Source organism: Bactrocera tryoni, unplaced genomic scaffold (genome assembly GCF_016617805.1).
Source record: "Bactrocera tryoni isolate S06 unplaced genomic scaffold, CSIRO_BtryS06_freeze2 scaffold_138, whole genome shotgun sequence".
NCBI classification, from domain to species: domain Eukaryota; kingdom Metazoa; phylum Arthropoda; class Insecta; order Diptera; family Tephritidae; genus Bactrocera; species Bactrocera tryoni.
Genome location: NW_024395854.1, coordinates 110563 through 254741, shown reverse-complemented (window position 1 = coordinate 254741; position 144179 = coordinate 110563). Strand labels below are relative to the sequence as shown.

The 144179-nt window shown below is 35.5% G+C and overlaps 6 protein-coding genes and 4 long non-coding RNA genes across 18 annotated transcripts; 5 read left to right on the top strand and 5 right to left on the bottom strand.

Annotated features, from left to right (window-relative positions):
- Positions 1-16423: 16423 nt before the first annotated feature.
- On the bottom strand, positions 16424-17033 carry LOC120780074. Its single transcript, XR_005705810.1, has 2 exons — positions 16942-17033; positions 16424-16878 (listed from the first exon to the last, which is right to left on the bottom strand). It is a non-coding gene; the product is annotated as an uncharacterized LOC120780074 (long non-coding RNA).
- Positions 17034-22143: 5110 nt separating this feature from the next.
- LOC120780083 lies at positions 22144-22812 on the top strand. Its single transcript, XM_040112352.1, has 2 exons — positions 22144-22636; positions 22697-22812. The coding sequence occupies exons 1-2, from the start codon at positions 22144-22146 to the stop codon at positions 22810-22812; spliced, it is 609 nt and encodes a 202-aa protein (XP_039968286.1).
- A 436-nt stretch (positions 22813-23248) lies between these two features.
- On the top strand, positions 23249-23951 carry LOC120780073. The gene is made up of 2 exons (XR_005705809.1): positions 23249-23603; positions 23665-23951. It is a non-coding gene; the product is annotated as an uncharacterized LOC120780073 (long non-coding RNA).
- A 777-nt stretch (positions 23952-24728) lies between these two features.
- Positions 24729-25405, bottom strand: LOC120780078. The gene is made up of 2 exons (XM_040112348.1): positions 25206-25405; positions 24729-25141 (listed from the first exon to the last, which is right to left on the bottom strand). Exons 1-2 carry the CDS (start codon positions 25370-25372, stop codon positions 24745-24747), a joined length of 564 nt encoding a protein of 187 aa, XP_039968282.1. The 5' UTR covers positions 25373-25405; the 3' UTR covers positions 24729-24744.
- Positions 25406-28535: 3130 nt separating this feature from the next.
- On the bottom strand, positions 28536-29087 carry LOC120780077. The gene is made up of 2 exons (XM_040112347.1): positions 29001-29087; positions 28536-28936 (listed from the first exon to the last, which is right to left on the bottom strand). The coding sequence occupies exons 1-2, from the start codon at positions 29045-29047 to the stop codon at positions 28552-28554; spliced, it is 432 nt and encodes a 143-aa protein (XP_039968281.1). The 5' UTR covers positions 29048-29087; the 3' UTR covers positions 28536-28551.
- Positions 29088-30815: 1728 nt separating this feature from the next.
- On the top strand, positions 30816-31355 carry LOC120780075. Its single transcript, XR_005705811.1, has 2 exons — positions 30816-31224; positions 31286-31355. It is a non-coding gene; the product is annotated as an uncharacterized LOC120780075 (long non-coding RNA).
- An 881-nt stretch (positions 31356-32236) lies between these two features.
- On the bottom strand, positions 32237-33054 carry LOC120780081 (transcription factor Adf-1-like). The gene is made up of 3 exons (XM_040112351.1): positions 32925-33054; positions 32704-32860; positions 32237-32639 (listed from the first exon to the last, which is right to left on the bottom strand). The coding sequence occupies exons 1-3, from the start codon at positions 33052-33054 to the stop codon at positions 32237-32239; spliced, it is 690 nt and encodes a 229-aa protein (XP_039968285.1).
- Positions 33055-37126: 4072 nt separating this feature from the next.
- Positions 37127-37418, bottom strand: LOC120780085. The gene is made up of 2 exons (XR_005705812.1): positions 37351-37418; positions 37127-37289 (listed from the first exon to the last, which is right to left on the bottom strand). It is a non-coding gene; the product is annotated as an uncharacterized LOC120780085 (long non-coding RNA).
- A 24323-nt stretch (positions 37419-61741) lies between these two features.
- Positions 61742-75250, top strand: LOC120780086. Of its 9 annotated transcripts, none has more exons than XM_040112357.1 (5): positions 61742-61918; positions 69741-69937; positions 69995-71327; positions 73255-73688; positions 74307-75250. In XM_040112357.1, exons 3-5 carry the CDS (start codon positions 70007-70009, stop codon positions 74673-74675), a joined length of 2124 nt encoding a protein of 707 aa, XP_039968291.1. In that variant the 5' UTR covers positions 61742-61918; positions 69741-69937; positions 69995-70006; the 3' UTR covers positions 74676-75250. The 9 variants fall into 9 exon arrangements, with proteins under 9 accessions (XP_039968291.1, XP_039968296.1, XP_039968293.1 ...); XM_040112362.1 differs by lacking the exon at positions 61742-61918 and adding an exon at positions 62407-62430; XM_040112359.1 differs by lacking the exon at positions 61742-61918 and adding an exon at positions 62457-62540.
- Positions 75251-75421: 171 nt separating this feature from the next.
- LOC120780080 (muscle M-line assembly protein unc-89-like) lies at positions 75422-122127 on the top strand. Its single transcript, XM_040112350.1, has 22 exons — positions 75422-77644; positions 80269-81947; positions 85260-85813; positions 87550-87580; positions 87678-87840; positions 88370-88511; positions 99610-99745; positions 100411-100611; positions 102318-102619; positions 104825-105045; positions 107556-107958; positions 108054-108706; positions 109082-109393; positions 109950-110009; positions 116111-116173; positions 116394-116492; positions 118225-118542; positions 119045-119170; positions 119593-119619; positions 121228-121392; positions 121739-121966; positions 122122-122127. Exons 3-22 carry the CDS (start codon positions 85501-85503, stop codon positions 122125-122127), a joined length of 3969 nt encoding a protein of 1322 aa, XP_039968284.1. The 5' UTR covers positions 75422-77644; positions 80269-81947; positions 85260-85500.
- The last annotated feature ends 22052 nt before the right edge of the window (positions 122128-144179 follow it).

Here is a 144179-nt window from a genome sequence, read left to right as displayed (position 1 = left end):
TATTAAAAAAAATTGAATGCTACCAAGAAATTAATTTTTTTTTTAATTCATAAATTTATAATTTTAAAGAAGTTGTAAATGCTAAGGGATTAATCTTAATCTTGGTTTTCAGCCGCTTCTAATTCCAATGAATAATTATTTATCGACTCTAAGCTTACATCGGAATTATAACTATAATTGCAGCTGGAGGCTTCTTGAGATGTTGAAGGTAATAACAATTCTGGTGGCAATTCAGGCATTTTAAAAAGATCAATGACTTCTCGAGGAAAAGGAAGTTTTTTTGAACTATTTGTACGTTCTTGCGAACATAAACTTGAAATATATGGGTCAGAGCTATCCATAGCTCTATGATACATGTCAAGTACATATGTTGTGCACTCTTGAATCCTTGTGACCAGTTTGATCTTTTTTATAAAATTTGTTTCGCGCCTCAGATGCATTTTCTGCCAGGACACCTACGGGTACTACTGAAGCCTCAATTATTTGTGACGAATGCGCTAATATTTTGTGTATTGTGGCAGACATAGAGTACCATTCGTAGTTTTGGAAAAATATTTCACTGGTTTTAATGCAATAATCACAAAACCTTTGAGCATCAATTTCAAATTCGGAGGAGAGAGCAATTAAGATTATGTGTAAATGTTTCAAAAACTCAATATTTATACCAGTAATAGATGCTAAAAGGTCCGTGCGAGAAAATGCTCTTCTAGCTGTGTTGCCATCGTTGGTGTTGCCGCTGCCATTTGCTTTCGGCTTATCGAATTTGAGGCAAAAACTCTTTTTGAATTTTTTGTTTCTTTTCTGCCAGGATTCTCTTCTCTTCTGCTCCACGAACTTGCCATTTTTTCAAATCTAATATTTCAAAGCGTCGGTCTTCGGTTCAAAATAAGGAGAATCAAAGTTTCTTATAGTTCGAAATTCCTTTGGACCGGCATGACAGATGGGACATTGCTGTGCCCCTTTAGTTTCTGTCAACACTTTTAAGACTTTCCCATCTATTAATGTCATATATAAATTATATTTTACTTTATTTTTTTCCCATTACTTAGTGTGTATTGTAGTGGTTTCAACTCCTCAATCTGTTTCTTTATGTTGTGGTTTTCAGTTAAAATGTGCTCTTTTGTTTCTTTAACAAACTCCACTTTTAAAGGTCTACAAAAGCGTACTGACTGAGGTGTACGGTTTACCCAAATGTTATACCCTGCTGATGAAATTATTTTTATTGGAATGACTGATGTCCCAAAAAGGGAATGATCGAAATTTTCCGAAGAATTTTCCACAAATTTTTGTTTAAACAAGCTGTGACCGGTAGAACCATCAAACCCGTAGCTCGAAATTAGGATCGATTCTTCAACATCCATTGTACACAATACTTCATCTTGATATTCAAGAATTCTTTTAGCTGAGTGGTCTAACAAATTTTGCAACGACACTTCGACAGAGCTTTCATTCGGTTTGATTTCATCCGGTCTACATTTCAATTTGCTTTCATAAACTTTATCATAAGTCGGATAAATACTACAATTGTGTTTTATGTTTAATTGCCGCATATTTGAGTACACCTTTTTAGTTAATCCGTTTTCTAACACAAACATTAGAGCTTCATCAGGTGATACTGGTGTAACTTCTTTAAGGCTAGTATTAAGAACTTCTCGAATTTTGGATGGGCGATTTGGAGATGTAGCAACTTGCTGTAGGACAAATATCAAATCCGTTGCGTGGGATTTTTTGGCAGATATAGAGGCAGCATGAACTAATAATTGCGCATTGTCTCCTTGCTGGGAAGCTAATTCGGAAGCTAATCTCCTTTTATTTGTTTCGCAGCTATCATCATACGTCAGTTTTGGTCGCCCAATAGTATTAATCTTTTTCGGTATTACAAAAATTGTTTCTCCACTCAACTATTTCTTATTATATTTTCTAAATGCATTCTCATTTCTGGATTGTTTATTCCATTTAAGTTTAATAAAATTAGATAAGTTCCGAGCTTTCGTACATATCAATTTACTTAATTCACTGTCAATTTCGTATGAAATCTTTCCTTTTATGTAATTCGAAACATTCCTGTTGTTTCTCAACAAAAACTCAAATAGTTCAGAATTTTTGAACCTGAGTGTTTCTACAAAAGTATTAAAAATTCGTTCATTAGCAGTCAAATGCATACACTTTTACCATGACATAAAACTTGAGTTTTCTACAAACAATCACATGTAAATAGTTCCAATGACACTTCAAAACATTTTTAGTTTTACTCCACGAAAAACGATAAAACTCTTCACAATTTCACAAAAAAATACATACAAAAAACCACCAAAATAAGTACGAAATAAAAACATTTAGCAAACTATATTTGTATATAGTAAAATTACTCACCTCGAGTAATAGAACTCATATTAACAAAGTTTTTTTACAAGAATATATTATTAAAAAACACTTTTTAATTTTATAAAAATTTTGCTGCTTCACTTGTATTAACACGTACTAAAAAATTTGTAAACATTACCAGCTGTTTGTACATAAACAGGGTTGCCAACAGTAATTTTTTTTTAAATTTTTTCTTATCAATATGTTGGGTATTGAACACCATCAAAATAATTGCAAAAATTTAAATTTGAAAAATTGACTTTTTGCCGCTAAAATCGCAATTTCGGAGTGATCATCAGCTTTGTTGTACTTACTCACGGTGTACTGACTAGTTTAGGGACTTCACTGCATTGAAATTTTGTTTAGAATTGTTCAGTTGACAACAACTTAAACGAAATCAATTAAAAAAAAGTAAAAAGCAAAACAGAGATAAAGATAAATGCAAACAAAACCAGGAAGGTTATTCTGTGTTTACGTACTTCTGTAAATACATAAATGATAAGAAATACAAAGAATTTTATAAAAAAATGCGCACTTTGTATTTCTTATCATTTATTTACAGAATTACGTAAATACAGAATTTCGTCAGTACAGAATATTTTTTACAGAATTTTGAAACCACATAAAAGAAACGGTCCGGTACAATGTACTAAGTACCAAGAATATGGGCATACCAAATCATATTGCACTCTACGCAGTGTTTGTGTGGTATGTGGTGATTTACATCCCACTTCTAAATGCACCCTTAAGAAAGAAGAATTAAATAAAAAATGCAGCAATTGCGGAGGAAATCACACTGCTAACTACAGAGGTTGCCCTGTATATAAAAGATTTGAAATCGAAGTTCTCACAGGGCATTCAAGCACGTCGTAACCAAATGTTGCAAACACACCGTAATGAAATTATAGCAACCTCAAAAAAAAGTTCAAATCTTATTACTTCTAAAAATAATAATATGCAAGGAAGCTATGCATATGTGGTGAAAGGCAACACTGTGCAAATGCATCTGCCGCAAAATCCACCAAATGAAGGTATTGAAACTATGATTATAAATCTTACACAGTGGATGACACAATTTATGTCTACCATGCAAAACATGATCCAAGATTTAATAAAATCACAAAATTAAATGCTGCAAAATTTATTAAGTAAAAAATGAGCTTACTAAATATCTGTATATGGAATGCTAACGGAGTTAACCTGCATAAATTAGAGATTATCAGATTTCTGTCTGAAAAGAATAGAGATGAAATGCTTATTTCAGAAACTCATCTAACAAATAAAAATAATTTCAATATACCGGGATTTAGACTATGTGTTACAAATCATTCGGATGGAAAAGCGCATGGTGGCACGGCAGTGTTGATTAGAAATCGTTTAAGCCACTACTCTCTAATCTCATGCTACACCACAGTTATAAGCTATAACAATATCACCAAAAAATCGGGGTTGTGACTTAAATCTCACGGCTATATACTGTCCACCTCGTTTTCAAATTACAGAAATCGAATTTAAAGACTTTTTTGGAACACTGGGTCAAAGATTTCTAGCAGGTGGGGTTTACAACGCAAAACACACGTACTGGGGCTCACGTGTTATTAATCCGAAAGGACGACAGCCGTATCAAACTGTTATAAATAGGAACAATAACATTGAAATAATATCTCCTGGTAAGCCGACATATTGGCCTAGTGATCGTAAGAAAATACCAGATTTAATTGATTTTGCTGTAATCAAAAATATAGAAAAATCGCTTATAACAGCTGATACATGTACTGATCTATCTTCTGATCACTCTCCTGTACTAATAAAGTTATGTGAACAACCCATATTCGTTAATCCAAAAGTGGGTCTAACTTCTTATAAAACGAATTGGCTAAAATATAAAAATACGTCAGTAGCCACATTAATATTGAGTACAAAATAAATACAGGAAGAGATATTGACGAAAGCATAAGAGCAGTCAATGATATAATAACCAGCGCAGCCGCTTGGTTTCAGAAAAATCTCCAAAGAGAAATAGAAATGCTTGTAAATGAAAAAAGGCGTGCAAGACGCGAATGGCAGATAAATCGTTCCCCTTCCACTCAGCTTCAATTAAAATCTGCTGTACGTAAATTAAAAAAAGCGCTTAAAGGTGAGGAAGAATTCAACAATGAAATGTATATAAAGAAGCTGTGTCCAAATTCAAGCAAGTAAAACTCCCTTTGGAAAGCCCAAAAGTCCATGAAGCCACCAGCTGACTCCAACATGCCTATACGAGACATGGGTGGAAATTGGGCTCGAAGTGAGGAGGAAAAGGCTAATTGTTTTGCAAATCACCTAGAAATGGTATTTCAACCTAACTGCCCAAAGAACAACTTTGAGCTGACCAGCTTACCCAACACAGTTAACGAGTCACTCGAGTCTTTTAAGACTTCACCTTGCAAAATAGTTAGAATAATAAAAGAACTTAACCCAAAAAAGTCACCAGGACATAATAATATTACCTCAAAAATGCTAATTGAGTTACCAATTATTGCTGTAGAGGTGCTCTCCTTTCTCTTCAATGCAATTCTTAATCTCGGATACTATCCTAATTCATGGAAAAAGTCGCAGATTATCTTGATAGATAAAACTGGGAAAGACTTAGCACAGCTGTCTTTATACAGACAAATCAGTCTTCTACCCTGTCTTTCTAAAATATTTGAAAAAGTATTACTATCAAAGATGACTCCTTTCCTTCACGAAAATAATATAATAAATAAATAAATGGAATTACTAACGAAATAAGAAAAGCATATGAGCACAGAGAGTATTGTTCTGCTATATTTCTGGACGTGGCTCCGGCGTTTGATAAGGTGTGGCACAAAGGTCTTTTATTTAAGATTAAAGACATTCTACCTTTAGAATTGTATAAAACATTGGAGTCTTATTTAAAAAATAGTCAATTTATGGTAAAAGTAGGAGATTTCATATCTGATGAACGACAGATAAGGGCTGGTGTACCACAGGGCAGTGTTTTAGGCCCAACTCTGTACATCATATATACAGCAGATCTTTCAACAGCTAATAATGTATTAACATCAACTTTTGCGGACGACAGAGCTATAGTGGGCCTTAAAAAATACCATATAATAGCATCAATAATATTAGCCAAGCACTTAAGGGTGGTCGAAGAATGGCTAGCCAACTGGCGTATAAATGTGAATGAACAAAAGTGTAAGCATGTTACGTCTTCGCTAAGACCAAAAATGTGTCCGGCAGTAAAAATGAACAATATTTTAGTACCCCAAACGAATGAAGTAACTTATCTTGGTATTCACCTAGATAGAAGACTTAAGAGCTGCAAATTTAAATTGGCTTTTAAATGAAAACTCCAAACTTAGCCTAGTGCTTTTATAGAATGCGGTCTCAAAGCCGATTTGGATGTTTGGCATTTAACTGTGGGGTTCGACCTGTGCAACTAATATTGATATAATACAAAGGTTCCAATCAAAAATGATTAGAACAATAACATGTTCACCATGGTACATGCGTATTGAAAATATCCATAAAGGCCTTGGTATTTCTATGGTAAAGAAAGAAGTAGAAGACATCAGAATTAAATATACATATATATATCTAAACTCCGAGATCACCCAAACCCTTTGGCTAATACATTCCTGCGATCAAACACGCCTTAAAAGAGGAGATATGCCTGCGTACTAAGGAGCAACGTATCACTAAAACAGCTCAATCATATGCTTACCTAGTTTTTAAATATATTTAAGATTTTATAACTTATTGTTAGGCTTTTAAATCAAAAACATGGCATTTCCAGATTTCCAGATTTACACTAGACACTTCGACCGACTATCCTTGTGGCCTGTTGTTTGTAATCGCAAATGCAACCGGAATTCTGTACTGTGATGTTCCAATGAAAACATATTTTCGTCTTAAAACCTGTGTTTCCGTGAAAAATCTGTCAACCAAAAAAACACATTGAAAACCAGTTTTCGATGAAAACTACTTGAAAACTTACATTCCACTCATTACAATCGGTACCTGCTCTAGTTTAGTTGATATTATTGGAAAACATATTTTGCTAGGCCTAAATTGTCACTTGAAAATTACCGTGCCATTCTGTGCTGTGTACAGTAACAAGTCTCTAAATTTGAGATTTTAAGTTAGAAACAATGTTTGTGACTGGAGACGATTTTTCTATTCTGTAAGTGACAGTCACAAAATCTATCACATTTCATTATTCAGAGATGTTCTATCCTTAAATTGAAATAAATATGTCGATTGGTAATCAATATTCTTGTTAGTTTTGTGACCTGCTAAATATCAGGTGACAATATTTTGAGACTAACGCTAGGGACTGTTATAGCAACTAGTCACAAATTGAGACTTTACCTCAAAATGTCTCAAATAGTGACTAGAGACTGCTTACAGAATTGCTCTTCGCGGACCAAGAAGAAAAAACCACATAATGGAAGAACTGGCAGTGGAGTTGCAGCAACAAGATGTGCATTTCACAGCGGGTGAAACAAAATCAAAAATGCACAATCTGTCGTAAAGATTTAGGTACTTAAGTAAAATTAAGAAAAAATAGGTTATTACATAAATATCATGTTTTACAGGAAAGAAAAGACAGCAGTCGGGTCAACTGGCGGTTCTCCTTCGCAGTGGCCCTTATATGAAAGAATGAGAGCCGTACTGTCGCCGTACGTTAGCTACAACACCGAGGGCTTAGTCGAGGAAAGCTTTTAAAGTAAGAGACATTTGTTTTGTAAATGAGTATATTATTTTTATTTACATACATATGTACATTTTTAGAAAGGTTCTACTAACTCGGAACCACTGCAAATTTCGGTGGAAACGGCTGCCTTTTCTTAATTTGTTGCTGCATCCCCATTGCCATCACCGATAATAAAAATAAATAATTTTCAAAGTGTAATATTAAAAAAATTTGAAAAAATTAAAAAAAACCCAACTGATGGAAGAATATGTGAAAGACTCAAAAGAACCAAATAAACTATTGCTTGAATTTCAAAAAAAAAAATTAAAAATTAAATGAATATGACTTCATTTTGCAACATGTTTATCGTCGCCTTAAATAATTATAGTTCAGCCTTTTATGTAATAATTAAAATAATTTTTATATGGAGAAAACAAATAAACTTTGTTTGGGGTGAACAACTTTATCCTTGGTTTACTGTGTATGCAATTCTGTCCAATGTACACATGTACACACATTGTGATACAATATACACATGTACTTATCAAAATATGTTAAAGTGTTGTCCGTTGTGTTGTTCTTTATTAATTGGGTAGTCAGATGTAAGTATATAAACATGACACGGATTTTGGCACTAGTCTCCAACTCTTCCAAAGCGCGTAACCATTTAGAGTTTAGTAGAAGACAATTATCCATTTCGTGCTTAAGTGATGACGTCTCATAAATTTAGAGTCATTACATCGACCGGGATTCTCCACGCTTATGTAAGTAAAACGGTATCTGAAAATACATTGTATACATTACTTACGTATTTATATGTACATTGAGTGTCTAAACATTATTTAGAATCAACTAATGCCATTAAAACGGTGGAATACCACCCTTTGTAATTGTAATAATCCACAGCTTCGTCAGATGATGGGTGAACCTCAATGTGGCATCCGTCTGTAAACAGTTATTAGACCATTGGCGCAAATTTAAGATTTTACCACCAATCACCAATTCTGATATGCTTTCCCTATTTAGTGGTAACATTTTGAAACAGAATGGTTGCAGTAGTCTTCAGATTTCGGTGTTAAATTCCAGCAAAATTTCGCAAACCGTAGATCTTCCTACTCCGAACATATTAGCGTTACTCCGATTCTCTGCACTTGAGCCTAAAACAAATATTGCTATAGCCATTCTTTTATCGATCGAAATAGCTTTTCCGGAGTTTGTATCCATTTTTAGTAGAGGCCGGAGGATGTTACATAATTTGTTAAATGAACTTCGGTTTATGCGAAAGTTTTCTTTAAAAACAGCAGATCCACTTCGTTGGCAATCGTGTTCCCAAAACTGATTCCTACTAGTGATGAGCGATATTTCACCACCGGTGATTTTATCACTGTGATTGAAAAATCGCTTATAGTCACTGCTATTGCTAGCCCAAAATATCAGTGATTGGTGATTTTTCTTCATGCCAATATTTCACTGTGAATGAAATTTACAATTGACACTAGCTTATGAACAATAATTGCATGTGGTGATTTTTTTGGTGTAGTAGGAATTGTGATTTTGAATACTTCTTTAATCACTGTGAATATATGTGGTGATTGTTTGTGGTTAGACGTTTTGATTTTGAATACTTTTTCACTGTGAATATATGTGTATTGCGTTTTATTTAATTCCGTTGAGCATTTTGCATAAATTAAAATATTTTGAATTGGAATTTTCTTAAATTTATTAAATATTGTGAAAATGTCTTTTAAAATAAATAAAAAACGAAGTGAAATGTGGCAATTTTTCGAAGCAATAAATGATACTCATGCAAAATGCAAAATTTGTAAAGAAGATATATCATATAAAACGACGAATACGAATTTAAAAAAAAGAGCAAAATCGGCATCCAACAGTGGAACTTCCAGGAGCAGCGACGGTGCAAAAAATAGGAAGTAAACAAACGGAAAATCCAGATGCACAGCATGAAGTTACGGAAACAAATGTACAATACGGTAAAACATAACATTTTTACTTCGGAATTCAGTTAAGAGATTTAAATATAGTTTCAGAGCCTGTTCTGCGCCAATCTAAAATAACTGCAGGGATATGTAACATGAAGATTTCTGCAAAGGCAAAAAAGGAAATAGATAATGCTTTGCCAATGCTCTTCAGTAAAGACTTACAACCTTTCAGCATTGTCGAGGACAACGGATTTGTCCAATTCGTTAAAGCGCTAAATCCTGCATATGAACTACCCCTCGGCATGTAGTATCAAGAACGATAATTCCGGCATTATATGAAGCATGCGTCGAAAAAGTGAAACTAAAAGTGGCGAATGGTGTTAAATTCTGCATTACAACCGATTGTTGGACATCTCGCAATACAGTGAGTTACATAGCAATTACACTACATTTTGTTAGTGAAAATTTCGAATTTAACATTATTTTATTGGATTGCTGTCCAATGAATGAGACACATACTGCCAAAAACTTAGCCGAGCAAATACAAAATGTCACAACTGAGTGTGTAATATTTGCAGTGTCTGATAACGCGAATAATATAAAGAGTGCCTTACAAAATGAGCTCAAACTACGCTACTTCGGCTGTTTTGCGCATACCATAAATTTAATTGTTAAAGCAAGTATAAGTGGCTACGACATTAATACAGTTTTACAAAAAGTAAAACAAATTGTCGCTCATTTTAGAAAAAGTACTTCTACAAATGAAAAATGTATGAGTTTTCAACGCAATGCTGGTACCGAACCTTTGAAACTAATTCAAAGCGTTGAAACTCGATGGAATTCTACATTTTACATGATTGACGTTTTATAAAAGTGGAAGATGCTATTAAAAGTACTGTTGCTCTCATAGATAAGGAATTACCTCGTATTAATCCTGACGAATGGTTGTTGCTAAAGGATTTACTTACAGTATTAAAACCTTTTGAGTACACCACAAAAGAAATAAGCGGCCAAAAATATTGCACCGGATCAATGGTTATTCCTATTGTAAATGGTCTCAAAAGCGTGTATAATAGGTGGACAAAAGCCAATTCTTATGTGGATCCTGTAAGAGCAGTGGCTTTTGAATTACTAAACGGAATAAATGAAAGATTAGGAAATACCGAAAGGACAACACTCTAGGCATGGCATCATTCTTGGATCCTCGTTTCAAAAATTTCGCCTTTTCTGACCCCACAATAGCCGACATGTTTAAAAATCGTATAATTGCAGATGTAGGTAGAATAATTCAAGAAGCCCAAGCAAATGAACCCCAAGAACCACAAGTAGAAACCTCAGAGTTTTCAATATGGAGCTATATAGACTCCAATATTGCGTCAAACAAGCCGCGAGGTACTTGTAATTCAAGAGCCATTATCGAGGTTCAGCGTTATTTGGAAGAGGTAGTAATTGCTCGAAATGCGGACCCCTTCAAATGGTGTCGGCAAAACAAATATAAATATCCATATCTGTCTCCCATAGCTCGGATAAAATTAGGATGTTTAACGTCATCAGTTCCCTGCGAACGGCTTTTTTCTCCAGCTGGACTTATTTTAAGTGAAAGGAGAATGCGCTTGGACGATGAAAAGACAAAAATGTTGATTTTTTTAAATGCGAATCACTAATAGTTAATAGTTTTTTTAAGTTGTGATTTTAAAATTTACATTTAATGTGTATGTGAGCTTTTTACTTTTTCTTACTTAATTACTTTGACTTAATATTATAATTTGAATTATATTAATATTATTTTCAATCTAAAACTGTTTATTTTTGAAAATCAATTAATTTTTATTTTATTTTAGATCTGAACATGTGCAATTTGAAATGAGAACAATTTTTTTTTTATTTGTCCTCCTGATTAAAAAATATACAGGGTTATAGGTACCGCAAACGCTAAGTTTACGAGATATTCGACCTTAAAGTTAAAAAATTCGCAAAATTCGAACTTTTCAAGAAGCTATTTCACCACGTTAAACCCACTTTATTCACATTTTGTTCTTCAAATTAATTAAATTACACTATAATCTTTTAAATAAATCCACATTTTACACTTTTACCAGGTTTTTTATTTAAAAAATCTTTATTTTAAAAATTACATTTTACACTCGTTTGAACCTCAATTGTTTACCAAAAATTACGAAGAAATGGAGCGCTGCCATGTGATGACAAGGCAATTCGCTGAAATTCCTCTTTTTCGCAAAAATTCCTCTATTCATGCATATGGATATTTTCTTTTTTAAATTTATTCAGCAAATAAGTAATATTATATACATGTATTAGTAATATTATATAATAATATTATATACATTTGTATAAGTAATCTATATATATAAAAATCAATGCCACTTTCTTTGTAATTTCATCACTCATAAACGGCTGAACCGATTGGCTGATTTTTTGTTGTTGTATTTGTTATTATTAGGAGAAGGTTCTTATGTAAGAAAAAATTACGAAAGTTGCCGGAAAACCCCAAAAAACAGCCCTTTTCTTTTTCCCATACAAACGTTTTATTTTGTATGTACTTATATACAAATATACATACATATATCTGATTGTTTGTTTGTTAGTAACGCTAACGCTCGAGAACGGTGGAACCAGTCTTCATGAAATCAGAAGTTGTTCGCTGTGGATCTGGAAAGGGTTAGACATAAAAAAACATATACTTTTCATAAGGAAAAGTCGAAAAATTGGATATTTCCAAAAAGTGACTTTTCATACAATTATTTTTTGTTTTGTTTTTCAATATTTTGATTTGTAAATTATTTGAATCGTTCAATTTCGGTCGCTTGCTTTTTTATTCCGGCTATTTAAAAGAATAATTATTGAAAATTATTCAGTGAAAACTTTATGTGTGTTTCAAACGAAGTAATCATATAAGAAATTATTTTAAAGAAAATGCCGGCACGTCCAAAATCAAACATAGGTCGATGTACTCGAAATGCTCGGGGCGTGTTGTCACAAAGAGTATCACAAAGTGCAGTGCGACGTCCACGAAATAGATTTGCAGAAGCTCATCATGCAATGTCGTGTTTTGGAAGATATGTTCCGTGCTGCATTTGATTACGACCCTTCAATCGACTATAATGTACATGGATATATTGGAATGATGGATGTTATATGCCCACATTGTGAAGCGGCTAAATTCTCGGGTGAAACGGCTGGAATGTGATGCGCTAACGGGAAAGTAAAATTGCCGGAATTTAAACCGCCTCCTGAACCATTACAATCATTAATTTTTGAGACATCACCAGAATCGAAACATTTTTTAAATCATATACAAGAGTACAATTCGTCTTTTCAAATGACTTCTTTCGAAGCTACAAAAATTATAAGAGATCAATTTATGCCGACATTTAAGGTGATTGCATGGAATATTTGATGGTTTTTTCAATCAATAGGGAAAAATTTATTCCTATAACACTGCATACATATTACAGATCCAAGGTAAAATTTATCACCTAGCGGGTTCATTGTTACCGCTCCCCGACCCTAACCATCAATTTTTACAAATATACATATTTCATCTTATATATAAAAATGAATCGCAAAATGCGTTGGTAAGCGCATAACTCAAAAACGCCTGGACCAATTCTGCCAATTCTTTTTTTAAAATGTTCGTTGAGGCTCAAGGATGGTTTTTACGGAAATTTCGAATAATTGCCGGAAAATCCCGAAAAAGAACCCTTTTATTTTTCCCATACAAGAATGCTGTTAGTAACGCTAATGCTCGAGAACGGCTGAACCAATCTTGATGAAATTTTCAGAGGTTGTTCGCGGTGGATCGAGGAAAGTTTAGAAATAAAAAACCGTATGCCTTTCGTGAGGAAAAATCGGAAAATTGGACAATTCAAAAAAAAAAAATAACTTTTTTCCATACACAATTTTTTTTCAACTTTTTTCCTTTTGTTTTTCTATTATTTTAATTGTTCAAATTTGTCATTTGCTTTCTTTATTTCGGCTATTCAAACAAAAAATTTTGGAAATTATTCAGTGAAAGCATTATGTGTGTTTCGCACAAAGTGACCAATTACAGATTGAACTTTGTTACGATGCCACGAAGAAGTCGCGCTAATAGTGGTCGGCGTTCTTTTTGGCATCAACTTCCATTGGCAGCCAAAGGCACATTACCGAGTACTCCCATGATGCGATGACATACGTGCGGTCACTCAGCAAGCAATCGTCACGATCGTCGTGCTGTGACGACTTTTCAAACAACAGCTGTGATGTCTGATGGACTATATCTTAAAGCAACGTATGGTATAAATGGTGCTGTTAGATGTACTCTGTTGAGGTGCAAAAAAAAAGGTTTGTCGCACGCACACATTCTTCTTTGGATGGTGGATTGGCCGCGGTGGTTACACCAGATCAAATTGATGAAATCATTTCTGCGGAAATTCCTGATCCAGAGAAAGACCCAGACCTTGCGGACACTAGAATCCTTTTTCGGTTTGTTTGTCAGCATTCAATTTAGAAGAGTGAATATCGAAGTTGACGACACATGGATCTTACTATATTCCCTATTTTTAATTCCACATTTATTTTATTTCACACTATTTTTTAATTCACATTCAAAACTCATATCAATGTTGAGCATTGTAGTTTGGTGAAGCAACATGGCGGTTATTGGTCTCGAACGATACGGTCGATACGTGAACTGCACTAAAACGCTTTGTAGGATATTTACTACTGAAATTAATGAACGTTTTCAACCCAGAGAATACGGTACAGCCAGAGGAAACACCGCCAGCAACAAAATTAACATTGACGAGTTTTTTCTCAACTTGCGTCTGTGATCCATTTGCGAGAACATTGCTCTATTCGGAAATATCTTGATATTTTACATGGAATGCATCGTCGAGGAAATAGCAGAAAGCAAGGCTAACCAGTAGATGGACATCCAGGTGTTTTCTCAACTAATGCATTAGGACGAATTTACACAATCCACCTGAAAAACGACGATTGCTTCTTTCTTCGGTTGATATTGCTTACTGTACGCTGTTCAACTTCATTTGAGTCATTGCGTAGTGGGAATGGTACGGTGTGTGCAACTTTTTGAGAATGTTTGCAATTACAATTGCTTGAACATGTTAATCACTGGAATCAAACGATGGACGATGAGATAGCTACTTCAAATACAAATGAAGATCGCACACTTTTCGCGATAATAATTTCGACATATCAGCCTTCACAGCCGCGTCAATTATGGGATACGTGCAATAATGATATTGCCGAAGACATTTTATAGTATATCGCTTTCGCTAAGAATTGGAAGTGGGTCAATTCCGGTTAATACTTCCGATGGTTTGATATAAATTCCATCTGCCGTTTATCAGTTCACGAAAGATGAACTCAGCGCGAATGTTCGGACATTGGACAAATTATCGTAACTATGATTCCTTAAGTGCACGCACAATGTTAGCTGACAAAAATACTGATGTTGTTGACTTAAACTGAAAGATTCAAAGTCAAATTCTGGGAGACTTCCGCTCATACAAATCGATCGATCGTCTTGACAATGAAGAATTATCCAGTGGAGTTTCTAAATTTATTGGAAAGGCTTGGTGTGCCACCGGATCATTTCCGTCTCAAAGTAGGATCTGTCGTTATTATATTTCGCAAATTCGTCCCGAAACTGTGTAATAGAACCCGACTGATTGTGGCGCAGCTATCGAATACAAGGAGGAAGAATGTTTGATTCCGTCTCCAGTGAAAATTGAATTTGAGATGACAATCAACAGGACACAAGGATAGTCGCATAGTGCGTGGCATAAATTTGGAAACGCTATGTTTTACACACGGCCAGATATACGAGGCGCGCTCACGAGTTGGAAAACCATCTTTTCTGTACACAGGAACCGAAACCAAAAAATGTTTTTATCAAGCTGCGTTACAATGAAAAAAAAAAAATTAAATGATAAATTCAACTCTAGTTTCATTTCAAAATATATAATTTCACTTAGAACAACGGTGGCCCCGCAGCCGCAGCTAGTATTATATAATAATGTTACGTAATAAAGTGTAAGGTTACAGTACAGTACGAAAACTCAAATTTTGTTTCAATATGAGTGCATGATAACCGTAAAATATAACCACTTTATATCCAAAACACATATTTTAAATATAATAATATATACTTATATCGTCACCTAATATACAAACCAATGTATCATAAAAAATAAATGGAAATCGCTGACAGAAATAATAATCAAAATTTATCAATTTTATAACGAAAACTTAAATTTTGTTTGAATATGAGTGCATAAGAACCAAAGAATATAACCACTTTCACCACTTTATAACAAAAACTATATATATTTTTTTATTTTTAACGCAGAAAGGAGTACTACGCGAAAGTACTTCAGTCACCCCGGGTATTCGCTCTGCCAGAGTTATTTTTTTAGAGCGCGGCCGAAAGCCGCCAACGCAGAAAGGAGTACTACGCGATAGTACTTCAGTCACCCCGGGTATTCGCTCGACCAGGGTTATTTTTTTAGAGCGCGGCCGAAGGCCGCCAACGCAGAAAGGAATATTACGCGAAAGTACTTTAGTCACCCCGATGTATTCGCTCGGCCAGAGTTATTTTTTTAGAGCGCGGCCGAAGGCCGCCAACGCAGAAAGGAGTACTACGCGAAAGTACTTCAGTCACCCCAGGTTTTCGCTCGGCCAGAGTTATTTTTTTAGAGCGCGGCCGAAGGCCGCCATCGCAGAAAGGAGTAATTCGCGAAAGTACTTCAGTCACATAAATTACGTATTACACATATACATATCTAGAAAGTATTTTTTTATAGTTAATATAGAAAAAAGAATCACGCGACAAAACAAACAAAGAAAATTTGTTAAAAATCCTACATATTTACTGTTTAAGATGTGGCAAGGCTCGTTTTCCTCATAATTGTAAACAATCTAACCTTTTCAACAATGAGTGTGCTAAGTGATTTTTAAATTAATAAATTTAGGTAAAATATAGCAAAATAAAAGTGAAATGTAAGCTTATTTCAAAGCTTAGAGTGTGTACTTAAATATACAAAGTAAAAAATGTGAAAAATTTTGTGAAACATAGAGAAACAACATGTTTTCTTATTGCAAATTTTTGAACTTTTAATCGTGAATATTTTAAAAAATATTAGTAATTTTTACATTATTTTTGGATATTCCTCCTCTGGAGAAGCTACCCTATCTGTACATACCCCATTTATATTTATATACCCCTCCGCCAAAGTAATCGGAATCGTGCCATTTGAGCACTTATTTTCATGACTATTATTAATATTAATCAGTATTAACAAATAAAAAAATCTTGTTTATTGAATTTTGTTGAATATACAAATTATTCTGTTTTAATTTATGGAAAATTTAAGGTATTGCATTAAAATTAATTCCTTTTATTTCAGATAGAATATTTTTGTTTTGGCCTAATTGCAGGTTAGAACTACTGAAAATATCTATGTTATTAAGAAAAGTAGCGATCGCAATAGCTATAAAAAATCACAGTGATTTAAAAATCGCAATCACTCTTTTCACTGAAACTAAAAAATCGCTATTTCGCCCATCACTAACTCCTACGTTGTTGAAATTAATAATATATAATTAACAACTTCTGTATCAGTAGAAACCTATACACATCTTTGTCCAACACGAATTAATTGGCGTCCCAAGGTCGTTTATTGTATCTAATAGAATTAAACGATGTTTTTTTAACTCCGCTGTCTTTTTTGCAAGGGCTGGGTAGTAAGAGTTTCTAACAGTTCTCTTGAAGAATTGTCGTTGAGCAAGGTATTTATTTGGCTTCTCAAAGCCAATACTTTCATAATTAATATTTTTTTTGTCGGAATTCTGAAAAACACGATCTTTAATTATAATTACATATAATCAAATATTAAGGGTTCCAAAACTTACCATTCTCGTTGCTCAACAAATAAATAAACTTGCGAATTGTCAGTAAAAACTACTCGAAAACACATTGTAGGTCCGACCGATTTAGATTCCACAATCCACAATTGTGTTTTCAGAGTCGGTCCAAATATAGTATGAGTTGCTTACAAAATGTATAAAAACGGCAATCGATTGATATCTATGATGATCTCTATAAATTACATGTCTTGTATATTCAAAATGGCAAACAACAATTCTTTTTAGTTTTGTGACCTGCTAACTATCAGGTGACAAATTTGAGACAATATTTAGTGACGAAAATCTAGATACCATTTTGAGAATAGGAACTTGTTACAAATTGATATTTTGCTTCAGAATATCTCAAATAGTGACTGTTCGGAGCAGCTCCTTTCACAATGGAACTACCAATAATGAGTAGCAATAATCTTAAGTTATTATTTATACTTACGTTTTACTAAATTTATACACACACATATATTTCACCCACTGTGGTGAGAAAACATTGTAAATATTTAATATTAATTGTTATCTGGTCACTCTAATTTTGCATATCCACCACGGCATTACTCGTTATTCTAATTCCTCATTTCCCTTTATCCTTTAACAGCGTGATCGCTGCGTGTGTTTATTGGTGATAAAGTAAATCTTAACATTAAATATCAAACTATTAGTTCGTGCGCCACCGTGCTAGTATAATTTAGAGGACATATTTTAAGGTGAACAATCGATAAATCAAACTCGTGGTTTAAAACCTATTTGATTTGTGGCAAAATAGTGGCGTGATTTCTAGAAAGCGCTTATACGGTAAATTTGGAAATTAAAGTAAAATTGACCGGTCATTTCTAACGTAACTTAAAACCATAGGCACTGTTTATCGGGTGCCGCTAGTTTCTTCAACGGTTCAGTACGGTTATACTTTGCCGCGCTGATCACCCAACTTCGTTAATTTTTAATTGGTTAATTTTATTGTATATGTCGTTAAACCAATCAATCGGTGGTACTCCAGCTGCAGACATTCCTGCAAATGAGAGTCCCATAAGTCAACATTCACCAATGGGCAGGGTGACATTTTTAAAATTGAGGACACAGGCCATGTTTAAGCGCTTTGAATGCATATGTGCTGATATGGACTCGGAGCGGTTCCAAAGCATGGACGAATATGCTTTAGCAGCAATAATTGATTCAGTTAACAAACTGGAATCTAACTTCTTGGCTGCACACACAAGTTTGGAAGAGCATGACTTTGAATCTATTGGAAGTGATTTACTTATCCAATTTGATACGAATTTGGTTCAGTTGAAGGACAACGTGAAATTGGAAAGCGTAGCTCTTCTCAACATTGTTCCACATTCAAGATGAACAGCAATGAATTCCAGCCTATTATAGTGAAAACTAATCGTTCACGTTTGCCTCAATTAACGTTGCCTAAATTCAGTGGATCCTATATATGTAGAGTGGACAAATTTCTTACAATAATTCACATCAGTCATCGATAAGGACAGCGACCTAATCGATGTGGACAAATTGCAACATTTGCGTTCCTTCTTGAGTGGTGCTGCTCTTCACAATACGATCGTTGGAAATAAATGAGGCTAATTATAAAATCGCATTAGATCTCCTCATTAAACGATTTGATAATAAACGTCTTATTTTTCAGGCACATATCAGGGAGATTTTCGGGATGGACAAAGCAGATGGTACCGTCGGCAAGCTACGAGCGTTGACTGACAAGGTCAATTCGCATATACATATGTGCGTTGCAGTCACTTGGTTTAAAAGAGCAAATAGCGGACTGCATAGTGGTACAATTTTTAACTCAAAAGTTGGACAAAGTAACTCAAGCAAAATGGGAAGAAAGTTGGTCAATAAACGAGTTACCATCGTGGGAATCATTAGCTGCATTTTTAGAACATCGATGTCGTACCCTCGAGAACGTAGAGCATGCATTACAAACACAAGCTGAAACATTTGGTAAAACCGGAAAAACTGTGAGTACACCTCAAAGAAAATCCTTTGTTGCTTCGAATAGCTTACTGGGTGTTTGTGTATTTTGTGGAAAGGCTGAACATTGAATTTATAATTGTCAACGGTTTTTAAATCTTTCGCCTAACATTCGCCAGAAAGAAGTTAAGAAACTTTTACTATGTCTAAACTGTTTAAAGAAATGCCATCAGATGCGAGATTGCAAATCTAGTTCTTGTCGAAAATGTCATTCAAAGCATCACATGCTTTTACATTTTAATCGTTTACCATCAGCTAATGGTCACGAATTATCATTAATACCAAACTCTGTCCAAGCTAATGCCATGACTGCAACGCTGCCTGACATCTCTGCTTCCCGATCTCCATCTGATGTTGTGCTCTTAGCTACTGCAACCGTTTTAGTAAAGAATCGTGCCGGAACTTTCGTACCTTGTCGCTCACTTTTGGACTCTGGATCACAGATTCACTTCGTCACAAGTCGCTTCGCAAACCAACTTCAACTGCATAAATCTAAATCTTTCGCTCCGGTTTCTGGAATTGGAGATGCAAATTTTCTTACAGATGGATACTCAGTCAATCTCGTACTAAAGTCGCAGACTTCAGATTACTCAACAAACATTACTGCTCTTATCGCTCAAACGATTACTGATAATCAACCTGGAACTTCAGTCATGACCGATGATTGGAATGTTCCTTCGAATATTCAACTAGCTGATCCTGATTTCAATATACCACAGCGCATCGATATGCTCATCGGAGCAGGACTTTTCGTCGAACTCATTTGTGTAGGGCAGATAAAGTTGGCACCTGGGTTACCCATTCTTCAAAAAACTCGACTGGGATGGGTTTTATCTGGTGGTTGGCAGCAGATCATCTATTGGAATTGATAAAGATATCCAGTTAGACAAATTAGTTCGCCGCTTTTGGGAAATTGAACATGTTCATGAACCAATCACCAAAACTTCTAAAGAAGACCTCGAGTGTGAGGAACATTTCAAAAATAATTACTCACGTCTATCATCGGGCGAGTATTCGGTTTGCTTACCCATTAAGCGCAGCTTAGATTCACTTGGTGATTCATATTTAGCTGCTAGACGCAGATTTGAGAATATCGAACGCAAACTTAGTAGAAATCCTAATTTAAAGGCGAAATATAGCTCATTCATGAAGGAATATGAGCACCTTGGTCATATGTCATTAGTTTCTGAAAGAATGATTTCCAAGTGCAGGTACTTTCTACCTCATCATTGCGTTATTAAGGATGATAGTACGTCAACGAAGTTGCGAGTTGTTTTTGATGGTTCTGCGGCCACAACTTCAGGGTTATCACTAAATGACATACTCATGACTGGCCCTACCATTCAACCTAAACTTTTCAACATTCTTATTCGTTTTCGTACCTTTCCAATTGCACTCACTGGGGACATTTGCAAAATGTATCGATGTGTTCGCGCAACACCTCCAGATAATATGCTTCAGTGCATACTTTGGCGAGATTCCCCAGAAGAAAAATTACGTATATACAAGTTAGACACTGTCACGTACGGCACCAAGCCTGCTGCGTTCTTGGCTATACGTACTATGCATCAGCTAGCATTAGATGAATCCTCATCTTACCCACTGAGCTCAGAAATCATTCTTCGTGATTTCTATGTTGATGATCTTATTTCCGCAGGAAGTTCAGTAGAGGAAGCACAACAAATCAGGCAACAAACTACAAACCTACTTTCTAACGGTCGTTTTCAGTTAAGAAAGGGGTGCTCTAACAACTCAGATGTTCTCAGCGAAACTCCTGTTGCTGATAGAGAAAGTTTTCTTCGTTTCGATGAATCCAGCGATATTGTCAAAACCCTCGGACTTGTTTGGAATCCATCGAAAGACGTCTTTTTGTTTAAATACAAGACTCAGCAAACATCGGAAAAATGTTCCAAGCGTTCCGTATTGTCTACCATAGCACGTTTCTACGACCCATTAGGTCTGATGGGCCCCACAATTACTAGAGCTAAAATTCTGTTGCAAAGGATGTGGAGAGACAAGCTCGATTGGGATGAAAGTTTACCACATTCCATATGCACAGCATGGTTAGCATTTTGCAACGATTTTGTTGATCTTCAACACACATCATTTCCGCGCTATGTTCTTCAGCCGGGCGCCACTGTTCAAATACATGCATTTTGTGATGCCAGTCTGGAAGCCTACGGCGCTTGTGTTTACGTTCGCTCAATTAAGGATGACGACATTAAAGTTCACTTGCTATGCTCCAAGGCTCGTGTCGCCCCTCTTAAAACGCTGACAGTGCCCAAATTAGAGCTTTGTGCGGCCGCCTTGCTGGCGCAATTATTATCTGAATTTAAAAAAAAAATGAATATATTTGATTGTTCCTATTATTGTTGGTCGGATTCGTCAGTGGCTCTCTCATGGCTGCGAGAGGAACCCTCCAAGTTCAACTAATTTGTTGCCAATCGGATTTGTGCCATATAACAACTAACTGAAGGCATGCGGTGGCGTTACGTTCCGACATCTATGAATCCAGCTGACATCCTATCAAAGGGCGCTACACCAAAGGAGCTCCTAAGGTCAAGACTTTGGACATATGGTCCACAATTTTTGGAAAACGTTGAATCTTCGTGGCCACAACCATGCGCACTTCATATATCTCTACCAGAAACTCGTCAAAAGGTTTTGCACGTCTCATCTGATAGACCCGACATAACTTTTTCGTTCAAATATATCAACTCGTTCGGAACAATGCAGCATATCTTTGGATACATATACAAATTTATAAAAATCGAAAAGATCACAGCTCTACAACTCACAGATATCCATCAAGGGACTCAATTGCTCATACGCCTAGTCCAAAGAGCGCAATTGAGGTCAGAAATCGTCGCCCTGAAGAAGAACAACTTTGTACACACATCAAGTAAAATCGCTTCGTTATCGCCATTTTTGGATGATTTTGGAAATATTCGAGTTGGAGGCTCGTTTAAAGAACTCAACATTAGACTTTGAGGCACGTCATCCAATGATTCTACCAAAGAATCATCCATTAACGTCGTCAATAATCATCATTTTCATCGAAAGTATCACCACGCAGGACCTCAGTCTCTACTTGCATCCATTCGTATGCAATTTTGGCCTATAGGTGGAAGAAAAACTATTGCGAGTGTTCTACAAAAATGTATTATTTGTTGGCGATCGAAACCACGCTTCGTTGAGCACATCATGGCTGACTTGCCTAAGGAACGCATCCACGCATCGCGCCCCTTTATCGTTACGGGCATAGGCTACTGTGGACCATTTTATTTCAAACCCGAAACGCGTAAGAAAGCACCTCAAAAATGCTATGTTAGCGTATTCATTTGTTTCGCCACAAAAGCCGTGTGGATGGAACTGGTGAAAGATCTTTCAACAGGCTCTTTTCTTGATGCACTTAAGCGCTTTATAGCTACTCGTGGCATACCAAGTTGCATTTGGTCAGACAATGCTACAAATTTTGTTGGCGCCAAGAACGAGCTGAAGGATTTACGAGAGCTCTTTCTTAGTGAAAATCATCGCAATCAAGTTCACGCTTACTGCCTCAATAATATGATAGATTGGCGTTTCATGCCTCCTCGATCACCACATTTCGGTGGCCTGTGGGAGGCAGCAGTAAAAATGGCAAAAAGGCACTTCTATCCCTCCGTTGGTTCATCACTTCTCGGTTTTGAAGAATTACGTACCTTAGTATGTCAAATCTCAGCAGAAATTAATTTAAGACCTCTTGTGCCACTTTAAGAAAATCCAGAAGATTGTCACTGGGACAGACGGGGTCGCAAGAGTAGCCGTTCTTCGTACTTCTACCGGCATGACGCGTCGAGCCATCAACAAACTGTGCGTTTTACCTGTCAATGATTCTTTTGAAAGTTAAACCTTTCAACGGGTGGAGGATGTTCAGAGCAGCTCCTTTCATAATGGAACTACCAATAATGAGTAGCATTAATCTTAAGTTATTAGTTATACTTAAGTTTTACTAAATTTATACACACACATATATTTCACCCACTGTGGTGAGAAAACATTGTAAATATTTAATATTAATTGTTATCTGGTCACTCTAATTTTGCATATCCACCACGGCATTACTCGTTATTCTAATTCCTCATTTCCCTTTATCCTTTAATATATTTATACATACATACATGTAAGAACAATTAAGCTTAGCTCTGCCTAATGCCGGAATTACATGTGCAGATATTCTGCGTGCAGATCTGCACTATTTTTTCCAGCCAAAACACATGTGCAATGTAAATTTTGACAATCAGCTGATTGCAATAAATAATATAAATTGAAATTTAAAAATTTTAAAATGGAAGTGGAAAGAAAAAAAGATTGCAACAATTGCTTTTACTTCTAGTTGCCCAAAAGAAATTAATTAATATTTTAAGCTTGTGCGCGATAAGTGATAAAAAAACACGGGTGTGGACGATTCCTATATATGCGGAAAATGAGAGAGAGCTGCATAGTTTTTTCAATAATTTATTCATCTATATAAAAAACAATGATTCCTCTCAGTTTCAAAAGGCTACTCGGATGCAAGTGGATCAATTTAAGCTTCTTCTAAGCTTAATTAAAAGGCGTATAGAAAAACAGTTTCATATACGTCGTCCAATACCAGCAGAATGTCGCCTGGCAATAACATTAGTGTAAGTACATTTCGTTTGTAAATTTTATAATAAATAAATACATATGTTCATCAACTCATAGATGGAGTTTGCCGCCAGATGTTGGCTTGGGCTTTTCGAGTAGGAGTATCAACAATTGGCAAAATTTTATTGGAAACATCCGCAGCCATTTGGGATGAACTTTCAGGAATATATTTGGCGTAACCAAATGAACATGAGTGGAGGGAAATAGCCGATTCATTTTACATCAAGACAGGAATGCCTCATGTTGTAGGAGCTGTTGACGGCAAACATGTCCAAATCAAGTGTCCGCGAAAATCCGGATCACTGTATTTTAATTATAAGCAATATTTTAGTATTGTGTTGTCAGCCGTTTGTGATAGCAAATATACATTCACCGCAGTAGACATTGGAGCTTACGGAAGCCAAAGTGATGGCGGAGTGTTAAAAATCAGTGGTTTTGGAAACAGAATATTAAACGGAACAATGAACCTACCAGAAGCAGAAAATCTTCCACGTAGTGCGATAAAATTCCCATTTTATTATGTGGGAGATGCTGCTTTTCCGTTGACAAAACATTTGATGAGGCCATATCCGGGAAAGTGTTTGGAAGCAAACAAAGACCACTTCAATAAATGTTTATCCAGAGCGCGGGTTACCATAGAAAATACATTTGGCATTTTAGTGGCTAGATGGCGAGTTCTCAATAATTCTTTGGATATGTTTCCCGAAAATGCCAATACCATAGTTAGAGCTACATTAATTTTACATAATTTTGTAAAGTTCCATAACGCCGAATTCTATTGTCCCAATAACTTCGTTGACCACGTAAAATGAAAGTGGCATTCTAAATTGAAGGGCAGTGGAGACAATTTGTAGCGCCATTACATCAGAGTACGATATTATCAAATCAAGCGCTAACGCAAGACGAAGTGCTTTTGATACCCGAGATTCTTCTTTAAAAATTATCTCTTCTTTAATAAATAAGTAAATAATTCAATGAATTTATTATAAAATAAATATGTTGGTTCTACGTAATCTGTATGGATTTGTATTCCTCAAAATTGTTTGTGCTGAAATAATAAAAACAACAACTACAAAATAAATAAATAACTTTGTACTTTTTTTATATACTTGGAAAGAATGAGCTTTTATTTAAAACTTATTTTTTGCGATTTACTAAAAATTGGTGGAATGTTTGAGACATTTGGAGTTGTAAATCGGACATTTCCAGGCTATTTAAGTTAGCTCCCTCCGCCTGCTTGGCAAGGCTTTCAAAAACTATTTGAATGGCGGATCTCTCCGTGCCACCGACCAACATTTCCTCTGCTAACGTCGTCACTCTTTGAAAGTCTCTATTCGAGCTTTCAAGCAATTCCTCTATTTTACGTTTCCGTCCAGTCTGTGTCTGTGTCTGTGTCTGTGTCTGTGTCTGCGTCTGCGTCTGCGGTGATTGAGGAAGCATATTTAAACTGATACTGCTACAGGCGGATTCGCCAAGGTCGCTGAGGAAGGAGTCGTCACCTTCTGTAGTCACGGTGCCATAATTGCCTTGTGTGCTGAAAATGCATATATAATAAATAATACAATTATATAAATAAAACAAGATTATACAAAACCTACTTCAAGTTTTCCATTTCAACGTCCTTTAAAAACTTCAGGCTCTCCATCCACTTCCACTTTTTGTGTAGCGAATACACGCCGCTTCCTGACGGTTTCTTTTTTAGGTCCTTATAAAATTTATCCCGTAGGGTCCGCCAACGGGCCTTTAGCTTCTCACCTAAAAACATTCAAAACATGAATAAATATAAATTTTGTGTTAGGTTATAAAATTAAAGATTATTATCTGAATTTAAAAAAAAATGAATATATTTGATTGTTCCTATTATTGTTGGTCGGATTCGTCAGTGGCTATCTCATGGCTGCGAGAGGAACCCTCCAAGTTCAACTAATTTGTTGCCAATCGGATTTGTGCCATATAACAACTAACTGAAGGCATGCGGTGGCGTTACGTTCCGACATCTATGAATCCAGCTGACATCCTATCAAAGGGCGCTACACCAAAGGAGCTCCTAAGGTCAAGACTTTGGAAATATGGTCCACAATTTTTGGAAAACGTTGAATCTTCGTGGCCACAACCATGCGCACTTCATATATCTCTACCAGAAACTCGTCAAAAGGTTTTGCACGTCTCATCTGATAGACCCGACATAACTTTTTCGTTCAAATATATCAACTCGTTCGGAACAATGCAGCATATCTTTGGATACATATACAAATTTATAAAATCGAAAAGATCACAGCTCACAACTACAGATATCCATCATGGGACTCAATTGCTCATACGCCTAGTTCAAAGAGCGCAATTGAGGTCAGAAATCGTCGCCTTGAAGAAGAACAACTTTATATACACATCAAGTAAAATCGCTTCGTTATCGCCATTTTTGGATGATTATGGAATTATACGAGTTGGAGGCCGTTTAAAGAACTCAACAATTAGACTTTGAGGCACGTCATCCAAAGATTCTACCAAAAAATCATCCATTAACGTCGTCAATAATCACTCATTTTCATCGAAAGTATCACCACGCAGGACCTCAGTCTCTACTTGCATCCATTCGTATGCAATTTTTGGCCTATAGGTGGAAGAAAAATCATTGCGAGTGTTCTACAAAATGTATTATTTGTTGGCGATCGAAACCACGCTTCGTTGAGCACATCATGGCTGACTTGCCTAAGGAACGCATCCACGCATCGCGCCGCCCTCGATCACCATATTTCGGTGGCCTGTGGAGGCAGCAGTAAAATGGCAAAAGGCACTTTCTATCCCTCCGTTGGTTCATCACTTCTCGGTTTTGAAGAATTACGTACCTTAGGTATGTCAAATCTCAGCAGAAATTAATTTAAGACCTCTTGTGCCACTTTTAAAAATCCAGAAGATTGTCACTGGGACAGACGGGGTCGCAAGAGTAGCCGTTCTTCGTACTTCTACCGGCATGACGCGTCGAGCCATCAACAAACTGTGCGTTTTACCTGTCAATGATTCTTTTGAAAGTTAAACCTTTCAACGGGTGAAGGATGTTCAGAGCAGCTCCTTTCATAATGGAACTACCAATAATGAGTAGCATTAATCTTAAGTTATTAGTTATACTTAAGTTTTACTAAATTTATACACACACATATATTTCACCCACTGTGGTGAGAAAACATTGTAAATATTTAATATTAATTGTTATCTGGTCACTCTAATTTTGCATATCCACCACGGCATTACTTCGTTATTCTAATTCCTCATTTCCCTTTTTATCCTTTAATATATTTATACATACATACATGTAAGAACAATTAAGCTTAGCTCTGCCTAATGCCGGAATTACATGTGCAGATATTCAGTGTGCAGATCTGCACTGTTTTTTCCAGCCAAAACACATGTGCAGTAAATTTTGACAATCAGCTGATTGCAATTAATAATTGAAATTGAAATTTAAAAATTTTAAAATTGAAGTGGAAAGAAAAAAAGATTGCAACAATTGCTTTTACTTCTAGTTGCCAAAAAGAAATTAATTAATATTTTAAGCTTGTGCGCGATAAGTGATAAAAAAACACGGGTGTGGACGATTCCTATATATGCGGAAAATGAGAGAGAGCTGCATAGTTTTTTCAATAATTTATTCATCTATATAAAAAACAATGATTCCTCTCCAGTTTCAAAAGGCTACTCGGATGCAAGTGGATCAATTTAAGCTTCTTCTAAGCTTAATTAAAAGGCGTATAGAAAAACAGTTTCATATACGTCGTCCAATACCAGCAGAATGTCGCCTGGCAATAACATTAGTGTAAGTACATTTCGTTTGTAAATTTTATAATAAATAAATACATATGTTCATCAACTCTTAGATATTTGGCCCATGGAGTTTGCCGCCAGATGTTGGCTTGGGCTTTTCGAGTAGGAGTATCAACAAACATCCGCAGCCATTTGGGATGAACTTTCAGGAATATATTTGGCGCAACCAAATGAACATGAGTGGAGGGAAATAGCCGATTCATTTTACATCAAGACAGGAATGCCTCATGTTGTAGGAGCTGTTGACGGCAAACATGTCCAAATCAAGTGTCCGCGAAAATCCGGATCACTGTATTTTAATTATAAGCAATATTTTAGTATTGTGTTGTCAGCCGTTTGTGATAGCAAATATACATTCACCGCAGTAGACATTGGATCTTACGGAAGCCAAAGTGATGGCGGAGTGTTAAAAATCAGTGGTTTTGGAAACTGAATATTAAACGGAACAATGAACCTACCAGAAGCAGAAAATCTTCCACGTAGTGCGATAAAATTCCCATTTTATTATGTGGGAGATGCTGCTTTTTCCGTTGACAAAACATTTGATGAGGCCATATCCGGGAAAGTGTTTGGAAGCAAACAAAGACCACTTCAATAAATGTTTATCCAGTGTAGCGCGGGTTACCATAGAAAATACATTTGGCATTTTAGTGGCTTAGATGGCGAGTTCTCGATAATTCTTTGGATATGTTTCCCGAAAATGCCAATACCCATAGTTAGAGCTACATTAATTTTACATAATTTTGTAAAGTTCCGCTAACGCCTGAATTCTATTGTCCCAATAACTTCGTTGACCACGTAAATGAAAGTGGCATTCTAATTGAAGGGCAGTGGAGACAATTTAGTAGCGCCATTACATCAGAGTACGATATTATCAAGCGCCAACGCAAGACGAAGTGCTTTTGATACCCGAGATCTTCTTAAAAATTATCTCTTCTTCTTAATAAATAAGTAAATAATTCAATGAATTTATTATAAATAAATATGTTGGTTCTACGTAATCTGTATGGATTTGTATTCCTCAAAATTGTTTGCGCTGAAATAACAAAAACAACAACTACAAAAATAAATAAATAACTTTGTACTTTTTTATATACTTGGAAAGAATGAGCTTTTATTTAAAACTTATTTTTTGCGATTTACTAAAAATTGGTGGAATGTTTGAGACATTTGGAGTTGTAAATCGGACATTTCCAGGCTATTTAAGTTAGCTCCCTCCGCCTGCTTGGCAAGGCTTTCAAAAAATATTTGAATGGCGGATCTCTCCGTGCCACCGACCAACATTTCCTCTGCTAACGTCGGCACTCTTTGAAAGTCTCTATTCGAGCTTTCAAGCAATTCCTCTATTTTACGTTTCCGTCCAGTCTGTGTCTGTGTCTGTGTCTGCGTCTGCGTCTGCGGTGATTGAGGAAGCATATTTAAACTGATACTGCTACAGGCGGATTCGCCAAGGTCGCTGAGGAAGGAGTCGTCACCTTCTGTAGTCACGGTGCCATAATTGCCTTGTGTGCTGAAAATGCATATATAATAAATAATACAATTATATAAATAAAACAAGATTATACAAAACCTACTTCAAGTTTTCCATTTCAACGTCCTTTAAAAACTTCAGGCTCTCCATCCACTTCCACTTTTTGTGTAGCGAATACACGCCGCTTCCTGACGGTTTCTTTTTAGGTCCTTATAAAATTTATCCCGTAGGGTCCGCCAACGGGCCTTTAGCTTCTCACCTAAAAACATTCAAAACATGAATAAATATAAATTTTGTGTTAGGTTATAAAATTAAAGATTATTATCTGAATTTAAAAAAAAATGAATATATTTGATTGTTCCTATTATTGTTGGTCGGATTCGTCAGTGGCTCTCTCATGGCTGCGAGAGGAACCCTCCAAGTTCAACTAATTTGTTGCCAATCGGATTTGTGCCATATAACAACTAACTGAAGGCATGCGGTGGCGTTACGTTCCGACATCTATGAATCCAGCTGACATCCTATCAAAGGGCGCTACACCAAAGGAGCTCCTAAGGTCAAGACTTTGGAAATATGGTCCACAATTTTTGGAAAACGTTGAATGTTCGTGGCCACAACCATGCGCACTTCATTTATCTCTACCAGAAACTCGTCAAAAGGTTTTGCACGTCTCATCTGATAGACCCGACATAACTTTTTCGTTCAAATATATCAACTCGTTCGGAACAATGCAGCATATCTTTGGATACATATACAAATTTATAAAATCGAAAAGATCACAGCTCACAACTACAGATATCCATCAAGGGACTCAATTGCTCATACGCCTAGTCCAAAGAGCGCAATTGAGGTCAGAAATCGTCGCCCTGAAGAAGAACAACTTTGTACACACATCAAATAAAATCGCTTCGTTATCGCCATTTTTGGATGATTTTGGAAATATTCGAGTTGGAGGTCGTTTAAAGAACTCAACATTAGACTTTGAGGCACGTCATCCAATGATTCTACCAAAGAATCATCCATTAACGTCGTCAATAATCACTCATTTTCATCGAAAGTATCACCACGCAGGACCTCAGTCTCTACTTGCATCCATTCGTATGCAATTTTGGCCTATAGGTGGAAGAAAAACTATTGCGAGTGTTCTACAAAAATGTATTATTTGTTGGCGATCGAAACCACGCTTCGTTGAGCACATCATGGCTGACTTGCCTAAGGAACGCATCCACGCATCGCGCCCCTCGATCACCACATTTCGGTGGCCTGTGGGAGGCAGCAGTAAAAATGGCAAAAAGGCACTTCTATCCCTCCGTTGGTTCATCACTTCTCGGTTTTGAAGAATTACGTACCTTAGTATGTCAAATCTCAGCAGAAATTAATTTAAGACCTCTTGTGCCACTTTAAAAAAATCCAGAAGATTGTCACTGGGACAGACGGGGTCGCAAGAGTAGCCGTTCTTCGTACTTCTACCGGCATGACGCGTCGAGCCATCAACAAACTGCGCGTTTTACCTGTCAATGATTATTTTGAAAGTTAGACCTTTCAACGGGTGGAGGATGTTCGGAGCAGCTCCTTTCACAATGGAACTACCAATAATGAGTAGCATTAATCTTAAGTTATTATTTATACTTAAGTTTTACTAAATTTATACACACACATATATTTCACACACTGTGGCGAGAAAACATTGTAAATATTTAATATTTAATATTAATTGTTATCTGGTCACTCTAATTTTGCATATCCACCACGGCATTACTCAGTTATTCTAATTCCTCATTTCCCTTTATCCTTTAATATATTTATACATACATACATGTAAGAACAATTATAAGCTTAGCTTCTGCCTAATGCCAGAATTACATGTGCAGATATTCTGCTTGCAGATCTGCACTATTTTTTCCAGCCAAAACACATGTGCAGTAAATTTTGACAATCAGCTGATTGCAATAAATAATTAAAACTGAAATTGAAATTTAAAAATTTTAAAATGGAAGTGGAAAGAAAAAAATATTGCAACAATTGCTTTTACTTCTAGTTGCCCAAAAGAAATTAATTAATATTTTAAGCTTGTGCGCGATAAGTGATAAGAAAACACGGGTGTGGACGATTCCTATATATGCGGAAAATGAGAGAGAGCTGCATAGTTTTTTCAATAATTTATTCATCTATATAAAAAACAATGATTCCTCTTAGTTTCAAAAGGCTACTCGGATGCAAGTGGATCAATTTAAGCTTCTTCTAAGCTTAATTAAAAGGCGTATAGAAAAACAGTTTCATATACGTCGTCCAATACCAGCAGAATGTCGCCTGGCAATAACATTAGTGTAAGTACATTTCGTTTGTAAATTTTATAATAAATAAATACATATGTTCATCAACTCTTAGATGGAGTTTGCCGCCAGATGTTGGCTTGGGCTTTTCGAGTAGGAGTATCAACAATTGGCAAAATTTTATTGGAAACATCCGCAGCCATTTGGGATGAACTTTCAGGAATATACTTGGCGCAACCAAATGAACATGAGTGAAGGGAAATAGCCTTATGTTGTAGGAGCTGTTGACGGCAAACATGTCCAAATCAAGTGTCCGCGAAAATCCGGATCACCGTATTTTAATTATAAGCAATATTTTAGCATTGTGTTGTTAGCCGTTTGTGATAGCAAATATACATTCACCGTGGAAATAGAATATTAAACGGAACAATGAACCTACCAGAAGCAGAAAATCTTCCACGTAGCGCGATAAAATTCCCATTTTGTTATGTGGGAGATGCTGCTTTTCCGTTGACAAAACATTTGGAAGCAAAAAAAGACCACTTCAATAAATGTTTATCCAGAGCGTGGGTTACAATTGAAAATACATTTGGCATTTTAGAGGCTAGATGGCGAGTTCTCAATAATTCTTTGGATATGTTTCCCGAAATGCCAATACCATAGTTAGAGCTACATTAATTTTACATAATTTTGTAAAGTTCCATAACGCCGAATTCTATTGGCCCAACAACTTCGTTGACCACGTAAATGAAAGTGGCATTCTAATTGAAGGGCAGTGGAGACAATTTGTAGCGCCATTACATCAGAGTACGACATTATCAAGCGCTAACGCAAGACGAAGTGCTTTTGATACCCGAGTCTTCTTAAAAAGTATCTCTTCTTTAATAAATAAGTAAATAATTCAATGAATTTATTATAAAATAAAAATGTTGGTTCTACGTAATCTGTATGGATTTGTAATCCTCAAAATTGTTTGCGCTGAAATAACAAAAACAACAACTACAAAATAAATAAATAACTTTGTACTTTTTTATATACTTGGAAAGAATGAGCTTTTATTTAAAACTTATTTTTTGCGATTTACTAAAAATTGGTGGAATGTTTGAGACATTTGGAGTTGTAACTCGGACATTTCCAGGCTATTTAAGTTAGCTCCCTCCGCCTGCTTGGCAAGGCTTTCAAAAAATAATTGAATGGCGGATCTCTCCGTGCCCACGACCAACATTTCCTCTGCTAACGTCGTCACTCTTTGAAAGTCTCTATTCGAGCTTTCAAGCAATTCCTCTATTTTACGTTTCCGTCCAGTCTGTGTCTGCGTCTGCGTCTGTGTCTGTGTCTGTGTCTGTGTCTGTGTCTGTGGTGATTGAGGAAGCATATTTAAACTGATACTGCTACAGGCGGATTCGCCAAGGTCGCTGAGGAAGGAGTCGTCACCTTCTGTAGTCACGGTGCCATAATTGCCTTGTGTGCTGAAAATGCATATATAATAAATAATACAATTATACAAATAAAACAAGATTATACAAAACCTACTTCAAGTTGTCCATTTCAACGTCCTTTAAAAACTTCAGGCTCTCCATCCACTTCCACTTTTTGTGTGGCGAATACACGCCGTTTCCTGACGGTTTCTTATTTAGGTCCTTATAAAATTTATCCCGTAGGGTCCGCCAACGGGCCTTTAGCTTCTCACCTAAAAACATTCAAAACATGAATAAATATAAATTTTGTGTTAGGTTATAAAATTAAAGATTTACCTGGAATATTCAATTTCTGAGATAGCTCTTGAAATTTGGCGTCCCTCAGGTAGCTATTTTTATAATTTCTATGACTTTTGTCATATAGGAACCGGTTTTCACTCACAAACTCAATTAATTTTTCTTCCATTTTTTTTAATCTTTTGTTTATTTTCACTGAACAGCTGAGCGCAATTTAAAATGTTGCCGGACTTTGCTCAAAAATTAATTATTTGAATGTTGTCAGCACTGCCTCTGCGCAGAGAAATTCAAATTTCACATGCCGTGCAGATCTGCATTGAGGTGCAGAATTTGAACTGTCAAATCAGTACAAATTTTTTTTCTGCACGCAGAATTCTGCATATGTAATTCCGGCATAAGCCTAGCATCATAGTTGTAGTTCGCTTTTTACATTCGATACCTGCACACGCATTATTTTCTAGTTCGTTTCTTATATTCGCTAACTGAAGGCGCAAGGGCATTTCATCTGGTAAACCACAAGCCACGTAACTTTCTATTCGTTGTATTATATATGTTTATATTAATAAATATTTTGTAAATATATATCGTCGTTGTTTTATATCGCGATTCGAAGCTATCAAAAAAGCTTGGTAGCTCAACACTCAATGCTCACTTAATTGCGCTATTAAATAGGTAGCTCTCTCATTGAAAATTGGAGATGACAGACGGCTAGACTGAAATCCTAGCAAAACAATATGTAATCGGAGGGATTTGTTGCCGCCATTCAAGACCACTTATAAAAAATGTGAAACAATGAAAATTAAAGAATATACGAAATTTAAATCTATTTTATGAAACATTTTGTAATGTGACGTATCAGCTAATATGCTTAAAATGTCTTCATTATTAAAAAATTGGTTAATTGAGAGCTAACAAGCTGAAATGACTTTAATAAGTATTGAAAGTTCAATCGTATTAAATATTGGGTGCTTTGATTTATATGTCCAAAATTTATTATTTTATATATATTAAATTGAACAATGTTTTACGAAACGCTAATTTTGAGACGCTCTCACACTGGAATAAGTTGGACATCCCTTTTTCCCTGGTCTTAAATAACCTCAAAATAGCATAGACCATTGGTAGAAACTGCACATCAGTTCAGACAATTATCAAAAAATTTGAAAAAAGAATAATAATTATTTCGGTACCAAGATCTGGACGTCCTCCTAAGTTGATACAAAGATAAATGTGGAGTTCTGTGTCCCTTGTGAAGTCAAAAGGGGATAATCGCGACCCAGGTGACCTTTGATTCTCATAGCATAGCATTATGGCGGCTAGTGTTAGCCCAATAGTCCATTCCAGGCGGTCTATCGAATAAATTTTGGTATATCAAATAAAAAGAAGTCTTGTATTTATAAAATACAGGCAAAATAAAACAAACCCTGTTATACATAAAGGCAATAAAAACCCTATTAAAAATACTTGCACAATTAATTCAAAAGACGGTAGTATATTCCAGCAGTTTAAATTGATCACTTAAGCCGTTTTTGAATGAAGCTAAGTGCAGTGTCATAACTGTTATCCAAAGAGATATTCAGTGACTGTGAATTGAGGCGTAGCAAGGTTAACCAGGCGATTTAAACAATTACCTTCAACGACTTTTTTGAAGAATGCACAATAGTTATAACTAACGTGTTGGAGATGAAGTCAACATTGGTTTTAATTGGAAAAAAAGTATTTGATATCCAGGCAGATTTTGCAACACTACATGTAGTAAATGTAGTAAAAGTTTAAGAAACAATCCAGTCTCTCGGTAAATTACAAAAAGAGTTCGATGTCAATCACAAGAAGCTAATGGCAGATATCATGGGAGAAGAAGACTATTTCCAAAATAACGAATATGGCAAAACAACGGCTAAAGTGGGATGGAATATACCAGTTCTTTAAAAAATAGCCTTTCAGAAGAAAATGCAACAAGTACAGTACAATCGTCAATATAGACTGAAGATATCTGATCGGAATCGATCGTAAAAATTGCAATTTTTAATAAGAGAATAGAAAATTTCAAATTAGAAATGGACAATCTCAGTTTCGAGACCAATAGCGACAAACTGAAATATTTGGAAACGCTATATTTGGTATGAAAAATCTGTATACTATATAACAGAAATATCAAAGTATTTTAACGAAGAAATTGATAATCTGTACAACGATATAACGAAAGAATATTACTTTTGGTACGAAGTTCCTTACGGCAGGCTTGGAGGAGATAGGGATTTTGCTGCTGGACCTAACTGAAAAAAAGTGATAGTAAAACCGTAAGAAAAAAAGTGCGCAGGCTCGACAGTCGTATACACAAGCGAGTCAGAGAACATGAAGACATAGAGAAGGTGCATATTGAATTCTGTATGATGTTCGATTGGACGGCTAACAGAGCTTATAGAATTGTAGTACGGAATTCACTATTCTCGCTGCTATTTAGCAGAAATGACCACGTGAAATGGCAGAAATACATATATGTAAAACGACTGAATTCATGCGAGAATGAATAAAGAGAAATACTTTGAAGAAAAATACACAAAGTCACACAGAGAATGTAAAAAAGCATTCTCTGAGTCACATATTTTTCTTTTTTTTTTTTGTTTATACATTGCAACTAGTTCAAATAAAAGAAAGGACTAACAAGCAACTCACGCATATTGATTATTTTGAATCATATGAACCATTTTTTCAGAAAAATGGTAAAAATTTTATTTTTTTTACAAAATCGGGAAAAATAAAATTAAAAATAATTTTAAATAAATTATTATTTCAAAAATTATATTAATTTCGACTATTATAAAATAAAAAAGAAATGTGGTGTCGTGGGACACCAGGTAGGAACGAAGTTCCTTCGGCTAATGTAGAATCGATACAATTTGCAAAAAAAAAGGAATTTTATGTAGGTTGTCTTGATATTTCTCTCAAATTTTGCTGATTAGTTTTTATTTAAGTACAGATAAGTTTTAAGAAAATTTAGGATTTTAAAATATAATGAATTACGTAAAATAAAAAATAATTCAAATTATAACTAAAGTAACAAAATATATGCCTCCTTATTTTTGTTTGACATCATAAAATTACATAGAAATAGAGAGAGAAGGAATGAAAGAACGAAAGAAAGAGGGAGAAAGAGAAAGGTATTATGCACTACTCGCTGGTGTATACGACTGTCGCATCTGATTTTTGAAGGAAAACGAATTGAAAAAATATGGCAACACAATGACACATTCAAAGCTCTAAAGCTTTTTCACAAAAGCGCAACGTAAACTTTTTCAATGGTGAAGAAATCTGCAGGGGAGAGGACACTTATTTAGAGCCCGCCTAAAAGTATGCAATTAATACTTAGAAATAAACAAGTTCGAAATGATGTTAGATATGTGATTTTAGAATATGTTTTAAAAAGTGTTAAAAAACTGCATAAGTTATTTCTAATTTCCAAAGATCTTCTTCCACCGTAATGATGCAAATTGAAAGATTGCATAATCGATGGGATATTACTTTCAACTTCTCTACGCCATAAACCGTCATGAAAATCACCATTAGAGTCCCCCCAATCAGCATAGTTGCATGCAATATACGAAGATGCATTAACGTTGTTAAACATAATAAAATAATGTAAGGCAACGCACGCGAAAACAATTTTTTCTGCATTTTCAGGAAATTGATGTAATGTTGTTAGTAAAACTCGCCAACGCGCTACTAGTATTCCAAAAGAGTTTTCAATTGTGAGACGAGCTCTTGATAACCTTTTATTAAACACCTCTTTTTCATTTGGTAGTATTCCCCCAGGATATGGGCGCATTAAATTTATCCCTAAAGGAAAGGCAGCATCACCAACGAAGAAGTGTGGAGTTTTTAGTTGCGTATTTGGTAAGTTTTTCACTGGAGGGATGGGAAGTTTATGATCTAGCAACCTCTTTCCCAATCGACTCACTTGAAAAATACCTTTACATGTAAAGAGAAACAATATTATTAATAAAAAAAAAATGCACAATTATAAAAGTCCTCGCCACCATCACTCTGACTTCCATATGCACCAATATCTATATAGTTAAACCGATATCGGGCATCACACACTGCTAACAACACAATAGAAAAAAATTTTTTGTAGCAGAAAAATTGACTACCGCTTTTAGGTGGGCATCGAATAGCGATGGGAAGCACCCATCAATAGATTCAACACAGTTGGGCATATTCCACAGTTAGCAGAAGTCTTGAGAAATTTGCTTGAAATCTTCTTCATTAGGCTCAGATACATAAACAGCGCCTAACTTTGTCCAAAGGACTTCAGCTGTCTCCAGAATAATGCGCCTAACCGTTTCCTTCCCCAGTTGAAATGACCATGCCAACGATTGAAACGAAGTTCCTTGTGACAAATATCTTTAAGAAAAAGAAAAAAGAATAACACATAATAAAAATATATTAAAATGAACAAACTTACTGTAATGTCAAAGCTAATCGACATTCCGGTTGCACAGACTCCCTCAACGAATTCTTTTTTAAAAAGGGGTGTTGCGTCAAGCGACTTATACGAATATATGTTCAATTTAAAATGAAAATAAAATATGAAATTAGAATTAATTACTTTTTTTGAAATGCATGTTATATTCGAATTATACTTTCATTGTACTTACCCTAATAATATTCAAATATACTTCCCACCTTAATCTATTACTTTAAGTTAACGAAATGAATTATACTTACCTCCTTTTTGTACATACATACATACGCTAACATTCCAACTGTTTTTCCGTTAGCTTTAAGATTTAGGCTAAGTCATCTAGTTGCTGAAATAAAGAAATGAATTATAATTAGACCGCACTTGAACTCGCACGCGTTTCTATTTCTCGTCGTCGCAATTTTCGGAACACTTAAATATTCCATGTATGTATGTGGTACAGGCCAATCGGTTTTATTTCTGAAAAGTGAGATATTTAAAATAATTAGACAAACACGCATCCCAAAAAAAAAATTGTATTCTCAAAAACGCTTGAGAAATTTCATGGCGCCCGAGCAGGGACTAAGTGCGTGAGTCAAAAATTTAATTTAAAAACATACATACATAATGAATAAATAAGTGCACAAAAGATTTGTCGTAACCAAATGCCTAAGGTACCCTTTTCTGTTTTCGGATCTTCGGTGTTCACGGTTTAGTGAAAGTGTCAAAAACAACAAATTACAAAAGCAAAACGTTGTAATAAACAGTAAAAAGAATTAAAAAATATTTCGTACACTGACGAACTAAATTCAGTGAAATATGGAAAAGAAATAGAAAGATAAAAGTGCAGTGAAAACGTGTAACAAAAAATATACATACTCGTACATACGTAAAGTGGAGTGCTATATAACAACTTACCCATATAACTTACCTCAGCCTAAAAGAGCAAAAAACAAAAAAAAATAGAGAAAGAAGGAGTTATTGTGGAGTGCGTGCACATACATATATACATACAGTAATATAAATATCTACATCGTGTGAGTTACTAAAAGTTCATTGTGACAATTTCACCTAATACCCAAACCAGTGAAAAATTAAGAAGAAAAGGTGGAACAGTGCAAGGTGAATTTTTCATGCGGTACAGTGGTGGGCGCAAATAAAAGCTCGAAACGTTTTTGCCCTAAAAAAGTAAAATAATAATTGCATTACAGTTTAAAAAAAAAAATTGTTTTACAGTTTAAAAAAAAAAAAACTGTTTAAAGTGCCGCATGGTGAAGAAACCGTTATAATTAAAAAAAAAAAAACACTTTCTAAAACCGTTGTTCTTGAAACCCGTTGCTGCCATCCCGTTGCTGCCATCCCGTTGCTGCTGGTATTAAGCTGCTGCCATCGTCATCACCGTTGCTGCCATCCCGTTGCTGCTGGTGCCAAGCCGCTGCTCTTATAGCTCCGTTGCTGCCATCACGTCGCTGCTGCCGATAATCTGCTGCTGCCATCACGTCGCTGCTGTCGTCGTTCCGCTGCTGCTATCCCGTCGTTGCTGCTATAACTACATCGTTGCCATCACGTCGCTGCTGCTGTCATCGCTCCGCTGTTCCTATAATTCTTCGTCCATCCGCTGCTGCTTAAGTCGTCGTGGGAATGAGCTGCCGCTGCATCCTGTGCCAAAGGGACGTAAGCGCCGGCAAACAGCCGACGCACCAGGTAACGAGTGCGAATTATTGAAAGTGGTGCAAACAAAAAACAATAATAATAAAACTGCAAACGCACACTTTCAGTTTTTGGCTCTCCCTTTCACATTACACGCATATTTATACATATATATACATATATCATTTTCTACATATATTATATATTATACATATACATACATATTATATACATATATTGAAGTGAATGTGAAGGGATTTTGGGATTGCGGATTTGCCTACATTAAGGTACGACCTTTTTTTAAATCGCATAATTTTAAAATCTTAATTCGGTCAGTTTTTTCGCATATTACCTCGGGTTTTCGCAAATTTAATTATTGGACAATATTTTTTCGCGTTAAATTTTCGACTGTGCTAGTGCTCATTTTGCATAACTCATCGGTTTGGCTTTCGTATACTTGGGAATCGATATTATTCTTTCTCGTTTTCGCAACCGATTCCAAATATATTTGTTGCCAACCTCTATTGCTATTGGTTTGGCTTTCGTATATTTGGGAATCGATATATATATTTTTTTTTCTCGTTTTCGTTATCGATTTTTAATATATCTGTTGCCAACCTTTGTAGTTTTTTTTTTCGGAAATTCAATTTAAACACGCAAAATGAGCAAGCCAAAGCCAACTATCGCCAACCTCTCTCCAAGTAAGGAGTTAATCGACTTAAAGTCATTAAAGCGTCAAAGGACGGTGGCAAAAAATAGTATTTTTGCGAATAAAGACGGGCCTTTTAGAAAAAACCATGTCATTAGATCCAATTGAATTGGAATGTCGGCTCGACATATTAAATTCACATAGCGAAAAAGCTAATGAAATGCCAATCTAAAATTGAAAGATTGATGAAGACGACATGGCCTGAGGGAAAGTTAGAGGACATAATTGTTGAAACGAAATCAATAATTAAAAATATTTTGCCAAAAATAGAACGTCAATTGCCGAAACATCTTTCGTAGCTTCTCACAGCTCAAGACTCCCTAAAATGAATTTGCCGAAATTCAAGGGAGAATATTCAGAGATTTAAAAATTTTATGAGTTTGTTTGAGAGCTTGGTTCATAATGATCCAAATATCCCAGATATAGAAAAATTTAACCATTTGTAAATTGTCTATCTGGAGAGGCTCTGGGGACAGTTAAAGCGTTTCAGATGTCGGATGAAAATTATCCGAAAGCGTTGGCAAGTCTCAAAAAAGTTTACGATAATAAGTGCTTGATATTTTTCAATACAATATCTAAACTTTTTGAGCTGCCAACCATTCCAAAGCCATCCGCGCCTTCATTGCGATCAATGATTGATGAAGTGTCTGCTGTTTATGACTCTTTGCTATCTCTGGGCGATGAGAAGCAAATAACAAACGCCATTATAATACATATAGTTATGACAAAGGTTGACTCTGCCACCCGATCCAAGTGGGAAGAGCAACTTGACTACGATCACTTACCATTATGGAAGGATTGCGAAGCAACTTTAAATAGAAGATTTCAGCAGTTAGCAGCGGAAGGAGCATCTTGTTCGAGGACGAAATCCGGAGCCACAACCAGCATGAGCCACATGAAACAGCCACACATGGACAGGACAAAATCAGCTTTAGTTTCTGCAGAGGCAAAGCAGCCAACTTGTCAAAAATAAAAGTCAAAGGAACATCCTTTAACTGCCTGCCCCACTTTCAAGGCGCTTCCGGTACAACAGAGGTTCGAGTTTGTGAAATCGGTGCCCTTATGCATAAATTGCTTGCGTAAGGGGCATACGGTATCTAAGTGCAGAGCGGATTGATGTCGTGTATGCAATCGATCGCATCACACATTGTTGCACCAGTACCCGGTTTCCTTCCCCGCTGCATCTCATCCGCAACCATCAACCACACATGCCATGCATACAGCGAGTATGCCGGATCGGGTAATGTTGGCGACAGCAGTTATTCAAGTGAGGACCAGTTATGATGAATATCTGCCTGCGAGAGCGTTACTGGACTCAGGCTCCCAAGTCAACTTTATGACGGAGGACTTGGCACAAAAGTTGCGGATTCGTCGCCAGCACAAAACGTTAAACATAATAGGAATTGGAAATTCCAATACGAAAGTGGGGACAAAATTAAGCGCGTTTGTTAAGTCGCGGGTAAATAATTACGAGTTTTCGGCGGAATTCTGGATAATGCGTTGCATTTCGGCTAATCATCCAGACCATAACATAAATGTTAATGGCTGGAAAATTCCGCACAATATTAAATTGGCGGATCCAGAATTCCATAAATCAAAAAAGATTGATATATTATTGGGTGCAGAAACCTTTTTCGATTTGTTAGCGGTTGGCCAAATTAAAAGTGGTCCTAATCAACCAACGCTACAGAAAACCCTTTTAGGGTGGGTTGTGTCTGGCAAATATGCTAGCAATCTAAGTCCTCCTCCTTCTGCAACTAGCACATTATGCCAATCTGAAGATGACTTAACGTCAATTAATTCGGTGGTCCAAAAATTTTGGGCGTTAGAAGAATTACCTTCAGAATCAAATGGCATCAAATTCACACAAGAGCAACAAGAGTGTGAAAAATTTTTCGTAAATACAACTCAAGTATTGCCTTCAGGACGGCTTCAAGTAAGAATGCCTTTTAAAGCTGACCGTAAGTTACTCGGTCACTCCTATGGAACCGCAGTTCGGCGGTTTCAGGCCCTGGAGAGAAGGACATTAAAAGATCCAGAACTTCGTAAAATGTATCTGGACTTTATGAATGAATATAGAGCCTTGGGTCACATGAGCCCAACGAACAATAAGATCCCGAGTGAGCCACACTACTTCATTCCGCATCAATGCGTTTTAAGGCCAAGAGAGCACAACAACCAAATTACGTGTTGTATTTGATGCCTCGAGTCGATCTTCAACTCAAATAGCGTTGAATGAACTGTTGATGGTAGGTCCAACCATCCAAGAAGAGTTATACTCAACTCTTCTTCGTTTTCGTTACACAAGTACGCTTTAACGGCAGACATTACTAAAATGTACCGCCAAATAATGGTGCACGAAGAAGACAGAGATTGTCAGCTTATTGTGTGGAGAGAGCATCCCTCAGAGCATATTCAAATTTTTCGTCTTAACACCGTAACATACGGCACTGCGCCTGCTCCATTTCTCGCAACACGGTGTTTGCAAATGCTCAGTGATGCCAATACAATGAAATACCCACTCGGTTCATTGGCCATTAAAGAGACTTTTATGTTGATGACTTATTAACAGGATCTGAAAATTTTGAGTCTCTAGATCTTATAAGAAGTGAAGTAATTAAAATATTAAACTCGGCAGGATTCTTCTTCTTTAACAAAGTGGTTTTTGAACCACCTAAATTTTTCGACAGTGATTGCACTGAAAAGTCATTAAGTTTCAATGACAAAAATTCTACTAAAACACTAGGAATCCATTGGTTGCCGAAAGAGGATTTGTTTCGATTTGTTTTGGATGCCAACTTTAATGATCTGCGAGCCACTAAACGGAACATATTGTCAGTATCCGCTCGCCTTTTCGATCCTCTTGGATTATTAGCCCCACTAGTTACCAAAGCAAAAATCTTATTGCAAGAGCTTTGGATTCAAAAACTAGATTGGGATGAGTCGATTCCATTGCGCCTCGACACTAGCTGGCAGAATTTCAAAGCCAACCTACTGCAGCTCTCTGTCAATTAAGCGTTCCTCGGTATGTAAACTTAGAGTCGACTGCTACATGCCAAATCCATGGCTTCTCCGACGCTTCAATAAGAGCGTACGGATGCTGCATATACATACGAAGCCAATCTGCTAGTGGTGTCAAATGTATGCTGCTTACTGCAAAGTCTAGAGTGGCTCCGCTGAAGACCAAGTCTCTTCCGCGTCTCGAGCTCTCGGCAGCATCATCACCAATGTTGAGTCGACGATTCGAGAAAATTACATTTTGGACAGACTCTGAAATTGTATTGCACTGGGTAAAAACGCATCCATCTTCATTACAAACCTTTGTCGCAAATAGAGTGTCCGAAATCCAAGAATTGACTGACAATGTACAGTGGCGACATGTGCCAACGAAACAAAATCCTGCGGATCAAGTGTCTCGGGGTTGTAACGTGGACGAATTGAATAATTCTATATGGTTTGGCGGTCCACAGTTCCTCCTAGAAGACCCTGCTTTATGGCCAGTGTACCTGCTCACTTCCAGCTCTCCCCAGAAAACGAAGCCTTAGAGAAGAAGAAAAACGCTGTCACATTTTCTGCAAATGTGAAAGATAACACTATAATGGAGCTGATTGAAAAATTCTCTTCTCATCAAAAGTTACTTCGTGTGGTCGCATATTTATTACGATGGATCAGACGACCAAAGATGCCTACTGTGGGAAGAGCTCTGACTGCTCGGGCGCCATGAAATTTCTCAAGCGTTTTTGAGAATACAATTTTTTTTTTGGGATGCGTGTTTGTCTAATTATTTTAAATATCTCACTTCTCAGAAATAAAACCGATTGCCTGTACCTACATACATACATGGAATATTTAAGTGTTCCGAAAATTGCGACGACGAGAAAATAGAAACGCGTGCGAGTTCAAGTGCGGTCAAGAGTAGGCAAAAGCCCATATACTTGTGGCGTCATTCGCGTGTATATAAAAAAATCAGCGTGGTCAACCCTCTTCATTTCCAGGAATCGTACAAAGAAACCATCCTTCTTCCTCTTTCTGTTTATTTCCCTCACTGAACACGACCGAACTCTTTTTTTTGCAATTTCACTAATTTCTGTCAATATGTGTATTCCGTCTAAAACAGACGGATTTTTATTGTTTTTAAATATTTTAACTTTCTGTTCATTTTTGCAAAATTCAAACGAAACAAAACCAAAACACAAATTGCTTATTGACACTTTCTTCTTATGCATGTAAGCACATTATAGTCATTCAAATGTCTACTCTGCGTTCGTTATGCATTTGACAGGCTTTTCGTTAATTTTTGACAGTAACATACGGCAGCTTATGTACATTATAGTTAGGCCTTAAGCCCTTGTTTACAGATTATGTGGTTGTTTGCTTATTTCCAGTGTTAGAAAGTTGTTGGAATTATACTAAATGGCAGCACAAAAAATAAATACAACTGAGCGAATGGCATTTCCATTTAGATTTTTTTTCTCATTGGAAAATCTGCTATTAACTTCTGTTTTTTGTTTACAATCAGCAAATTAAAACCGAAATAAAAAGCATCAAAAAGCATCAAAAAATAGGAGATGAGCGAATTGGCATTTGCTGACGCGCAGCATTTGTAAAAATCTCCATCGTCAAAGCAACACAGAACATTTTCTCGCCAATGAATAGATTTCGGAACATGGAGTTCATCTCCCCGTCTACTACAAAGGATTAAAGTTATATCCTCTAGCAGTTCTTCTAATACTTCATCCATTGCATTGTGACACTTAACAGGGCGCAAGATGCCTGCAAATTTTATACAAAGAATTTTTTGAACGCTTAAAATTCGGATTATTTAACAAGCACACACCTTCAATAAAGTCCATTTCCTGAATAGCAAAACTTATTTTAAATTCGATTATTTTGCTTTTTAAACTTTGTTTAGGCATTTTATAAGTAGGAATTTCATTGAACTAAAATTCTAAACAATTAACAGCTGTTTGTGTAAAAATAAGCAACTAACCATACATAGGACGTTCACGGAGCATAGAGGTTATTTTTATTCTAATAATCACATAACCTGATAACCACCTTACCGTGAACAGCCTAACTTTTTTCTTACGCCAAAAAATATGCAACAATTCAACTCCCCATAAACATACTTAGTGCAAGCACAATTCTCACCCAAAACTAATTTGCATACAAAATTATGTTACAGATTTTCATGCCCAATTATTTTGCAAAACCTAAAGGTAGGCTATAACAAGGGATCTTACAGTCTTTTTCTTACGGGTTATTTCTTACGGGTTATTTCATACGGGTTATTTCTTACGGGTTTTTTCTTACGGTTTTACTATCACTTTTTTTCAGTTAGGTCCCGCAGCAAAATCCCTATCTTCTCCAAGCCTGCCGTAAGGAACTTCGTTCCAATAATCATATAAACACTTGGGTCATTCCTTTCATTTCTTCAAAAAAATTAGTGACCTTCATGAAATATGCATATTCGCATTATTTCGTTATCATTTCCATATTTGTAGCAATAGAATTTCTATGGCATATACATATATTATTTCTTTGGCACATTTGTCAGTATGTTTACGAAAGCAAGTGCGAGCCACATACATACACTTGTGCTCATATAATTAACTCATTGAGTACTTTTTTACAACATGTAAAAAAACAAGGTATACTACTTTATGCAACATTCCTAATATTGCGCGAGCAAAAAGTTTCGTTATTTTAAGAACGCCACCGCTTTACATCGCATTCAAGTATTTTCGTTTGGGAGAGTTTTAGTCAATTTTCCATTTGTTGTCAATAAAAGTGTGCTCACATAATTAAGTCATTCTGTTTGAAACGGGTAAATTTAAATTTTTTCGCCACAATTTACATCAACATTGTTCTTTTTTACTAAATTATGATATTTTTAACAAAATTTGTAGTCATCATCGTCATGGGCAAGAATAAAAGCACAACTTCAAGCTAAAGAAGGGTCATATGGGAATGTTTTCAAAAATATCAAAATATTGCTAAAAATGTAGATGTTTTAGGATTTTCTCGAGGCAAAATTAATGAACAGCGTTATTACTTTTTAAAAAAAAATAAGACTTTTGAAAATTTACCGCGTGAAAAGCCAAGAAAGACCACCCGCCCTGAGGATAGGGTCTTAGTAAAGCTAAGTAAGTCTGATCCATTTTTAACCTCCACAGCAATTAGGGCCCAATTAGAGGAATACCACGGCGTACAAATATCTGCGCAAACTGTACGAAGACGACTACAAGAAAATTCATTGAATGGAAGTTTAGCAAGACGAAAACCTAACGTTTCGAAAAAAAATATTGAAAAGCGAAAAGCGTTTGCTAAAGACCATGTCTGGGAGGATTCTAAATTTTGGAATTTGGTGGTTTGGATCGACGAATCCAAATTTAATGTATTTGGTAATGATGGGAAACCATATGTAAGACGACCCCCTTAACAAGAACTCAATCCCACGTACACTAAAAAAACCGTGAAACAGGCGTTGGCCCGATTGTTAAAATAGACGGGAAAATGACAGATGAAATGTACAAAGGAATACTGGAGAACAATTTAGACGGTGACTATGTGGACAATTTACCGTTAGCTTGGATTTTCCAGCACGATAACGACCCCAAACACTGCTCGCGGGTCGTTAAAACTTGGATACGTAGTCGAAATATTAAAATTCTGGATTAGCCAGCTCAAAGTTCGGACCTAAACCCCATAGAAAACCTATGGGGGATTATAAAAAGAGCCGTAGCTGCACGAAAACCTCGCAACAAAGATTCTTTATGGGAAATGATGCAGACAGAGGGTACAAAATAAGTCCCGCTCAATGTGCTAGTTTAGTCCAAACAATGCCTAAGCGATGTACTGAAGTGCTACGTAATAAGGGATATCCAACTAAGTATTAGTCTTAGGTAAGGTAAAACTGCAAAAAAATGAAATTTAAGTTATCGATATCGGAAAAATTAAAAATTCCCATGTTATACGGTAAGAATAAAGAATGGGTAAATTTTGGATGTGTTCCAAGATATGGTACGGAAAAAAAGCTACGTCTTCGCCTTTGTTCAAAACGTAAAGCTGCACGCTTAATACAGCACCTACATACATATTTCGCTTTAAAATTATCAAGCAGCATGGATTATGCTAAAACAAAAGTATGAAAACAAGAGGATTCTGTTCACAACATAGTGGGACAGAGTCTTAGATTACCCTAACATTAAAAGCGACTATGGCTAGATACTACAAATGAGTATCTTAACGCTAAAGAGTCACAAGAACTCAGCACGGAAAAAGCTGATCCATAGCGCATATAATTGTTTGTAAATTGGACAAAGAAAGTCTAAAACCATATGAGCAAACAGTCAAAAAACAAAAAAAAAAAAAAGAAATTATCAGTCATAAAGGATTTTTTGGGTCAACATTTTCAAACAATGAAAACAGTGGCTTGTAAACAACAAGTTAATACCAATCGTAAGCAAGAATTGTTCAAGGACAACCACACACTAACTAATACAAAACATCCTATCAAGAAAATACATATGTACTACATATGTACTACATATTGTAAAATTAAATGTCACATATTACCACAATACAGATATTTCAAAAGTTTACTTCTATATGAACGGCGAAAATATGTAAAGGATAATAATGTGTTGCAACATTTTCTAAGTGATAATTATATCTTCTTCCTCTTTACTGGCGTAGACACCGCTTACGCGGTTGTAGCCGAGTCAACAACAGCGCACCAATTGAAGATTCCAACGAAGTGAAAGTCTTCCCTTTCCTCTGTTTCCCTCCGCGGGACGCAGAACACTTTCAGAGCAAGAGTGTTTTCGTCCATTCGGACGATATGACCTAGCCAGCGTTGTCTCGTAACGCCGACTCATCAGATGTTGTCATAGTCAATGCCTGTGCACCATATTGCAAGACGGGAATAATGAGTGACTTATAGAGTTTGGTTTTTGTTCGTCGAGAGAGGACTTTACTTCTCAATTGCCTACTCAGTCCGAAGTAACACCGGTTGGCAAGAGCTATTCTGCGTTGGATTTCGAAGCTGACATTGTTCTTGATGTGAATACTGGTTCCAAGAAAAACGAAATTATCTACGACTTCGAAGTTCTGACTGTCGTCTTGCCCTCGTTCACTACCAGACCCATTTTCTTCGCTTTCTTATAAGATCTGGAGAAAGCAGAATTAACGGCGCGGTTGTTGAGGCCAATGATATCGATGTCATCAGCGCACACCAGCAGTTGTACACTCTTATAGAAGACTTATGGAAGATAGTACCTTCTCTATTTAGTACTGCAGCTCGAATTCTTTTCTCCAAGAGTCGCACGAAAGGGAGTCGCCTTGTTAGAAACCTCGTTTGGTACCGAACGGCTCGGAGAGGTCCTTTGTCGATCCTGTCGGAGCTTTCGGTATTGCTCAACGTCAGTTTACACAGCCGTATTACTTTTGCGGGGATACCAATTTTAGACATAGTGGCATAAAAGCAACTCCTTTCCGTGCTGTCAAAAGTAGCTCTAAAATCGACGAAGAGGTGGTGTGTGTCGATTCTCTTTTCATGGGTCTTTTCCAAGATTTGGTTAATATCTGGTCAGTACTAGATTTTCGGTCTAAAGCCACACTGATAACGTTCAATCAGTTTGTTGACGGTGGGCTTTATTTTTTCGCACAAAACGATCGATAGAACCATATATGCGATGTTGAGGAGGCTTTTTCCACGGCTGCCGTGTTTGAATAGCTCGGCCAACAATCCATCGACCCCGCCACTTTCGGGTTCTTCAGGCAATTTCTATTCAAACTTCTTCATGGTCGGGCAATGGAACGTCTGCTCCATCGTCATCGGTTGAGGAATAGGGTTCACCTTCTCCTGGCGTTATACTTTCGCTGCGATTTAGCAGGTTGTAGAAATGTTTCCTGAATAATTTAAGTATATTATAGAATTTTTAGAATTCTCGAGCATTCCCCCTGTCGGCCAGCTTGTCAAGCTCTTCATACTCACGCATTTCGGTCTCTCTCGTTTTTTGTCTGCATATGCGTCTCGCTTCCTTCCTCACCTTTCGGTATCAATCCCATCCCGAACGTGTTATGGTCGATCATAACGTTGCGAGATAAGCAGTTTGCTTTTTCTCCGCTGCGACATTGCACTCCTCATCATACCAGCTGTTCGTTTGATTTTTCCGAAAACCAATGGTATGAGTTGCAGCTGTACATAAGGAGCTTGAAATGCCGTCTCACAGTTCCCTTATACAGAGTTGTTGACGAGTGCTCTCAGAAAGTAGGAGTGCAAGTCGAGTAGAAAACCGTTCGGCTATCTGTTGGGATTGCAGCTTCTCGACGTCTAAACCTCCTTGTGTTTGTTGTCGTTCGTTTTTTGCTGCACAGAGTCAGGTGCGAATCTTTGCTGCAACAAGATAGTGATCCGAATCGATGTTAGGACCTCGGAACGTACGCACGTGTAAAACACTGGAGACGTGTCTTCCGTCTATCACAACATGATCGATCTGGTTGGTGGCGTTTCGATCCGGAGACAGCCAGGAGGCTTGGTGAATTTTTTTTTGCTGGAATCTAGTACTACAGATAACCATATGTAAGGCCCAGGTGAAATCGATCAGCCTTAACGCATTTGGGGATGTTTCATCATAGAGGCTGAATTTACCGACCGTAGTGCCAAAGATACTTTCTTGGCGTTAAAGTCGCTAAGCACGATTTTGATATCGTGGCGGGGGTAGCTCTTATAGGTGCGCTCCAAGCGCTCATAGAAGGCATCTTTGGTCACACAGTCCTTCTCTTTTGTCAGGGCGTGGGGGCATTTCAGGGATATCTTGAAAAACCTCGCTTTGATGCGGATTGTGGCTCGAAGTTCAGCCACCAGGGTGAATGACAGTACTTGGCGATGGAGTCTCTCTCTCACCACGAATGCCCACCCACGTGGGCGTTTTTTACGTGGCGAGTCCCAAACCCACGGCACAACCCTGTGGAGGAAATGTTTCGCCTTATCACTTTAGCTCGCCTTCAAACGGATGTTCATAGGCTACCCAGAGAATACTTGGTCAAAGACCGGAAGACGTGAGCTGCTTGAGCTAAACTGTTGGTAATAGAATTCAATCAAAAGAATTGACAACAAGTATGAAAAGGCAAAGTTCGGGTGCAACCGAACATTTTATACTCTTGCTACTTGCTGGGATGTAAAACGTCAACCGGAGGATCGGAATATAAGCAATTTTATGTATGCATGTTAGAGTGATTCAAAAAAAAATTTTTTTTTCGTTTGGTACTCGGAAAAATAGGTTCCTAGACACCTCTAAGGAAGCCTCTCCAAACATGAGTTTTTAATTGTAACGGGAAGGTCCTCCTTCATACAGTTTTCTATTTTTTCTTATTATCAGATAGAAAAATTTATATCTCTCTTCCAACCACTTGAAAAAATATCTTGTTCCTTAGATTTTGTAGGAAATTGAATGCTCTACAAAAAAGGTCTATGATGATTTTTTCGTAAACCCAAACGTTTAAAAGATATTAACAGTTAAAGTTTGATTATTTTTGGGAAAATTTTTTATTTCTTATGAATTTTATAACTCAATGAAAAAAAATTATTATGAGTGATGACCATATATAACTTATACAATGACCTACCTCAGTATATATTCTTCATAAGATTTGTTAGAAGAACCAAAATCATTATACAAAATCAGCCGGATATTCAAAACTCCTTTTTAGGTGAAGTTTCCGCCCAATTGTATTCATTTTAGGCACAATTATATACTGTTATGAGTCAAACACGTTCTGAAATTTTTATTGAGTTAACTTAAATATTGGCCGATATATCCACCATAAAGTCACCAGGAAGTTCGAAAATCTTTATATTAAGTATATGGGTATATTTTGGATACAAAGAATTACTACTGCAGGAGAAGGATTCTATATGAATTTATATTGCATGTCTCACACATTGACCAATATTTTCGAGCAAACGTCAAATATAGGCACTGGGGTCCACATATTCTGTACCTAGGATATTGAACAGTTTTGGTTGGATTTGAATAATTTTTGGTCATAAAGTGGCATACACTAAAGGAATTATTCGTTCAATGTTTAATACCATGATATTGTTTCTTGATTTACATATGTACTGAAAACTGAACGAATCAAGTGAAATTTAAAAATGTGCTTCATGAAAGGTGGGCGTGGTTACTGTCCGATTTCATTATTTTCACCGGTCAGTCGGGTCCCGAGATATGGGATTTCACCAAAAAGAGGGTGATGCCACGTTCATCGTCCAATTTTTACCACGTTCCTATAGATCCTTGTCATACCAGCCCTGGAGAAAATTCTTACGTTTCTGGCGCATATAGTTATCGATTTATCGCGCTTTAAGTAGTTTTAAACAGTATCGTTATATGGGTTTTCATCCGATTTCATCAATTTTTACACTAGTGGTAGGAGTTTTTGTAATATTCGTGCTGGGCGAATTTGGTTGTTGTAGCTTTAGTGGCTTAGGAGATATGCACATTAATCATATTAAGGGGCGGGGCCACGCCCACTTTCTCCTGTGCCAAATTACAGTTTTTTGTCTTAATTAAGTGCTTAGTTATGGCATTTTATAGGTTTTCGGTTAATGGCTATTTGTGGGCGTGGCAGTGGACGGATTACGCTCATCTACGAACTCGACTTTTTTTTGTACTAAGAAACCTACATATGTACCAAGTAATATATAATACTCTGTAGCAACTGGTGCCAAGAGTATAAAAAAGGCAAGGAAACAAATGTCAAAACAATACACAGGACAAGGCGATCTAAATTAAGTTGAAACGAAAAATTAAAAAACTTGGATGATGCAAATGATGAAAGGGTAGAAAACTTTCAAAACGTAAACAATTACCATTCACACTATTGGAAAAAAGGAAATCTCAATAAGAAAAGTGGTTTCAGCCCTCAGTACTGGGTGCTGTCCCGTACGTTTCATGTTCGAGATGTCGCAGTTGTTAAAGCAGAACGTGCCCTTCTATATTGGGTGGAATACCACGAACAAAAGAGAATTCCTGTGAAAGCCGGAACTATAAAAGCGAAGAAGCAGCAGTTTTATAGAGCAATAAAAAGTAAGAAAAGTGAAGAGCATACCAATTCAGTCTATGCCAAGCGATCTCATTTTCATGCCAGAAATTGCTGGTTAAGAAACTTTCTGCGAAGTAATTCACTACATAATGTGAAAATTAGTGAAAAAAGAGTCTCAGTAGATGAAGATGCTGCAAGAAAGCGGACTCTTTGGTCGAACTTATGTGGCAAGCATGAAAAGTTTGCGAAAGGATTTAAAGCAGCAAAGGAGCGTGTTATTACATATGTAGTATGTATGTAGCAATGTTTCAGGAGACAAAAGGCTTCTTCTTGTTTGCAAAAATCTGAACCCTAGGGCTTTAAAATATTAGTTAGAATGTTTTCTTAACACTGTTATGTATTTTTAATTCGATAATCTATTCCTCAGCTATCAACGAAACCAAGCATCCGGTGGATTGGATGGAAAATAATAAGGCTTGGGTCACAGCTTCATTTTCCAATTATGATTTTTAAAGCATTTTGTGCCTGAGGTGGTAGAGTATCTGCGTTGAAGCTAAATTGATTTCAAAGTTTTGCTGCTAATTCACAACACTCTTGGTAATCCAAATATTATTCATGAAAATGTGAAGTTAACGTTTTTTCCTCAGAATATGACATCATTAATAAATCAAAGAAACATTTGTGCATTTAAAAGTGTTTATCTGAAACATTCGTTTCAACACATATTAAACGAAATTGATACAAATAACGAAAATACTGTAAAATGTGTGTGTAAAGATATTTAAAGATGTCGTGGTAATGGAGACAGAAAATGACACAATTAGAGATTGCAAGCGAAGCCAAGTCTTTCTCCACCTGGTCTTTCCAACGAAGTGGAGGTCTTCCTCTTCCTCTGTTTCCCCCGGCGGGTACTACGTGGAATACTTTCACAGCTGGAGTGTTTTCGTCCATTCAGACGACAAGACCTAGCCAGCGTAGCCGGTGTCGCTTAATTCGCCGAAAAATGTCAATGACATCGTATATCTCATACAGCTCGTCGTTACATCGAATGCGATATTCGCCTTGGCCAACGCGTAAAAGACCATAAAACTTAAGCAAAACTTTTCTCTCGAAAACTCGCAACGTAGACTCAGGACGGGAATAATGAGTGACATATAAAGTTTTGTTTTTGTTTGTCGAGAGAGGACTTTACTTCTCAATTGCCTACTTAGCTCATTCTAGCACAAGTTGGCAATAGATATTCTGCGTTGGATTTCGATGCTGACATTGTTGTTGGTGTTGATGCTGTTTCCAAGACGTAACGTGAGAGCCAAGTCGCGAGTGCGACGACTGTTTGTTCCCTCCCGATCCTGACGGAACTTTTGGTGCTGCTCAACGTCGGTTTATACAGCCGTATTAGTTTTGAAGGGATACCAAATTCTGACATGGCGGCATAAAGGCAGCTCCTTTTCGTGCTGTCAAAAGCAGCTTTGAAATCGACGAAGAGGTGGTGTGCGTCGATTCTCTCTTCGCGGGTCTTTTCTAAAATTTAGCGCATGGTTAATATCTGGTCGGTTGTTGATTTGCTAGGTATCAAGACACACAGATAAGGTCCAATCAGTTTGAGACGGTGGGCTTTAATCTTTCGCACAATACGCTCGATAGTAACTTATATGCGATGTGTAGGAGACCAATCATATGGTAGTTGGCGTAGATTGTGGGGTCTCCCTTTTTGTGAATTGAGCAGAGCACACTTATATTCCAATCGTTGGGCATGTTTTCGTTCGACCATATTTTACAAAAAAGGTTATACATGCTCCTTATCAGTACTTAGCCGCCGTGCTTGAACAGTTCGGCCGGCAATCCATCGGCCCCCGCCGCTTTGTTGTACTTCAGATTGGTAATCATTATTCGAACTTCTTCATGGTCGGGCAATGGAGCGTCTGCTCTATCGTCATTGTTCGGGGAAACGGGTTCGCCTTCTCCTGGATGTTAAGCAGGCTGGAGATCGGTTCCTAGATCACCTCTGAGGGTTCTACAAGAGTATGCTCCGGTCTTGAAACCTTCTGTTAGTAGCTGTATTTTTTCGTAGATTTTTCGAGCAATATCCCTGTCGGCCAGCTTGTCAAGCCTTTCATATTCACGCATTTCGGCCTCTCTCTTTTTCTGTCTGCAAATGCGTCTCGCTTCCCTCTTCAACTCTCGGTATCTATCCCATCCCGCACGTGTTGTGGTCGATCGTAACGTTGCGAGGTAGGCAGTCTTTTTCTCTCCGCTGCGACACGGCACTCCTCGTCGCAGCAGCTGTTCTTTTGCTTTTTCCGAAAACCAGTGGCTTAGGTTTCAGCTATACATAAGGAGTTTGAAACTCCGTCCCACAGTTCCATTATACCGAGTTGTTGATGAGTTCTCTCAGAGAGCAGGAGTGCAAGTCGAGTAGAAAATCGTTCAGCTATCTGTTGGGATTGCAGATTCTCCACGTCGAACCTTCCTTGTGTTTGTTGTCGTTATTTTTTTGCTGCACAGAGTCGGGTGCAAATCTTTGCTGCAACAAGATAGTGGTCCGAGTCGATGTTAGGATCTCGGTGCGTACGCACGTCTAGAACACTGGATACGTGTCTCCCGTCTATCACAACATGATCGATCTGGTTCGTGGCTTTTCGATCCGGAGACAGCCAGGTAGCTTGATATATTTTCTTATGCTGGAATCTAATACTACAGATGTCCACATTTCGGGCCCCGGCGAAGTCGATCAGCATCAACCCCTTTGGAGATATTTCCTCGTGGAGGCTAAATATATCGACTGTTGCGCCAAAGATACCTTCTTTGTCCATCCTGGTGTTAAAGTCGCCAAGCACGATTTTGACATCGTGGCGGGGGTAGCTTTCATAGGTGCGCTCCAAGCTCTCATAGAAGGAATCTTTGGTCACATCGTCCTTCACTTTTTCTTTATTTTGCTGCCCAAATTTGCACAGAAAAGTATTAACCACTTTATCATTTCTGTAATAAAAAAGCACACGGGTTAAAATGTACAATCATTGAATGTAATTTAATGTGTTTACAATAATTTAATGTACATAATTAAATTTATACAAAACTAGCTGACCCCGCAGCCGTTGTCCTGCGTGAAATTATGTGTTTTGAAATGAAAAAAAGTTGAAATTATATTGTGTCGAAAATGATTTATTTTCGATTTTTCTACATTTTTTTAATGTAGCTCAACTTAATAAACATAATTTTTTGATTTCTGTTCTGGTGCGTAAATATACAGAGAATGGGTTTCCAACTCGTCAACACGCCACGTATATCAGGCCGTGTGAAAAACATAGCATTTCCCGATTACCTTGTGTCCTGTTGATTGTCAACGCAAAGCCAATTTTCCCTGGAAATTGAATACGTTTGAACTGAAATGGTTGTCCCTTGTATTCGATAACTGCGTCATAAACAGTCGGGTTCCATTACACAGTTTCGGCGCATGAAGATTGTGAAACGTAATAATGACAGATCCAACTGCGAGACGCAATTTGAAAATTCCACTGGATAATTTACGGTTTCGTCTTCCTTCTCAAGACGATCGATCTATTTATATGAGCGCAAACCTCTCAGAATTTGACTTTGAATCTTCCAGTTTAAGTCATTAACATCGGTATTTTTGGCAGCTAAAATTGCGCGTGCACTCAAGCAATTGCAGTTACGATAATTTGACCAATGTTCGGATAAACATTCGTGATGAATTCATCTTCCGTTGAAGTGAATTGACAAAAGGGAGGTGAAATTGATATCAAACCACTGGAAGTATTAACCGAAATTTGCTCATTTCCAATTCTAAGCGAATACAATGTAAAATGTCGTCGGCAATGTAATTTTTTCGTATCCCATAATTAACGCGAATTTGAAGGCTGATATGTCGAAATGATCTTCGCGAAAAGTATGCAAACTTCAGTGGCATGCGAAATAACTATCGCATTGTCCTTCCACTGTTTCCAGTGATTATCATATTCCAGCAAATGCAACTGCTGGCCTGCTTCTCAAAAAGTTGCACACACTGTACCATTCACAATACGCAATGACTTAAATGAAGTTGAACCGCGAGACGCACAACAGTCGGAAAACTTTCATGTACTGCAAAAGTAAATACGTATATCCTATAAAGCGCTTTATTGTAGTTCACAGATCGACTATTTGATACTGCTGTTCTCATATCGTTCAAGGCCAATAACCGGTATGTAGCTTTCTGTGGTGAAGTACTTGCAAACGTATTTGATCGATTTCACCAATCTGCAATATTCAACATTGAGATGAGTTTTGAATGTGAATTAGACAAAAGTGGCGAATATGGTACGATCCATGTGTTGTCAACTTCGATGTGTTGTTAACGACGATATTCACACCTCTAAATGCTAAATGTTCTGCCGTTGTCGTCTTGTGAGCGACGCCGATACAGTGAATAGCCATCATTTCCCATTTCCGTTTCCGAAAGAAAAGCACATGAGTAGTGTTTCGTGCATTTATTGTCAAACATCCAAACCAAAGTGGGATTGTAAGGTTCGCAGGGTCCATGAACCATATTGGTTTTCACCACTTCGTATAATTCTGGATCTATCTCTGAATCAGGAATTTCCGCTGAAATGATTTCATCAATTTGATCTGGTGTAACCACCATCCCAAGAAGAATGTATGCGTGCGGCAAACATCGTTTTTGCTACTCAACATAATACATTCAGCATCTAACAGCACCATATACACATACCATAGGTTGCTTCAAGATAAAAACCATCAAACATCGCAGCTATTGTTTAATAAGTCGTGCTGTGATATCGTTTCGATCGCCAGGTCAATCGACCGCGATCCATAATTCCGCACGTATGTCATCGCATTTTGGGAGTACTTCTTGCCTTTTCTTGGGCTGCCATACGTTGATGGCAAAAAGAACGCAGACCGATATTACGGCGAGCTCTTCGTGGCTGCGTAACAAATTTCAATATGCAATTGATCACATTGTGTGAAACACACAAAGTTTTCACTGAATAATTTTCAATAATTTTTCTTTTGGATAGCCGGAATAAAAAAGCAAGCGACCGCAATTGAACAATTCAAATAATTTCCAAATCAAAACATTGAAAAACAAAACATACAAAAAATTGAAACAAATGTGTATGGAAAATGTTACTTTTTGAAATTGTACAATTATCCGACTTCTTCTCATTAAAAGTATAAATTATTTTGTTTCTAAACCTTTCTCGATCCACAACAAACAACCTTTCAATTTCAAGATTGGTTCAACCGTTCTCTTAGTGTTAGTAACAAACAAACATTCATTTTTATTGTAACGTTTGTATTGGGAAAAGAAAAGGGCTGTTTGTAAAAACCATCTTTGAATTTCAACGAACATTTAAGAAAAATAATTGGCCAAATTGGTCCAGGCGTTACTGAGTTATGAGCGTACATACATTTTGACGATTCATTTTTATTTATATAGATAATAAATTATATTTGAACGACGAAGATATGTAGGTGTACGGAGCGGGGTGGACGTAAGTTGCATACCGGACCGCTGGGGGATCGCAGGAGGGATTTAGGTGGCGCCGCGTATGATCGAACGTATAAAGCGGATGTGTCTAAGCGATGAGTGTGTGAAGAATTGAGACTGCTTTCCCGTTGCCCATCCTTTTTGTTGAGTGGGTTGGTGTACAGATGTGTTGAGCTGTGTTGTAGTGCCATCAGCTGTGATGAATTGCTCCGTTATATCGGGTGATTTTTTAAGAGCTTGATAACTTTTTTTAAAAAAAAAACGCATAAAATTTGCAAAATCTCATCGGTTCTTTATTTGAAACGTTAGATTGGTTCATGACATTTACTTTTTGAAGATAATTTCATTTAAATGTTGACCGCGGCTGCGTCTTAGGTGGTCCATTCGGAAAGTCCAATTTTGGGCAACTTTTTCGAGCATTTCGGCCGGAATAGCCCGAATTTCTTCGGAAATGTTGTCTTCCAAAGCTGGAATAGTTGCTGGCTTATTTCTGTAGACTTTAGACTTGACGTAGCCCCACGAAAAATAGTCTAAAGGCGTTAAATCGCATGATCTTGGTGGCCAACTTACGGGTCCATTTCTTGAGATGAATTGTTCTCCGAAGTTTTCCCTCAAAATGGCCATAGAATCGCGAGCTGTGTGGCATGTAGCGCCATCTTGTTGAAACCGCATGTCAACCAAGTTCAGTTCTTCCATTTTTGGCAACAAAAAGTTTGTTAGCATCTTGGTTGACATGTGGTTTCAACAAGATGGCGCTACATGCCACACAGCTCGCGATTCTATGGCCATTTTGAGGGAAAACTTCGGAGAACAATTCATCTCAAGAAATGGACCCGTAAGTTGGCCACCAAGATCATGCGATTTAACGCCTTTAGACTATTTTTTGTGGGGCTACGTCAAGTCTAAAGTCTACAGAAATAAGCCAGCAACTATTCCAGCTTTGGGAAGACAACATTTCGAAGAAGACAACATTTCCGAAGAAATGTCGGGCCTATTCCGTGCAGTAAATGCTCGAAAAAAGTTGCTTTAAAATTGGACTTTCCGAATGGACCACCTAAGACATACAACCTCGGTCAACATTTAAATGAAATTATCTTCAAAAGTAAATGTCATGAACCAATCTAACGTTTCAAATAAAGAACCGATGAGATTTTGCAAATTTTATGCGTTTTTTTTTTTAAAAAAGTTATCAAGCTCTTAAAAAATCACCCGATATAAGGATTCGCAAGTTTTACCGAGTAGAGGGGGTGGATGGTTAACTCATTTAAACATCCTGGGCCCCCAGGCGAATATTTTGCCTAGTTTTATATATATGTATAATCCGAGACGTGTAATTCGGCTTACTGTGGGTGGAGTAGCCGAGGGTGCAGAATACTAGCTGTAAGAAGCGATTTTGGTTTTAATATAACACTGTATTTTGTGTAAGTATTGGTGCTTGAAGTAGTAATTGCTTTTGCGTGTTTTGATGACTTATTGTATTATTATACCAAAAAAGTTGTTTGCTTTTATTAATTTTGTTAGCGGTTATTTACAATTTCTTATTTTATCGGTTTGGTATATCGGTTGTTTCCTTTTCTGTACGATCGGCAATTGTTTGCAATTAATTTATTCTCGGCTTATGAAGGATAGTAACGACGCGCCCGGCTCAGATATGGCCACAATGGGTACTCTTTAGCCCTGGAGTTAGGACTGTGACAATAGAAGGATCTTGCGAGAGAGTTGCCATGAATGGAGAACAGCTAGCCTCCTAAAATAGAGAATTCTTCATAATTAATTTGAAGCTTTGTACAGATAATTCCCATAACTCACCCATATGAGAAGCGCTTGGATAGATGCGATAAGAGCGAGCTTAGCTTTTGTAAGAGTAAGGGCGTCAATGTATCACATTGGGAGTATGGTGATGCCTTAACTTCCTTATTGATTTTATTTATTTTTGAAAATTTAAGCCTCTATGAGGCAACATTGTATAAAATGTGTCGATTTTTGAGACAATTTTGGTATATTTTATGTTTAAGTGCGTATACACTAATTTGGCGTTTAGTAGCGCGACACATAACTTGAGATTTTTTAAGCAGGATTTTTGTATTATTAAAAGTTACACATATCTGTGTTTTTATATGAGGTTGTAAAAGGGAATTTGACTTTGTTTTTGCTGCTAATTCGAGGAGTGTTGAAAAACGGTGTCTTGAGTTGTAGTCGTACGACGTACCGGCCATTATTTGGTCGAGTAGTTGTGGCTTTAGAGAAGTCTTCACAATACTGATCTTCTAGAGTTTTGTTTGATTTTTAAAACTTCCTTAATTGTGAATTAAGGTATTTGGTTGAATTATACTCAACTTGAGTTGGTATGGTGGTAACTAGTTCTGTAACTGGTCCACTTAGATGTGAAGCATTTGAGCATTTTGTGCCTTTGAGCAACATGGTGTCACCTAGCAATTTTTAGTGGTTTTCGGGATTTGCTTTTGCAATTAAACCCGTGGTACTTTTGGTGTAAGCGCTTCTTTGGGATGAGATAGGATAACTGCTGTAATGAAGTATTGAATGGTGTCTTTTGTGACAATATAAGCAATTAAATTTGATTTTGCAGTTTTTAAGATTGTGTGCACGGGACAGGCAGTTTGTACAGAGTCTTTTTGATCTGACAAAGTTGTTCCTTCCGTTAATGTTTAATTTTTTAAACTTCCCGCAAAGTTTTCGTTATTCATTTCGTTGCACTGATGTACTCGTCGCATTGATGTTTCTCAAAATTAAGGAAGTCTAACCACATCACACTGACGGTGACTGAAGGGAACAAGAAATGCCATTCGGTAGGTAAACAGTGCTTTTAGAGAGTATATGTAAGTGAATTCAAGTAATGAGTGGATTTTCGGTGCACTGGTTTTGAGCATATCAAGAACACTGAAAACGTTGATGAGGTTAAGAGTCTTTCAGTGCGAAAATAGCTGCACACATTTTCTATGATGAAGCATAGTATTAAAAATATTAGTTTTGTAATTATGTTGGCTTGTCATAAGCTACGAGTATCATAGCTTGCATATTGAACTAGAGGCATTGCCAGTTCATCGTTTTTTTCATTCACAATAGCTAGGTTTTTACCCAAAAAAAGTAGTTGGCAAAAGCGAGAAACATCAATTTGACAGATGATAATGTAAACGAACCAAAATTAAAGATTTTTTGGATAAGTATTGAGTTAAAATTGAGGCAAATGGAAGGTGCGTTCCGAAGTAAACAGGACATTTTGAATCTAGCGCCCCCTGGTGGCGCCATCTATGTGTCCACCGGTGCGTTAGAATCTGCTATCGATTGTTCAGTGAGAATTTCATGACATTTCATTGATTGGAAGCGAAGTTATTGCGTCTTTGTGTTATCGGTGCGAAAATTTTTGTACAAAGAGACAACATTAAATTTTGTTTTAAAATTGGTAAAACTTTTACCGAAACATTTCAATTGATGAAACAAGTTTATAGCGATGATTCTCGTAGCAGAGGGCATGAGTGGTCTCAACGTTTTCAAAGTGGTCGTGAGGACATAAATGACAACAATCCGTGATCACCGAAAATTCCATAGAAACTGTGCGTGAATTCATCAAAAATCAGCCGAAATCATTATTGGAATTCATGGAAATGGAATTGAACATCTCCAAAACATCGATTTATCGCATTCTGACCGAACATTTAGGCTTACGAAAGGTGTGAGCACGGTATGTTCCGCACAAATTGACTGACGACCAAAAATTGCTCAGAATCCAACATTCGAAGTACGATTATTTGACCAAAAATCACATTTTACCCACTCCCTGTATTTACCTGACCGTGGCGACCTCTTTTTTTTCGGAAAAATGCATTTGCCCATGAAAGGAAAGCATTATGTAGACGTAGAGGCCATTCAAAAGGCTTACACCGGCATACTGGCGGCCATACCGGCCAACTTTTATTCGTTCGACATGCTTTTGGACTGTGCAAAAAGCTGTATTGAAGGAGAAGGAGACTATGTTGAATAAAATAAATTGATTTTGCCGAAATCATTTGTTCTGGTTCATTTTTTTAAGTCCTGTTTACTTTGGAACCTACCTTGTATGAATACTTTTTTGTATTCTAGACCTCAAATAAATAAAATAAATATATTTTGATAGTATATTAATATTCCGTTTACAAATTTGAAATTTAAAACTAAATTGTATATCAGCTGATTGTTCTTGTCCGCATTGCCTACATAATTCTTTTTTAGGCGAATATATGAAATAAGCTAATTGCGTTTTATTTGTCCATGATTTAGCTATTAGCTTGTGATGGTCAAATAAATCATGGCTATTATTACCAGCTTTGACGACCAGTCTTTGTCAGACTTACCAAGTGTTCAAATCACCAAGTAAGACTTTGATGTTGAGAGCTTTAAAATTCACCCCAGGATTCTTTGAAATAGTATTTTTTCTTTCTTTTAACGTATATGATATAGATTGAAAAAATTAACTCTTAATATATAATAATAATAAACCACATACATACGGAATTAGCCGAGATGCAAGAGTGTTTTTTAAGCTTCGAGATCTAAAGCTGCTCAGCTACAGGAACAAAAATGTCAACATTTCAAGTTACGTTATAATAAATTGTAGCAATATAGTGAGAAAGCAAAAAGTGTTTTTAATTTGAAAAGTGAGTCAGATAAATCAAATGTGATGGAATGAGAATTAAAATCAAACCATTTGCACACGATTTTAACCTTCCCGAAGTTTTGTTTTTTTTTTAAATCGTAGTCAATTTAAATTAAAACTACTTATGTACATATGTATATTCAACCTTGTATAAAAATTCGCATAATATTCACTTGAACTTTAAATCACTCCGAGCACAACTAAAACTAAAGTTCATTATACATATGTATATACATAAAGTTGGATGATAATAGGTGAAATTGATTTCTATCGTCGTTGAGATATAAATTACTTAATGTTATTTCTGGTAGGACCAATTATAAATATATAATATATCTGTTCATAAGGCTCTCGTAATCATACAGAACATAATATATACGAACATTTGTCGAATATAAATTAAAGTAATCAACGCATATGACAAAAATTAACATTTACGCGCGTTACGCAAGTAACTATGCAACAATAGCCATGGCAACATATCGCAAATCGTCGGATGTTTAAAGCCTACTAGTAGGTGTGCTCTTCTTATGTATACAGTTTGATTTAAGTGTTATTTCTTATTTAAGGCACACTAAGGCTTCGAATTTTATTCGAGAAAACTTTTAATTGTCGTACATAAAGTAAAATATAAGTAAAGTTAAATTTGGAGTATAAACATCAAACAGCTACGATTAGTTATCGTTCTGTTTTCATGTGTATTACAGAATAAATGGTGTTTTTGTAAATATATTTGCATGTGTAATAACACAACACATCTAAATAATAAGCTGGACGATCATCATAATAGCAATTTGATTTATATCGTGAAAATATTCGGTTCACTTTAATTTCATCCTAATATAATATATTTTCTTATTGTTATCTTTAATCACATTTGCATACTTAACAGTCAACATATTTTTGTATTAGTACGATCAGTTGAACATGTTGCGAATATGAAAATTTAATATGCGAAACAGAATTTTAAAACTGCAAATTTAATTCTTGCAAAATTAAGATAATGAAAAACTACTCAGAACAAAAAGTTGCTAAGTTTTTGCTGAATCTTAAATTACGTTCTTATTCGGTTGTTTGTAAGATTGTAAAAGTGTGAAATACTAAAAGATGTTTGAGAATATGTATATTGAAAAAAATAGCATTCGTTGCTAGGACAAATTGTGTCTTGGGTTAACATAGTCAAAGTTTTTACGAGTTTTAACTGTTTACTTAGATGGACAGGAGCACGATATCAATTCATTTTGGGTAAGGTGTTATAAATAACCATTTGGTGAGCAAATCCTGTAATGCAGAAGAAAAAGTTAAAACTTGTTTTTTTTTTGTTAGGTACTCTGAAAAATTGGTTAATAAATACCCCTATGAAACGCTCTCCAAGTTCATAGATAGATATAGGATAGTTAATACTCTAAACGGTCTCCTACGGTTTTTTCGCAAACTTAACCGTTTCAAAAATATAATCGTACTCTGGACACTTGAAAACATCAAAATTCGCTAAAATATCGATAGCAACAAAACAAAAATTAATAGTAGTATTATTACATACATAAAAGTCTACATTTAGCTCACAATTTTCAATTTATAAATGTTGTCACAGGTGTACTTATAACTAATTTTTAATTTTTCACAACAGACACAAAATAAATGCGAGTTAAGAAGTCATTTAATTAAAATTGTCAGTTAGATAGTTTTCAGACTGCAAATGATTTGTTAAAAAAAATGGCCCTACTGATGTGACGTAAATGAAGTGATACATCATAGTATAATGTAATTTGAGTAAAAATTGAGATATCATGATGAATGCACGTATTTTTTGGCTCCATGAGAAGGTTAAGTTCGAAGATGGGCAAAATCGGCCCACTGCCACGCCCACAAAATGGCGAAAACCGAAAACCTATAAAGTGTCATAACTAAGCCATAAATAAAGATATTAAAGTAAAATTTGACACAAAGGATCGCATTAGGAAGGGGCATATTTGGACTTAATTTTTTTGGAAAAGTGGGCGTTGCCCCGTCCCCTACTAAGTTTTTTGTACATATCTCCGAAACTACTATATCTATGTCAACCAAACTCTATAGAGTCGTTTCCTTCAGGAACTTCCATATACAGTTCAAAAATGAAAGAAATCGGATAATAACCACGCCCACCTCCCATACAAAGGTTATGTTGAAAATCACTAAAAGTGCGTTAACCAACTAACAAAAAACGTCAGAAACACTAAATTTTACGGAAGAAATGATTGAAGGAAGCTGCATCCAGGCTTTTTTTAAAAATTGAAAACGGGCGTGGCGTCGCCCACTTATGGATCAAAAACCATATCTCAGGAACTACTCTACCGATTTCAATGAAATTCGGTATATAATATTTTCTTAACACCCTGATGACATGTACGAAATATGGGTGAAATCGGTTCACAATCTCGCTATTTTGAATTCCATCTGATGCCTTTTCTGTATAATATATAAATTAGGAAATGAAAATACAATTCAATACTCAAAGTATACAAATTGATCTAATCTAATTAATTTTACAGCAAAATAAAAAAATATGTAAATGACGGATAATGAAATCTCGATTATCACTTTATCTTAACTTAGCCCTTCCTTACTTGTTAAACATTGACTTGTTCTGTGCAATGCTTCATGAATATTTGTCAGCTAATACACACTCTTCTCAAATTATTATTCAACTTTTTCTTATTCAGTTACAACTATAACTTTAATACAAATACTACATATACATATGTGTATGTAAACGAAAAACACTGTAGCCTGCCAGTACCTGTGTGATGTTATTTTCTTTTTTCTGAAGTATTAAAATATTCAAATGATTCTTCCATGAATACTGAACACATGCTTATGTTTTGAAATATATATTTTTGTATGTTTATGAATTGTTTTGGCTTTTAACATAAAACGATATGCCCGACCCGAGGTTCCAAGCTACCTCATCACCAATTTCAGCCAAATCAGTTTAGCCGTTTTTGAGTTATAAATATATATGTATATAAATCGAAATCGAGGGTGATTTTGCAAAAAAGACTGCCGTTAGGACCTTCTCCAGGATTAAAGGAATACCCATGCAAATTTTCACGCCTTTCCGTGCTTGGTTCGGGCGTAATGCGCGGACATATAAAAAAAGGCGTTTAATTTTTATATATAAAATACATATATAGTAGTACTCGTATATCGAGAAGAGAAATTCAATACATCGGGTGTAGGAGATCCAGGATTATACGTTTACTTAATTTTGCTAAGACTTCTTACATATTAACCAATATATGCACTATAAATTCAACAGTTTGTCAGTTTGAACGTCGTATGTTAGACAATGAGTATTGGCCCCATTTTTTCCATTTAAGGCAAAAGGATGATAATTTTTATGACTAAATTTCAATAACTACCGATATTTTCAGAAAATGATCACCTATAGGCACTGAGGTGCGCTGTCCGGTATTTTGGTACTTGAAAAGTTAAGTTCTGACTCGACCATTTTTGACCCTAATAGGTTTGACGGTAAATACAATGAATATATTGGAATAAAACTTTGCGGATCCTATCTCACTTCTAAAGGCAAGCTTTCAAACTCTCGGCGCCTAATATGTAAAAAAAAAGAATCCCTTTTGGGAAGGGGTCAGATCTCCAAATAACTAAAGTCAAGTAGTTTAAGTGCCAATTTCTTTTTTTTGTCTGTGTTTTATTGAATCTCACTCCTTTTTTAAATATATAAAAATTATTCTTTTAAGTCGCTTATGTAACATAAATTTTGTGCGTCATTAAAAATTTTACTTCAAAAACCTCTATGTTATTTTTTATTGAAACACATGCAATGTGTTCCTGTGTTAATCATAATATATATAAAATTTGTAAGTTCTCATATTACAATTGCATATAATGTAATTTTTATATTAACTCTTTGTGGACGAAGATATGAAGGATATTTAAAATTCAGTTGTTCAATATAAAATCTTGTTTATATTACTTGTAGAACTAAAATACCAAGTTAAGATATTTTTGGAGATCTGTATTTATATTTAAAATAGTTGGTACTTTTAAGTATTGTTAGGCTCTGGTGATTAAATTATTAAAATTTCAAACAAAGCCATACAAATTTATTTTTATATGATAATACTATTTATTAATATATTGAAGCAGTTGGTACTAGTTGATTCCATGGTATTTTGAAAAACATTTCTTTTTATCAATATAACATATGTATGTAAATAAACTTAAATTGCATAAGTATTGTTTAAACTACAGAATTTACATCTTCCTGGTATGTTATGAAAACTTGCCAATGCACACCGAGATTTTACCGTCTAGAAAAGTATCGTTACCTTTAGATTGCAAGCTTTTCTGCTTCAAGTTAACATCTTTTTGGGTCATCAACCCTAAATCTCCTGAATTGTAGAAGCGTACATTTTTCAAACGACGGACATTTCTCAAATCCCAAAGCTATTGACGAACGCAATTCCTAGCAAAAAATTTGATGCCACCACTTTTCCAATTTCCTGTCAAGGCCGTATGCAATTCGCAGTTGCTCGGCATTTAACAAAGCCTTTTTGATCTCCTCTTGGAACGGTCGCAGATTCTGATCAATTTAAATTGGATATCTCTGAAACTTATGCCAGTAGAGGACAATTTAAAATCATTATCTACTTTTTTAATTTTTTTCCATTTGGTTGGCACGTATGTATAGTACCATAAGCTAAAACACTCTCCGTTTTTACTTTTTCAAGAAGGTGAACTCATGCGAAGTAGTTATCAAAAAAATATATATTTTTTCCCCATTTGTCTTCAGTACATAACCATGTTGGTCAGCCAAATCCCTATACCACACATTATCCTCTTTTAATGTGCTTTATTGCACAATATTGTTTCATTACATTTCGTCTTTTAAATAGTATCATCGATTCATCCACGGAAAGTGGGCGAGTTCCATTGCATACTTTTCCAAATTTTTTATTCAAGCCATCTGTTATAGGGTGAAGTTTGTAAAGGCCCTCCTTTTTATCTTTCGGTATCATCGAATTATCATTAACATGTAAGTTACTCAAAATTTGATCAAAACTATTGCGAGTCATATTCTTACTAATAATTGGCAAGCAGAAATATTCACTTGTACTCCAATAATCCTTCCAACTTGGAAGTTTGTGGTAGTCCAAAAATAGTTGGTGCCAATAAAAACATAAAACTCACCACTCTTCAAATTTAAAATATTGTGCCTTCGGGTAGCAAACGGTATTATTGCGTGAACTATTTTTTGTGGCCATGAAATCGTTTATTTCATCAATTTCAACTTCATCATTGTTTTGATTGTCAACTGCAATACTGGTGTTCTCCTCGTTTTCGTCTTGTTACAGTATTATGTTATTATTATTATTACGATTTGTCCTCGCAAATCTGGCAGTGTGCTATAATTTTTACCTAGAAAAGACCATAATTAACATACTAACGGTACTTACAAGTCTTCTGTATGCATATATTTTACAAAAAAAAGAAAACAAAAAAACAGAAACAACTTAGTTGTCCGCTATTGTTATGCAAGTATACAAACTCGTAACGAGGAGCTGTAACTAATTTTTGTTTTTTATTATTGAAGTGTCGTGGACTTGTTTTGAAAGAATTTCAATCAAGCTAAATAGTTTCACACTTATTACTAAATCCAGGCAAATTCAATATACAAGTATAGTATGAAGTCACGAAAATTTCAAAACAAAAAAAATTTATTTCCAAAGTTATAGTTGTTTGTGTTGCCAATGTTCCAAAAAAAGGTACTTGCGGTGACAACCATAAGTCCTTGGAGATTCATCTAAAATCAATCGGACAAAAAAATTAGTTTTAATTATTATTAGTGGGCCTAATCGAAGAATTTTATTTTTTTCAAATTTAACAAAATGGCAGCATCAGGAAATTTTTTTCTAAATTTTTGCGAAAAAATCAACTTATTTTGGTATAATTGGTCTTAAAAAATCGAAATTTTTGAAAAAAGAAAAATCCATCGAACAGGCCTGAGTTTATTATGTATCCTAAAAGCTGTATACATTTCATTAAAATCTACTGAGCGGTTTTCGAGTTACAGTTGTCACCAGTTCAATAAGCATAGATTTGAGAAAACGCGTTTAAAGTTTCACACTAGCGCTTTGAAGTGCCCGAGCTCTCTTTCTTATTTCTCAAATAACTCAAAAACTAATTATCGGATCAACGTGAAATTATTAGAAAATAATATTAAGGTATTACACTTAACGAAAATGCAAAAAAAAAAGTATTTTTTTTTGAAATTTTAATAGTTAAGAAACCAAAGTGGCGGCAATAACCTCCTAATGCGACTCAAGTTTCTGTTCGGCGAGTGACTTTTTCACGTTTGGAAATAAAAAGAACCCACTTTTTCTTTTTCTAAAAGGAGCCGTCTTTTATGCATTATAGAAAGTAATTAATACAAAGGGGGTTTAAATTTTGGATGCGCAGTTAAAGTGTAAAGCTGATGGAACTCAAGACCTTGTATGGAAAACTATTTTATTTGACAAGGTATCTTCACGAAACTTAGCACAGATTATTATCTAAGGCATCGCTACAATGTTCGAATATATTGTAGATAAAGATTTTTGTATTCTCTTTTATGCTATAAAATTGTCCCTGCGATGGCGTTATAGCCGAAGTTAACGGGTTTTCTTGTTTTAGCAATCTTTTGTTGAAAATGCGAGATATTTGTATTTTAAATTTCCTCATAAAATCATGACATTTAATTAAAAGTTGTGTTGTTTCTAGTTATAGGTTAGGAATATGCAGTTTATGGGTATTCTCTTGCACCGTGCACCTATCAATAATATCGGAAGGCAAAGTGTCCAAAAGTTATTTTAAAATATCCAAACTATTTTTTTGGACAATGACATGATTGATGACTGTTATAAAAAAATTTGTTTTGACAGCTCTCTCTCGCATCAAAGAGATTCGTATCATGTCATCCTTACTGCTAAAGAGAGAATATAGGGAAAAAGTAAGGTACTTTCAATCGAAGGAAGATATAAAAAGTTCATTATTTTGGAAAAATGTGCTTCCTTTTGTGAAACGTAGAGCATAACAAATCTTTGTAAAAACATTATAGATATAGAGAAAATCAAAAGTAATATTATTAATATTAACCGCCAATGCGCAACTGCTGTAATTGATGGAGTTTAAGTAATCGGAACGAACATAAATTTTTATCCTGCCGAGGACTGACAACTCGCAATTACTTCAGGAATAATTTCCGTCACTACAACGACAACAAAAACACTGTAACGCTGTCTCTAGATCTAAATTTAATATTTGCAGACCCATTCAGAATTGGGAAGATGCATATAAATCTTGTGGTTAATGAGAACAAGAAAAGATGGATATCCATTGTGTCATTTTGAAATGATGCCTAACTAAACCACTTGTGTGGCTTTACGTCAGCGGCCAAACTCGTCAAAGAGATTAAAGAGCTTGTCAAGAAAAATACGCATTTAATTAATTTCCTCCATATCTATACTGCTATTACTATATTGAGACCAGTGACGGCAACCGCTTGCTTTGAGATCCAATTTAAGGAGCGGAGAAAGGCTGCATTTTACAGCTTAGCCAATAACTAATGTATTTATAATCGTATTTGAAGTCTTGCAATATAGATGACGGTTCAATACATATGAAAAATAAAAGAATGTTTAATCTACACAAGCGTCACTTGTAACTTTTAACTTTTATATAGGATATATTTCGGCACTATTGCCATAATACCTTTTTACATTTTGCAACAATAAAATATAACTAAAACACATTGACTAACATTCCATTTCCATTTTTAGTTTAATACGCCAACAAAATGAGATCAACGGATCACCGATCACAAGGCTATAGCGAACTTTAGGAGGAACGAAATATATTGAACGTTTTATATGAAAATACTCGGATACGCAAATGAGTAAGTCGAACTCTTCCGTTAGAAGGTCGAATTCAAAGTACGTGTGGTGGTTTTAACTCGTTTTGACAATAATTAACTTAGGCAAGTACAATGTGTGAAATGTGACAAATAAATATTTGAATTGTGTTACCTTTGTAGTGGGTATGCGATATGTACATAAGTATGTTTCTACATTGTATTCTACAGAGTATGATTTGTGAAGGCTACAGAGGTCGGCTGTATCAATTACGGCGGAAGGAATTGTCACGTATGTGGCTAGCGGTTTTTACTTTTTTTATATTAACAGATAGTATGGTTAACTCTGAGTTAGCAAGTGATATGGAGAATTACCAGTTTGTTAATGATGGCCGCTTGGATTATATGATGCACTATATGGTACCACGTGACTATAATGACAAAATGAATTCGAAATCCTTGACAAATTTTAAATGGCAACATTTTTCTAAAAACAACTTTTTGTATAGCAACGAGGATGAAATACTTAGCAAAACAATTATTCAGACACTAGCTTTGATATTAAAAGAACCAGTTATTTTACTAAGTCCAAAAAATGCGACATTTCATGATGAAACAAAACCAGTGATTCAGGCAATTTGTCTAATGGCTAATGTTATTTCATCATCTGCAATACAAAGACATAAACTATCACTATACGCTAATCATATTCTGCAGGAAGAAGGTGTAAAACTTTTAAATCGTGAAAGTTTATTTGAACACCACAGCCATACTTTGCACGACTCTGATGTTAAATCAACTCAAGCTGTACCACCAACAAGTACACAAGCCATTGTTAATGTTTGCGCATCATGTCAAATGCGAGAAAAAGTGAAGCTCAAAAGCTTAGAATCAATAAAAAAACTTATTCTCATACGCTTACAATTACAACGCTTGCCAAATATAACCAAACCCATTGCTGTGCCTAATAACATTATTGACAAATTCTATAAAAACTTTCATGGTGCAGTGACAGACAACTTTGTCGGCTACAGTATGAATTCTGAGGCGCGAAATGCAGAAGGGCAACAGAAAAACATTAACCCAATCTTACCACAATACACAAAGAGGATGCACAGAACTCATGACCTGTATAGGCAACGGCGTCTCTTTGATAATCAAAATACACAAAGGAAATATCAGACAATCCACAGATCACGCAGTAAACCTTCGCTTCATCCTTCTATCATTCACTCTCACGAAAATTACGAAAAACTATTCGAATCAACTGAAAATATGCAAAACGATGAATATGTACAGAATGACGACTTTCAACCGCAATACGATGATCAACAAATGCTTAGTAAAAACAATCGAAGAGAACGAATGAATTACCAGCAAGAACAATTGTTTCCTCCCATTGAAGGTGATATATATGATGGCTTACCCCATGAAAATTATGGTACATATGACCCCATAAGGGACGTGGATGATGAATCATTCTCACATGTTAACAGCATATATGTTTTTCCATCCGGTAAGTGACTTGCAGATAAGTCCAGTATGATCATATCTTTGAATAACAATTAGCGATGCAAAACTATCGGTAGACGGACCAATTAAAGTTACGATAGTTTACAAATGTTTTATTATTAGTATCGATAGTTGTTCAAATAGAAAACTTTTTACTTTTCGCTGGTTTAATTTAATAGAACTTGCATTTGTGCACATTATTTGTATGAAATAAACTTTGATTTTGTTTATAAAACAAAACATGGTACATATAAACTGCTCCTAGAGTTATAAAACGGTACATTTTTTATACATTTACTAATGTAATATAAGTTCAAGAAACATATACTTAAAATACGTTTCGGTAGAGTAAGTTATTCCTCAATAATTCTCTTGTTTTTGGTCAAAAATAGTAATTTTTTAATGTTTTTAGTCTTTAGTGGTGTTCTCTTATCAGATATACTTTACAGATACACTTCAACCTGGCTAAACATGCCTCAGGGTGTAAGTACATATGTATTGTGAAATTCGATCATGAGAGAACATTCAAATAAAATTTTTAAATTTCATAATTTTATTCTCCAAATTATTAATTTTAATTTGAATGGAGGTTTCTTTACAATTTATTATTTTTCACGGTTCTTAATTCTTATTGAAAAACTAGAAAACCGTGGCCTCAAAAATTCTGAATTGCGACTGCATGTACGAATAAGTGTGGTTATGTACAACCGGCATTTCAGAACATAGGAATTCTTACCTACCTGTTAATATTGTCTCAACATTTCATCTAATGTCTCCAATGCCTAAATAAAGTTTTGAAAATAGATCGATTTAATAATTTGTATATTACTTTATAAATTGTCTATACTTACAAATTTGAAAGCAAGAGCGCACAACCAAGCCAAGAACGAAAAGATGATTTTGAGATTATCATCCCTGCAAGTGCCCTATCGGTTAAATACATACATACATACTATCGATAGTCCCACCGTTTGTTTTGCAGTTCTTACAACAGTTATACGAATAATTTTGTCATGTCTCCGTTGCAAAATTGGCACGCACATCTCTTAGAGGCCAAACTATGACGCTGTTGCCAATGCATATTTACGTATTACATTTAACTGACAAGAGAAAGAGTATGTGTATTTATTTGGAGAGATTTTAAAGAACGGAATAGAGTTTGCAAATCTTTGAGAACAAAAACCAAATAACCTGCAACCATTCCTGCTTTCCACATACATATATAATACAATTAGAAAATTTCTTTGGCATTTAATATTTGCGTATATGTAAATTTTCTAATATCCATCGCACTCTAAAAACGTAGCTGTTGTGAAAACGTTATAAATATGCTATTTAATATCAAAGTAAAGAATATAAGCTTTTCAGCGTGACGAGCTCGGCCGATTTAGTCATGACTAGTTTTTCAGCTATCAAGATGTCGACCGGAAATTTTGCACGTGTCTTCCGAAGTCACAATCATCCAAAAAAGCAGCTATCGAACAATTATAGCATTGAACCTTGTATAGAAAACTTTCGAATAGATATCTTCACGCTGCCTTGAATTATTATGCAAGGCAGCGCTACAATTTTCAAATAAATGTTTCAGATGGGACCACTATAACATATAACTGCAATTCAAATTAATCGATAAAAATCATTATAATTTTTTTGTTTTTATTATTAAGTAATCTTAATAGGATTTGAGGGTTGTTGATATCAAATAACGTGGCTAGAAAGAACTAGCGAAACGTTGGCCGACTACGCTTTTTGATTTAGTTATATATGTATGTATGTATGTATATAGTTAGTTGCTATAAGAAATGTACATGTAAAGAATATTATCGCTTCGGTACAGTCTAAGTTAAGGTTTTTTCTTGCTTTAAGTAATCTCACATATATACATAAGATTTCGTCTGAATATTTCGATTTGAAATTTTATATATTTAAAGTTTCTCGGATGCGTCACAATCGTAGATGGGATGTAATCAATTTTAAATTTGATCACAGCCATTTAACAATAATTCGTACGATTATTCATCTTTACATACGTGGTCGGGATTGGATGAGAAAACATTATCCCGATATATTGAAACAAACAGTTGTTAATGGGAGTACTATGCGAAGTCGTGACTTAATAATCATGATCCATCATGTCGTGCGAGGTTCGCATTATCAAAACCGCACACATACGTTAAAATTAGTAGAGAGCCGTCACCACATACCAGCGGGCTTAGGACAATGGGTACAATTCGAAGTTAAGCACAAACTACCATTTTGGCCGCAGCAAAATTATATTACAATGACGCTTGCAATTAAGACACGTGAGGCTTGGATGCGACCATTTTTAGTAATCCATTCGGAAGATGCACAAAATAATCAATTCGTAAGTATTAGTACAACATTCTAGGTAATACAAAATGTAAATATAAGTAAATATAAAAAAATTTAATTCGAATTTATAAGTTTGGTGTTTTGTATAATTTCCAATAAGTCAAATTCTTACAGCTATAGTTAAACCATTTATACGGAAAGTGTTAAACTGTTATGAAATGTCTTCACAATTAAATTAAATAGCTGATCTTAATTGTAATCGCGTAATTGCATTACATTTAAAATTGTGATTTTATCAACAAAAAATTTTATTTTGAGCTTGTTTTTTAGTAGGAATTACATTAAATAATCTAATTTATTTCATCAGTTCCTCTATAAAACCAAATAATTTACAAATCATGAAACGAATTCATAGAAATGGGTAATTTTCAATTATCGGCATATCGTAGGTTGGTCACATGTTTGTTTTAACTAAGAATAGCTCCGACAAGCTTTTGGCTTAGAAGAATCACATCCAAAAATTGTTTGATAACATTAAAAATTAAGACCAAAAAAATTATGTACCTTTTTTCGAAATATGTAATACATATTTTAAAAGTATTTTTACGATTAACAATTTCAAATATACATATATTTTTATGCATGTACATATAATTTGTTTTATTTATAGCCTCTACACATCGAAGCATTTATCAGACAACCTCGTCGCCGAAAACGAAGCACATCATTAGATTGCAAAGAGAGTGACCATGAAGTGCGTTGCTGCCGATATCCACTAAAAGTAAATTTTACTAATTTCGGCTGGAACTTTGTCGTTGCGCCAACCTCATTCGATGCATACTTTTGTAATGGAGAATGTAAAGTTGGTTATTTGGAACAATATACTCATACGCACATTGCATCATTAACCACTTCTGCGACTCCCTGCTGCTCTCCAACTAAAATGAATTCGTTGAGTTTGCTTTATTTCGACCAAGACCATAATTTAGTTTTAAGCACGATACCTAATATGTCGGTAGAGAAATGCAGTTGTTCATAAATAATTTCAAATCTCTGGCGTATTAATTTAGGAGTTTTAAATGCTACTCCATGTTTGAAAATTATTTCTATACCAATAGACATAACTAACAGTTGTATTGATGACCATTGAATTTCGGGTTACATTAATATACAATAATAATAAATGCGCTCTCTCGATCAGCAGGAATCAAAATACTAGACAAGAATACAGATGCCGTGGTATACGTGTATTTGTTTATTAAGAATTGTGCCCAATCATCTTACAGGTTGCATTATATTTACCAATATTTGTGGGTCAGTCAGTTCTGTGTTGGTTGATTTCAACATCCACATCAAAAAAGACATACATATAGTAGAAGTAACACCAAATACCAAACAAAAGTTAAAGTGCTAATTATATGCATATGACTATTCGATCAAATTAAAATTTTAAACATCCTCGCCATTATAGTAACTTAAAATAAAAGAATATTTTTAGCTGTACATCATTTTTTACATCTGTATAAAATAGACTTTAGTTAAACCTTCATATATTGTGTCTAAAAAGTACCCGGATATTGCAAATAAATCGCAAAGTATTTAATTATTCATCAATATTGTCGCCTTAGAAGTAATTCCCACCAGATTTAAAATACTTATGCCAACGGTTTTTCCAGTTCTCGAAACACTTTTCATAAGCACTTTTTGGGCCTGCAGCTCCCATCAACTGTTCTTCCATAATTCCAGCCGTTTTCGACGAATGGCCTCACCCAAACGCCTCAATACGGCCAAAAAAAACCTCTTATTCACCGTCTGTTCCACGAATATCGAAAAATACAATGGGCATCACCTTCATTTTTTAGCGGATTTGGCGTGGTTTTTTTCGGCTCGTTTTTTCCCTTATTCCGATGATTGTTGACTTGTTTTTTTTATTTTTCATCATTTTTAATATTTTCACCAGTTGAAGAGGTCGAAGGTCGTCCAGAATAAGGCATATCTTCAATGATCTCTGAACCGTCTTTGAATGCTTTGTAGCACTCACCTTTTCCAACATTCGCAACAATTCCGCACACGAAATTTGATTGCAGACAAATTCTTTGTTTGATATTTTTTATCCATCATAAGAAACGCAAAGCACTTCTGCGGTGTACCGACTAAGCAGCTGCTATAAACAAACTGATTTACAGATCGCGCTCATATTGGAATTGTAATTAACTTACTAATTTAGCAAAATACATATTTCTTATAATTATAAGAGCGTTTCCGAGCTATTGAACTAAATTCAGGTCGCCGTAGTCAATTGAGTACAGTGTTGTTTAAATTTTTCCTACTTTATGTCCACGTTCCAAAAGTTATTTTTTCGTGGTCATTGAAACAGAGGATAAGTATTGTTAAAAAAATAAATAAAAATAGGGTATTTATTTCAAAACTTCAAGTTGTTTGAAGTAACGTTCCGTAGAAATGGTTGAAGTAAGCTTATTGAGTTTCAAATATTTTATTTATTCATAATATTCATAAAAATCAATAGAATATCATTCAACATTCGTAATAGGTTTGATGGGTATAGATTACGTCAAGATACTTCCGGTGAAGACGAATATAACTTCTCCATCACGCACTGCAAAATCCAGGTATGTTAACGGAAGATGTGAAAAGATTCGATGAGGATTTGGTGAGAATGTAAGAGCTCTGTCAAATCTGCTAATGAAAAAATAATAAATAAATGGGGCGTGCTTGATGAAAAAGTATTCAAAGCTGAATCAATGGTAAAATGATGTGAACACCACCACACAAGTGGTTGCAGCAAGTCATTTTGAATATTGCTATTCTTTCCACTTTTATCGTGGAAAATCAACGGTTGCTACAACTTGGGAATCGCGTGATGTGAACTCTTTGCTTAATAAAGTTAGAACAAATCCAGCCAAGGGTTTTTAATAATTTTTTGCAAGTTGTGATCTTTACTGGATTTAAGAAGCTGGAATATTGGGCAATCGGAAAACTACGAGAGAAATATCCAAGAAGGCATATTTTGAAGGGTGAGAAAAAAGCGAAAAAGGTAGTGGAGGTTCACACGACCACAGGTGTCATAAAATTAGAAAAAAGTTCACTGTACTGAATTGCTAGCCAAGGTAAAATAAGATAGTAGTCATTTTCAAACGTGTGGAGCTTACATGTTGTCAGTGAAAATGACCTTATGGATTAATTGATGATTAGACGTTACATTATCTGATACTATTTATGACAGGAAAACCAGAAATAGTTTTAGTGGTTCAAGATGGGACACCGATAACAAATTTCGGTGTGATGTACGCCATGCAGAAGTTCGCTGGTGTGCTAAAGAAATTTTGTGTTAAGAGACCTTTTTTCGAGAAATTTTGTTTCTATGCAACCATTGTACTCAATGGGGCACATCCCCATAATTCCTTTATGTTTTTCTTCCTTTTTATGGGGTTATATCTACCTGTAATTTTGAAAAAATCTAATATTTTTTCCATATTTTGAATGTTTATATATTCGAGAATATTGTAAATTTCATAGTAATCCGGTAAATAGTTTCGGAGTAATGAGCGTATTTGTAAAGACATCTCCGAGCGTTTGAAAGTAGGCGGAACCGTAAGGCGATGATTTCAAAGTCGCTAAGGAATATTTCACTTAAACGGCTTGGCCGATTGACTTGAAATTTTCATAGGATCTTCTTAGATACTATTGTTAGGTAATGATCGAAAGAATTAAGTTTAAATTTTTTAGGTCACTTTAAAGTGTAAATTTTCGGGCAAAAAAGATATTTTTTGTTGGAAAGCCGCCGTTTTGAATTAAATCAAAATTTTGACTATTTCTTCGATCATTAGCTATACTTATCTATCCTTACAGTAATCCTTTTGGTTTTTTTATTTCAGATAATTTGGATCATAGATATCATCCTCACCGCCAAACATCTTTTTGTGGAGGACTTTCATGAGATCTTCTACAGGAACGACGGAACCAAATATTTTTATTAATGAAATACAAGTATGAAATCTTAGAATATGTTAAATTCGCTAAATGTTCATATATTTTATGTATGTATATATTCAATAAAAAGCCTCTTCTTTTTAATTAGCGTAGACACCGCTTACGCGATTATAGCCGAGTTAACAACAGCGCCAGTCGTTTCTTCTTTTCGCTACGTGGAGCCAATTGGATATTCCAAGCGAAGCCAGGTCCTTCTCCACTTGGTCCTTCCAACGGAGTGGAGGTCTTCCTCTTCCTCTGCTTCCCCCGGCGGGTACTGCGTCGAATACTTTCAGAGCTAGAGTGTTTTCGTCCATCCGGTCAACATGACCTAGCCAGCGTAGCCGCTGTCTTTTAATTCGCTGAACTATGTCGATGTCGTCGTATATCTCGTACAGCTCATCGTTCCATCGAATGCGGTATTCGCCGTGGCTAACGCGAAAAGGACCATAAATCTTTCGCAGAACTCGAAAACTCGTAACGTCGACTCATCCGTTGTTGACATCGTCCAAGACTCTGCACCATATAGCAGGACGGGAATTATGAGTGACTTATAGAGTTTGGTTTTTATTTGTCGAGAGAGGACTTTGCTTCTCAATTGCCTACTCAGTCCGAAGTAACACCTGTTGGCAAGAGTTATTCTGCGTTGGATTTCTAGGCTGACATTGTTGGTGGTGTTTACGCTGGTTCCAAGATAGACGAAATTATCTACAACTTTAAAGTTATGACTGTCAACAGTGACGTGAGTGCCAAGTCGCGAGCGCGACGACTGTTTGTTTGATGACAGGAGATATTTCGTCTTGCCCTCGTTCACTGCCAGACCCATTTCTTTTGCTTCCTTGTACAGCCTGGAGAAAGCAGAACTAACGGCGCGGGTGTTGAGGCCGATGATATCAATAAAAAGCCTCTCCTGAAAAAATTACCAAAAGAAACACATTTTTTCCAACTTACAAGTTGATATAACCCCTTAAAGAAACCCGTTTTCATTAAGTCTTTAATTATTATTGGAAAGTGAAGAATGTTGAATGTTTGTATAATGCAAGCATGGAAAGGGTAGATATTACGTATCTAAGCCACTTCTAATAAAGCAGTTAGTTCATGTGATATACGATTTTAAATAAAATTGGGATGTTATGTACATTGCGCAATATTTTTTGGTGCCATGCATCCACCTTGTACCACCAGGTCTTTGATTGTGTCGACAGTCGAGCGCTTTCTGCGGAAATTGGTTGCAAAATAGTTCATCTTCAACTTCTTCTAGGTGTGCTTCAAGGCGTTTACAAATCATTTGTTCCAGGATTTTCCCAATTGTCTCTAACATACGCACTGGGATCTCCAATTGTTTTGTTTGGTTTCTGTAACAAGACCAAACGGTGTTGTGTCCATATTTTTGGGAAAATACCAACTGTTAAGCACATTGTTTTGTAAAGCATTTTAGGTTTTGCCTCAGCGCAATCTGCAGGGCTCGATTTGGGATGTCATCCAGCATTTCTGAAATTTGCGGCAGCATTTATAACTTTCATGTCGATAACTATCAGCACAGTCATAAGCTCTGATTCTTCGGGGAAAATCCGGTCTTCTTCCTGCATGTCCTGCGTTGGAAAAAGTGTTTCCACAACATTTTTTTGAATAACTGGGCAGGTTGGCTTTTGCTCTTTGGGACCTCGAACTTTGTATATGACCAGCTTATACGAGCCGCCGCAAGGATAATCAAGTTTAATAGAAAGCTCTTTGAAGCACGTAGTTTTACTATTTTTTATGGCTTTTATGAGTTCCTTGCCCTTAGTCTTGAAATTTTCACGTAGACCCTCATTCCCTACTGTACCTGGTACTCTCGCCTCGCTTTGTTACAAATTTTTCGCAATTGTTGAATCTTATTAAACCAGTATGCTGGCTTTCGTATCGGGTGTTGTTTTCTCGAATCATGATGGTGTCACGGGCCCTGCAGATACATATGTTGAACTAAAAACTTAGAATGCTGATTTGCATCCTCTGATTCGTGAATATTCTTCAACACGAGTTTGAATAAATTCTCATCCATTGTGTCTTCTTTCCACCCTCTAGCTTGCGGTTTTTTAACACGCGCTCATCTTCTTTGCCTTACGGGGAGGCTTACATCTATGATAATTCCGAAATGGTCACTGTGTGTGTACGTGTCACACACCTGTCACTCTGCTGTTCGAGCCAGAAAATTGCTAGCAAACGTTATATCAATAATAGAACCATGACCGTTTTTTCAAAAGTGTTTTTGCAATTTGTGTCTAGCAACACTATATCGAGTACCTCGAAGGCTCTGAGTAAAGCAAGCCCTCGCTGATTTGTGCTTTTACATCATGCTTTAAAAATCCCTTGCTACTACGTAAGGGCATCACCTACCAACTCATCAAGAACTTTTTCAAAGTCTGCGGAAGACTCGTGTAAAAACATTTCTGCGCCAGTGGTTCATCTTGCATAGTTTTATCACCACAGGCCCAGATTGCTGCTTTTTTGGTGTTATCAGAAGTCCACGTATTTGAACTAGGATTTTTGTACTGCTCACATATTAGTACAACATCTATTTTCTTTTCATACACTGTTTGCGTTAAGAGTTCTTGTGCGGCTTCAATTTATTTGTAATATTTTCATTATTTTTTCTTTTACAGGCTTCTATGAAAAAAGGACATCTCCGGCTGTTCATCTGATGGTTCGGATTCGTTCCTCCTTTGCTTTTACACAGGACACAGACTGGTTCCTTACGACAGACCTTTGCAAAGTGATAAGCTTCTCCGCATCTCATGCAGCATTTGCTTCTATGTCTGGATTCATACATGTTTTTGCGATATGCCCAATTCAAAGCATCGGCAGCATTTCTTCAAGTTTGCTTTTTTGTGAATTCTGTAAACTACCCAGCCAATCTTAATTTTTCGAGCGCCTAGAAGCTGCCTTGCCCGTTACACTGGGAGTGTTCATAGTTTTTGATCAATATCTAAAAAACCGAAGCTAGTTCGCACGTATGTATATATACAGACAGGAGGGCATGTCTAAATTAACTCAGATCGAGGCTGGTCATTTGTATACATATATACTTTATAGGGTTCCCACGTTTCCTTCTGGATGCTTAAAATACTCTAATCAGGGTGTAAGAAATCTTTTTGTGCCCCTTCTATTAATAGAGAAATTTTCCTTTTTATGAAGTATGGTCTCACTCCAGAGATGGCGGAGTACATGATATTAATAACCAGTATGATATAAGAGTTCTGAGTCCACTGAAGTGTTGGAAAAAATTTGATTCACGTAGGCATTAGTTGCAACTCAAAACTAGACTTTCTTAATTTTGTGTTTTTTTAATACTTAAAATAAATTTATTGTACTGAAATATTGTAACTGTGGACATTTTTCGGAATACAATGAACACATTGTTTAAGCTCCTATGGAAATGCTGCGTGCTTAAATGTTTTTCGGGTATACCAAACAATACTCTTATTAATTCAGAAATATTTAAACGACAAATTTTCAGTACTTCAGATTCACCTATAGAAAATCATACAAATACACTTCATAAATATGCCTTAGGCACGGAACGGTATATGCGGTATAAAGTCAATCATATAGCCAGAATAATTTCCGAAAAGTATCACGGTTACGACCTGAGCAATTAACATTGTCACAATGCCATACAGAGGTCCCAGTCCAAAATCTTTAGAACGATAACGGATTCACCATAGCACATTCGAAAATAAAACATTAACAGGGATCTTGGTACTCTTATAGTAAAGAAAGATGCAGAGGACAGCAGAAAACAATATATGGAAATATCCAATCCTTGGTGCAATTTCAAATCGTATCCCAAAAGAAAAAAAGATATCTACCAGCCTTCTTAAGAGCAACGTATTTGCAAATAGGCTCAAGCACAACCTTGAGCTCGTTAAGTTTTAAAATGGTTTAAGATTTCATTACTTTTTGATAGACTTTAAATATGCAGATTGAATAAATAAAGAAATGCTTAAAACAAATGTAAACAAAAATCATTGTACGGTTCCGTCCGCTAATAGCCGGTCCCATCGTATTATTTATTAATGTTTACGAATTTCTTCAGTAAAAAGTACAAACATTCAGCCGAAAAAATTTTATTTTCAGAAATGTTCTAATTTTGTTGTTTTTTTGTCAGCTTTTATTTGGAATTTCTCTCTTTCACCTCCGATATCATTCACCGATGTTCTATTTTAATTTATATTCTATTTTAAATTCAGTCCGATAGATACTCATGTCCAGAGTATGTCGAAGATCGTGAAGCTGCTCGAATATCAATAAGTGATTTGAAGTGAAGAATGCAAATTTTATAGTAAGCAAGCTTTATTGCAAATTATTCGACGACAAGGATAAAAATTTAGTTATATGCGTCATAACTATTAACTTAAAAAATTTAGTTTTCTTGGTGAAGTTCTGAATAGATAAATATTTATAGATACCCAATATAACTACTCTGACAAGAAAATAATTGCAGTTGATTGTGAATATTGAAATTAAGAGTTCATAAGTTGTGACGTACGAAAAAATTCAAGCTAGAAAGTATTTTACAAATCTAAATTACTTTTACACATATAAATAAGCATATAAGTGTGAATTCATATGTATATTCACAAATAGGTGTTTCAAATGGATTATTACGAAAACATCTAACTGTAATATATGCTATGCAAAAAACGCACAGAAAAATTGCATATTTAGGTTTACATATGCACAAAATTAAAATTTTGTATTCTATTTTATGCCTTTGAAATTTGAGTCCGTACCAAAATACATTCAGCATATAATGTACACATAAGAGAATTATATACAAATATACATTTGTATGCAAACTAGTGTGCATGTGTTAAAAAATAAATATATAAAAGACAGTAAGTTCAGTGAAAAGTGAAATTTATGAAATAAGTCAACAACAACATTAACATATTTTTCTTTGGGATACACTTAAACGTATTTTGCTAGTGTAGATATTTTCATGAATATTTTATGAGTAAGACAATGTATTTATAGTTCGACTGAGTCAAACACAATATAGAATTAAAAATAGTCTTACGAAATTAGTTAGAAAAAAGATATATAAGAGAAAATATTTGGGCAAAACGTAACAAAAAAGTACGTTTAACAATTACAACTTTTATATTTCCTTCGATCTTTTAGATTGATGTGCGCATGAATTATTCGCTTCGTGGCTTTGTATTTTTTCCTGCGCTTGTAGTCGTGTACATTCACGAGTGCATATAAATAACAGGAATTCGTACAATTGAACGAGTGAAATAGTTGAAATTAAAAAAAAATGTCGATAATATGTATATTGGCAGTAAGCAAATATTATTACGAAATTTAATATAATGATCGAAAGTATTCTCGCTAAGGTTCGCGATTTGGTAAGATACTTGTGATATTGCAAATATACATATCATCCAAAAAATCGCTCAGAAATAATTTTCTATCGTCATCAATGCAGCTACATTCAGTGCTAAGGAGTGTGTAAACGTTGACCATCAGTAAAATCTTGAAAAGTCGCATAATAAAAAAACACATTCTTAAAATAATCTAAAATAGTTATTTATGTGCTTGTAAAGTGGTACATATATATGTATATAAATTATGTAAAATAAATACCTGGCTAAAACATTTGTTTGTAAACTCCAAGCTAATACATAATATTATATATATAAATATATATACGAATATGTTAACTAAATTACCAACATCTTCAAACTAACGACGCCTAAAATGTGGAACTATCGATCAGCGAAAAATTCAAAATTGTTTTTATTATTATTATTATAACTAAAATTAAAGTACTGTTGCAGTATGAATTTCCTGTATGTATGAGCTTAATACAGATTATAAACAAATATTGCTCTTAAAAGTATATAATGTTTCAACGAAAATCGACTTTAATTAAACTTAATTACTATTACCAACTAACACTACTTCAAATTTACATTATTGGAGCAGATATGTAAATTATATTCAATACATACATATATGTGAAAAAAATATGTTGTTTATTCATAATTCAGGTTAAAAAAGAGCTAGATATATCACTCGTCTTTCTCTTTTGCGTTATATCCCGTCATAACATTTCTACGTTTTGGAACGACTACATGGTTATTTAGATCCAAACAATTATGGACTCATTGAATTTGTCGATGTAGTCACATTCTGTTAATATCTTTACTCTACAATCCCCTCTCTACTTAGTCTACTAAGTGGGGTAAAAAACAATACATGTGTGTAGTGAAATACATCGATTTTTGTATCACTGTACGACCTAACCTAACCTAAGTTTGCGATTGTTCATAAGATTGCTAATAGAATAAAAAGCTGATACAAGCAAACGCATGACCAGAGGACGCTTCTGAAGTTGATTGTCCCCCTTCGAAAAATATATTCAGAACAACCGGTGCAATATGTTTATGATTAAATAATCACGGGCGATCATTGTGAAATTTGCTTAAAAACACTCGAACTCCCTCCATATAACGGTTAAGTTAAAAACTACTAATCGTGCGCTAACTCGTTAGGAAAATGCGTCAAAAGTAATAAATTTCACATCCGAAATGGCATGGAATTACTTCATAGGAGCTTGTGACAAAATTAAACAATGGGCGTGGCTCAATCGAAACTTAAAAAAAAATTTATATGTCCCTTAATGTATATATATTACGGTGTGAAAATGAACGAAATCGGACAAACACCAAGCCTACTTTCCATTTAACACAATTTAAAATTTCATTAGCTTCTTTCACTTTCAATTTTAAATCCCATTATACGAAGCAAGATACAATGAATATATAGGGATAAAACTTTGTAACAGTTTAAGTTCCCAGATATCAAATATGTGGACCTCAGAGTCTATGGCTGACTTTTTACCGGAAATTGTTGCCACTCTCAACGATATAATAATTAAACTTAGATACCGTCTTGTGTCTTGGTGCTGAAAGTATTTAAAATCAGGATATTGTTTTCCATAGCTAACATAACATATATAGCATAAATATAACTTATAAATATTTTCAGTTGACTTTACACCACACACATTGGTCAATAAATGAGTTATCTTAATGAAATATTACAGTTTAATTCCGGAAATGTCTGAAATCAGTCCTCGAATTACGCAACTCTCGGTTACTAACTATAATGAATTTTGTCATTTAGCATAATTTATATACAATATGTCAGTCAGTGCATGAATTATCTTAACAAAATTGTGATTTCGGACTTTCCACCTGACTTTGAACCGTTTATGTAGGTCAAAACGTGTGTTTTTTTAATTAAGTTAAGTGCATAAGTTTGCTTAAAAATTATGTTATGTCTTGGCCTTCGTCTAAATTTAGCCTCTGCGATTGAGTTTATTTCAGATATGTCTTATTTGAGGATTATTTTAACATATATTTCGCTAGTGGGAGGTAAATTCTAATTTTAAAACTATTTTAGTATGTAACGTATAATATAAGTTAATAAGATACAAATTTGATTGTGATCAATTTTAAAATTGCGAGAGTATAAAATATTCGGTTACACCCGAATTTAGTCTTTCCTTACTTGTTGTTTAATGCAGTTCTATTTTGATTTCAAACACAACTCACTGATTTTTATTTATTTTAAATATTTCCAGGTTGCAAGAGCGTCGTTACTAGAGAGTGAGAGAGCGTATAATTTATCTTTAGTTAAGGTCCAACCAAATTTATACAACCGACTTACGTTTTTTACCTGCTTCAAGTAGAGTTCGAAAACCAATAGCAACGCCTAAACATCTACTAACGAAAATCCAAATCTGTGATTACCATTTTAAAGGGCACATGGATAATAATTAATAATTAAATTGCAAGGTGCTTCTGTTATTTTAAACGCTCAGCATGGGAGTTGCTGAAGAATTTGCTCCCAGCTTCGTAAAGAAGCCACAACTTCGCCAAGAGGATGATGGCAATCGGTTAATTTTTGAATGTCAGCTGTTTTCGTCCCCTAAGCCTGACATTGAATGGTATCGCAGTGACAATTTATTAACAGAAAATGAAAGAACTAAATTCAAAACACAACCAATTGCTGATAACAAATTCACAGTTATATTAGAACTTGATGATGTCATCGAATCAGACGCTGGGCTATACAAAGTTAAAGCAAAAAATAAATCAGGAGAGGTTTCAGCATCAATAAACTTAAATTTCCGACGTAAGTATGCCTTACTATGTTATCTATATCTACAGCATATTTTGAGCAGTTCTATAAACTATATTCTCTATCTTATATATAAAATATATACTCGTTTATTCTTGTAGAAGGTCCTTACGGAGGACTCTTTTGCAAAATCATCTTCGATTTTGCAATCATATACATGTATATACTATTTATATAAAATTAAGTCGTGTTAGTTACACAATTAATAACTCAAGAACAAAGTAGATTAGAACCAGGGAACGGACTAATGTTATTTTTTATCATGCCATATAAAAATCAAAACAATTCATGTATCAAAAAATTATTATTCAAATCATGTGTTATATTATTATACATATTATATTAATGTAAGAATCATTTGAATAGGAATATATTGATAAAAATATACTACTTAAAAAAGATACATATACACGCAGCTACTGCCAGGGTAGAGTAATTTTGCATACAAATATGGATTACATATACTGATTGTAATTCAGCCTCCTTTTTCGCAGAGTATAAGAACCTTTCTAATATTACCAATGAGAAATCACAATAGTTGCCTTCAATCTTTACTATCAAAATACTTTTTTCGAAAATAACATTCGATTTTTTTAGAAACTGATACAAAATATGAACATTTGAGGGGAACCGTAATCTTATTATTTGTAAATACTTTTAATTCAAAAATTTGAAATTAAAAATTGGATATTCAAAAGTTGGGACTTAAATTTGAAAATTTGATTAAATAATATTTTTATTTCATAAATTGTAGATTAAAAATTATATATTTTAGTTTTTAATTAAATTAAATTTTTTTTCCAAAATAATTATTGAACATTAATGAAAGATAAATCACATTCCAAGTTTGCTTACCAGTACTCTAGAGTATTGAAAAAGATGCCTCTGCGTGAGGTCTAGTTCAAAATGATAGAACATGAAGAACGCAATCACGAAAAAATTTTAATTATTTCTTAATTATGTATATGCGTGGAAATTTTTTATATTTTTTGATCCGGCATCTGGTAATTTTTATCCACGTATTTGCGGTTAATTTTTCTTTTTAAGTTAAAAAAAATGATTCAAATGTTATTTCAATATGGTTTTTTAATGCATTATTTGCTACCCCGATTATAGCTCACTTATATTATGCAACTCTTATATTTGTGGTAATTTTATTAAAATCAAGAAAATTTATAACAAGTTTTCACAAATGAATTAACTGGTTTTGCATTATTTTTTGTCCATGAACAGCCGCTGACGAACCAAAAGAAAAGTAAGCAACAACTCACCTCATAAAAAATGCTAACTAATATATTAAACCGCATGTACAGCGAAGTATTCTACGAGTATGCTACTTGAGCGGTATCCTACTTGATAATGAATTGTTTTTATTCTTTCTAGTTATAATATGGTTTCAATAAAATACATCCAATAAAAAATTAATTAGTACGCTTTGAATTGTTTGCTCATAACTATAGCTTACCGCGTCTAACAAACTAAACATGTACGCACTAATAGTTATTCTCAGAGTTACATGCATAAGAAAGTTGTATGAAACCGATTATGGCTCACTTTGATACAGATTAAGAAACTCTTGTTCTTAATATATTTATATCGCCATTGACATAGTCATATATGATCCTGAAGTTATTAACATTATATTTTTTTCTACAATCTAACATTTTTACATATTATGCTACCATCGCTCTTTGCTTTTCTTTTGTTTAATTTTTGCACAAAACCTTCAGATGGCCAGTTTGATATCAGTGATTCTGATCGGTAAGTTTCGCTGCTTTTCATGTTAAACCGTTAATTTGCATTATTTTAGTGGAATTTCCATTACTTTGTTTGTTATTAACCTTTTTCATTATAATAGACAAATCGACGGATTCGCGCCGACTTTCGCGAAAAAACCCGCTATCCGACAGGAGGATGATGGAAAACGTCTGCTCTTCGAATGTCGCGTCAATGCAGATCCGATACCAACCATTAGCTGGTTTCATAATGGAAATCTTGTTAAGGAATCGTCAAGGCATAAAGTAAGTATACGAGTATAGTATACAGCTAAACGAATATGTGTACGTGTGCAATATTATCCATCCATTCTTTCAAGCACTTGAGATGCAGCCCTGTCCATTACCAAAGCTTGCAAGAAATCTTTTTTTCGCGTTAAAAAATGTTGCGGTAACCATTTTGGTTTTCTTTAAATTATTATAATTGCTTCTAAGTCTAATATTTTAAAAATACGAAAAAAATTTATTTTTATTTCTCATTTCAACAATTTAAAATCGTAAAAATATGCAAAACAAAACTTTGTTAGCATTGAAGATAGGAACTAAACCACTTTAATAAACTATCCGCATACTCTCTTGTACTAATTAAACGCAATAACTATTTTGTTGCTTTTACATGTAACTTTTTTGGACAAGAGAGCAGAAGCGAACAGAAAAATTGCGAATCGAAGTCAGCTAATGTGAGATAATCGTGTAATAATAATATCTTAATTATTTGTCAATGTATCGACTGTATCGTATCATTCATTATTTTATCTTTGTTTACTTATTTCAGATGACAATTCTAAAAGATGTAAATTCATACTTTGCTTCCTTAGAAATTAAAAATGTTACAGTTGAAGACGCTGGAAAATACAAAGTAAATGCAAAAAATGAGCTCGGTGAGAGCAATGCCACTATAAGCCTGAACTTCGACAGTAAGTTACACTTTAATACAGTTAAGAATATTAAGCAAATCATTAAATTTTTGTAATCACATATTGTGATGATTAAGGCATATTGAATAGTATTCGCTCTTTCTTAACATATAAATTAGAATTTTACGTTTCACATTAAGTACAGTATCTGGTTTCGGTGCAGTTCAACTTAAATTGTGTTTATTAAAAAAGCAAACACAATATCATTCCATCTCTTCTTACATAACGCGGCTTTACATTTTTCACTTTGCAATTTAAATTAGTGGTACTAATTTAATGTCGCAAACTTGTCACATTTATTGCAAACGTCGCACACTATTTATTTTTACATGCAATTTATTTATTTTTTTTATTGCTCCTATCCGATATTGCCACGGAGCGCATTTAGTCATGTTGCCACTTGAGACTGCGACCATACCGAGAGATAAAACTATCACATACAATATTTTAAGTTGGATCAAACTAGACTCAGAGTTCTCAATTTTACTAAAATCAAAATCGGTTGAGCAGAGGCAGTGTCTACCAATAGAGAGGGCGTGATTCTCACAGCTCGCGGTCTACGGATTTTTGTCAAATTTTCCTAACGCTCAGTAAGGTTTGCTATTTCATCGTATCACGTCCTCGCGTGGTTGCAGGAAACGCAATTATCCAAAAGTAAGCTTTATATCACAAGTCGACACGGACGATCTATATTACCTACAAGCCAGTGCTTCGCATCTAGCTTTCACGTCTAAAGCTTAGTACGCAGCTCTCAAGAAACGTAAAAACTTCATATAAAAAAACGCTTAAGAAACGGTCAAGATACTTTCCTGCGACAAACTTACTTGTACTAGTACGCAGCTCTCAAGAAATCTAGTACTAATTTTTGATACTTTTTTTCAGTAAAATGTGAATATGGCAAACCTTGTTTTGCGAAGAAACATCAAATCAACAATTGTTTCTTGAAGGAAATTCGAAGTAATCGTCAAATTCGTCCTGAATTAGTTGAAATCATTATTATGAAGTATATTCCATTTTGAAATGTTGCATAAAACCTACCAATCATCAACAACATTTCTTAAATCTCAATAAAAATATTTATGTTACCATACACATACACACATACATATTACGCACAAAGTTTGTTTTCTTTGTTTATTCTCTCTTGCTCTTCTAATGTAGATCATTCACAATGCGTAACCAGCTGTCAAAATTACTTGAGAAATAATGTATTTTTTTTATTGAGCAATTACTTGAGAGCTGCATACCAACCTTAAACATGGATACATTGCGTGCAAAGTTTGACAACTCGTTATTTTCGAGAAATGGCGAAGTTAATAGATCATGTGATATAACGCCTCTAGATTATGTTCTATGGGGATACGTTAAGCCAAAGTCGTACCCCAATCAATCAACAACGCTCCAGGAGCTCGAAGATAACATTCGGCGTACTATAGCCCGAATTCCAGCCGAAGTTCTGTTTCGGGTCACCGAAAATTGGCGTAAACGGAATGAGTTATGCAAACTGAGCCGTGATGGCCATTTGGCCGACGTTTTGTTGCCATAAAATTATCTGCAAAAACAATTCCATTTTGACCGAATTTGAGTGATTTATTTATTATTTAACATAACGTCGCTCTTGTAGGTAGATCCTTTATATAGATAGACAGTTCAAATAAGTTAAAAAGGTGACATTTATACAATAACAATACTAGTAAATATTTTGTTATGAATTCGAGTCATTTAAACCATTCAAATAATCAGCATCTTAAAAAAATCGAAATCTTGTGCTCAATTTGTCATTTTCTCTTTTGGCGCTTTTTTTTTATGAAAATGAAATAATGATTTTGAATGGGAAAGTAAAAAAGATATTCAAATTATTGACCATTACTTTTTGCACATTTTGACTATCTTTTTGGCAATTTGTGGATAGAATACAAATAGAAATGGTCGTCTTTTGAAGCAAATCAATCAGACACCCAATTTTCGACTTCTGATGTTTGTCCAGGATTAACCCATGATTTTCTCCGTTTAGAATTCTTGAAATAAATCCATTTTTATCGCCAGTGACAATTCTATACAAAACTAATTTTCTCTCCGGTCTTTTTACCCTTCCTATGTACAAGTATGTATGTAAGTATATGACATAAATAATTGTGTCGACAGGCGATTAAGGATAGTTAGTAAAAAGATACAATCTGTATAAAGTCTCATGTGATAATCTTTCACATTTGAATTGCTTGCGAAATATAACTGTTTGAACTTGTTAGATTATAACATTCTTCAAGTTGACTTTTAATCGAATTTAGGATGTTCACAACTTTTTCCTTTACAACAAGCGTTTTTATACTCTTACAACATGTTGCTACATCGTACATATAATGGTTTTGATCACGTAACAGTACAAAAAGAGCTATACATACATGTATAAATGATCAGGATTATGAGACGAGTTAAAATCTGAGTGAATGCCTGCCGGTCCTTCCGACCGTCCGTCCATCCGTGCAAGCTGTAACTTGAGGTATCGTAATGCAACTTGGTACATACCTATGTATGTTCCTTGGCAAAAAAGCAAAGTTTGTAAATGAACCCCTATCACGTCCACAAAACGCCATTAAAGAAAAACATATAATGTGCTATAACTAAGCACAAAATTAAAATATAGAACTTTAATTTGGCAGAGAAGATCGCTGTAGCAAGGGGCACCTGAGAGCAAACAGTTTTTGAAAAAGTGGGCGTGGCCGCACCTTCCAATAGGTATAATGTACATATATCTCACACCGTTCAAGCCAAAATAACCAAATTCGATCAAGATAAATCCTATAGGAACCCCTATCGGCAGTGTGAAAATGAATGAAATCTGGTCATAACCCCACTCACTTCCCATATAACGGTACTGTTAAAAACTACTAAAATCGCGATAAATTAATGACTAAAAACTTCAAAGGCGTTCAATTTTACCACCGATATGGTAATTATTAGGCGGCTTTATAAGAGTCGGGTCCAAATTGGTCAACGCCCTGTTGAACGCCCCCCTTTCGGAAAAAATCAGACTACAACTACACTTACTTCCTATATAACACAATTAAATTTTTTTAAAATATTTTACATTTCGATATACAAAGCAGGAAGTAATTCATGTAACGAGATAAAATTTCCACGAATAGTACCTTTGACCTTTGACTTTAAAAATTATCCAAATCGAACTAAAACTGTTCAAGCTCTATGTACTAAGTATGCGGACTCCAGTACCTATCCGCGTAATTTTATACCGCATATATCGTATCTTCCAATATAATAGCTATCTTAATAAAATCGAGAGAGCATATTATACTCAAACCAATATATTTCTGTGCCTGGAATTGATAAAAAGACCTAACCACCATGTAACTAATATCAGGATTTTCTAAACACACAGCTGACTTTACTCCATATAATTGGTTATGTATGTACATATATGTATGTATACATGTGGAACCTTGACGAAACGTTGGGAGCATTTTTAGTCTGTGATATGTTAATTGTATGTAGTCGTGGTTAAAATAGACAAAAAGGTGGTCAATTTTCATCATCATCATCATCGATATCATCGAATAATTGATGTTTAAAATTAACATGTTTTTATTTTAATATAAAGTTCTGCCAGCACTTGAAGGAATTTCACCGCCTTTGATTCCTTCGTTGCAAGAGATTTTTTACTACATACCATCTATGAAAATTCTATAAAGCCTTACATAAAAAGCCGAATATCTCGAGAAGTATTAATGATAGCAGTTTTGACCTCAGATCTTTTTTACATTTTTACATTAATTTACATTTTTTCTATAGTTCTTGTCATTCACGAGATATATTTAAAAAAATGCGAATTTCAGGTTTAGAGCCCCGTACTACCTCACCGGTGTGAGTTTCGACTTTGTCGCAAGGGGCACTTTTGTAGAGTGTGCAATTCTGAGAAATATGTGTCTAAAGCAGTCTCGACCAAACTATCACACGCACAAAATTATACAAATGTTAGTTAAGAAGAACAAGAAGCGAAGCAAGTATCGAAACAAAAAGTAAACAAAGCAGCTACACCGAAAAAAGTTTTCATAATTAAAAAATATGTTTATTTTAGTTTATTCAATTATTTTATTAATGTCCATATTCATAATTTTTGATTCTCATTAAATCGCATATATGTTTGTCCGTTTGGTGGTTTCTACATTTATTTCGGATTATTTTAAGATTGGAAAAGGCAGCTTCACAGTTGTAGGTAGAACAAAACATAGAATAAAGCTTGTAGATCTCGTTTATTGTGTTCTTATATAAAGTTGAATCCAGATTCTTCCGAAAGCACAGTTACGCTCCTTTGCAGACTCCTTAGTTCAGTTTGAAGAGGTTCTTTTTGCTGACTTAAGTCACATATAAGTGGGCTATCGTGGAGAATAATAATGTTGCTAATTTTATCAAAATCCTAGAATCTCTTATTGAAATCAATAACGATTGATTCCAATACTTCCACATATTCATTCAATTTACTCACGTTTGCTGTTTCCAATATTATTTCTTCTGTACGTGGTAAACTTGTGACTTTTTTCTCCTTAAGTTCTCTAATAAAAATATTTAATTTTCTTTTAAATTGGCCAACATTATTAATAAGTTTCGATATAAATTTATTTTTGCCTTGTAAGGCGAGATTTAATTCATTTATAATGCTGGTAATATCACTCAGAAAGGCAAGGTCTAGTTGGAAATCTTTGTTGGACATTATGTTCGCTAAGCTTAAAGATTCCTTATCATTGAGCTCTTGAAGGAAAAGTTGAACTTCATCTTTGAGATTAAACAATCTTTGTATACTTTTCCCACAACTGAGCCATCTAACTTCGGTATATAGAAGCAGGTCTTGATAATCTGAAGATAGTTCTTCAAGAAAAAGTTTAAACTTTCGGTGGCTCAGAGCGTGGTGTCCGCCTGTTATTTTATTAATTTTTTTAATGGAAACTTCCATGGCTTTAACAATATTTAATTTTTTAGCAAATAACGCCTGCTGATGGATTATACAATGGAATGTGAGTATGTTGATATTTTTTTTATAAAAATATCCCACAAGTCCTTTGTTTTTTCCCAACATAACTCTTGCCCCATCAGTACAAATACTGCTCAGTTTTTCAATGTCTAACAAATTTAAAACATTTTCCTCGATAGCCTTATAAATTATTTCCCCTGTGACATTTTTGTGGAGAGATATCACAATTAAAACTTCTTCTACTGTTTCGAAATTGCTTCCCACTGATTTTGCACAAACAATAAGCTGACATATATTATTTGCATCTGTGGTTTCGTCAAATGATAAGGAAAAATCATACAATTTCTAAGTCTATCTATTGAACATCTAAAAATATATGAACTTATTTGTTCTGTTCGACAGACTAGCGTGGGGCGGGACAAAGGAACAGATTCCAATATCCGGCAGGCATCATAACCTTTGTTTCCAAAACAATTAAAAAATTCAGAGCCCAAATTAAAAAAAAAAACCCCATCATCAAATGGGCGTCCTTTTTTCGCTAAATAAAGAGCAACTATAAACGACGCCTTTTTCTTTTGTTTACCCTTTTCTTCAGTATCAACTGCTTTGTAAATGTTCATTTTTTTAAATTCGCTAATTTGTTTTCACTTTCGAAAATTTCAAGATTAGAAATATCTTTATGAGAATTTAAAAAATGCTTTTCTAAATTGAAAAGACGCTTACTCTTAAAAGTACTCTTGCACAACATACATTGCGCTAGATTATTTTCATTTTAATACATTAAAAAAATATCCATTTTTTTGCTCAGTGCAAGAACAAATTTTGCCGTAGCGAGTGTCTCATTTGCTTTAGCGAATGAGTAAGGTGTTGCTTGTTCAAAATTCAGACAGCAACTAATTTGTTTTCGCTTGTTCAGCTGCGAAGCTTCGGGCATGTTGGTGTGAAAAAACGATCGCTCAACTGTAGGTGTGAAAAAACGAAGACTAAAAATAGTAGGAGCTGGTCGAGGCTGGTCTAAAGTCAAAGCGATGCCATAAAATGCCTCTGAGCTAAGGAAATTTAAAGATAAAAAATCACGATTGTCCTGTATTTTCTGTGGAAAATTTTTACATGCCTTGGTCCAGTCCTTAATGTTAATATTAAGTGCTCAGATTTTCAGGTAATTTTTTTTAGGGATTTCCAATGAAATTTCATGATGGGATTGAAAAAAAGTTCAAAAACAAACACACAAAAAAATAGTATATAGTATATATATATATAGTATACTATATTAAAAAAATAGTATATAGTATATACATATATAGTATACTATATTAATATATACTATATACCATTTTTTTTGTTGGCTTGATAGTTCAACTCATTAATTCCGTTGTAAATACTCATTTTGCAAAGCAATAATAATTTACTCAATTGTTTTTGCTTCAAGCATATTTGTATTCGCCTAGAGCTTATATTCTAATAGGTGCTTTTTTTGTTGACAACACTTCTTTGTTTAATTAATGCAATTAATTTTTGATTAATCTTATGCTATTTTAATACTTCACTTCCTCTAATCAACTGAAAATATTTCTTTTTAATCGTAAGCATATTGTCCAAAACCGGGTTTATATACATTATATAAAAGGATAGGAATGCTACACATTTTCATGCAAATTACAAAAAACAAATAACGCCGGAGCTAATAAAAATGTCACATTACGTCTTATTCCTTCTAAGTTATGCGCGTTTTCTGATACTCAGTAGCAGAAATATTAGGTTTATAATTTGCAAATGCTATGTGTACGTACATACATATGTTAATATGTTATCTAAAATCTTTTAAGCTGAAACAGGTATTTTCAATTTAATTTAAGAAAATAGCCAAATCTTAATATATCCTAGCCCAAGTACTATGTATTATGAGAATAAAAAAAATATGAAACTACTGTGGAATATGGCTAGAAAGTAGTGATCGTATTGCATAGATTACCTTATTGGCGACAAATTTTTGACATGAATTTCGGACACGTAAACCTTTTTTCTACTTTTCATTGTAAAAGTTGTTGAAATATTATGCATACGAAATTATCATTCCGTAACAAATAAACATATTAAACGACTTATTCATGGTCTTGTCATTGGACAAATCATTTGATATGTCTTTCATCTACATGAAATGGGTCGATTCTATTTCTCACGTCCAGTGCACATAATATTATCTTCGACCTTCCGAATAGTTTTAAAACTTTAACAGTGACTATGTCTCAATTCTATTAATTGCGAAATTTTTCTTTCATATCTTATTCATTTTTATCCAAAACATGCTCTAACTCTTCCTTCTTAACCAAGCTTGGTGGGAAGATTGTCTTTTAAAATAAAATATATGACGACAAATGGAATGGAATCAAAAGGCTCTTCTGACATGACAAGGCTTCGACTCACATAGCGGCATTGTCAAACCTAAATTGTTCGAACTGGGCTATGAACTGCTGCCTCATTCATTGTATCCTCTAGATTTGGCTTTCCACGACTTCTTTTTCGTTTCGCCAAAGGTATGGCTGCCGAGATGTTTAAACCTCAGTTTTGCAAAACGTGGACAGTGGAAGAGAAAGTGCTTGGATGTTTCCATCTCACTTTCTTGCAAACAACTTCGACAACTTACGTCCATAAAGATTTGTAAAAAATTGTTCTTAAAAGTTTTCAGTAATAAATCCAACGATTGCATAAAATGGACTTTATTGAGAGAAAATAGTTCAGTATATCTTCTGCGTTTTAGTCTAGGCTATAAAGATCTAACAGTCACACAGGGGCTGGTTGTCGATAAACTAAGCGCGCCTGGTGGACCTCCATTGTCCTCTTGCGTTATAGTCCTCGACTAGTTTAACTCGCTCCCACTTCGATGCACGTGGGGCAAGAGTGTAGTTTGATGCTATTGATAGTGAAAGCAGGATCTTTTTTATTAATGAGTGACCGCAATGCTTGTATTGCTGCCGCTCTGTTGTCATAGTGAATACCCACGTTCCCGAAAGAGTTCGTACTTCGGAGCAATATGCCTATAGGGTTTGTCCGGAAAGTAATAGGACTGAGTAGATTAAAAACCAATTATTGAACCAATCGTTACAGTTCCTTAAAAGCTTTCAAAATAGATTCCTTCTGCGTCGATGCAGCGCTGCCAATGCGCACTTTTGGAACCATCTTCGTGCACACCTTGCGCATGTTCAAGTGCTTCGTCACAATGGCATGGACCACAGATTTTGATAAATTTAACATCTGGGCAATTAAACGAATACTTAGTTGACGGTCTACGTCAAAACTTTGCGCACCCGAGTCACATTGTCGGTGTATATCGAGTCACATGTCTTTCAGCACGGTCTTCATCAGAGACTTCTTGCTTTGCTTTAACATCTGGGTAAGCCTGTTTGATCATATTAAACGACTTTGTCGCAGATTTACCGAGTTTCACACAGAATTTAGTCGCGTACCTCTGCTATAACGAACGCTGCATTTTCGACTTGCATCACTAACAGAAAGACGTTGCGCGAAAATGTTTGTCCTGACTCTCCAGGTGTTCGGAGACAACAAACCATCCCCTTGTTCGTTAGCTAGGAACGGCTCTACCGAATCCAGTCGGTGCGCGTACGCTCCGAAGTACAGTCGCGGCGGAAGAAAATCAGTCCTATTACTTTCCGGACAAACCCTGAAATGCTATCTTAGGCTGAGCCCACACCGGATTAGTCAAAAACGTCTTTGACTAATAAAACACAAAAACCTCTTGTGCTCTAACCCACACCAAGCGAAGCACAATGCGACATTTTGTCTTTTTGTCTCGCTTGGTGTGCATTGAAATAAAACGAAAAAAGAAGAAAGCGAATCAGTTCTTGCAAAGATGTCGTCGGTTTTGTAATTATATATTAACCTCCTTGCTTCGATTAAAAACACTAATTTCTCCGCGTCAATGTTCATTTTAACAACTTGTATGCAGAATAAAAGCATAAAGAAAATGCGTAGTTTTGACTATGAAAACCAACGGTTCAGATATAAGCAACGAAACGTGTTTTTCTGTCGTGTCTTGTCTGTTCCATTCGGTGTGGGTTGGGCCGTAGCTCAGCATGTATGGATCAAAAACAAAGACGGTTTTGTCGCACTTAGTGTGCGTTGGCTGTTTGGAAATACATATGAAGTTCGACAACAGCTCTTCAAGTCAAACAAGTCAAATCACGAGCATGCGTTTTGGTTTCGTCTTGTTCGGTGTGGGTTGGCACATATGAAGCTGTGGGCAGTTGCGTATGAGACAAGAAAAACTGTTTTGACTAACCCGATGTGGGTTCAGCCTTAATAAATGTCACTTCTGCCTTAAAAATACTACAGTGATACGGGAGCCTTAAGCTGAGCTTGACAGAGAACTCCTTGTATAAAGCTGCCCCTCCAACCTTCTCTACTAGCTTTCCCTTTAAGTGAAAAAGCCTCTGGCCTCCACGTAGGACCTTTTCACATAAGTAGCTGCCCTGAGCCTTACAACGACCGTTGAAGCAATTCGCCTGCGGGCAATATCCACGTGGCAATGTACATATGTGAACACGCTCAAGCTTCTTAGCGAATGTAGCCTTTTCGAGCGCCCTTCGCAAGGCGAAAACGACATTAAATATTGTTGGCTTTACTGGTTTCGTAAACGTGAAAAACAACCTTTGGTGTGAGATCCTTATATCGAATACAGTAGTATTAGTCAACCGATGCTTTCCTTACTTTCTCCACATTGTTTGGCCTCCATGAAAGCTTTCTATTAAGGATAAGCCCCAATTACCTCATCTTATCATCATGTTGAAGCCGTTAGCCTTCGAATAAAGGGGGATCCGCCTGGAAACCTATATCTCCTGGTAAATAAAACCATTTAATTTTACTTGGGCTGACGGCTAAGTCGCTACTACCGTTGTATTGTCCACTGCAGTTGCATTCTTGTTATGCCAACAGGACCCGTAGACTTGATAAATTTGAACGAATTCAATGCCCAGGAGGGGCCTTTGCATGCTGGCAATTAATTTTAAATATGTTTATCGTTCAACTTCTTCTCTTCTTCTTATTAAGAAGTACGAGCACCAGCATTTGCCGATATGGTTCCTAGATTCTCTCCAGCCTTTAGGTTTCTTTGATCACATTCAGACATAGCCGCCAACATCTACTTCCATTGCTCGTGGAAGGTGGCACCATCTGCTCTGCTGCGGTCGTACATGCCAAACTCTACTAAGCTGGCGAGTTTTGCGATTTCGGTCAAACCTTTTATGTGACATAAAAGAAGGTCAGGTGTTTTTTGGGGTAAGTTTTTGTAATCAGATATGTATCGAATGATTACTACGCCCATCTCCACGTTTTGGTTATGAAGGTAACTACTAAACTACGATAACTGTCTAACAAATAATACGAACTGACTTTGTCAGTTGAATGTGCAGTTGCATTGCAATCGGGTGCCGGACCCGCTAGAGATTTTAGATGAGCCTCGAACCCTACCAAGGTGGTTAGTTTGTCCATTCCACACTGCCAAATGGTACTGAAAATGCCTAGCACACCGGACGTTGTCTAACGAATAATACCAGTAATGTTAAACTTTTACAATCTTTACCTTTGGTACGCGCGATACCTTCCTAACATTTTGTGAACGTGTTTTATTTAGTACAAAGTGGTGTACAAATAAAAATGTAAAGGTATACGAAATGTATTACTAATAATTAATTAAAATACTCTGAAGCCTTTAACTTTTTAGATCTGAATGAGTCCTAATGTTTGGCTATATCTATAATTATAAGATTTCAATAACCTTTTACATGGTATGGATGGGTATGATTTTTAATATTAAGTAATATATGTATTTATTTCCATAACTTAATACCTGGGGTATCAAAATTTATGCATTGAAATTAATTAACTGATGAGGGTAGTTATGTGTAAACTTTCAATCTCGACATTGTATCCGATTTCGCATCATATCCTATGAAAACACATAATATTATATAACATTACAAAAAATTAGTGTATAAGTTCCAAATTTTTTATAATTCAATATACGTAAGCTCAGTACTTTCGGATTAAACAAATGTTCAAAAGTTAAAGCCATCCAATCTATATGTTGTATAAATTTAGGCGATGAAGCACCGGTGCCTGAAGACGGTATTAAACCGACATTTACTGAACGTCCAGTTATACGCCAAAGTGAGGACGGAGGCAATGTAACCTTTGAATGCAGATGTGTCGGAGATCCAAAGCCAACCGTTACGTGGTACGAACTTATAAACAATATATTCATGACAAAATTGAACGATAAACTCAGTATTGAAAATATGCACTTTACTCTCCTCAACACGAATAAAATAGTAAGAATTTTAGTTATGATACTTCTAAAATTCTAAATTCTTAGCATGTACAAATGTAAATATGTATGGTACAACCTGAATTTTGCGTTTTCAATTCACCGAGCGTTAGAGAAAAATGTTTAAATAAGCATTCAACACTTCCGGTGTAACTCTGACCAAACTATCTTCTGACACATTCATAATTATGTTGCGATTCACACTTTTTTGGAGAAACTATTCGTTCAGCTTGGGAACCGATTTTAGCAACCCCTTAGATTTGTTTCTTGTAAACAAATATAATTTGTTTAAAATTTAAAAACTTAAATTTTCAATTTGAGTCTTTCACACTAAGCTCTATGCAGCTCTATGCAAAGCAAAACTTTATAGCATTGAAGACAGCGGGTATTAAAAGATCTATCGTTTTTTAATTTTAATGGTGTAAATAGAGTACCGTGCCAAATTTTTGTTAATATATTAAATAAATAAAAATCCATACATTTCTGTTGAGATGAAGGAAAATACGTATTACATACTGAGCTTAAAAAGAAAAGAAAAAACATTATTCGTCGTCCGATTTGTCCTTTTTAAAAAGGTTTCATGGCCAAAAGGAACTCAAGGAAGACGGGAGATATAAAGTGTCCTTATCTTTGGATCAAAAACTATACCACATGGCACGATTAGAAATCAGTAGTGTTATTTCAAGTGATCAAGGAGAATATCGCGCACGTGCGAGAAATCAGCACGGCGAAGGTGTGGCTACAATCAACCTAAACTTTGAAAGCGGCTCAAAAAAGTAAGACAATTTGTGTTCATTTAAATAAAAACTAGTTATACTTCGTGGTTCAGGTGGCAAACATTTTTACATACAAACCTACATCTATAACACTTCTTAAATTTATAATACAAAATACTCGTGGATCCGGCCACGCGTTGCTGTGGTATACATTTTATAATGTTATTCATATAATAAACTATTCAATACAGTGAAAATTTCATTTACGAATAAAGCGAAAACGTTTTTGTCAGTATAAGATTCCAGGGGATTGTACTTGAGGTTTAATTTTGAATATTTTTAAACAAATAAATGTCAATGGGGAAAATAACGAATTTAAGGCTGTTTTCTCAGTTAGGTTAACAGCATCTGTCATTTATAGTTAAAAAAAGTTTCTTTACCGAAAGAAGGAATCTTTGTTAAGTTTACAAGAACTTTACTGATAAATGGCTGCTAAGCAAAATCATTGAGAAAATTGCCATTAAGTTTTGGCATTTTACTGAAAATTACAATTACAGTTGAACTTGGAGTTAGCATCACCATAATCCACTAAAAAACTTCGAGTTATGACAAGAAATTTTTATGCAATTTGACTTCTGTTGCTAATTTAAGAGTTCGAGTTATGAAGAACTTCGAGTTTGAGATATGGAAGTTCAACTGTATTATATTTTTTTGGGGGATTGTGAATTCATGCAAATGTTTAGAAATATATTCAGTAAATGTCCCATAAACAGACTCTGACGAACCGGCCTTTCTGTTCAGTTGTTAGAGTTGTGCGCCTAATAGAACGTCCATTTAATCCAGATTTCCCTGTATTTCTAAAATACAAATAAAATAAAACATTTCAGTTACTTAAATGCGTTGGCACTTCAATAGACAATAACTGAAATTGTTAACTCATACCGCTCTTTTGCATCAAGAATTTTATGTAAAAAAATGGTATAACATGTTATATTAACATTTTATTTATGTTGAATTAGCATCGAATTTAGAAGGCTTCGAACTTCAACAATAATTTCTCTCTTCACTGTGATAAAGATTAGTTAAGATTTATTTTTTACTATATTATTAACAGGATAAGTGCCACGAAGTTTGTAACACACAGTAAACGTCTGAAATACTATAAAATATATATTTATATTATCAGCGTGACGAGCTGGGTTGATTTAGTCATGTCCAACTGTCCATCTGTTTGTATAATATATATACGAAACAGTCCCTCAATTTTTTAGGTTTCGCTCTGAAATGTTGTACACGTCCTTTTGTTCTAACGAAGCAGCTTATTTGTTGGATCCGCCGGCATCGAACCACCTTAACTTATGGTTTCTCTACAAACTAAACGAACAAAATCAAGTTCTTGGAACTTTGAACTCATTGATAGTTTATCTAAATTACTTAGTCCTTTAACATAGTTTCAATTAACAAGGTCTGCCTAATTGGTTGTAATAAAATTGTGTTTTTAGTAATGAAAAGTATTTCAAAACACAAATGAGACTAAGCATTGAAAGCATGAATATTTTCTCATATGGTATGTATCATTCGATGACCTCGTTAGCATGGTATTTTTTTCATAAATAAATTTTTGTCAGCAGAATATGAAAATACATATTGTGATAGCTATGTTTGTATGTATGTAAAAATTCCACCATTTGTGTAAAAATGATTTTATACAATAAAATTATTTGAAATAATTAAATTAAGAAAACGAATTAAAATTATCAATTCAGAATTCCGGATGGTAAATCGCCGCGTTTTCCGAAAAAGCCAACCATTCGACAAGAGGAAGACATATTAATAATGGAATGTATATTAGAAGCACATCCAGTCCCTGACATAACATGGCACTGTGCCGATCAAAAAATTGAAGATTCAAAGCGTACAAAGATGTCAAGAAAGGCAATTTCTAAAGACATATATGTGTTAACATTGGAGATCCAAAACCCCACCAAGGACGATGGTGGAAATTACCGTTGCAACGCCGTAAATGTGTATGGTGAAAGCAATGCTAATATAGCACTAAATTTTCAAGGTATATTACAAAATATACGTCCTCTGTGGTGTGTTGGATGTAACAATCTTATTATATTAGCTATCCAAAAATGAAAGACACAAAATGTACAATTGTTATCGTAGCGTATGAATATGTTATATATTTTTGTATGTATGTATTTAAACTTTGCAGTCATATCAACTAGTTATAAACAACTTTATACATTAGTTGTGTATCAGAAGTTCAATTAATTAGTTGACTCTCTCTCTCCATAAGCAACTCGTATTTTTTAAACATTGCCCACAGAAGATTAGCCATTTATAAAATAAAATCACCCATTGGTAAATCATTTTACAAATGGTACCAATTTGTGGGTTTTCTGTCTTGTTAGATTTCAGACAGAAATTTCTAATTTAAAACTGGTGTATTTTCTAATCGTCAGGAAAATTGTTAAACACTTCTACTATACATAGTATGTATTACATACGTACTAAACAGCTGAAGTGACTTACAATTAGTTTTAAGCCATTCGTTCGTTTCAAATAGCTCTGCGATGTTTTGTTCCCAACGACCTACTCAATTCATGTGAGCACTCAATCAATTCAATCACACTACATAAAATATAAAAAAAATTGTGGATATTTGTGTTATAATCTAAGTTATGTTATTCAATTCCACTGAATATAATATGGTATGTAATGGTATTTTAATTGTACTATTATTACACATTACTATTAAGTTTTTAGCGCACTTCGATTATAAAAATTTACATCGAAAAGATTTCCAAAAATTATTTTCCTATTTCCCATACATAGTACATCAAGCATGATACACTTATTGCTTTTTAGATGGGCAATGAAGACAATGTTTTATATTACATTGCCTTGCAAGCATCAAAACAAAGTATGTACTGTTTGCTTTGTTGAGAGAACCAAACAAGTCATGTTTGTTTCTTCTAGTTCTTCTAGTTTGTTTATTCTAGTCAACCGTTTAAATTGTAGTAAAAGATATCATGAAATGTTAATGCAATAGGTCACTGGTTGCATTAGTGCGTCAGTCTAATACGTACCAACATCTGCACCAGAAATGTAAACAAATGGGGTTATTTTTTATGCATGTTTTTGTTTTAATATTTTGCATATGTATGTGTACTATAATGCTTAAGCTAATTTAAAACTTATGAAATTCTTGATACAGAATGTCTCAAAATTAACGCAAGATTTAAATTTGCCACCATTTTAATTAATCTCTTCACAGTTAACTATGTTAAAACACTATTCCGTCCATATTTAATATCAAATTTTCAACTGTGGCCGCCAGGCTTTAATTTTTTTTGGAATATTGTGAAATAAGGAAGACACGTTTTTCTATCGTGCAACACTCCAATTTTACTAAGCTGTCATTTTGTTTTTTTTAGAGTTGTCGATTGGTTTTTTTTAGAGTTGTCAACACTTTACTACATAAATGGCGGCAAATGAAAATATTGCATTAATTTTGGAACACTCTTTATGTATACATTTTGGGAGTAACATTTTATGTTTTTATTCGATGCACTGGCAGGTTAGGAGTTTGACTTCACATTTATAAGACGGTTATTCAAATTGTAGGAAATACAATGAATTAACTATTTTACTATGTTAATTATGAATAATGTTATTTCATTCTTTTTATTTTTGTTTTGTTTTCTATTTTATAAATTTTTTAGTATGCCATTCATAAATATTTTTTATTCATAACTCTTCATGTGTTCCTATCACAGACATATAATTATCAATTAATTTTCTGCAACTATTGTAAGGTTGCGAACTAAGTCACTAGCCGTTGTCGATTTTTTTAAATAAAATATGGTAATCACTTTTGGCAGTCTGATAGCAGATTAAATTAGAATTCATTTCATTTCGCTCAACAATGTTTTGAACTTCTCAAATAACTCTATACCGGTATCATAATTATACGTTTCTTATAACCTAACCTAACAGACCTTTTTAATATTAGTGTAAGAAAAATAAAAGTAATTTTATTATTATTATTATATGCGTTAAAGAAATACCTATAATAGATATAAGAAATCCCTCTGTGCCGCACTTTACTAATTTATAATAACATTAATTTTTCATGACAAGTCTTTATGTAATTCCTGTATTATTACATACATGTATATGTGTATGTTACTAGCTGGTAGCAACTGCTCATCAAAAATAAATTATTTTAACATAAGCAAATAATAATTAAATTACACATCAGGTACCAATGATAATGGATTTGCACCATCATTCATCGAAAAACCTCGAATTATACCAAACGATTCCGGAACTCTTATTACGATGAAATGCAGATGCAAAGCAAAACCTGAACCCAAAGTTAGCTGGTACAGAGGAACGCAATCGATCAGTGAAAGTAAAAAAATAAAAATCAAGTCGACTCTGATTGCTGAAGACACATTCGAACTGACATTAGAGATCAAGGTAAAGTAAAATGTATTAATAAATATTAAAAATATTTTAAAAACTTTGACAAGAGATAATGTCTCAACTTCTTCTTCTTCTTTATTGGCGCAGACACCGCTTACGCCAATATAGGCGAGTTAACAACAGCGCGCCAGTCGTTTCTTCTCTTCGTTACATGGCCCAAATTGGATATTCCAAGCGAATCCAGGTCCTTCTCCATCTGGTCCTTCCAACGGAGTGAAGGTCTTCCTTTTTCAGAGCTGGAGTGTTTTCGTCCATTCGGACAACATGACTTAGCAAGCGTGTTGGCTGTTTTTAATTCGCTGAACTATGTCAATGTCGTCGTATATCTCATACAGCTCATCGTTCCATCGAATGCGATATTCGCCGTGGCCAACGAGCAAAGGACCGTAAATCTTTCGCAGAACTTTTCTCTCGAAAACTTGTACCGTCGACCCATCAGTTGTTGTCATCGTCCAAGCCTCTGCATCATATAGCAGGACGGGAATTATGAGTGACTTATAGAGTTTACCAAATTCAGACATCGCGGCATAAAGGCAGCTCCTTTTCAAGGAAGAGGTGGTGTGTATCGATTCTCCTTTCACGGGTCGTTTGTTGATTTGCCAGGTCTAAAGCGACATTGGTAAGGTCCAATCAGTTTGTTGACGGTGGGCTTTAATCTTTCACACAATACGCTCGATAGAACCTTATACGCGATGTTGAGGAGGCTTATCGCACGGTAGTTGGCGGAGATTGTGGGGTCTCCCTTTTTGTGGATTGGGCAGAGCACACTTAAATTCCAATCGTTGGGCATGCTTTCGTTCGACCATATTTTACAAAGAAATTGATGAATGCTCCTCATCAGTTCTTCACTGTCGTGTTTGAATAGCTCAGCCCGCAATCCATCAGCCCCCGCCTTTTTGTTGTTCTTCAGATGGGTAATTGCTATTCGAACTTCTTCATGGTCGAGCAATGAAATGTCTGCTCCATCGTCATAGATTGGGGAATCGGCTTCACCATCTCTTGGTGTTATGCTTTCATTGACATTCAGCAGGCTGGAGAAGTGTTCCCTCCATAATTTAAGTATGCTCGGAGTATCGGTCACTAGATCACCTTTTGGGGTTCTACAAGAGTATGCTCCGGTCTTGAAACCTTTTGTTTTCTGTCTGCAAATGCGTCACGCTTCCCTCTTCAACTCTCAGTATTTATCCCATCCCGTCCAATCTGTTTTCTCACCGCTGCGATACGGCACTCCTCGTCGTACCAGCTGTTCTTTTGCATTTTCCGAAAACCAATGGTTTCGGTTGCAGCTGTACGAAAGGAGCTTGAAATGCCGTCCCACAGTTCCCTTAAACCGAGTTGCTGATGAGTGCTCTCAGAGAGCAGGAGTGTAAGCCGAGTAGAGAGTCGTTCGGCTATCTGTTGTGATTGTAGCTTCTCGACGTCGAACCTTCCTTGTGTTTGTTGACGTGCGTTCTTTGCTGCACAGAGGCGGGTGCGAATCTTGGATGCAACAAGATAGTGGTCCAAGTCGATGTTAGGACCTCGGAGCGTACGCTCGTCTAAAACACTGGAGACGTGTCTTCAGTCTATCACAACATGATCGATCTGGTTGCTGGTATTTCGATCCGGAGACAGCCAGGTGGCTTAATGAATTTTTCTATGCTGTAATCTAATACTAAAAATAACCATATTTCGGGCCCCGGCGAAGTCGATCAGCCTCAACCCATTTGGGGATGTTTCCTCGTGGTGGCTGACGATAAAGTCGCAACTATGGTCACATCGCCCTTCTCTTTCATCGAGGCGTGGGCGCAAGTCAGCAATATGTTGAAGAACCTCGCTTTAGTGGAGATTTTGGCACGATGTTCATCTACCGGGGTGAATGATAGTACTCGGCGACGGTCGAGTCTCTCTCACACCACGAATCCTACACCAAACTTGCGCTCCTTTATATGGCCACTGTAGTAAATGCCACAAGTACCTACTCATCTCAGTCCTTGTCCCGTCCATCGCATTTCTTGGACGGCGGTGATGTCAGCCTTCACTTTAACGATGATATCAACCAGCTGTGCAGCGGCACCGTATCAATTAAGAGACCGGACCTTCCACTTGCATGCCCTTAAATCGTAGTCCTTATTTCGTTTGCCATGGTCGTCATCAAAAGGGGGGTCTCTCATCCGAGGCAGTTTGTATTCTTTCATTGGGGGCGCTTTTTACGTGGCGGGTCTCAAACCCAGTGCACTACTCCGTAAAGGGGGTGTTTCGCCTTCTCACTTTAGCTCGCCTTCAAACGGATGTTCTGAGGCTACCCAGTGGATACTTGGTCAAAGACCGGAAGTCGTGAGCTGCTTGAATCGTTTCTGGCCACTCCCAAGTGAATGGCGATCAGAGAACTTTCCTAATTTGCGTGAACTTCGCATGACTAGCCTATTATGTGCATATATTAATCAGACATAATTTTTAAAATTATAACATTTTATACATTTTTAGACGGATATCAAAATATTTATTTTTGCCTTTTCGTGTAGGATCCTGGTGCTGCTGACGGCGGCACTTATCGCTGTAATGTTCAAAATGAGTACGGAGAGTCTAACGCAAATCTCAATTTGAATATTGAAGCTGAACCAGAACCCGAAGGCGAAGGTCCCACATTTGTGGAGAAACCACGCATAATTTCCGAAAATAAGGGAAAACTTGTAATAATGGAATGCAAAGTTAAGGCTGACCCAAAGCCACATATAATTTGGTCACGAAACGGCCAAATTATTCAAGAAAGTAGTAAAATAAAAATGTTTGTGGACCAACGTGGTGACCAATACTACATTAAGCTGGAACTTATTGATCCACAAATAGAAGATTCCGGTCTCTATAAATGCAATATCAAAAATACACTGGGTGAATTAAATGCAAACCTGACGTTAAATATTGAAAGTAAGTTCTCTTTACACTAAGTATTAATATATTTCTATCTGCATATTGTATTAAGAACACATTTTAATCAAATTATTTCATTTCGATTCGTGCAGTCGTGCCTGTTATTAAAGACAAACCAAAAATTATCAAAATCATTAAAAAACGTTCTGTAGTCATTGAATGTACAGTAGCGTCCAAATTTGAACCAAAATGTACATGGTACAAAGAAGAAACGGCGGTGAGAGAGAGCCAACGTCACTTTTACCGTGTCGAACAAACAAAAGAGGGCGAGTTCGCCGTGAAGTTGGAAATAAATGAAGTGATGGAAACTGACAAGGGCTCTTACAAACTAATAGCTAGCAATGAAAAAGGAGAGGCAATTTCCCAAGTAGTTCAACTTATAGATATTCCAGAAGAGGAGCGTAAATCTACTGTACCAGAGTTAGTTAAAGCTCTTTCAGATCAGACTGTGGTTGAATCAAAATCTTTCGAATTACATATCACATTGAAACAGAAAGATCGTAAATGTAAAATTGAATGGTATAAGGGAAGTATATTAATTCGTGAAACGAAAGAAATTACAACCACATTTGATGGTACAAATGCACGGCTAACATTCAGCACAGCACGCCAAGAGCATTCAAGCACTTACAGAGTGGTAGTCATCAATGAGACCGGCAAGGTAGAGTCAACTTGTAAGATCACCATCGTGAAGAAGCTTGCTATGAAAAAAGACACACAACCGGAAACTGAGGAGAAAATCAAGGTAATACAATTTTTATAGTGAACCGAGAAGACAGTGCGTATAAGTAGGTACACATACATATGTAGTTGTACAGGTATTTTACCTGCCTTCAAGTGTACCATATCTTAATTTTGATATTGGTATGAAAGCGATCCGACTATTTTAGCAACCTCTTTGGTCATTTTATTAATATTATAATGGTTAAATGACTAATTTAAAAGTAATTATAATGTTTTTAATTATATAATAGTTATAAAGAATAATAGTAACGTATAGGAAACGCCATTTTTCGAATGTTCCCATATATTCAGTTACGACTATTCACTATTATCCCCCTAACCTAACATTACAACTTCTTACTCTTCATACAATTTCTAACATTTATCTAAAATTCAGAAAGGTGAGGAAGAAACTGACAAACCGGATGAAGGAAAAGAAGAGAAGAAACTAGAAAATGTAAAGATTGAAAAAGAAACAAAGCAGAAGGAAATTGAAATAAAGAAAATCGAAGAAGAGGTGAAGAATGAGGACAAAAAGATTGCTTCAAAAGAAGAGTCTGACAACCAAAAGAAGTTGGTTGAGTCCAGAAAGGAAATGACAAAAGAAAATGAAAATGATAAAAATATGGACGAATCACAAAAGGAACCGAAAGAAAAGCGAAATAAAGTCATTGAGAAACAAGAAAAACAAAAAGTAGACGAAATGCAGGTAAGACATATTAAAGCCGCCTACGTAACGATGATAACGACATTCTTGCGTTTTAGTTGCATTAACGAAAAATGTTATTGCTTAAAGAGTTGCTTTTTTAACTTTTTTTCTGCCAGTTATATATATGTATAAGGATAGTTTGTCACAATTATCTATACCAAGGGTCAATAAAAAACACAACAACATAGCTATGAGTAAGACAAAAAATACTTCGACTCAAAACTGAACTAAGAACAAAACAATGTTTTCTATAGCTTAGTGAATACGAGCCAGCAGTGAATGAATAATGAGCGGTCAATTAATTATGCTCTATAAATATAAGATCTTAGGTATAAAACAACTAATAGGCACGTAACATTTACCAAGGCTTTAGAATTGCTTTAATCAAAAGTAGCAATTATTATTTATAGTGTTAATTACTATTCATATTGCAATTATCCTTTAGTGCCTTAGTTCATCACTTTATAAGTTTTTTATTAACTTAACAACAGACTTTTAAACAATTTAATCAAGATTTTCATAACTTTTTTATATATAATTTTCTTTTCATTAACAGTCGGCGCCATCTCAACAGGGACAACCTGAAATAACATCTGTAAGGAAAATAGATCGCAAGGTAAGTTATTCAATTAGCGACAAAATATAGAAAAATTACCTGTTGCATTGGATAGTAAATCGCTAGCCATACTTCTTTCAAGCGAGTGGAGAACTTCGTATAAATTAGGGTGTCCGTAGTTTCGCAAGTTGATCCCATATAAAGTATATGGTAATATGGTTGAATTTAAAAAACAGATGGGGGCGTGTGTACAAAATTAACTTGAGAAGTAACAGACACCCGTAAAACAATAAAACCGATTATACAAGTTTGTGAGTTCATTAAAGTTGATTAAAAAGCGACTTCAACCAAAATCCTACGAATCTACCCCTATTGAATCACCCTCTTGCAAGAAAGTTCTGTGTAGTAATAAAAGACAATGACAAAATCGACGATGATGACTATTTCAAAAATTATTTTTACAATAAAACTAAAATGTACGACAGCAAATAGGCCAAGTTTCTATATTTACATAAAGCTTGCCGGTACTATAGTAAAATGATAATATTGGTTACAACAATAATTATGTATATGAATTTGATTGATAATTGATTTTATCAGATTCTCTACTTTTTATAGCAATCTTCTGTTGTAATGTTGCAAGAAGTATTCGCTGTTAGATTATCCCTTTTCTCTACAGTCACCAGAACCCGATTATTGATTAGAATGTTTGAATATTTGTGTTAAACAAAGTTGCAAAGACATTTTCACCACCAAAATCAACGATTGTCAAGAACGTATTCGGAGAGTTTGTTTGGAAATTGTTCAAATTTAAGACCCAGACATTTAAATATCAAATATACGAATAAGAAGAATGTAGATTTTGCCTGTAATTGTTTTGTTTCTGTGTTTGTTTATTCTTATGAACATGTGGAGAATATTGTTGTTAAATCGAGATGGACTTTATTGGTACATACTATACATATAAATATGTATGAATTTCAAACTTTTGAATGCGACGTACATTATCTTATACCTTATAGTCGTTTGCTGATGCTTAAACTTCTTTATTGTAAACAATATTTTTGCATCTGAATCTTACATGGCAACATATTTTAACGAAACAGGCTAGTATACAAGAAGAACAAAAATCAGAAATTCATAGGAAGTCCGTAATCAAAACACAGGAGACAACCGTCATAGATGGTGAAAAAATATCATCTCGACGTTCGTCAGTGGTGGTATGTACATATATTAGATATTATTATGCTTTGTTGCTTAAATTGCAATTTAGCACAGTGGGTTTCAAAGCAGGTAGAGCTAAAGCATATGAAAAAAAAGAAATTAAATACATACACATATATGTATATTAGGGCGGGTCGATTTAAAAATCGCCCATTGCTCTATGAAAATCATATTCTAGGGATCAAAATAAGATACTTTGCCGAAGGAACCATACCTCTAAAACGAATTTTGATGTCCCCCAATTTGGGTCGAACCTTTGGGTAGGGGCAAATTTTGAAAAATCCCACTTTGACCCATTTAGAGTGCTCCAATCGAGTCCAAATGTATGACCGAACCCCACTAACTTTGGACGGCCGATCCACCGATGCCAGTGGCACACCCCCTGGAACTCCCCTGGGGGGTTCCCCATACAATCATTTGAAAAAATCACCATTTTTGGTGATTTACATGAAAAAATCAGCTAAATTGCTATGTTTTTTCTTTATTTTGATTTATTTATTTATAATAATATCGATTTTTTCTCTTAAGAAATTTATTTAGTCAGAACATATGTAAATGAAAAAAATTAATTTAAGTGAGTTATAGAAAAGAAATTAAAAAAAATTATTGTTTAAAGTCTTTTTTACTTTCAAGTCTGGGCAATTTCGCACGGCTCTCTAATGTCGTCGCCATAACAGCCTCTACATTTTCCGGTATAACCCTTTTGGAAACGCTAGCTAGCAATTGAACATGTCGTTCCGTTCCTTGTATGTGTGATGGAATTTTTGGATTATTAAACGGTGGATCATCTTGATTTAAATATTCTTTCAATGTATCGTACGGAATGCTTCGCGTGAATGGTGGTTCAAATACGATATTTATATCATTCAAATTGATCATTTCCGTATAACTTGTGCAATTAAAGTTTGTATCTGCTTTTTTATAAACTCTAAGTTTCATTGGCTCGTCAACATCGGTTCGATAGCATAGAATTTTCTTGATAGCACAGTCGCGCTTTTCTTTCCTATCATCAAACAACATTGATAACAAGATATTTTTCGAATGCGCATAATATGAATTATCATTAATTACTTGATTGACAATTTTGCGTAAACGAGGTTCGTGACCAACCAATAAACTTGAAAAATAATGCACTGCCGTACACGACAGAGCTGTAATACTTGATATTGAAGTACATTGGCACATAACATTTAATTATAAATTCAACCAGAATTCTTAAATTTGCATCTGGATTTTCCGTTGTCACATATAATCGCAATAATCTAGCGGCCTTGGTGAGCCACCGAGAAAGTACAATTTTCCCTGGTTTAATGTTAGCCAGATCCACCGGAACCACGCCGCTAGAAATTGCATGGGCCATGTCGTATAAGTACTTCGAATCGGTGGAAAATTCTCTTTTTTTCTGGAGCAGGGGGCATATTTTGCAACTCAATTTACTGGAAGCCGTCCACCACCTAAAAATATCTAATAATAAAATAATTAAAAATGGTTGACAATTATAATAAATGAGTGATAGCAATAACTTACCGGAAGAGTTTCACTAGTTTCGATTTGACGGCTCAGTTTTCCGGTTGCCGATCTTGGTCCAGTGCTGGTTGATTTATCCAAAGCTTCAAACAAATGCCGAAACGGAAGTTCGTTGAAGTGTAGAAGGCAAACAAACCAATGCAATGGTCTTTTTAACAGCAATACGAATCGTCGTATAATTCCACCAATTTAATTTGGTTGTTTTGTATTCAGCGGTTTCATGTTTCAGTCTTACGTAACCAATCAATTCAGAATTGGGTTCTCTCAAAATAACAAGATGAGGTTCTTTTACCATTCTAGTATGATACTTCTCATCAATTTTATCTATCGTTAAAGTATCATCTTTTCTGCCATCGAATGAAAACGCTAACAAATTGGTATCATCTAACCGTTTGCGAAGCACTTCTTGTCTGCATTTTCTCTTTTTCTCTGCGAACTTTCGATTTATCCATGATGAGAGGTTTCCAATGCTTATCTTTAATTTTAAAATCTTGCAAAGAGCGGTTCCCAATGCTGATGCTACTCTGTCAGGCACACCAAATCTGTCACATACCAAGGCAAAGTTAAAACAATCGTATCTTTCTGTGTATTGTGAACTTGTGCTTCTATCCATATCTTCTTGAACCGGTGGCGGGGCGTATGTTGAATCATCGGGATCTTGGTATGTTGGCATTGATGATATAGACGTTGCTCCTTGCTCTTCAGTTTCCATCATAAATGCATTCATTGTTAGTCTTCTCTGATTATGTTGATCGTGCATGAACTCTTTGAGGCGTTCGGGAACCCAGCCGCATGCACATAGAGCTGCCTTCAAATCGCATTTACATGTTCCAATGTAAAAAAATTGTTTCCAGAGATTTTACATACTCTGTAAATTGTTGGGTGTTGTTTCTTCTCTTGGTTTGCTCTTGATACTTGTCAAGCAATTTATTCAATTTATTACATACACTTTTTTTCAGCATTATTTCCATACCAAGTTTTTCCCAAATTCCAATCAACTTATCTTGTACTTGAATAGTGAATGATTTATGGGAAAACTTTTTTTGTTCTATTTTAGCACGTTCGCTTAAGTAAAAATAATATCTCAAGATATCCAGATGGGTTGCACCACATGCTGAGTGCATACACACATCTTAACACTAATCTACTGTACATACCGACATTATGTACACATATCTTAAGCATAAGTGTTTTCAAGGGCAAACACAATTGTCTATTGTTAGTTTAAGATCATCACTTAAATTAATTTTTTTCATTTACATATGTTCTGACTAAATAAATTTCTTATGAGAAAAAATCGATATTATTATAAATAAATAAATAAAAATAAAGAAAAAACATAGCAATTTAGCTGATTTTTTCATGTAAAGGCCAAAAATGGTGATTTTTTGAAATGATTGTATGGGGAACCCCCCCGGGGAAGTTCCAGGGGGTGTGCCACTGGCATGGGTGGATCGGCCGTCCAAAGTTAGTGGGGCTCGGTCATACATTTAGACTCGATTGTAGCACTCTAAATGGGTCAAGGTGGGATTTTTCATAATTTGCTCCTACCCAAAAGTTCGACCCAAATTGGGGGACATCAAAATTCGTTTCAGAGGTATGGTTCCTTCGGTAAAGTATCTTATTTTGATCCCTAGAATATGATTTTCATAGAACAATGGGCGATTTTTTTGCCTCCCTATAAATCGACCCGGCCTAATGTATATGTAAAAGTTTAGTTAATATTTCGATAATAATTGTTTGCTTTTCAAACTGGTAAACGGACATTATGCACATAAATGTATTAAATCTGGAACCATAGTAAATATGAAATCTTGGAGTACAAAGATGCCTTTTTATATTCAATATAACATATAAGGCCACACAAAAATATTACCAACATCAAGGGTAATAAATTTTAAAGTTGGTTGTAACTTTGTAATCCTAGTATATGGGGTTTTGTATAGGAAACAAAACACTATTCTGGGGATCGGCATTTCTTTTGTGTCATTCGCGTTTTTCTAACTAATATTGTACACACAGCTAATGAAAAATATGATTTTTTTACGCCAAATACATACGCCATAAATCAACAATATACTACTTATAACCTACTTGTATTTTATAAGTCTAACTTTTTCCATATATTTTTTTCAAGTGGAAGTCTTCTAAGCAGTAATTGTTTCACTTGAAATCAATTTAGTTTCATATTATACTATGTATCTAGCTCAGTGAATAGTCAAACATAATTTCAACTCGTTTATGGTTTAAAAGCTCTGTTCTAGTAAAATAACTCATTAAGGAATCGCTCTATGACTAATATAAATGTGAAATCTAAATATTTTTATCTAATTGGATGTTAGACAGGAGTTCCTAGCTATAAACTGGTAGGTGTTTCACTGAGTGGCTCTTATCCTTGCATTTACTCTTGCACACACATACAAGGTGCGTTTCAAAGTAAACATGACTTAAAAAAACAGAACAAATGGATTTTTCGGCAAAATCAATTTATTTTATTCAAAATAGTCTCCTTCTCCTTCAATACAGCTTTTTGCACGGTCCAAAAGCATGTCGAACGAGTGTTTTAGCTCGTTGGCTGGTATGGGCGCCAGTATGCCGGTGCAAGCCTTTTGAATGGCCTCTACGTCTACATAACGCTTTCCTTTCATGGGCAAATGCATTTTTCCGAAAAGGAAGAAGTCGTACGGTGCCATATCGGGTGAATACGAAGAGTGTTTAATGATTAAAATGTGATTTTTGGTCAAATAATCGTCCTTCGAATGTTGGATTCTGAGCAATTTTTGGTCGTCATCAATTTGTGCGGAACAAACTGTGCACACACCTTTCGTAAGCCCAAATTTTCAGTCAAAATGCGACAAATTCAGTTTTTGGAGATATTCAATTCCATTTCCATGAATTTCAGTGATGATTTTGGCTTATTTTTGATTAATTCACGCACAGATTCGATGGAATTTCCGGTGATCACGGATTTTGATAGGCCCACATGTTGATCGTCATTTATGTCCTCATGACCGCTTTGAAAACGTTGAAACCACTCGTGCACTCTGCTAAGGGATAGACAATCATCGCCATAAACTTTTCTACTCAATTGAAAAGTTTCGGTAAAAGTTTTTCCAATTTTGAAACAAAATTTAATGTTGGCTCTTTGTTCGAAGCTCATTTTGGCACCGATAACACAAACATACTGACATTTAAAACGCAATAGCTTCACTTCCAATCTATGAAATGTCATGAAATTCTTACTGGATAGTCGATAAAGATATCAGACTCTAATGCACCAGCCGACATATAGATGGCGCCACCAGAGGGAGCTAGATTCAAAAAGTCCTGTTTACTTTGAAACGCACCTTGTATATTATATTATATTCTATCTAAGTGTATTAAATACCATATATGTTTTGCTTCTGCAGCAACATGAAGAGTCCAACCAGGAATTACGTAGATTGTCTGTTATGGAGAAGACGGAACTTGAGGTAGCTAGAAATTGTTTGCAACTAAACTATATATTATTGTCCTAATGATTTCCTTATATAGCATATTAATAAAATTTTAATCGTAAATACTTAATTACAATTTATTCAAACATTGACTAGAATTTAACGTTTACATTATGCATGTATAGCCCTTTTCCACCACCTTAGTAAAACTCCAAATCCTTTTGATATTTTCCACAAATGTATGTAATTCTAAAAGAAACCTGAAAACAAGAAAATTGAGGCGAATAAGAATCCACAGCAAATAAAAGAGGAAATCCCGAAACTTAAGCCCGCTCTAAAACGACAAATACCAAAGGTGAGAAATTTGTACTCATTTTTTATGTTTTTTCAAGCATATTTTTGGATTTCTTTCTTTCTACGTCTATCATTTATCGATCTTTTAATCGTTTCTTATTATTTTTCTCGTACATCTATATATTCAGTGAATTTCTCTTTGCTATTAGTTCCTTCATATTTTTTGGTGATAAATATAATAATTCAGCTCATTGTTTTTAAAAATGTTTACTTATATTCTCACTGGTTTATGTTTAAGAATATTCAATAATTACTTTTCCATTTTTTTAATTCGAATGAAAAACTCAAAATTGTTTGGCCGGCATATTGCTTTTGTTATTTTGACAATAATCCAAACCGAATTTCGAGAAAATATTTCGTCAAATAAAAAAGGGCTGTATCAGGTAGTTCAGTTGGTATAATGCTTCGATATCGACGGTTCTGTCAAAAAAGCAGCTTCTTTGAGAGCAGAGAAATGGTCGTGTGCAAAATTTCAGATCAATATCTCAAAAACTAACTGACTAGTTCCCATATATACAAATTGACACGTACATGACTAAATCGACTCAGCTCGTCATGCGGATCATTTATACAAACATATAATTTAAGAGGTGTTTCCTTCTAGGTATCACAAGCTTCGTGCCATACTTAATATGGGGTATGGAAATAAATATGACGAGTTGAACAACACAACTCTTGTAATTTGAAAAAAAGCCGTCCGTTCCTTTCGAGATCCTTGTCAGTTTTTGTTTCGATTTTAATCTTCTCCTATTTGTCATAACTTCTAATTGCATTTCCTTCCATTCAGATTCATAATAAAAATGCCTTCTTCCTTACATATGAATTTCCGGCGAAGTAAAGTCAATTTTCGTCAGGGGATGTTACCTTCTTGATATCATTGGCCAGAAAAGTTTATAATTTATCATCCCGAGAGCATAATCGGACAGAGAATTATACATTTGCTGTTAATATAATGTATAAAATACTGGGAGTGTAACCATTAAAAAACTTCTTACAAATTGAAGTTCAGCAGTTAATTAACAATGATAACACGTTTGTATATCGAGTCCTTGGCTTAAAATATATACGATCTAGAAGGCTTATTACTTAGTGAAAAGATACTGCTATTCCTACAACGCCTTCTTCTACCGAAATTCTCTACTATTCACAAAGAATAATAGAAACAAGATTGTAACATCATTATGTAATAAACTGCATAAAATACTGTCTCCTGGCTTGTAAATTGAAAACAGTTTCTCTCTGCTACTACTTCTCATTCTGAAATTCTTTACTTCACCACCTGTTATTTATTGTTCATTCTTGCTCATAACTGTCGCAGCCTTAGACTGAAAAAGTAACATTAAAAACTGAATGTAATCTTTATCGAATACTTATATGGGCTACTCTTGAAATTAAGCAGAGTTTGCAACTACAACCCCACAAATTGAAAGTTCAATTGTCTTGCGTTATATAAAATGCTATTAATATTTGTAATATTGACCACATTAAAGTAAAGGACGGGCAAAATATATTATAAATCATTCTAAACTTCTAAAATTTTGCTAAACGGATCTTAAAACTATAATTCTCAGCTTATATTTTCGACTTAACATTTGTTATTAACTTTTAATTTCCTGTTACTAATTAATTTCTAACAACTCAAAAATGTTTTTGTATTGTTATATGATGTTTCCTTCTTTGTATTCTTCCATGTTTTATGGTTTTTGTTTTCTTTGCATTGCATTCAATATCAGCAAAAACAAGAAGAAAAGACTGTTGTGGAAGAACTGCCAAAATTACGAAAAACTTCTATTACTATATCTAAGGAGGAACCAAAACCAGAACCGCCTAAGCCTAAAACCAAGGCTAAGGTCAAAGCTAAGCCGAAATATGAAGAATTACCAGAAATACCGGACTATGAAAGGCCTGTTTTAGAAAAATATGAAAAGTCTGAATTCGCTGCAAGTGACTTTAGTAGAGAACTTGATATACCTACGAAAATGCAGAAACCGGTATTAGATTCAGAGAAAAACGAACCAGAGAAAGGCATTCTGAAAAGCGGATCACCGAAGGTATGAAACAGCTCACATTTTGCATAAATTATTTTAAATGTATATTAATGGGTCGTTTACTAAGTAATATCGTTCGATGAAAACAGATAATCTGATTTTATTTTTTCGCAGCCAACTTCACATTTAACCTCTTTATCATTATATATTTGAACAGCAGATATAGTAAAAATTGTTTGTAAAAAAGTTTTTTACATTTTATTATGTCCTGGAAGGCCTCTTGAAGCCTCTTGAAGCCAAAGCGGAAGAACAACTCGAGAGATTGCTGAAGGATTAAATTTGTCTAATGCAACCGTTCACCTTACGCAATAAAAAAATCGTATTTGAATTGCACTAAGAAATGAAAATACTTAGTGAATGATCTACTATAACTAAAAGTATAATACCATGTGTACCATATGCATGAAATCCTGCTAATAAGTAGAAACTCATTTTTTATTTCAATGTATAATACCATATAATTAAATGTTGAATGCTCTATGCATGTGTTTACTCATGTTTACAGAAAGAAAAGGCCGACCAAGTGTCAGCTGATGAATCCACTGGCTTCAAAGTAGGTAAAGGAAAGATTCCAGAAGATGATACTGACGTTGATTCTCCAAGTTTGCGTCCTGTGATTATTGAGCCAGAGGTAAGTCATGTATGATGTAAAAATGCATTTTATTTTATTATGTACAAGTGTACGACATTCTGTGACGGATACGGAATTTTTTTCTGGGGGAGGTGAGGTCGAGTTTTAAGTTTTTGGGGTGGGTGGGGATCTGCCTTTTTCTTTCAACATATTTTAAATATTGATGTTACTACGTAAATTTTTCTGAACTTGAATTTTTTTCCGATTTTTTTGGGTGTCAAACAAACACTGCCACCGAATGGCCCCCTCCTCTCTGTAGATCCTTTTCTGACATTGTATTGTGAGAATTTTTCTTAAAAATACATTTTTTAAATTTCTTTCATGTACTTATATTGCATTTCCCGACGTCTAAACCATTCTTAACTTAACTCATATGGAAAAACAACATCCTCTCGTAACAATTTCGCATTCAAACTAAGCAGACGAAAGTACCTTTTGCTCCTGTTGAGGTAAGTTAATCTGTAATTTTTTGATTTTCAATTACATATGTATGTACATACATATTTTTTAATATCTACTGCGTCTTTATGTGTTTATGTATTAAACATCTGTCACTTGTCTCAGAAAGAATGTAAGAAAATCCATTTTATATAATAAAGTTCTCTCGATCAATATATAATATATGTATGCAGATGTAAAAAATATTGCTTAATTTGTATGTGAAATGTTTGCACTTCTGAAGTTTTAAACGAAAATGCATATTTATGCATCTAAATATATAAATTAAATAATACCGGGTTGATTACACCATTTAGAGCCCAAGAATGAATCGATAGTTACAGTCTAAGCGGTGGCAACGTTTTCGAAAGAGAATTTCAGATAAAACAGTTTTTACGAATGCTGTTTCACTCAATCTTTTACTCTCCCGGATGTTCCACGAGCTATCTGGCGGAAGAGGGAGAAAGTTGAAATTCTTATTTTTTCGTTGTTGCTAGCTCTCGTACTTTTACTCGTTTACTGAATTTGTCTCTTCTGCGTTTGTCGTTATTTTCTTACAAAGAGACAGTATGGGCGACCAATAGTTCTACGTATAAGTCCGCTTTTATAATATTATTTCGAAATTACTTAATTTAAAGCGAAAAAGCATAAAATTGAGCGAATATTCAGAAACGTCTTATTAAGCGGCAATTCATAAGTAGTTTCTGCGAAAATTATGCTTTTTGTACGGATAATTATGTTTTGTAGATGATTGTACCTAAAATCAATATTAAAGTAGAAATGATATTAAAAAAAATAAAAATAAAAAGTAAATCTTTATGTTTCTAATATTTTATAAAATGTCTCTACTGAACTCTTTTTTTTTCATTTCCGACTTTTCTAATACATTTCTTTACCCTTTCTCATAAGTTTTTTTTTTTAATATTTAAGAATATATATTTACATCTTTACAAAATTCGGAATCTGAGTCAAACAACTATATAATTTGAAAAAAGAAATTAATCTTTGTGATTAAGGCTCATTATATCTTTACCTATAGGTAATCTTTTTAGTAGCGGAAACTGAAGTTTTGCGACCGCAGAATATCATACGTTGGAATGCAAACGTTGAACTCCAATACAATAAAAGAAAGTGTTATGAAAATTTCACTTTAATTTTCGGGTAAACGGCTGACAGCAGGTGATGTTGAAGCTTTTCGAGTTATGCGATTATTCAGAGAAAAACGAAAAGTGCTTTTGTCCTATCGGATATACATATGTATACGTAATGGACTACGAAACGATAAAGGCGCTAAGATTAAATTTGAATTGTTCGCCGTTAAATCAGTTGCTTCTCCAACTATGCATCATTTCGATCTAGAAATACTCGTTTGTTAGTAAACCATCACTTTTTCTCCTTAAACTTAAGAATTGTGGCAGCTGCTTGTTAATTTTTGGCTGTAAGCATTGCGACCGAGCAAATTACTTTTGATTATACTGAACCAAAATTAATATAATTTAATTCCTCCATAGTTGAAATGGTCAACGATACGACTCAGAATTTTTTTTAAACATATTATTTAGGGTTGTAAAGGAATTATATACTGCTATGTTTTGTACTTATCCTTTTGTGTCATGCAGGGTAATCAATCTTTCAAGGAGTTCAAACAGCAACGTCGGCGTTCTTCAGTTAAAAATCTTATAACCAAAGAACCCATTGAAAATTTTTTGAGAGTAGTTTTGAAACCCGTAGTAAAAGATCCAAAAGATGAAGAAGTTCCACAGCAAGCTCAGCAGATGTTAAAGGTAACTGAACAATGAAGCATTCTCTCATGCGCGGTCTTTCTGCCTCTATCTGTTTTCTCTCGCTCTAATTATTCTGTCAAATTTCTTGAGAAGCACCGTCGTCTCCTTGTTACTTTTTTCTAAAATTGAGAGCTAAATACTTCACTCACTGGTACTAAAAAGTTTACACCATTTTATTTTCATATTTTAATATTAAATCTATTTGATTTTTCTTGAGCCCTTTTTAGCAAAACTTTCTTTCCTCCTCATGCTTTGTTTCTTAGTTTTTTAATTAAAAAGTCCATTTAAGATTTTCAATAGGATATCTACATACATATATGATCCTTATACATCAATGTTTTTTAAGGCAACAATGAAAGAAGGTACAATCTTGATAGCATCCGATAAAGTGAAAGTTCAGGTTTTGAAAAAACCTGAAAGTTTACCAACAATCTTGGATAACTATGAAGGTCCCGAATTAGAGAAATATACAAAAATTGAATTTGAAAAGAAAGTAAAGGATAAAAGTGAAATACAGTTAACGACTAAAAAGGTTATACCGCAATTCCAATCGCCAATAAAAGATTCGACAAAGGTAAGCTTTGTTTTTTTATTGTATTAAATTTTCACACCAAGCATTGTTGTAAAATGAGAAAAGGCTTAGAAAATGTTGCTTGCACTTAGGAGATGAATATTTAATGTTATCATATATTTTTTAAATAACAAACTTTGTTCAATATTACAAATAAGGATTAATGAAAACACATCACTAACGAAAGTACATACATTATTTACTTTTTTTATGTATATTTTTAGTAATATGGGGAACTTTAAAATACTCTTTGCTGTTTCATACATACCGCAATTATGGTTCGAAAAATATGATGGAAAGTAATCATATGTTCAGAAGTTTATGCAATTATATAGTAAATATTCAAAAATCGTTTTCATCTTAAAGATTTATGTGTACTTTTATACAAAAAAAAACATTGAAACGCATACTTTTTTATGAATATTTTTTGATGTGCTGTGGCGAGCAGACGGAATAGATATTTTTAAATATGGTTGAAGAAAACTTTAAATTAAAAATATTTTTGACGTACGATAATACTTCCTACATAGTAGAGATTCACAAAATTGTTCTGTGTGATATGCATCTGCTATTTTTTTGTTGTTACAATATAAAAGCACTCAATTTGTTTTATTTTTTCTGTATACGAGTAAAACATTAAATCTATATTGAATTCAATGTCTACGATATGTCCAGGCAAAACTAAAAGACCGAAGAGCTAAGATACTTTATTAAATACTAGGGCTATAACCGCGACTCCGCTAGCGTGAAAGTTGGGACTGGCATCATACATATCTTAAAGGGCTATACCAGTGTGATGCATGAAAAATTAGGCGATTTTCGTGAATTTTTTTAAAAGAAAAGTACTAGATTGAATGTTTCGACGTTCTATGGACGTAATAAAGTATATTTTTAGCTATATTAAACATTTTTGAAGTTATACTTCTTATGGGAGTTTCTAAAAGGTTGCGTTTTATGTTTAACGCTTACATATTTACGCTAGCTTGTCGGCGAAGATGTTCGAGCAGCAAGGGAAGCGGTGACAATCGGCGATCGTTTGTCAGTTTCTTTCGGCATATTGACTCTTTGACAAAGCGTGAGTTTCGGCCATGCGAAAGATGCGAGCCACACTTGTTATTATGAATATATGGACATTAGGGTGTCCGTTATTTCCCAAATTTATTTTTGAGTCTGCAGCGCTCTCAAAATTTTTAGTAAATGCCCTAAAAAAAAATTATGAAACCCATATGAGCTCTTAATATTGATAATAACCCGTGCCGCAACGACGATTTATTTCCCATTTAAATAACATGGGGCTTTCGTACTTTTTGCAATTAATTTTTTCTTTGCGAAACCAATTGATACGTTGCTGCGGCACCAACTTATTTTTGTAGGAAATGTATGTGGCTTGCATTTGCTTTCGTAAACATACAGACAAATGTGCCAAAGAAATAATATATGTACATATATGCCATACAAATTCTATTGGTATATATGGAAATGATAACGAATATACAAGAAAATTGATGACCTTCATGAAATATCAATTTTTTTTGAAGAAATGAAGTTCATTTGGCACATCTTCACTTTGTAATAGTCGAAATAAATATAAATAATATTTGAAATATTATTTTATTTAAAAATTAAAATATAAAATTAAAGAGAAATAAAATTAAAATAATTGAAGTGAAATTTCTTAGGCGACTTCGGAAAAGGTTGCGTTAAACGTTTACTGCTTCAGTGGAGGGGGAATAGCGTTGAACGATTAACGCAACTCGGAAGGAGACAACTTCTAAAATATTACTTTAAGTTCTCTGCCTAAAGCATAGAGAAGGTGCAAATTGAATTCTGTATGATGTTGTATGTGAATTTAAGAAAGTGTTGGTCACTCTGCCAAATTTTTATCTTTTCCCTCTCGTTATTTTTCTTTCATACAAAATGATATGCATTTCTTGGAATATCACTAAGAAGTTTCACTTCTTCCGCGCGTAGGGACTCCACGCACAAGTTTTTGTTTACAAAAATATTGAAAAATAACGGAGTTATGTGCTGTCTGCGGAAGTGCCGAAAAAAAAGTGCCTCAACTGCTGGCATGATTCCGGTCGAAGGAGTAGCTGAAACAAAAAAATTCAAAATTTTAATTAAACTTAAATATATTTTCTATAAAATGAACTACGATCTTTGATAAATATCAAAAATTAAGAAAATGGCGTAATTTTGAAAAAAATCGTTTTTTTTTTTATGAAAAAATGGTCGTTTTTTAATGCCAAATTGACAATTTTGAACCAATCAAAAAGATCCATTGTGTAGCAAATGTATTCAACTATACCCAGTTTTAATTTGAAGTCGATCGGTCAATTTTTCGTTGAGTTATGATGTCATCAATTTTGTAACTGCACAGTGAAAAACGCTACTCCCTTCTCTCTTTGACGTGGGATGACGTGAGAATTCACAACATTTGGATTTTTGCCGTGGAAACGTATCAGCTGATTGCTCTCTCACAACGCAGGGTTGCCAATATCGATATACTATAGTAATTATCAACTTTTATAATTCAATCTGTTCAATATGTTTCAATATGTTTGAAATTTTCATAAAATAACTCAAAATCAGAGTCTAATGCTATTATTTATAAATATGTAAACTATTTTTAATAGTTTGTTTTCAGTTTTGATATTTTATATTGTAAAAAATTGTAATTGAAAACAAAGATGTGCTCAAAACTATATATGCGTATTGGGCAATGGCAACATTGTTCAAATGCAAACAAACAAAGATGGCTGATTTCTGCGTTTTTACCACGTTTTTCACTGTTCACACATTTTGCCGATGAGGAAGGAAAAGGAAGGAAGGGAGTAGCGTTTTTCACTGGCTGTGCTTTTAAATGCGTTATAGCACAAACAGTGGAGAACGTAGAATCGTGGCCCGACTCAGCTGATACGACCTATCTTATGGGCGCGCAATGTAAGTGAACAGTGAAAAACGCTACTCCCTTTTCTCTTTGACGTAGGGTGCCATGAGAATTCACGCCATTTGGATTTTTGCCGTAGAAACGTGGCAGCTGATTGCTCTTTCACAACATAGGGTTGCCAACATCGATATACTGTAGTAATTATCAACTTTTATAATTCAATCTATTCCATATGTTTCAATATGTTTGAAATTTTCATAAAATAACTCAAAATCAGAGTCGTATGCTATTATTTATAAATATGTAAACTATTTTTAATAGTTTGTTTTCAGTTTTGATATTTTATATTGTAAAAAATTGTAATTGAAAACATAGATGTGTGCAAAACTATATATGCGTATTGAGCAATGGCAACATTGTTCAAATGAAAACAAACAAAGATGGCTGATTTCTGCGTTTTTACCACGGGATCAACTGTTCACACATTTTGCTCGCTAAGGAAGGAAAAGGAAGGAAGGGAGTAGCGTTTTTGACTGGTTCTGCTATTATTGTCAAGAATATCATGCACTCATCTCTAAGAATATTTTTTCAACATTCTAGCTATTCCGCTTTTTTTTATATGCCTCATGTTCTGTTTGGTTTGCCTGTCGATGCATCTGCAATACGATCCTTTATAAAAAACTAGTGGACAATAAAATTGTTGTTATGAATAAACATGAGTACGTTATTTCTGGTGTTACAACCCACGGGCTTCAAATTTGAACATTGTTTCTAAATTTGAAAATGATTTTAAGTAATTTTAAAAATAGTTAATTTTGAGATGATTGAAAGAGAGTAGTATTATATTTTCAATAATTCCAAATTAAATTTAACTCAGCTCTATTTATATCGTACTTTTTCCGGTCATATCCGATAATTAAAGTAACGCTGAATAATAATATGCGAATTAATTTTCAACCGAAGATTTTGTAATGTTATTTCGGGTATATCTAGATAATTTACGTCAACAATAGTAACAAATGATTTTAAATATATTTAATAGCCGGCAACAACTCTTGAATCTGTTATCGCCAATTACTGAGCAATATATTACTATAATTGAAGTATTTCAACACTTCACCATGATAACGATTGCTTAAAGAACATTTGTTAATTTCAGTGGCTTCAGAAAAAGGAAGGATAACCGGGCTATCAGCTATCACCAGACAATGGTAAAACCGTAGCCCTAAAAAATTCATCGCTGCAGTTTAAATATTGCATTGTTCTGTACAAATCTTGACTTCGTGTAGATTTGTTAGTTATTATGCTCAAATTATAATTGAACGTTTTATCAACACTGGAGCTATTCCGCTATTTTATACTCTTGCAACATGTCATAATCTAGTAAAGTAGCCACAATGCCAAGACGACGAAAGTGTCAATGCCATATTTTGTTGTGACATTAAAAATATCTAACGGGTTCGTCCTAAAAAGAAACTGTCTTGTTCAGGAGCAACAATCAGTATAACCCATAGATGCATTCGAAAATTAGTGGTGACCCGCATTAGCTTTTTGTTGTTATTTTTATACTCTTGCAACCAGTTGCTACAGAGTATAATAGTTTTGTCTACCTAACGGTTGTACTTATCACCTAAAATTAATTGAGGTAGACATAGGGTTACATGTACATATATACGTACATAAATTATTAGGATGTCGAGACAGGTTGAAATCCGGGTGACTGTCCATCCGTCCGTGCAAGCTGTAACTTTAGTAAAAATTCAGATATCCTGATGAAACTTGGTATGCGGGTTCCTTAGTACAAAAAAAGTGCGAGTTCGTAGATGGGCGTAGTCGGACCACTGTCACGTCCTCAAAACGTCATTTACCGAAAACTTATAAAGTGCCATAACTAAGAACTAAATTAAGATATAAAACTCTAATTTGTTGCAGTGAATCGCAGTAGCAAGCGGAACATGTGGGCAAAACCTTAAAAAAAGTATAAGTGTAGAGTAACTAAATATGCCTGAGACATTAATTTTACCCCCAAAATGGTATCAGAGAGCCATGGCACCACCCACTGTACGAGGATTATCGTCAATTTAATACAATTTCTAAGCTGAAAACAGCTATTTTGGATATACAGGGTTTGTCCGAAAAGTAATCGTTATAATTCTTTAAAAACTTCCAAAACAGGCTCCTTCAGTGTGGATGCAGCGCTGCCAGAGCGATTTCCAGGCATTGAAGACGTCACCGAAGGCATTCTTCGGAATAGCCTTGAGAGCCGAGGTGCATGCTGCTTGGATCCCCTCTGTCGTCTCAAAATGCTTGCCTTTCATCAGCCCTTTCAGGCAAGGAAACAAAAAAAGTCCGGGGAGCCACATCTGGGCTGTAGGGCGGTTTGAAGCGTTGTGATGCCAGCCTTCGTTGGGTAGCTGTTCACAAAAAAAGTGGGGTGAGCCGGGGCGTTGTCGTGGTGCAACTCTCAATCGGTTGCGACATTTGCCGGACCCGATTGACCCTTCGTATGAGTCTCATGATGACTTCCACGTAAAACTTGGTGTTGACGGTTTGTCTTGGTGGACGATGCCTTTGATGTCAAAAAAGACCATGAGTATCGTTTTCACTTCATCGTAGGTTTGCCAGCTCGATCTTCATCAGCGATCTCTTCCCGGTTTTCAAAAAAGGCCCGGTGCCACAGAAACACACCACTTCTTGCAAAAGCAACATATGGATAAGCCTGCTTGATCATATCAAACGTCTCTGTCACAGATTTAGCGAGTTACAGAAATACACAGAATTTAATTTCGTACCTCTTCTCTAACAAACACTGCCTTTTCGGCTTGCACCACTCACAGAAACACGTATCCGAAAATGTTTGTTTTGACTCTCCAGGTTCTCGGAGACAGCTGACTAGCCGCGCGTTCGCTCTCTACCGAATTCAGTCGATGCGCGCGCGCTCCGAAGTACACTCGCGACAGAAGAAAATAAGTCCTATTACTTTCCGGACAAACCATGTATGGGCTTTATTACCCCAGAAATGCTTTCTTATTATACCAACTCAATGACAAATCGAATATTCACAATGCATAATGGAAACACTATAAATTATTAGAAAAAAAGAGAAATTTTTTTCTTTCCTTTTTTCGGGGTGGATGGGCTGTCTTTATAGCAATGAAACACTGTGGTCAATGCATTCTGCTTTCTACTTTCAATAGTAAGAAAAGTACCGTTAGAAAAAAAAATGTTTTTACAGAATGGTTTGAGTTACCATAAAGCTTTTAAATGACACCATTCGTTTTTTGGAATGGGAACACATTTTTTCAGTATTTTACAGAAATTAATGTTTTTATAGCAATTAATCAAAGTGTATATACATAAGATTTACAAATCAATTTGTATTAATCTATGTTGAGACCATATGGTATTTACATGTTCGAAGTTTTAAGAAATTTTATTAAGTAATATGTATTTATAATGAGGGATCTTTTAAATTTTATTTGCATTAAAGTTCTATTAACCTTCAAGCTTACTAGCTGGTAATTTTATTTCATTGTATTATAATATACGGGAAATAACATCAGTCAAAAAAAGCGATAAATTATGTGAAAAGAGTGGTTTGTTCCTGAAACTTGGTACACAAATTTCTCAGCGCTTTGAAGAGGTTGCAAATTAGATCATTGCCAAGCCCAAAAAATAGTAGAATATGATGAGATATGTACTATTATTACAGGAGCAAAAACTACAAAGGATTTCAGTAAGGAGCAACATTAGCAGTTGAACGTTGGGCCTCCTTCTAATAGAGTTATATCACACACTAACAGAGATACATATATCGACCGAACTTAGTGGGAACATTGTTTTTTCGTAATTCTTAATATAGTTGCAATAATCGTCCACCTCATAATAATAATAATAATAATAATCAAGTACCAATATGACAAAGAACCGCTCGAAGTAATGAAAATATTGTTGCCGTTCATGCAAGTATTCCTCAAGACCGTAATGTATCAATTCCAAGCCGTTCTCAAGAATTGGGACTGTCTCAAATTACAACCTATCGGGTTTTGTATATAATTGTTCTCACCCAAGAATTGAAGCCATTGGACCACTGTAAACGTGAATTTGTTCACTTTGTCTTGGAATAATTTCAAAGAAGATTTTTTAAGAAAATTGTTATGTTATGAGGTAATGCATCGCGACCTAGGGTCTATTGTGCCCTCTACGATATCACATGTCTTCCCAGAGTCCCAGCAGCCTGAATAGCTCTAGGAGTTTGCCGGGCGCTACTGAGGTGATGTGATCCCTGCTGATAAAATGGAATCCAGGGCCAAAGGCTTAACCTTTTTCCACAGATTGCTGTACAGTCCAGGATTAGGTGTGCTGGTGTTTCCTGTTCCAGGTCGCAGAACCGGCAATTAGCACAGGAGACTATGCCCATGTTGGACAAGTGCTTCCTGAGCCTGCAGTGCCCTGTGTAAATTGCGACGAGGAGACGGAATTTTTCACGGGGGAGGTGAATAAGTTCCTTGAACTTGGAGAGACTCCTACCGCTATGTATGGTTCTGGTCCCATCACCTTGGACGCTGCCGCAGCGCGGGCCAGTTCGTCGGCCATCTCGTTACCTTCTATTCCTTTGTGCCCTGGCACCCAAATTAGGTGCACCCGGTTGCACAAGGACAGGCGGTTTAGCCTTCCTATGCATTCCTCGACTAAAAGCGATTTGATCTCATATGATGAAATCGCCTTTAGTGCCGCTTGGCTATCACTGAGAATAGCTATACGCTGGTTGCGATAGTTGCGGCTGTCCATTGGTATGGACAGCTTAGTACGAGGTCCCGCAATACCTGCCCCAATACCTTCCGGTGTTTTCGAGCCATCGGTGTACCACTGGATGCTACTGTCTTCCAACAGCTTTTCCAGCGTGGAATCGCTCCACTCCGTCTTGCTGCCGAGAGTAACTTGGAAATTCCTTTTGAACTTTATTTTCTTCGTTGTGCCGTCCTTTGGGAGGAGGACCAGCGGTGTGCTTTCCGCTAGTGCGTTCATCTGTCTTGAGGACATTAACTTTCCTCTACCGCAGCCTTCTGCTGACATTAGCAGCATGGTGTGGTTTGCTGCTTGTTTTATCACCTGGTGCAGCGGTGTGAGCTCCAGTATGACTTCCAGTGCCACCTTGGGGCATGTGCGCATTGCCCCCGAAGCACAGGCAAGTCTTTGCAGCTTTGACAGTCTCTGGATCACCGAAGACTGAGCTGCTTTGGTGGCCCAAGCCACCGCTCCATAGGTGATAATAGGCCTTACTATCATGGTATACAGCCATCTAATGATTCCTGGCTTGCAACCCCATGATCTACCGGCCAGGCGTATGCATACCATAAGTGCTCTCGTTGCTTTGGACAGCGTTAAGTCCAAATGCCTACTCCACCGTAGTGACGAGTCTAAAGTGAGGCCAAGGAATTTGACCTCTTTCGACATTTCCACCTCTGTGCCTCCTATTGTTAGGGACCTCAGGCCCGGAAGAGATCTCCACCTAGCGAATGGGACCACGGTAGTTTTTGCTGGGTTGATGTTTAGCCCTACCGTGTTGCACCATCCTTTCGCCAGGTTTAAGCCCCTTTGAACAATGTCACAGAGAGTGTTTTCAAATCTGCCTCTCGCCATTATTACGATGTCATCCGCGTACCCTTGACAGCGGATTCCATTGATGGCGAGCAACTCAAGGAGTTCGTCTACTACCAAGCTCCATAGCAGAGGGGATAGTACTCTCCCCTGTGGGCAGCCCCTTGTGGTGCCAAGACGAATCTTGCTTTCCCCCACCGTGGTTTCCGCTACCCTAGTACGCAGAAGGTCTTCCATCCATCTGCATATTGGAGTGGTAACGTACCTACTCTCAAGTGCCTTGATCACGCTAGTGTGAGACGCATTGTCAAAGGCACCCTCAATGTCTAGGAAGGCGCAGATCGCAACCTCGCCGTTATCCAGCGAATCTTGCAGCTCAGACGTGAGTTGTTACAGAGCAGTGTTTGTGGATCTGCCCGCTCTGTACGCATGTTGCTTGGCATGTAGGGGTGCGTTCTTCAGCGCTTCCGATCGAATGTGGTTATCTATTACTTTCTCCATCCCCTTTAGCATGAAGGATGTGAGACTTATAGGCCGGAATTTGGCTAGTGAATAGTCTCTCCTTCCTACCTTGGGGATGAAGATTACTTTTGCAATTCTCCATGGCTCAGGGATATACGACATCGCCAGGCTGTCTCTCATCAGCCCTAGCAGGTGTGGCAGGAGAGTATCCATACCTTGCTGCAAGAGAGCCGGGGAGACGCCGTCCACTCCCGGTGACTTATAGTTTGAAAAAGATGCCAGTGCCCATCTGATTGAGTCCACAGTGAACAAATTCTTTGCAGTCAGCCAGTCTGAGCGGTCCGGCCTACGTTTGTCCGATGCCGGAGTTAGGTCGGCTTCAACCGTCTCCGGGAAGTGCGCCTGTAGGAGTGTCTCTGCCCTCTCCTCCGCGCTAGTCGTATAGCTCCCGCCCTGTCTCTTTAGGAATAATACTGTGTCCGTCTTACCTCTCGACAACGCCTTATGCAGCTGTGAGCTGAGAGTTTACTAGACCACCAGGGGCAGGTTTGTTTACTGGTGGTCGCTTTCAGTGGACAGGCACAATGATAGGCGTCCATAATGGACTGGTTTTTGCACCTAGTCTGCTCACCAGTCCAACTGTGGTGGATCTACCATCTGCCTGCCTCACACTGCTTATGTTTATGCTTAGGGTTTCTTTGTAGATACCCAAATTCGTATTTCTAGGGTTGCGTGTCGGCGGTTTGTCCTCGACTTCTACCCTCAGAGCAAAACGAATGATCCTGTGATCTGACAGTGAGGGCTCTTTTGACACCCGCCACTGCGAGATCAGCCCGATCATGCCGTCATTGCTCAGGGTAATGTCCGAAACCTCCCTGCGAACACTAGTTACAAAAGTGGGCTCACAGCCCACATTCTCTATGCTCATATTATGACTAATTATAAATTCTAGAAGTGACTCACCCCTCACGTTGCAGTCCGTGCTACCCCATTCCATGTGATGCGCATTTGCATCGCATCCCAGTGTCAGGGGAAGTTTGTTGATCCTGCAATACTCCACCAGATTGAGTATCGATGGGGGGGTGCTATGGCCGTCTCCCCCGGGAAGTAGGCGGATGAGAGCACGAAGTCCGAACCTTCCTTGTCCTTCACCTGTACCGCCACCAGATCTTGCGTTAGAAAATCTAAGATACAGAAAAAGTCTATATCGGCTCTAACGACTACACAAAAGCGGGGTCTCTCGATAGAGAAATCCCAGATTACCTTGTTTCCTTTCGTGTTGAGGCCTCTTACCTCTCCTCCAACCACCCAAGGCTCTTGGATTAAGAGGATGCCCAGGTTATCCGAAATGAATCTTTTCACGATGACAGCCGAGGCTGCCGATGCATGATGTAGGTTCACCTGAGCAACTTCTATGCCCGCGCTGGAGCTTATAATATGGGTTCGATGAGAGACAGGTCCTCGTCCCCGATCTCTTCATCAACCTGCCTTTCCAGCCCTTCTAGGAGCTCTTGGGTGGATGGCAGCGTGCCTTCTTGTTCTTTGGTGAACACGTTGCTCCTGCTTTCATCCACGGCGGTGGTCACAGCCCTCTCGGTCGGGATGGGGTCGTTGGGGGACTTGTGCCGCTCTCCCGCAACCACAGCGGCAGTCGCCTCCTGCCCTGCTGAGCTGGCTGCGGATGAAGCCGGAACTGCGGTCATCCCCGTCGCGGATTCTTTATCCGTCGTCGGCGTTGCTTTGGGCCTCCATGGCCTCATCACCACCCTACCGAAGCGGAAGTTTAGCTTGAATCCCTTCTGCCTAATGTATTTGTAGGATTCATCATCTACCGTTATGTTGAGGTTCCACGCTGAACCCACAACACTGCTAGATACGACCTTCCACGCCGTGGTTCTTAGGCCCACGTTTTGGTTTTTCACTAAACCAAGTGCGAAGTCGTAATTTTCGTCCGCACTTCTAGGGAAGAATACCGCCATACTATGCAGTTGTGGTATATCCTCGCCTTTCTTAACACACAGGGCCGGACCATTCCAACCCACTAGCCTTGGCGTGGTCTCCGTTAGCCAGGTGGCCGACTGCTCATCTTGGCAGTCCACCAGCAGCATACCGCCCTTGAAGAAAATGCCATTAAAGGTGACGGTGTACTCGTCGCCCACGAACAAAGCTTTCACTAAGCAGTTCTGGAGAGACGTCTGCTGTTCCGACCCTAGGGTCTCCGCCGGGTAGTTGCGGGGCAACACTGCCATCCGGATGCTCTTCACCGCCTCTGAGTACTTCCGGGTTACGGCTCTCGTCGGCTGCTGGTTGGGGTTGGAGCTTTTTCCCCTGGCCTAGTGTGGTTTGTCCTCTCGGATTCTCTTGGACCTAGGTGGCTCCTGAGGAGTTATTTGGCCGCTTTTCCGTACGATTGGGTGCCTCTTGGGGTGCCGGCCTACCTACGTTTCGTCCCTCTGACAAGGCTGCTTTGGCTCGGCGCCGCCTCTGGTTCTTGCGTCTTGTTGCAGACGAACCGCTGTCCCCTGCGCGCTGTGCATTTTTAGGAGAGGGGTTGCTCCCCCTACTCCTACTCAGAGCCCGCTTTTCAGCTGTCTCCGGTGTCATGCCGTCTTGAAGGAATCTGAGGTACCACTTGAGAGTGGCCCTACTCATACTCATTCCCGCTCTTGGTGGGTCGTCGTGACCTCCTGGGCGTCCTGGCTCCGGGGTACATGATGTCCCCTCGTTGCCGTCTCCTTTTGCGCTCGCTCCTTGATTCCACTTTCGTGAAACCACCCTCCTCTCCGCAGTCGATCCTGCTCGAGGGGGTTATGGGGGCGGCGTTCGCGCGGTTCGCAGTGGTCGCGATGGACGCACTACGTTGAGTGCCGCTGCAAGAGGGCATGTCGTCGTCGTCACGCGAGTTATGTTAGTATTATATACTTATGTATATACAACATTTATTTGTGGAATGAATCTTAAGACTGACATATAATATTCTTATTATGCTTAAACGAGACCTTAATATCGTACATACATCTGTTGTATATATCGTAATGGCGTTGGTGGAGGGATAGTTGCCAGACTGTTATGTTAGTCTACGTAACTTCCCCCCTGTTAAAATTAAAGTTTACATGAATTGTGATATAATATCATAAGTAATTATTAATAGAATTAATACAAGCGGATTTTTTTTTTAATAATTAAATAAATCAAAAATTTACATACATCCATTACATTTTTTAATTTTTTTTTTGCACAATTTTTTTTTTTTTTTTGGGCTTTTACATATACTTATATCTATTAAATTATTATTTTCTGTTTGTGTTTGTTATCCATTTATTGATTTTTTTGTTTTAGGAAATTTTTTGTATGTTAAATTTGTCTTGAAATTTATACTTTCTTTTAATATTTTTAGCATGTATATTATTCAATTCATTAAATATAAACTTCGGTTGTTCTTTATGACGCACATTTTTATAATTTTTAATGTAGCTTTCCTTTATTCCTGTATTCTCGATAATTTTCTTATGCAGATTTCTTTTATCCAAATACCTTTTCTTTTCATTAATCATTTTATGTGTATATATTTGTTTTATTACAATTTCCTGATTCCACATTAATTGGTTTTTCTTTTGTAATGGAATGGTATGAATTATTGTAGTATTCAATGGATTTGCTTACTTTGTCTTTAATGCCTAATAAATTATTTTCTATATTTAACATCCTAATTTTTTCAGTTAGTGTATTATGCAACCTCTCGATGTCGGCGTTTCCAGTATGATTATTTGGTTTTGTTAGATGTAACTTTATATTTTCTGTTCTTAGGTAATCCCTAATGTTTACGCTTTTAAATTCGTTATCTGTAATCAATGTTTCAAAATGTCCTTTCTGTGATTGGTATTGTCTTAGTTTCTCAATTATTGTTTGGTTATTTCTGTCCTCAAGGTAGTAGGCAGTAGCAAATTTTGAGAAACGATCTATAAATGTTAAAAAGTTAGATTTTGAATTCGTGTAAATGTCCATATGTATGATCTGATTCTTATCCTTTGGGGTTTCGGTCATTGAACTTAGGTTTCACTGGTTTGCGATCGTATTTTATTCTATTGCAAGTATCGCAATTGTTAATATACTTCTGTATCAAAGTTTTTAAATTTGGATAATATATACATTTTTTCAATCCTTCGTAGTTTTCATTAATACCAGTGTGACCCGTTTCATTTTTATGGTACATGTGAGATTGTCTAAATGTTTCGTTTTCTGAAGCCATATCTTTTGCGTTGTAAGAACATCTGAAAAATTTGAAATTTGGCTTATTTTTGTATATATCTACAATTTTTTGTTGTAAAATGTTGTATTTTTCATCGTCGAGATCTGTGTAAATTCCTATTTTTGAACCTGAGATGTTTCGTTCTAAAATTTCTTCTAAATTATTACTAAGATCTTCTAAACTGATGTAAATCTTTTTTTTATTATTTATAATTTCAAATTCTTTACTTTTAATGTTTGTAAAAATTATTTGAACAGGAAATCTATTTACTACTGTGTCTAAAATGCCAATGTAATTACTTCTATCATCAGCATGGGAATGCATTGAAATTGTATCATCACTTGCGTTATTATTTAAAAAGCTTGAACTATCATTACCTACGTTTATTTCATGAGTATCAGAATTGATTCTGCTTAAAAAATCTGCTACATGGTTATCTCCTCCCTTAATGTAATCGATATTTAGATTGTAGTCGCTTAATTTTACTAACCATCGGTAAAGCCTTGGATTAGCATCTTTTCCTTGCGTTTTTGTATATAGCCATTTAGTTTTTCAAACGAATTGATAAAATTTGGATCATTTATATTTATTTTGGCGTCTTTCTTAAGAAACTTTACCATCGGGTACGCTACATTTGCGAAATCTTTAATAAATTTGCGATAATAGCCGCACATACTGAGAAATGATTTTATTTGTTTAACGGATTTCGGAATCTTTTGTTCTAAAATAGTTTTTATTTTATTTGCATTGGGTTTAACGCCTTCAGGTGTCAAAATGTGACCTAGGTATAGGGTTTCTTTTGAGAAAAATTTACATTTATTGATTTGGATTTTTAGTTTCGCTTCTCTTAACTTCGCCAAAACTTGTTTGATACTTGTAACATGTTCGTCGAAACTGGTAGAAAAAATAAGTATATCGTCCAGATACACAACGCAAAATTTGTTAATAAAATCTTTCAAAACACTGTTAATAAGTCTTTGAAACGTTGCTGGAGCATTTTTTAAGCCAAAAGGCATCCGAACGTATTCATAATGTCCGTAGGGGGTAGAAAAAGCAGTTTTCAACTGGTCTTCTTCTTTGACTAGGATTTGGTGAAATCCTTTTGCTAAATCTATCGTCGAGAAGTACTGTGCTCGTCCAAGTTTGTCTAGTATATTGTCAATGTTCGGTATTGGAAATTTGTCGTCCGTTGTAATTTCATTTAATTTGCGATAATCTACTACTATTCTCCATTTCTTCTCGCCAGTTATGTCTGTCTTAGGTACGATCCATAAGGGGCTATTATAAAGAGAGTTACTTTTTTTTATAATGCCTTGTTGCAGCATATCTCTAATTTGTGCACTTACTTCGTTTTCGTGTATTTGAGGATATCTATAAGCTTTTGTGTAAATTGGTCTGTCGGTACTTGTTTTAATTTCGTGGTTTGTAATGTTAGGGTAACTTAACTGCTGACCGTCTGTGTAAATTAAATCTTGATAATTATTGAGTATTTTGTTTAGAGCGCTTTTTTCTTCTGTATTTAAATTTTTATATAAATTTTGTAAAACTTTATCATTTATATTGATTGTATTCGAATAGTGAAACTCGTTTATTTTACTATATGGATAATTTTTCACAAATTTAATTTCGATATTATTTATGGTAATACTTTCTTTGTCCATATTAATAATTGCCTTTAGTGGTTTTAAAATATTTTGTCCTAGAATTGCATCAAAAGTTTTTCCCTCAAAGCTGGTTAACTTCCATGACATTGTGGCATCTTTTTTAAATTCTTTTGGTAAATTGGTAATAATCTCAAAATTAATTTTAGTTTCACTATTTAAAGATTTAAATTTTATTGGAACTTGAAGTGGAATTCTTTTGTAGTAAGGTAGTATTTTTTCATTTAGAAGTGAAGTTGTTGAGCCAGTATCTACTAAACATAAAACAGTATTATTTCCTATGTGAAGCTCTATTATGGGTAATGTTCCCTTGAGGCTGTAACATGAAAATTTGAAACTTGGTTTTTATCAATTTCATCAACTTGTGCGTAATCTGAATTCATAAGCTCACATCTTCTAAAATTTGGGCTATTATATTGATTGGAATTTTCAAACCGAAATTTATTATTAATTTGACTTGAATAATTCTGCCTTGGCAAAAACTTTCTATTTTGATCAGGATAGAATTTCCGAAAATGTTTATTATAATTTCTCAAATATTGTTGATTTATTTCATATTCTTGTTGATCTCTGTTATAATTGTAACTTGAATCAGTATGTCTACTTTGTTTTGCATAGTTATAGTAATCATCATTGAATTTGTACTATTACACTTAATTAATATTAGTTTTGAAACTTGCAGACACAACAGAAAAGCGCAAAGTTTTCTTAGGAAAAAGAAACCTCAATTCTTCAAAAAATATTTATTTTATAGTCCTTTTATATTTTTTTCGGTGGAACATAAAAAATAAATTTGTGAAATTTCCATAAAATGTAGAAAAATACGAGCATTTGTGCGAATGTTTATGGTAAAAATGGAGAGCTGAATAAATGGTAATATATAAAAAGGTCAACAAAGGAAGCAAAACATACCCCAAAGAAACATCACCCAAAATAACTGTAAACAGCGACGCTACGAAGATATTTGCATACCGGCCACGCGTTTGGTTTATTTTAATTGGCGCACGTTCAACAATTTGCTACGAAAGGAGCAGAGAAAACAATAAAAAATGAATGAATCAAAGAGTGATCCAACTCGACTTTCACTGAAGCTAAAATAGTTGTTGTACTATTATGAAAGTGATATTTTTTTAGAACATTTTTCAGAAATTTAGTGCACGCATACCTCACTACAGGAGAGCATGGTAATAAAGAAAGAAATGTGAGGTATGCGTGCACTAAATTTCTGAAAAATGTTCTAAAAAAATATCACTTTCATAATAGTACAACAACCAAGGTATAAATGAATATAAAACAAATTAATATATTTTCTTTAGCATTGATATTGTTGACAGGTATCTGTCATTGAAATGGACAAAAAAATTAAGCGTTTTTGCGTTATTATTAATTGTTATATGATTTAATCACTTTCTGAAATTCTAGTGAATTGATTGGTTAAGTTATGAACAATATTCTGGAGAGTTCTCCGTAACCGTATCTCACCATTCCCTTATTTTACTATGTAGATCAAAGAAGAAAACAACTTAATTAAAGGAGGGGTAAGGGTTTCAAGGAAAAAAAGATTTTTCATGCAAAAATATTGAAGCATAAACGGGTAACAAAGCTTCCCCCATAATGTCTTGGAAAAAAGTAGTTTTGAAATGACAGTGAACACGGACTTTAAAAAAACAGTTTTCAGAAAAATGCGTCCAAAGTTCATGAACTAAAAATGACAAAAAAATTACCCTATATTGTCAAAAGTGTGCTCAATAATGGACATAATTTCCGAATAAAATTATTCAATCTACATATATTTAATAAATAAGTTATAAAAAAGTTTTTTTTCTTGAAACCCTAACCTCTCCCTTAATGGAAGTTCTAGTTGCATATTATTAATAATAATTGGACTAATGAAAGCAATTTCGTCGTGAATGACAGAAAGTAGAAGATTATTCATAAAATCGAGGAATGAATTTGGGATAATTCAGTTATGACTGAATTGTTCGTAATTTGCTACTCAAATAAGAGAACAGTCAGATATGTAAATACTTAGCCTCTTCATTCTTTTAGACGGCTATTCTAACTTACCAGCTAGAGATGTTAGAAATGGTCACAGGGTACTATTATGCCCAATTATTGGGTTGACTTAACGTCAAATTGTAAAGAAACTTGCTATTTGCTTGATATTTATCAGTTCACATCTCCGTCGCCACCAAGGCCAAATTATTGAAATTAAGCTGCAAACTATTGCCCTATATATAGTTGTCTAGACCCACACATTTTTTTGTTTCGAAACTTAAAAAAAATTTTGTACAAACTAAAAAATTTTTCATTAATGCGAACCGTTTTAAATAGTGGTAGAAAAAAATCAGATATTAAAAATCTTCGTCGCTTCAAAACCTCAATTCCATATTCAACTTACCCCATTTCCAACAAATTGCTTTTCATAGTTTCTTATGTAAATCGATTTTCTATTCAAGTAAGCCTCCCCTGCAAATCAACAGTTCTCTGAGGACATGTACTCATCTCGATTGACCCCAAAGCAAAGCATAATCACTTACATATCTTCGCTCATTTGGTAAAACTCAAGCAGAGCACTAATTAAGCGCAGCTATAACAGAATCAACTGCAAATATGTAAGAGCACTATTTAAATAAATACTTGTCAGTGGAAGAATTATTTGGGGAGTTATGCCCATTCACTTTTGTAATTCTTGTGTTGCCGATTGTGGAGTTTAGTACCTTCTGGCTATTCTGTTGCTTATGCAGATCTACTTTAAAAGGTAAGTAAATGAAATAACTTTATAGCAAGAGGGTAATATTTAACGCAACTTGTTTACTATTTAATATTATTCTACTGATTAGATAATTGTACAAGTGCTATGATGCTTTCAAATGATTAAAGCAGTTATTTAAAAATATGTCTTTTTGCCATTAAGTAGAAGTGGCTTGACCACTAGTAGTATTAAACGCTCGAAATACTATATACTTTCGAAAAATCCGGATTTGATTCTGCTAGAATGAAACATCACTTACTTAGCACTGTATGCGTAGATCTTCAATATAGTTTTGTTCCATTAATTAGGGCACTACCTCAGATGAATGTCACTAGGTTTCAATTTTTTCATGGCTGGGTATCTAGTCCGATCTACAGCTTTATTATACTGAAATATAAAAATATACTATTTATTTTGTTAAATTGAAGAAACTGGTGGTTCTGTTCATTGAGGCTTTTCCGATCGTTGAATTAATGAATTAAATAAATGACTGTAGTTTAGGTTTTTAAAAATCAGATTGAGATTGCTTAGTGTCACAGAAAGAAGATCAGTGTTGTGGTGTGCGACTTCGCTAAATTTATACATATGTGTCTTGGAAAAATTCTTTACTATATAGTGGTCTGATGAGGTAAAGACGAATCGATGTCTTGAAAAGTGAAGGACTAGTTAAGGATTATACAGACGGACAAACAGGCATTCCAAAATCAACTCAGCTCGTTACGCTTCGCTTGATGGCAACAGCTGATGTTATTGAATTTTTTCGCTGTCGGCTTCACAATTAACCGTCTTGCTTTATTTGACAGATCGATAGTAAGGCTTGTTGGTTTTTCTCAAATTTTATAGAATATTTTTTATTTAGCGCCCTATTAAAGATGGAAATCGGAAGCAGCATTTTCCACATAATGGTGTGATGTGTACGGAGAAGATGTGTTACTCGAACACCAATGTCAAACGGTGGAAGGTGTGGACGGCAAATTTTCATGCATCTGCATTATCACTTGAAACCGATATATCCATAACTCGAGAGATTACTGAAAAATCTAATTTGTTATACGCGACTGTTAAAAAGAACATGAAACGTCTTGGATTAATTTCAACTTGGCATATGGATTCTTCATGTTCTTCCTGTTTCTATGGAATTTACATGATTTATACATTGCTTATCAGACGTCAAAGAAATGATCCAGTTTTGAAGCGTATTATTACTGACGGCGAAAAAAGTGGGATTTTTAGAAGAATGCAAAAGCAATAGATCATGATTTAAAAAGGACGTTCCAGCTCACACCACTTCGAAAGCCGATAATTACCAATTAAAGGTTATGTCTGATTGGTAGGATTTCAAAGAAATCGTTTATTTTGAGCTTTTGTCCGACCATTCGATGATTATTTTTAAAATGAATTATGAGCACTTGGACAAATTAGGTGATTTCTGGCTAAATGAGCCTTAGTCGCCTGCCCCACACCACACCTACACCCATCACTAACACGCCACACTCCCCTCGACATCTCTACAATCCATCTCAACACTACCCACACGCGAGAGCCCAGGATCCACACACGCAAACACACACCACACCACTCCATATAAAAAGGGTCAGCATATCCACATGGCAGTACTGACTCGTCTGTTGTTGAATACACGTCGATCTTTCGCCACCGCTACGCACCGCTAGTGATCTCCATTTATATCTACAGTAGAGGCCCGCTAATCCGGACATGGCCTAATCCGGATTCCACTGTAATGCGGACAGGGTTAAAAAACTTAAAATTTCTATTATGTCCCTTGTAATCCGGACCGACATTCTCTATCCGTATTCTCTAATCCGGATCACATGTTTATTATTCACTATATTCGCTTTATGCTTTATTAGTTTAAGTTTTTTTTGATTTTTTGGAACATGTGTATTATTTGTTATAATAAACAAACAGAAATTCATAAATATTTTTTCATAATACATAGTTCTGATATGACTTTGGTAATCCGGATTTCCTTATATTCCGGATAGGGGCAGGTTTTAATTGATCCGGATTAGCGGGCCTCTACTGTATATCCATAATTTCCAAACATAACTTTATATTGTGAAAATAACGTGACCGGAACACTTTACATACGGCCATTATAAGGCGAATTTATATTGTAAAATAAATTTGTGAAGCTGAGTATAAAGCGGATTTATATTGTAAATAAATTTGTGAAATTGAAACCGGTTTTATTTTAAAATACATAAAGTTTGGCAAAAGTGGTAATAGCAGCGGGGAGTGAATAAAACAATTTCCTTAAACAGAAGAGGTCAGACTTGATCAATATAAAAGGTGCACTGTTTCACCAGGATAATGCGAGACCTCCCATAACTTTGATGACTCGCCAAAAGCTTTTGCAGCCTGAATGGGATGTTCTTCTATACCCTCCATATTCTCCGAATTTGACACCTTCAGACTATAATTTGTTCCGGTCTCTGTAAAAGTTTTTGTGGGAGAACATTCACCACAAGTCGGACCAGTTTCTTGACTGCACGAATCAAATATTGCCTAAAAGATTATAATTTAAGGAAGTGCTTTAAAAATTAAGAAAATCGTATTTAAACTGCACTAAAAACCTAAACTAGTTGTGAATGACCCAATATTTTATGAGGTCTTCGAAATTTGCTTCTGAGTGTAATAAAATTGGGTAAAAAATATTCGTAGATTACTTTGTTGTATGTAGTGTATTATACTATACTTCTGACTTTCTGTCAGCCCTTTGAATCGAGATAAAGTTGAGTAATATGCAGCCGTCAAGGTGGCAGCAGATTTGCTGCTCCGGAGAGTGTCTACCTTCAGAGAAGTGACCATTCACTCAGATAGCAGAGCGGCGATACTAGCCTTGAACTCATTCACGGTGCGTTCAGGGCTGGTCGAAGAGTGTCTGGCATCACTGTCTCTGGACTTGTATGGGTGCCGGGTTACAGCGGAATCGTCGGTAACTGCAAAGCTTATGAGCTAGCAAGGAAACGCACCCTAGAATCATTATCGGTAGAAATGGGACGGGTAGGTGCTCCCGCATCATCTTGTGCTATACTACTGGATAGCTGGGCCACGCGGCTGCTTGGTCAGCGCTGGCATACATGCACTAGCCCTATTGGCATACATGCTGTTAGGCTGGGAACTCTACCGGACGCCGCATGCAGAAGCTGTTTGGAAGAAGATGCGGTAAAAACTAGCAAGCCCTTCCTTCTTGACTGCCCCGCTTTTGGGAGATCAAGACTTAGACACTTGGGGGCGCATACCTTCAGACATCCCACCGAACTGGCGGACGTAGAAATTAAGCGTCTTTGCAAATTTGTATTGGCTACGAAGCGTTTTGCCGATCTTTAAGTCCGAACACGGGAGTTCTATTTTCAATGGCTTCACAAAGGACTACATCTAGTCCACGTGCGATCTATGATAAGCCATCTTACCTAATATGAAACTGTGTTCCCTTCAAATCCTCATGAAGAAGTAACTTAACTGAATCATGTCGTAAAGAGCAAACACCACGAATGGTGGTAGATGGCCACGGGTGCCACTAATTTCATCAATAAAGATACCGTTGTACACTTAGCAAAGCTTTTTGGAAAAACTAAATTAATGCTAAAACAAAAAAGTAAACAAAAAATACAAGTTAAAGAATTACTCAACAGAGAACGCTAAGGTATTTCAAACATGAACATGGACATGGAGCATTATAGAGCACACACAAATTAAAATGCTGCATACATAAATATTTATGTGTATATCTAAATATCACACTCAAAAACATCAACTGCACGCGGAGTTGAAATTCCAATGATAGAATGCCTGAAAAACAGATAGCCGTTCAAGTAAAACAGGAGGTAAATTCGGATGCATCGTAAAATAGATAAGATAAAAAGTTAAATAGTAGCCTTGAATTCAGGTAAGAGCATGCTAGGAAAATAAAGGTGCAGACGAACGCAGATTAAGGTCCTGGCAGGTGGGTAAGGAAATGTGGGTAATCGAGAAATATTAATGGAGAAGGATATTTTGCAGCAACCGGGAGTTAGGCAGCTCAATGAGGAGCAAGATGAGAAGAAATTTTGTGCAAATGCATAGACATGAAATTTTAACAACTAAACGGTGAATATGTTTTTTATTTCAAATGGATTTAGCTAATGAAGGAAGAATTGTATGACCTACAGACTTAACCAACAACGAAGTGTTTAATGAATGATTTATTAAAATAGGTGAAAATGTTTCAAATTAGAGTTTAAATTCCTCTTTAGTTCTGTGAGGTGAAAATGTATATATACTACATTAAAAAATAAGAATAACATAAATTTGGTGGTAATCTTCAAGATAAATATAAGAGCTCATATATCGAAGGATAAGTAAACTGGGTAGACCTGAAATATGTTAGTATTAAATAACAATCCCCTACGGACTTTTGTTCTTAATGTGGTTACGATGAGCCCATCCTGACATTTTTTGTGAATGTGATAAAAAATAAAAAATGTGTGTATCTTAGAGCAACTTTGAATTTTTATTCGTTTGGGCATCAGCTTATTATTTAATTACTATTAACTCTAAATTCTGTACGTTGTTTTTCCTATTTTCGTATTAGA

What these genes read in the sequence shown, in the direction of transcription:
- LOC120780086 (XM_040112357.1), top strand. Translation starts at nt 70,007, where the DNA reads ATGTACATAAGTATGTTTCTACATTGTATTCTACAGAGTATGATTTGT. An exon ending in CATATATGTTTTTCCATCCG is followed by an intron (nt 71,328 to 73,254) that starts GTAAGTGACTTG and finishes ATATATTTAAAG; the next exon opens with TTTCTCGGATGCGTCACAAT. An exon ending in ATGCACAAAATAATCAATTC is followed by an intron (nt 73,689 to 74,306) that starts GTAAGTATTAGT and finishes TTTTATTTATAG; the next exon opens with CCTCTACACATCGAAGCATT.
- LOC120780077 (XM_040112347.1), bottom strand. Translation starts at nt 29,047, where the DNA reads ATGGAGAGCCTGAAGTTTTTAAAGGACGTTGAAATGGAAAACTTGAA. An exon ending in GTTGAAATGGAAAACTTGAA is followed by an intron (nt 28,937 to 29,000) that starts GTAGGTTTTGTA and finishes ATGCATTTTCAG; the next exon opens with CACACAAGGCAATTATGGCA.
- LOC120780080 (XM_040112350.1), top strand. Translation starts at nt 85,501, where the DNA reads ATGGGAGTTGCTGAAGAATTTGCTCCCAGCTTCGTAAAGAAGCCACAA. An exon ending in TTTGAAAGCGGCTCAAAAAA is followed by an intron (nt 100,612 to 102,317) that starts GTAAGACAATTT and finishes TTATCAATTCAG; the next exon opens with AATTCCGGATGGTAAATCGC. An exon ending in TACCTTTTGCTCCTGTTGAG is followed by an intron (nt 119,620 to 121,227) that starts GTAAGTTAATCT and finishes TGTGTCATGCAG; the next exon opens with GGTAATCAATCTTTCAAGGA.
- LOC120780081 (XM_040112351.1), bottom strand. Translation starts at nt 33,054, where the DNA reads ATGGAAGAAAAATTAATTGAGTTTGTGAGTGAAAACCGGTTCCTATAT. An exon ending in TCAGAAATTGAATATTCCAG is followed by an intron (nt 32,861 to 32,924) that starts GTAAATCTTTAA and finishes GAATGTTTTTAG; the next exon opens with GTGAGAAGCTAAAGGCCCGT. An exon ending in GTTGAAATGGACAACTTGAA is followed by an intron (nt 32,640 to 32,703) that starts GTAGGTTTTGTA and finishes ATGCATTTTCAG; the next exon opens with CACACAAGGCAATTATGGCA.
- LOC120780083 (XM_040112352.1), top strand. Translation starts at nt 22,144, where the DNA reads ATGGCTGACTTGCCTAAGGAACGCATCCACGCATCGCGCCCCTTTATC. An exon ending in TCTCGGTTTTGAAGAATTAC is followed by an intron (nt 22,637 to 22,696) that starts GTACCTTAGTAT and finishes TGCCACTTTAAG; the next exon opens with AAAATCCAGAAGATTGTCAC.
- LOC120780078 (XM_040112348.1), bottom strand. Translation starts at nt 25,372, where the DNA reads ATGTTTTTAGGTGAGAAGCTAAAGGCCCGTTGGCGGACCCTACGGGAT. An exon ending in GTTGAAATGGAAAACTTGAA is followed by an intron (nt 25,142 to 25,205) that starts GTAGGTTTTGTA and finishes ATGCATTTTCAG; the next exon opens with CACACAAGGCAATTATGGCA.